This window comes from Cetorhinus maximus, chromosome 20, assembly GCF_964194155.1.
Source record: "Cetorhinus maximus chromosome 20, sCetMax3.hap1.1, whole genome shotgun sequence".
Lineage (NCBI taxonomy): Eukaryota > Metazoa > Chordata > Chondrichthyes > Lamniformes > Cetorhinidae > Cetorhinus > Cetorhinus maximus.
Genome location: NC_135898.1, coordinates 82045101 through 82189279, shown reverse-complemented (window position 1 = coordinate 82189279; position 144179 = coordinate 82045101). Strand labels below are relative to the sequence as shown.

The 144179-nt window shown below is 46.3% G+C and overlaps 1 protein-coding gene across 1 annotated transcript; it reads right to left on the bottom strand.

Moving 5' to 3' along the window:
• Window positions 1-47310: 47310 nt before the first annotated feature.
• On the bottom strand, window positions 47311-129333 carry LOC144694699 (solute carrier family 2, facilitated glucose transporter member 5-like). The gene is made up of 12 exons (XM_078565289.1): window positions 129188-129333; window positions 93430-93528; window positions 88013-88173; window positions 75305-75429; window positions 69785-69930; window positions 63516-63648; window positions 62222-62415; window positions 60861-60971; window positions 55834-55935; window positions 51405-51474; window positions 48700-48827; window positions 47311-47619 (listed from the first exon to the last, which is right to left on the bottom strand). Exons 1-12 carry the CDS (start codon window positions 129236-129238, stop codon window positions 47377-47379), a joined length of 1563 nt encoding a protein of 520 aa, XP_078421415.1. The 5' UTR covers window positions 129239-129333; the 3' UTR covers window positions 47311-47376.
• Between the last annotated feature and the right edge of the window lie 14846 nt (window positions 129334-144179).

Below are 144179 nucleotides of genomic sequence, written 5' to 3'. Positions count from 1 at the left end.
TTGGGATCAGCACATGGTGAGACACCGGCCTTGAGTGAGCTGCAGCCAGGTCAGGGTGAAAGGATGGTTGATGTGCCAGCCCACCAGAGGCCCAGGTCATAGATGAGTTCTGCTGCAGAAGACTCAATGAGAACCTTGACAGAGCGGCCTACAAGAGAGTGCTGAATGGATATGCACACTGAGACCTGGGCGCATTGGCTGGTCTGTCAGACAGCATTCTTTCACTGTCAAGGAGCATGGAGGAGTCAAGCTCCAATTGGCAGAGGGCCTGGTGCAGAGCTTGCCCCGTCGCTGGCCTCTGCTCCATCTCCCTGCCATCCTGCAGACCTGCCACTGCTGCCCCAAAATGTCCAGTGCCCTCTCTGAGAGCATGCTCTCTGACAAATGTAGGAACTCACTAAATCACCTGCGAGAATACTCCCAAGTACTTCCAGACATACCGAAACGGAACAGTTCCAAAAATTTAACTAACCTGGAATCAGGGTGCTTGGACCTTTAAGTAACACTCCTGCAGGGGCCCATCTTGCTGCTTTTTTCTTTCTGAGTGGGAAACACAGGCATTGCCAGGACCTGCATTGTCCGAATTTGTGCTGGGTTGGGCTGTGTGAGATCAGAATAGCTCCAATTCATGGTGTCCCTGCACACACACAGGGGACGCACTTCTGTGTACCCATAACCTCGGAGTTATGTGTGCTATGTAATAGCAACTGGTGACACAGCCTGGCCCAGAAAACTCAGGTAGACCCTCCACCAAGTATATGAATTTCATGGCCTCTGTTTTATGTACAGGGACAGCCGGATCCATCTGAATTTCCACATTTAATAGTTTCTCGCCATTTAAAAATATCTTGTTCTTCTATTCTTCCCATCAAAGTGAGTAACCTCACCTTTTGCCATATTCTATCCCATCTGCCAACTTCTCTCCCACTCACTTATTCTAAATCGCAGCCACATGGGTGACTTATGAGTGATGTAATCAACTCAAAACCCATTCATTTTGAGTTAAAATCAGGCCCTTTATTTCCTCCTCACGGCTTACATTCCCACCTAGCTTTGTAACATCCGCAAACTTGGAAACTTTATTCGCAGTCCCTTTATCTAAGCCATTGACATCGATTGAAAATAGCTGAGACCCCAGCACTCATCCTCGCAGCATCCCACTAGTAACAGCTCACCAGCATGAAAATGATCCTTTTGTTCCTGATCTCTATTTTCTGCCCTTGAACCGATCCTCTCCCCATGTTAATATATTACCCCTAACCCCATGTGCCCTTGTCTTGTGCAACAACCTTTTTTTATCAAATGCCCTTTGAAAATCAAAATATACTACATTCACTGTTTCCCCTTTATCTACCTTGCCAGTTACATTCTCAAAAAAAACTAATAGATTTGTCAAAGCAAAGTCTTCTTGCTAACATCATCCATCCTGGTACTGTTCACAGATACCAAACTCCCCACTGAATGATAATGCTGAGACTCTACTAACTGGATAAAGATGGAAATGTAATGTAATTTAAATTACTGTCATCTGTCGAGTGATTAATGCTCCAAACCCCACACTGATGGCATCTCATGTACTTTCCCTTCATTGTGCCTGACACCTATCAGGTCCAATCAGATTCCTGACAACTCTTCAGTAGCACTCACAGGGTGTTGGGGGGCTTGGGGGGGAGAGTTCTAACCAGAGCAAGGACCCTGGTTAGTAAACAAGCCATTGTGCCTCAAAGCTGCAGCATTTTAATTTGTTCCCAAATCTTTCTTCTACTCCTTTCTGGCCTTTTCTCTTTCTCCCTGTTGTTTAATCTCCCTCTCCCACTTTCTGTTTAATTTAACTTTCTATCTTTCTTTATATTTCCTTTCTGTCTGGATCCCACTTTGAGGGAGGCTCATCAACAGAAGGTTCTTTTTTTAAAATTAAAAATAGCTTCCCAGCTCAACTCAGTGACTGTGGACTGAGGAGTCAGCCACGGTTCCTGCTCCTGGCCACAACCTGTGCCTCCTGCTGAAGTGGGTGAGTGAGAGTGGGAAAGAGAGAGAGTGAGTGAATGAGTGCAAGAAAGAGAGAGAGTGAGTGAGTGCATGTGAGAAAGAGAGTGAGTGAATGAGTGTGAGGAAGAGAGTTAGTGAGTGCAAGAAAGAGAGAGTGAGTGAGTGTGAGAAAAAGAGAACACAAGAAAAAGAGAGTGCATGTGAGAAAGAGAGAGTGAGTGTGTGAGAGAGAGTGAGTGAGTCGTGTGAGGAAGAGAGAGAGTGAGTGAATGAGAGTGAGAAAGAGAGAGTGAGAAAGAGAGAGTGAGTGAATGAGTGCGAGAAAGAGAGAGGGTGAGTGCGAGAAAGCGAGAGAGTGAGTGAGTGAGTGTGATAAAGAGTGTGTGTGAGAATGAGTGAGTGAGTGTGATAAAGAGTGTGTGTGAGAATGAGTGAGTGAGTGCGAGTGCGAATGTGTGCGCGTGGGTGTGTGTGTGCACACGCAAGTATGTGTATGATTGTGCGGGTGTGTGGTTGTGTTTGTGTTTGTGTGAGTGTGTATGTGTTGTGAGGTGAATTGCCTTGAATCCTGTGGCAGATGTCCATAGGTCACATTCACATCATGGTGGACAGTCTGATCTGCGTTGACCACAGTCACATGCTGGGCTCTCCTTGAAATTCTATTTATGGAGGAGGTGTGATGTCCTTGAATTGAGAGTGCCGATCCAGTTGAGCGTAGACCGCTGTTTGAGAGAGGTTGGACCCTGGAGGATCTCCCGTCACATCACTCACATGGCCTATATTGACGATATTGGTATCAGCCCAGAGGTTGTGCAGTTTGTCCTTTTTATCAATCCCTGCATCACCCAAAACATTCGCAGAGCTCCAGAGAGGTTTGTGTCGCATATTTGGTAGGTAGTGAGTGTGAGTAGTGACTGTGACTGTGAGTGAGTAGGAGAGTAAATGTGCACGTGAAAGTCACTGTGATTAGGAATCATAGAATTATAACAGCACAGAACTAGGCCATTTGGCCCATTGTGTCTTTGCTGGCTCTGAGAGCAATTTATCTTTTCCCACTCCACGACCCCTTCCACCTTCACAGGTGTCATTAGCCATCTTTTCAGCAGATACCCCTTGTCACCTATTAGTCATCCCTCCAAGGAGTCAAGGCCAGCCATAAGGTCTGGAGCCTGAGTTCCGAGGGATGTAGGAGTTGTGACTGCTGCCTGGGTACCAGGTGCACACCTGCAAGATCAGCCAGTGATGGTCGTACACCACCTGGATGTTCAGCGAGTGGGAGCCCTTTCAGCTGAGGAAGGTGCAGGGCTTGGACAGCTGGACGCAGGAGCTTTTATGGCAGTCAGTGGCTCCCTGCATCCTGGGGAAGCCTGCAGTTGCTGCAAATCCTTGGGCTCTATCAAGTTGACCCTGCACATCCTGTGTGAAGGAGATGTAATCCCCTGCCCTTGGGAACATTATATGGGTGAAGACCTTTATGCAGTGGTGTGCAGCAGGCTGTGTGATGCCACTAAGGTCTCCACGGGTGGCCTGGAATGAGCCTGTTGCGAAGAAGTTCAGCGCCACAGTGATCTTCAATGTGACAGGCATCGGGCAGCCCCCAATGCAGTTGGCTGAGATCTCCCCTGCCAATATGTCATAGAGTGATGTTACGTGGCTGTTGAACGTCTGAATCTTCTCCTGTATTGAGTCTTGGTTAATTGCACACAAACATACAAGTAAGGAGCAGGAGTATAGGCCACTCGGCCCTTCGAGTCTGCTCCACCATTCAATAAGATAATGGCTGATCTGACTGTAACCTCCTGCCTACCCCCAATAACCTTTCACCCTCTTGTTGATCAAGAATCTATCTAGCTCTGCCTTGAAAACATTCAAAGACTCTGTTTCCACTGCCTTTTGAGGAAGAGAGTTCCAAAGACTCACAACCCTCTGAGAGAGAACATTTCTCCTCATCTCTGTCTTAAATGGGCGACCCCTTATTTTTAAACAGTGACCCCTAGTTCTAGATTCTCTCACAAGAGGAAACATCGTCTCCCCATCCACTCTGTCAAGGCCCCTAGGGAACTTATACGTTTCAATCAAGTCGCCTCTTGCTCTTCTAAACTCCAACAGATACAAATATAACCTGTGTAATTTTTCCTCATAAGACAACCTGTCCATTCCCGTTATTAGTTTAGTAAACTTTCTCTGAACTGCTTCTAAAGCATTTACATCCTTCCTTAAATAAAAAGACCAATACTGTACACAATACTCCAGATGTGGTCTCACCAGGGCCCTGTACAACTGAAGCATAACCTCCCTACTTTTGTATTCAATTCCCCTTGCAATAAATGATAACATTCTATTAGCTTTCCTAATTACCTGCTGTACCTGCATATTAGCCTCCGATACCCAGATCCCTCTGCATTTCAGAGCTCTGCAATCTCCCACCATTTAGATAATATGCTTTTTTTTATTCTTCCTGCCAAAATGGACAATTTCACATTTTCCCACATTATACACCATTTGCCAGGTCTTTGCCCACTCACTTAACCTATCTATTAACCTTTGTAGCTTCCTTATGTCCTCTTCACAACTTACTTTCCTACCTATCTTTGTATCTTCAGGAAATTTAGCAACCATACCATCTGTCCCTTCATCCAAGTCATTTATATAAATTGTAAAATGCTGAGGCCTCAGCACTGATCCCTGTGGCACACCACTCATTACAGCTCGCCAACTAGAAAAAGACCCATTTATGGTTACTGCTTCCTGGTAGCTAGCCAATCTTCTATCCATGCCAATACGTTACCCCCTACACCATGTGCTTTTATTTTCCACAATAACCTTTGATGTGGCACCTCATCAAATGCCTTCTGGAAATCTAAGTACAGTACATCCACCTTTATTCACAGCACATGTGACCCCTTCAAAGAACTCCAATAAATTGGTTAAATATGATTTCTCTTTCACAAAACCATGTTGACTCAGCCTGATTGTTATAGCAGGGCACTCAAGGCACACTTAATAATAGTTTCCAACATTTTCCCTCTGACAAATGTGAAGCTAACTGGCCTAGTTTCCTGCTTTCTGATTCCCCCCCACCTTGCTTTTTTCCAATCTAATGACACCTTCCCAGAATCCAGGGAATTTTGGAAAATTAAAACCAATGCATCAGCTATCTCACTAGCCACTTCTTTTAAGACATTAGGATAAAGTCCACCGCGACCCAGGGATTTGTCAGCCTGCAGCTCCAACAATTTGCTAAGTACCTGGTGATTGTAATTTTCCGGAGTTTCTCTCTCCTTTCCATTTCCTGATTTACAGCTATTTCTGGGATGTTACTTGTATCCTCTATCTGAAGACCGATGCAAAATACCTGTTCAATTCATCTGCCTTCTCCTTATTTTCCATTATTAATTCCCCAGACTCACTTCCCATAGGACAAACGCTCACTTTATTAACTCTTCTTATTTACGCATCTATAGAAACTTTTACTATCCATCTTTATATTTCTAGCTAGCTTTCTCTCTTACTCTTAATTTTTCCTTCCTTAGTAATCGTTTTGTCATTCTTTGCTGTTCTTTATATTCTGTCCAATCTTCTGACCTGCCACCCATCTTTACACAATTATATGCCTTTTCTTTAAGTTTGATACTATCTTTAACATTTTTAGTTTACCACAGATGATTGGTCCCTTGGAATTTTTCCCTTTCTTGTTGGAATGTATCTATTCTGTAATATCCCATTAAATGTCGGCCACTGCATCTCTATTGACCTATCTTTTAACCTCATTTGCCAGTTCACTTTAGCTAGCTCTGCTTTCATTCCCTCATAATTGCCGTTATTTGAGTTTAAAGTACTAGCCTTGGTCCCACTCTTCTCTCCCTCAAACTGAATGTACAATTCAATCATATTATGATTGCTGCTACCTAGAGGTGCCTTCACAATGAGGTTATCAATTAATCCCATCTTGTTGCACAATACCAGGTCTAGTATAGCCTGCTCCCTGGTTGGCTCCAGAACGTACCGTCCTGAAAACATTCTAAGAACTCCTCATCTACACTACCTTTGATTTTTCCAGTCTATATGTAGATTAAAATCCCCTATGATTATCACCGTACCTTTCTGACAAGCTCCCTTTATCTCTTCCTTTATACTCTGTCCTATCACATAGCTACAGTTAGGGGGCCTGTACACCGCTCCCACAATTGTCATTTCTCATCTCAACCCAAACCACTTCTACATCCTGATTTCCTGAACTTAGGTCATCCTTCTCTAATGAGCTAATACCACCATTAGTTAGCAGAGGCACCCCTCCGCCTTTTCCTAACTTCCTGCCTTTCCTAAATGTCACGTACCCTTCAATATTCAGGTCCCAACCTGTCATCCTGCAGCCATGTCTCTGTAATGGCTATCAGATCTTATTTCTATTTGCGCTATCAGTTCATCTGTTTTGTTTCAAAAACAATGTGCATTCAAATACAGAACCTTTAGTTTTGTCCTTTTATTATTTTTGTAACCTCTATCCTTGACTGCTTTTTTACTCTTAGATTTGTCTCCTCTATCCCTTCCTGTTACATTCTGTTTATCATTTCCCATATGTTATGATCCCAGCTGATGTTACTACTGGATAAGTCAGATCTCAGGGTTACACAAGCTATCTAGTACTCTAATGTACACAGTCCATGTAAACCAGTAGGCGACCTGTGGTCAGGCACACCACACTCTGAAACCAAGTGACAGATTCCACCCCAAACAAATGCTATGGATCTCTCCCCAACTCCCCCCAGACGCTTGTCACACCATTAGCCAAACAGTCATACTGAACTCAGTCTTTCACACAAAGGCTTCCAATCTCCATACTAAAAACGACCTGGAATCTTCTCCCAAACAACACTCTCTCTCAGATGCCTTCCACAAGGATCCACCTCCAGGGTTTCGGACTCTCCTTCCGATGTTACTCTCCCCTGGATTGCCACGTGCATTCAAACTTCCTTTCACACGATCTCTCTCAAATGCCATGCCAACAGAACACCACTGCTTCACATGCCCACAGTAAACAGTTACAGATTTTCAGCTGTCCTCTTGGATCTCCTGGCTTCTTGCAAGCCATTTTTGCTTTAAGTCTGCTTCCTCCAGCTTTCTTCTCTTTAAGCTTGGAGCTTGGAGCCTTCGACTCTGCTTCTCGGGCTTAACTTCACTTAACAGGACCGTCTCCAGATTCCTGTCCTTGTCCTTTGACTAGACTGTCCTCTTAGAACCTTTCCTGTTCCACTCCCCTGGATTGGGGGACTTTCTTCTTTAGTTTCTGGAACCTGCTCCTGCAGTTCCTTCTCCTGTGCCCAGCTTCTCCTGGCAGCTGGCTTCAACTTTAGTTTGGGACTTGTTATCTGTCCCACTGCTATTCAGCCTCCCTGGAATCCTGGCTTCAACTGAACTGAAACTGCTTTTCTAGTTTTCTCTGTCTCTGTGGGTCCCTCTCTCTGGATCCCTGTTGCTAGGCAACTGCACAGATTTTTCTACTTTGTTTCAACTTCCCTAAACTACTACACCCCTTGATAACAAAGCTCTCCACTTCAAGGGTCATAAAACTCACACAAACAAAGCTTTAGAGCTGCTTTCTCCATTCTAAAATGAAGCAAGATCCCAGGTTTCAACATTTTAATCCACAAATAGAAAAATATAAATTAAACTTAAACTTAAAGATATACCTTATTCCTAACACAACCAAGTACAAATTACTTAAACTCTATTTCCTAACACATATTAATACCTTTCTCTATTGCCTTGTCTCTAGACTTTGGTTTACCACATCTTCCCAAATCTGATCCCTTGCCCCTACTACTTAGTTTAAAACCCTCTCTACTTCCCCAGTTGTGCAGCTCACTAGAACACCAGTTCCAGCAAAGTTCAGGTGTAAACTGTCCCAATGGTACAGGCTCCACTTTCCCCTGTACTGATGCCAGTGCCCCACAAACCGGAACCCACTTCTCCCACACTAGTTTTTGAGCCATGAATTCATTTCTCTAATCTTATGTACCCTATGCCAATTTGCATGTGGCTCAGGTAATAACCCAGAGATTATTTCCTTTGAGTTTCTGCTTTTCAATTTAGTACCTAGCTCCTCATACTCTCTATGCAGAACCTCTTTTCTAGTTCTACCTATGTTGTTGGTACCTACATGGACTACCCTCCCACTGCATGTTCCTCTCCAGCCCTGAGCAGATGTCCCAAACCTTGGTACCAGGCTGACAACACAACTGTCTGGACTCTCACTCTTTGCTGCAGAGAACAGTGTCAATCCCCCTCATTATACTGTCCCCTACTACCACTACATTCTTTCATGCTCTCCCCCACTTGAATGGCTTCCTGTACCACGTTGCCATGGTCAATTTGCTGATCCATCCTGCAGCCCCCACTCTCCTCCAAACAACCTGAGATAACCTCAAACCTGTTGGACAATTGCAAAGGCTGCGGCTCCTGCACTCCTGCTCTCTGGGTCCCCTTACCTACTGCAGTCACACCGTCCTGACCCTGACCACTGACCAAATCAGAAGACCCTATCCTAAGTGGTGTGACTGCCTCCCAGAGGGGGAGAAAGTTACCTGGGTTCTTTGTACTGCCTCCCAGTACAAAGAATCCAGGTAACTTTCTCCTCCTCTGATGTGTCCCAGTGTCTGCAGCTCAGCCTCCAGCTCAATGACTCTGAGACAAAGCTCTTCAAGCCGCAAACAATTTCTGCAGACATATTTGCCCTGGATCACACTGGCATCCAGGAGCTCCCACATGCTGCAGCCTTGACACATCACCTGTCCTGTCATCCTTAATGTGTTTTAATTATTTATCTAATTATATTATTCGCTTAATTATTTTTCTTTTATCTATTTTGTTAATCTTACCAATTGGTATTCTCCTTCAATCTTAGGAATAGAATGCACCTTAACCACTTACTGTAACTTTAAAAAGCAATTTATTACAATTAGAATAAGAAGAATAGAATAACTTCCCAGTTGCTCACCAATTAGCTACTGCCTCTGTACCAAAGTAAGAGCCAGCTCATGGAGGCTGAAAAAAGGTAGAAAAAGAAAGGAGCACTTCCTGTCCCTCTCGCACCAAACTCCCACTTTACACTCTGTGCGCCCAATGCAGCACTCTGAGTGCAGACAAGGTCGCGCCGAGGACAGCCTTTTTTTATGCTCCCTGAGAAAGAACTAATGGAATCCACTGCAAAACCTGTTTGAGCCAGCTAGCTAATTGAGTAGCTGCTGCTGCTGCTCTTATAGAACGTGTGTACCCCTATTTTAAGCTGGAATACAACTTAACGTCCAACTTAAGTAGTTTTTTTTATTCGTTCACGGGATGTGGGCTTCGCTGGCTGGGCCAGCATTTATTGCCCATCGCTAATTGCCCTTCAGAAGGTGGTGGTGAGTTGCCTTCTTGAACCGCTGCAGTCCATGTGGTGTAGGTACACCCACAGTGCTGTTAGGGAGGGAGTTCCAGGACTTTGACCCAGCGACAGTGAAGGAACGGCAATATATTTCCAAGTCAGGATGGTGAGTGACTTGGAGGGAACTTCTAGGTGGTGTTGTTTCCATCTATCTGCTGCCCTTGTCCTTCTAGATGGTAGCAGTCGTGGGTTTGGAAGGTGCTGTCTAAGGAGCCTTGGTGAATTCCTGCAGTGCATCTTGTAAATGGTACACACTGCTGCTACTGTTCATCGGTGGTGGAGGGAGTGAATGTTTGTGGATGTGGTGCCAATCAAGAGCGCTGCTTTGTCCTGGACGGTGTCAAGCTTCTTGAATGTTGTTGGAGCTGCACTTATCCAGGTAAGAGGGGAGTATTCTATTACACTCCTGACTTCTGTCTTGTAGATGGTGGACAGGCTTTGGGGAGTCAGGAGGTGAGTTACTTGTCACAGGATTCTTAGCCTCTGACCTGCTCTTGTATCCATAGTATTTACATGGCTAGTTGAGTATTTATATGGCTAGCCCAGTTTAGTTCCTGGTCAATGGTAAACCTCCAGGAAGTTGATAGTGGGGGATTCAGTGATGGTAACATCATTGAACATCAATGAGTGACGGCTAGATTCTCTCTCTTGTTGGAGACGGCCATTGCGTGGCACTTGTGTGGCATGCGTGTTACTTGCCATTGTCAGCCCATTCCCGATATTGCCCAGGTCTTGCTGCATTTGAACACAGACAGCTTCAGTACCTGAGGAGTCACGAATGGTGCTGAACATTGTGCAATCATCAGCGAACATCCCCACTTCTGCCCTTATGATGGAACGTAGGTCATTGATGAAGTAGCTGAAGATGGTTGGGCCGAGGACACTACCCTGAGGAACTCCTGCAGTGATGTCCTGGAGATGAGCTGACTGACCTTCAACAACCTCAACCATCTTCCTTTGTGCTAGGTTTGACTCCAACCAGCGGGAAATTTTCCCCTTGATTCCCATTGACTCCAGTTTTGCGAGGGCTCCTTGATGCCACACTCTGTCAAATGCGGCTTTGATGTCAAGGGCAGTCACTCTCACCTTACCTCTGGAGTTCAGCTCTTTTGCCCATGTTTGAACCAAGGCTGGAATGAGGTCAGGAACTGAGTGACCCTGGCGGAACCCAAACTGGGCATCAGTGAGCAGGTTATTGCTAAGCAAGTGCTGCTTGATAGCTCTGTTGATAACTCCTTCCATTACTTTACTGATGATGTAGACTGATGGGGTGGTAACTGGGCGGGTTGGACTTGTCCTGCTTTTGTTTACAGGACATATCTGTGCAATTTTCCACATAGCCGGATAAATGCCAGTGTTGTAGCTGTACTGGAACAGCTTGGCTAGGGGCAAGTTCTGGACCATAAGTCTCCTGCACTATTGCTGGAATATTGTCAGAGCAATATATAGTGCCTTCAGCCATTTCTTGATGTCATGTGGAGTGAATTGGATTGGCTGAAGACTGGCATCTGTGATGATGGGGAACCTCCGGAGGAGGCCGAGATGAATCATCCATTTGGTACTTCTGACTGGGGATTGTAGCAAATGCTTCAGCCTTTGATTTTACACTGATGTGCAGGGAAATGCAGAGAAACATCATTGAGGATGGGGATATTTGTGGAGCCTCCTCTTCCAGCAAGTTGTTTAATTGTTCACCACCATTCATGACTGGATGTGTCAGGGCTGCAGAGCTTAAGTCTGATCCGTTGATTGTGGGATCGGTTATCTCTGTCTATAACTTGCTGCTTATGCTGTTTGGCACGCAAGTTGTCCTGTGTTATCGCTTCACCAGGTTGACACCTCATTTTTAGGTATGCCTGGTGCTGCTCCTGGCATGCCCTCCTACACTCTTCATTGACCCAGGGTTGATTCCCCTGGCTTGATGGTAATGGTAGAGTGGGGGATATGCCAGGCCATAAGGTTACAGATCATGTTTTGAGTACAATTCTGCTGCTGCTGATGACCCACAGTGCCTCATGGATTTCCAGTCTTGAGTTGCTAGATCTCTTTGAAATCTATCCCATTTAGCACGGTGGTAGTGCCACACAACACGATGGAGGGTATCCTCAATGTGAAGACAGGATTTCCTCCACACATGCACTGTGTGGTGGTCACTCTACTGATACTGCCATGGACAGATGCATCTGTGGCAGGCAGGTTGGTGAGGATGAGGTCAAGTATGTTTATCCCTCTTGTTGGTTCCCTCACCACCTGCCGCAGACCCAGTCTAACAGCTATGTCCTTTAGGACTCAGCCAGCTTAGTCAGTAGTGGTGCTACCGAGCCACTCTTGGTGATGGACATTGAAGTCCCCCACCCAGAGTACATTCTGCGCCCTTGCCACCCTCGGTGCTTCCTCCAAGTGGTGTTCAACATGGAGGAGCACTGATTCATCAGCTGGGGGAGGGCGGTATGTGGTAATCAGCAGAAGGTTTCCTTGCCCATGTTTGACCTGATTCAATGAGATGTCATGGGGTCCGGAGTCAATATTGGGGACTCCCAGGGCAACTCCCTCCTGACTGTATACCACTGTGCCATCACCTCTGCTGGGTCTGCCCTGCTGGTGGAACAGGACACACCCAGGGATGGTGATGGTGGCGTCATTATGCCATAGAGTCATAGAGGTCTATAGCACAGAAAAAGGCCCTTCGGCCCATCGAGTTTGCGCCAGTCAAACAAGTACCTTACTATTCTAATCCCATTTTCCAGCACTAGGCCCATAGCCTTGTATGCCTTGGCATCGCAAGTGCACATCCAAATACTTCTTAAATGTTATGAGGGTTTCTGCCTCTACCACCCTTTCAAGCAGTGAGTTCCAGATTCCCACCGCCCTCTGGGTGAAAAAATTCTTCCTCGCATCCCCTCTAAACCCCCTGCCCCTTACCTTAAATCTATGTCCTCTGGTTATTGATCCCTCGCCAAGGGGAAAAGTTCCTTCCTGTCTACCCTATCTATGCCCCTCATAATTTTATACACCTGTGACATTGTCTCTAAGGTATGATTCCGCAGGTAGTAATTTTTACTTAATTGCTAAATTCAAGAAAACAACTAGACTTTAGATAGAAATTAACCCTTTTAACCTTCTCACGCAGCAGCTCACAGTGCAGGCTAGCAGTGCACAGTGCAGGTAGCTGGATCTTTACCTGTAGACTCTAGGGGCTGCATAAGACTCTCTGCTGAGGGTCCCTGCGTTCCTTTTGATCCTCAGCATCTGGCTCTGCTCTGCCCCCTTCATGCAACACCACTGCATCCTGAGCCTCCCTCTGTGCCCTTCTTCCTCTCACTCCCGTCCTCCTCCTCCTTATCCTTCTCTCCTCCTCACGGGAGCTTGTGTCTCCAACAGGGACCACGTTGCCCATTTGACTCAGAGACTTTATAGCCTGGGAGATGGCCAGGAAAACAATCAAGCACTCAGTGGAGCCCTTTGCAACAGAGGAAAGGCCTCCAACTCAAGTAATCTGAAAATGGAGAGTCTGCTCATTCAAATGAGCACTCCCTGCAGCCACTAATATGTTAACTGCATAGCCAAGACTCTGGACTCAGCTGAAGCTTTTAAACCCACCCAAACAAGCTTGGCCATTGAAGAACAGATTTCCCACATGGCGTGATTCTACCATGAAGGCGTATGCTTGCGTTCAGAGCGTATCATCGCTCTCAATTAGGCCTTTAACGACCTTAATTACTTTTTCAATTGGCATTTAAATAACGTTAGCGGGTTTCCGACTTTTAGCCCCGCCCGCATAACGTATTACTGCAAACCAGCGTGATGACATCGGAAATGCCGCCTGATGTCGTCAAGCCCGGTATTATGTTCAGCACTGTGGGGAATGCTCCTGATCTGGGAGTGTATTATTTAGGCCTGATTGATAGGCACCCTGCTTTGAAATGGAAATCCTGTTCTGTCAGTTTCATGCAATGTAGCTGGAAGCTTTTGTTAAGACAGCTGTAGCAATTATGAATGCGTGGCTGGATTTCAAAAGATGTTAGTGGCTTCAGTCCATTCTGTGATTGTGTGATTCAAGAACAATTGAAACTTTTAAGAGGCTGTAATAAAAGAATATGCCTTTGATGTAGTTTCTTGTTTGTTTACAAGCCTAATAGGCACTTTGTTTTTGCACTGGAGTAATTTTTCTTTCTTTCCAGTATCAGTGATAGTGTGTCTGAAATCAGGGTTTTATTAGATTCATAGTGGTTTAATTCCTGTTGCTACTGCATGACTCTTGAGGACTGTACATAGTGCACACTGGATGAGTGTCTATGGAGGATACATGGCGGGGAATGGAGGTGGCATGAGTGACCTGAGGGGACATGGGGAGTGGGAGGGGGTGAAGGTGGTGAGGTGGGAGGTTTATGAGGCCTTTAAATGATGTTGGAATCTTGGCTGCTGTGCTGGAGAACTGAGGCGGGCCTTCTAACTGGCCGGTCTCCGCACCCACACTCCTCACGGACTTACATCGCAGCTCTCAAAATGCACAGCAAGTCTGATCCCTGTACGAAAAGACAAAAATCCGATGCAAAGTCACACATGGCTTGGGTGTGCATTTTGGAAGACACAATAGCGCGTAGGTCAGGTTTTCCTGAGCCCAGAGCAAAGTCCAGCCTGATGGCCTAGTAGAGACTCTACCAATATTTCACAAAGGCTCATTATCACTTCCTTGCTTTTGTACCCTTTGCCTCTATGTCTATATAGCCCAGGATTCCTTATGCCTTTTAAACTACTTTCTCAAACTGCTCTGCTGCGTTCAATGATTTGGGCATATATGCTCCAAGGTCCCTCTGCTCCTTGTATCCTTTATATTACCTCTCCTTGCTTTTCCTACCAAACTGTATCACTTCACACTTCTCTGCATTAAATTTCATCTGCCATCTGTCCGCCCATTCCACCAGTCTGTCTATGTCCTCTTGAAGTCCATCACAATCCTTGCAGTTCACAATACTTCCAAGTTTTGTGCAATCTGCAAATTTAGAAATTCTGCCCTGTACACCCAAGTATAGGTCATTAATATAGGAAAGCAGTGATCCTAACACTCTGGGGTGTTCCCCCTGGGGAACTTCATTGTATACACCCCCTCTAGTCTGAAAAGCAATCGTTCAACACTACTCTCTGTTTCCTGTCACTCGGCCAACTTCGAATCCATGCTGCCACTGTCCCTTTTATTCCATGGGCTTCAACTTTGCTGACAAGTCTATTGTGTGGCTCTTTATTAAATGCCTTTAGGGAAACCATGTGCGCCACATCAATCACATTACTCTCATCAACCTTCTCTGTTACCTCATCAAAGAACTCAATCAAGTTAGTTAAACACAATTTGCCTTTAACAAATCCGTGCTGCTTTTCCTTAATTTGTCCAAGTAAGTATTAATTTTGTTCTGGATTATCATCTCTAAAAGCTTACCCACCATTGAGGTTAAACTGACTGCTGGGTTTATCCTTACACCTTATTTTGAACAAGGATATAACATTTGCAATTCTCCAGTCCTCTGATAACACCCTTATACCTAAAGAGAATTGGAAGATTATGGTTGGTACCGCTACAGTTTCCCCTTATTTCCCTCAGCATCCTCTGATGCGGAGGGTTCTGGAGAGGGGATACGTCGGCTTACAAAGCAAAAGGATCTGGCAGCATTGCAGGGCAGCTATTTAGGTAATGATACCCAGAGTATGACAGGAAGGAACAGAGTGTACAAACATTAAAAATAACAGCAGCAAATAGATTCAAAGGGGGAAAAATGGTAAAAAGGCAAAATTAATGGCTCTTTACTTAAATGCATGTAGTATTCAGAACAAAATAAATGAATTAATGACACAAATAGAGGTTAATGAGTATGATCTTATAGCCAGTACAGAGACATGATTACAAAGACAACAAAGCTGGGAACTAAATATTCAGGGGTATGTGACTTTGAAAGGACAGGCGGAAAGGAAAGGGTGGTGGGGTAGCTTTGTTAGTACAAGATGGAATAAATACTATAGCAAGAAAGGATCTTGGATCGGAAGATGTATAATCCATATGGGTGGAGGTAAGAATTAGCAAGGGGAAGAAGACACTGGTGGGATTAGTCTGCAGGCCTCCTAACAGTAGCTATACTGTAGGACAGAGAATAAATCAGGAGACAATCAGGGCATGTAAAAAAGACTGTCCATTAATCACGGGTGACCTTAATTTTCATGTAGATTAGGAAAGGCAAATTGGCAGAGGTAGCCACGAGCAAGAATTCATGGAGTATATTGGGACAATTTCCTAGAACAATATGTTGTGGATCCAACCAGGGATCAGGCTATTTTGGATCTGGTAATGTGTAATGCGGCAGGTTTAATAAATGATCTCGGAGTAAAAGATCCCCTAGGAAACAGTGACCATAACATGGTAGAATTTAGCATTCGGTTTGAGAGTGAGAAACTTGGGTCGGAAACAACTGTGCTAAACTTAAATAAGGGTAATTACAAAGGAATGAGGGCAGAGTTGGCTGGAGTGGACTGGGAAAGGAGATTAGCAGAAAAGGTGGTTGATAAACAATGGCAGACATTTAAGAAAATAGTTCAAGACTCACAACAAAGATATATTCCAAGGAGGAAAAAGGATTCTAGGAAGGGTATAAACCAACCATGGTTAACCAAGGAAGTTAAGGACTTAACTAGGTTAAAAATCAAATTGAAAGAAAACACATACAACATGGCAAAGATTAGTGGTAAACCAGAGGATTGGGAAAGTTTTAAAAACCAATATAAGGTGACCAAAAAAAGGGAGAAAATAAGCTTTGAAGGTAAACTAGCAAGTAATATAAAAACGGACAGTAAGAGCTTCTTTAAATATATAAAAAGGAAGATAGAGGCCAAATTGAACATAGGGCCCTTAGAGAATGAGGCTGGGGAAATAATAATGGGGAACCAGGAAATAGCAGAGGAGTTGATTAAATACTTTGCATCAGTTTTCACGGGGTAGAAGACACTAGTAGCATTCCAAAAATACTAAATAATCAAGGAGCAAAAAGGAGGAGGAAATAAATACAATAATTATCACTAGAGAAGAAGTACTAGGGAAACAAATGGGGCTAAAGGCCGATAACCTTATGGGTTGCATCTGTGGATATTAAAGGAAGTAGCTACAGAGATAGTGGATGCACTGGTAGTAATCTTCCAAGAATCCGTAGATTCTGGAAAAGTCCCAGAGTATTGGAAAACTGCTAACTCTCTTATTCAAAAAGGGAGGGAGACAAAAAATAAGTAACTATAGGCCATTAGCTTAACATCTGTTATTGGGAAAACATTAGAGTCTATTATAAAGGATGTAATAGCAGAGCATTTAGAAATATATAATATAATCAAGCAGAGTCAGCATGGCTTCATAAAGGGTGACAAATTTATTAGAATTCTTTGAGGAGGTAACAAGCAGGATAGATAAAGGGGAACGAGTAGACGTAATATATTTGGATTTCCAAACGGTGTTCAATAAGGCATGCACATAAGGCTACTTAATAAGATAAGAGCCCATGGTGTTGGGGGTAGTATATTAGCATGGTTAGAGGACTGGCTAACTAATAGAAGATAGAGAGTTGGGCTGAGGGCGCCATTTTCAGGATGGCAAACCTGTAACTAGTGGAGTGCCACAGGGATCAGTGCTGGGGCCACAATTATTTTCAAAAATATATATTAATGACTTGGATGAGGGAAGTGAATGTACTATTGCCAAGTTGGATGACACAAAAATAGGTGGGAAGGCAAGTGGTGAGGATGACACGAAGAGTCTACAGAGGTATATAGACAGGTTAAGTGAATGAGAAAAAACCTTGGCAGATGGAATATAATGTGGGAAAGTGTGAGGTTATGCACTTTGGCAAGAATAATAGAGGAGCTGAATATTATTTAACTGGAGAAAGACTGCAGAAAGCTGCAGCACAGGGATTTAGAGATCCTTTTGCTTGAATCACAAAAAGCTAGCATACAATTTCAGCAGGTAATAGGGAAGGCAAATGGAATGTTGGCCTTTATTTCAAAGGGAATGGAGTATAAAAATATGGAATTCTTGCTAAAATTATACAAGGCACTAGTTAGACCACACCTAGAATACTGTGAACAGTTTTGGTCCCCTTATCTAAGGAAAGATATACTGGCATTGGAGGCAGTTCAAAGAATGTTCACTAGGTTGATCCTGGGTATAGAAGGATTTTCTTAATAGGAGAGGTTGAGTAGGTTGGGCTTGTACTCATTGGAGTTTAGAAGAATGAAAGGCGACCTTATTGAAATATATAAGATTCTTAGGGGGCTTGACAGGGTAGATGCTGAGAGGTTGTTTTCTTTTGTGGGAGAGTCTAGGACCAGAGGGCATAATCTCAGAGTAAGGGGTCACTTATTTAAGACAGAGATGAGGAGGAATTTCTTCTCTCATCGAGTAGTGAGTCTGTGGAATTCTTTACTGCAGAGGGCTGTAGAGGCTGGGTTGTTAAGTATATTCGAGGCTGAGACAGACAGATTTTTAATCAGTAAAAGAATCAAGGGTTATGGGGAAAAAGACAAGAAAATGGAGTTGAGGATTATCAGATCAGCCATGATCTCATTGAATGGTGGAGCAGACTCAATGGGCTGAATGGCCTACTTCTGCTCCTACGTCTTATGGTCTTATTCTATCTGGGCCTGGTGGCTTTTCAACTTTAAGTACAACCAGCCTTCCTAATATATTTTTCAAATCAATTTTTAACCCATCCAGCATCTCAACTACTTCCTCTTTCATTATGACTTTAGTAACATCTTCTTCCTTGGTAAAGACAGATACAAAGTACTCATTTAGTATCTCAGCCATGCCCTCTTCTTTCATGCACTGATCTCTTTTTTGGTCCTTAAATGGCCCCACTCCTCCTCTTACTACCCTTTTATTATTTATATGCTTATGGAAGACTTTTGGATTTGCTTTTATGTTAGCTGCCAGTTTCTTCTCATACTCTCCTTCTTTGTCTCTCTGATTTCCTTTTTTACTTCCCCTCTGAACTTCCTGTATTCAGCCAGGTTCTTCTTTATAATATCAACCTGGCATCTGTCATACACCTCCTTAACATTCCCTTGACATCCTCCTTTATCCATCTTATTTTCTATTTCTTTCTTCATCTAGGAAAAACTGTCTTTGTTTGCCTTAACATTTCCCCTCGTGGGAATGTACCTTAACTGTATCTGAACTATCTCCCCTTTACAGGAAACCCCTCTTCTGTCACTATTTGATTCCGATTTTTCTGGGACAGATCTTCTCCCCCAATTGAATTTTACTTCTTGTCCTTTTTCTTTTAGCCAAACTAAATCTTATGATATTATGATCGCTGTTTCTCAAGTGTTGCCCCACAGACAATTGATCCCACCTCATTGGCCAGAATCAGGTCCAGCAGTGCCCCCTCCCTTGTTGGGCTAGAAAATACTGATCGACAACATTCTCCTAAACACACTTCAGAAACTCTTGGCCCCTATCTGCCCTTTATACTACTACTATCTCAGTCTAAATTTGAGTAATTAAAGTCTCCCATTATAATTACTGTGTAATTCTTGCACCCCTCTAATTTCCCTGAAAAATTCCTCCTCTATACCTTTCCCACTCATTAAGTAGCCTTAACCATTTGTGTGTTGTAAAATGGCCAGGATGTCAGGGAATGTTAATCTTTGGGATGTCCTGAATGCTTTACAGCCAATGAAGAACATTTGAGGGTTTTCATTGTTGTAATGTAGGAAACTCAGCAGCCAATTTACACACAGAAAGCTCCCACAAACAGCAATGTGATGATGACCAGATAATTTGTTTTTGCCTAGTTGGTTGAGGGATAAATATTGACCAGGACACCAGGGATAATGTTTTATTACGTTAAGCACTATGAAGCAACTTGTGCCCTGTTGGGATAAAGACAGAACCTGGCATTGTTACCAGCAGCACATGTGGTTCTGGTGCTTTGTGAACCTGTGAACTGTTGCTTGGAGAGAGTGAACTCTGATACAGACAGCTCCCTCTCATCTGGTCCACCGCTCAACACTTCCAACAGGTAGACTTTCTCTACCGCCTTCCAGTTGCTTGAAATGGCTGTCATATTGTCTTCTCACTGGGTTCCTTGGTAACAGAGACTCACTCTGTGCTGTATCTGCAATCATTGTTACTCTGTTTTACTCAGTGACTACACAAATAAAAGAAAGAAAAGGTTTTATGTATCATATTTCACAACCTCAGAACATCCCAAAGCACTTTATAGCCAATTAAATACTTTTGAAGTGCAGTAGCTATTATATTGTAGGAAATGTGGTAACCAATTTGCACACAGTAAGATCCCACAGTCAGCAATGAGAAAATGACCAGATAATCTGTATTTGTGATTTTGGTTTAGGGATAAATATTGATTAAGACAGCGGAAGAACTCCTTGCTGTTAGGAACATAGGAACAGGACAAGCTTTTCAGCCATTCAATAAGATCATGGCTGATCTGTGACCTAACTCCATGTACCTACCTTTGTCTCATGTCCCTTAATATTTTTTAGCTAACAGAAATCTATCAATCTCAGTTTTAAAATTAACAATTAACCTAGCATCAATTGCGATTGCGGAAGAGAGCTTTTTATCATAAGATTGCCATGGGATCTTTTACTTCCACCTTAGAGGGCAGGAGAAGACTTTTAATGTCTCATCCACAAGATGGCATCACTGACAGTGCAGCACTCCCTTGGTGCTGCACTGGTGTGTCAGCCTAGGTTTTTGTGCTCAACTCTCTGGAATGAGACTTGAACCCACAACTTTCTGACTCAACGGTAAGAATGTTGAGGCTAATTGTGGAGCCTCAGCAGAGCTCGAGCAAGTCAGCATGGGCTGGGGATGGAACCTGTGACCAGCACCAGGCCAGCTGATGGGATTAGCAAGTGAGCCTCATGAACTGCTTCTAACTGAGAAAGAACTGAAAACAAATCAGAGTCAGGCAAGGGTTAACTAGATTGAAAAGCAGGGATGTGCCAGTTGCCTGAAAGGACATCGCTGGCCTGTGATCTGAACTTTTAATTGATATTATTGAAGCAGGAAGGAGTTTACCTTGAGGGCACAAAGCAACTGACGGGTTTCTCAGTGCCAAGCCCAACTGACCAGGTGTAACCGATAGCCCATGGTTATTGAGTGAGCCCAACATGTTCTGGAGCGCGGGCACAGAGGTGCCAACTCTCGTGCTATCTGTATGTGTCCTGTATCCTCCATTGTAACTGTCTGTATTGTCACGGGATCTGTGTGTCGGGTGAGAGTGGTCCTGGTGAGAACATTGTAAATCTCCACAAGGTCAGCTCAAAGACACTGTACAATCGTTAGTGCTCCAGACACAGACTGATGTAGAGAGTCACTCGGACATGGAAACATGTATGTGCACAAACATACACACATGTATGTATACTCATGCACATGTGTAATCACACGTGCACACACATACGAATGCATAAACACACACAACACTTTCACAGGCTGTAAACAGGAATCAATTCAGACCACACTAAAAGCCCATGATTCAGCCTGTTTGCTGTTGCTGTGTGCTGGAACTGGGCTGCCCTGTTGGTTCCAAGTTTAATAAAGCAGTTTCCAGTTATTTATGGGGGATGCGGACCATGGTGACCTTGTACTCGCTCTCAACTGTGATAAATAATGGCTGGTCAGTGCTGTATAGACAGGAAAGAGTGGGGGAGGGAGCTACGGCAAGCAGTAACTGGCAGTCACATTACTGCTGTCATTCCCACACTCAAAAGTCTCGTGCTAACTCTACTTAAAGGAGTTGTGGTCATTGCTGCAGAGAATGCAGAATAAAAACCCGCCATTTTAATTTTATTTTACCTCCTTGAACATGGAAACAGGAGGCCAGTCCGCCCCTCAGGCATGTTCTGTCATTCATACCTGATCAAACCCGAAAATGTGTTTTAACTCCATAACCTGCTTTGGTTCCAATTCCTTTAATATCTTTGTCTAGCAAAAATCTATCAATCTAAGATTTAATTGACCTTCAGCACCCACTATTTGGGAGTGAATTCAACACTCCTACCACCCTTTACAGAATCACAGAATCACAGAGTGCAGAAGAGGCCCTTCAGCCCATCGAGTCTGCACCAACACGTGAGAAACACCTGACCTACCTACCTAATCCCATTTACCAGCACTTGGCCCAGAGCTTTGAATGTTATGACGTGCCAAGTGCTCATCCAGGTACTTTTTAAAGGATGCAAGGCAACCCGCCTCCACCACCCTCCCAGGCAGGACATTCCAGACCGTCACCACCCTCTGGGTAAAAAGGTTTTTCCTCACATCCCCCCTAAACCTCCTGCCCCTCGCCTTGAACTTATGTCCCCTTGTGACTGACCCTTCAACTAAGGGGAACAGCTGCTCCCTATCCACCCTGTCCATGCCCCTCATAATCTTGCACACCTCGATCAGGTCGCCCCTCAGTCTTCTCTGCTCCAACGAAAACAACCCAAGTCTATCCAACCTCTCTTCATAATTTAAATGTTTCATCCCAGGCAACATCCTGGTGAATCTCCTCTGCACCCCCTCCAGTGCAATCACATCCTTCCTATAATGTGGCGACCAGAACTGCACACAGTACTCCAGCTGTGGCCTCACTAAGGTTCTATACAACTCCAACATGACCTCCCTACTTTTGTAATCTATGCCTCGATTGATAAAGGCAAGTGTCCCATATGCCTTTTGCACCACCCCACTAACATGCCCCTCCACCTTCAGAGATCCATGGACACACACACCAAGGTCCCTTTGTTCCTCAGAACTTCCTAGTGTCATGCCATTCATTGAATACTTCCTTGTCAAATTACTTCTTCCAAAGTGTATCACCTCACACTTTTCAGGGTTAAATTCCATCTGCCACTTATCTGCCCATTTGACCATCGCTTTACATGAAGCAATACTTCTCTCCTGAATGGCTGAGCTCTTATTTTAAGGTTATATCCTTGTCCTAGACTCCCCCATCAATAGGAAAAGGTTTCTCTCTATTTAAGCCATCAATTCCTTTCAAAATCCTAAAACCATCCCTTAACTTTGTATATTTCATATAGTCCATGACTACTGGCCTTCTGTACAGGAGCCAATGGCTTAGGTGTAGTCTAACAGCAGGCTATGCGTCTGTGTGTATGTATGTCTTCATGTATGTGTGCCTGCTTGTGTGTGTGCGTGTGTGTATGTGTGTGTGTGTTTGTTGTGTGTGTGTGCCTGTGTGTGTGTGTGTGTGTGTCCATGTGTCCGCCTGAGTGTGTGTGTCTGCCTGGATGTGTGTCCGCCTGTGTGTGTGTGCGCCTGTGTGTGTGTCTGTGCGTGCCTGAGTGTGTGTGTCTGCCTGTGTGTGTGTGTGTCTGCCTGTGTGTGTGTCCGCCTGTGTGTGTGTCTGTGCGTGCCTGTGTGTGTGTGTCCGTGTGTCCACCTGTGTGTGTGTGTCTGTGTGTGTGTGTCTGCCTGTGTGTGTGTCTGTGTCTTCATGGGGGCGGATTTTTCCCTTGTCGGGCAGGCTTGGCGGGGGCAGGCAGGGGCGATCGGGGCAGGACCTTGATTTCTCGCTGCCGGGCCAATGAAGGCCTGCCCAGCATGAAACGCGAGCGGCAGGACTCAGCATTGCCTGTGTGGGGGGTGGGGGAAGGAGGGTGAGCGCAAACCTTGCGCATGTGCTCAAGTGCACGCTTGAAAACCTCCCTGAGGCATAGAGCTGCCTCAGGGAGATAAGCATTATTCAAAATAAAAAATTAAGAATTTAAAAATGTTATAAAACATGACTCTGTCACATGAGCAGGGACATGTTATTAATTAAATTTTAAAATTTTGATCTTATTTTTATTTGCTGTTGGAAACCTCAACCCGCCTGTGGATGATGTTTCCCAAAAAATGCAAAGGCTGCTTGGCCACTTTGCCTGCCCGGCCAACTGTAATTCTCTCAATTAACTTTTTAATGGCCATAATGGGCTTTTTAATTGTTGGCACAACACAAGCTGTCAACTCCGGCACACGCCCACTGACCGAAATATCGTGCGAGTGCGTGATGATGTCAGGATGCTTGTCTGACATCATCGCACGTCATTTTATGCTCGGTTTGGTCAGGTGTGTGCCCGCCCGCCAAATGAAAAATTCTCCCCCGTGTGTGTGTGTGCGCGTATGTATGTGTGTGTGTGTCTGAATGTTTGTGTGTCTGTGTGTGTGTCTGCATGTGTGAGTGTGTCTGCATGTGTGTTTGTCTCTTGTGTATTTGTTTATGTGTGTGTCTAAATATATGTTTGTGCCTTCATGTGTGTGTGTGTGCATGTGTGTCTGTTGTGTATCTGCTTGTGTGTCTGTTTCGTGTATGTGTGTGTGTATGTATGCCTGTGCCTGTGTTTTAGTGTCTGTGCTGTGTGTGTGCCTGTGTGTTTTTGTGTGTGTGTGTGTGTGTGTGTGTGTGTGCTTGTGCTTGTGTGTGTTTGTGCGTGTCTGTATGGGGGTGGTGGAAAGGAAGAAGGCAGCTCAGTTGCATCCTGTCCTCTTTTCAGTGGGGGTATGGATGATGATCTGTTGTGGGACCATTTGTTGCATTTATCCCCCTCACTGAGACCAATTATAACTTTCCAATCCCACCCTGGCCCAGACCTCTTATAAATTTAATGCAATGTAAAAGCACCTTTTATATTTTCACGAAGTACCTTTGTGAAACCTACAGGAAATGGGAAAGGTACTAATGATAGGGTGGTGCATATATGAGGCACATAACTGAGGCAGAGCAGTGTTGAGGGAGCTTTACTCTGTATCTAACCTCGTGCTGTACCTGCCCCGGGAGTGTTTGATGGGGACAGTGTAGAGGGAGCTTTACTCTGTATCTAATCCCATGCTGTACCTGTCCTGGGAGTGTTTGATGGGGGCAGTGTAGAGGGAGCTTTACTTTGTATCTAATCCCATGCTGTACCTGCCCTGGGAGTGTTTGATGGGGACAGTGTAGAGGGAGCTTTACTCTGTATCTAACCCGGTGCTGTACCTGTCCTGGGATTGTTTGATGTGACAGTGTAGAGGGGGCTTTACTCTGTATCTAACCCGGTGCTGTACCTGTCCTGGGATTGTTTGATGGGGACAGTATATCTAACCCAGTGTATACCTGTCCTGGGAGTGTCTGATATACCTACAACCCTCTGCTTGGTAAGCAGAAAATTCAGTTAAATAAAAACGGAAAATGCTGGAAATACTCAGCAAGTCAGGCAGCATCTGTGGAGAGAGGAACAGAGTTATTTTTCAGGTCGATGACCTTTCATCATAAATTCAGGTAAATGTTATTCTCAGCCAATGTTGTAGGTCACAAAGCCATCAACAGAGTCAGCTGTGAGGGTCTTTGGAAGGTGATGGAGGAATTTGGCTGCCCTGAGAAATTTATCTCAATGATTCGACAGTTCCATGACAGCATGTTCAGGTGTGTCCTGGATGATGGTGACTCTTCTGACCCATTCCCAGTCACTAATGGAGTTAAATAGGGCTCCGGCTAACACCAACCCTCCGCCATGCTCTCCGATGTCTTCCGTAATGGTGATCCAGGTATAGAAATCAGATATCGCATGGACAAGAAGCTGCTCAATCTGAGATGACTCCAGGCAAAGACCTAGATCTCCAGCAACAACACTTCATGATTTCCTGTTTGCTGATGACTGTGCTCAAGCTGCTGGTTCAGAACTGGATATGCAATGTAGCATGGACTTGTCTCCAGCGCAGGTGATAACTTTGGCCTTACGATCAGCATGAAGAAATCTGAAGTAATGCACTAGCCTGCTCCAGGAAAGCCCCACCTTGAACCCAATATTTCAGTCCATGACCAGAACCTGTCAGCAGTGGATAAGCTCACTTCTCACAGCAGCACACTCTCTTGAGCTGTCTATATGGACAACGAGACACATGCAAGAATTTCCAAAGCGAGTGTAGCCTTCGGTGGGCTTCGAACATCAGTCTGGGAATGTAGAGGAGTAAATCTGCCTACAAAACTGAATCTATAGAGTATTGGTCCTGAGCGCTCTGCTCTACACATGCCAGAGTTGGACATTGCACCAACATCATCCCAAGAAGCTCAGCTACTTCCACTGAGCTGCCTTCAGAAGCTTCTGAAGATCAGATATCAGGCCAAAATACCAGACACGGAAGCGCTGACCCGAGCTGGCATGCTAAGCGTCCACACCATATTGAGACAGTCACAGCTGAGTTGGGCTGGTCATGTAGTCAGAATGCTCGACATTCACTTAGCAAAGCGAATCCTCTATGGAGAGTTTGAGTCTGGGGTGCACCCTCATGGTGGCCAATGTTGTAAGTCACAAAGCCATCAACAGAGTCAGCTGTGAGGGTCTTTGGAAGGTGATGGAGGACCTCCACAAGGACACTCTGAAAGCTTCGCTTAGGAGTTTTGATATTGACTTCGGCCCCCAGCCTCATCCAGGATTGCTGCACCCGGCGCAGCCAAATAAACATAGGTCTGGCCTTCTTCAGAAACAAGCGCGTATCAGAGACAGAGAGAAAACACAAGGAGAGGAAATCCTGAAGCAGCAGCTCATCCAAGACTCAACCATCTGCAGTATCCTGACCTATTTGCAGCATAATCCTTCGGACACAGATCTGCCTTAGCAGTCACCTACATTCCCACTGGAACCCGACCAAACACCCCAGATGATGAACGTGGTCAACTTCAGCTCGAAGAATGAAATACAAGCCACAATGTCAGTAGTTTCCATCACCATTCAGAGACTCAAACTAATAAATTTAACTGATTAAAGTTTTGACTGAATACACAAAATAAAACAAGCTCTTGTACTGATTAATTTGAAAACAGAGCAGGTTGCATAGAAACAATCTTTAGTGGTAGTTTAGAAAATGGCAGGGTTCTGAAAGGGAGAAGGAAAATTCTACGTTGAGATCAGCTTTCACTGTGTAAAACCTTCTGTGTTGAATATTTAAAATAAATCACTTTTATTTCTTTATTCCTTCATGGGATGAGGACGTCACTGGCAAGGCCAGCATTTGTTGCCCATCCCTACTTGCCCTTGAACTGAGTGGTTTGCTATGTCATTTCAAAGGTCAGTTAAGAGTCAACCACATTGCTGTGGGTCTGGAGTCACATGTAGGCCAGATCAGGTAAGGACGACAGGTTTCCTTCCCTAAAGGGCATTAGTGAAACAGATGGGTTTTTCCAACAATCGATGATAGTTTCATGGTCACCAGTACTGAGACGAGTTTTATATTCCAGATTTGAACCCATGTCTCCAGGGTATTAGCCTGGTTCTCTGGATTACTAATCCTGTGACATTACCACTACACCACCGTCTCCCCAAATGTAATTAATTTAATAATTTATTTAGCATCCCCACATTTTTTAATTTTGGTTTTCCTCTCTACACTTTTATTTCCAATTTGTTTTCAGGGCCTAGGGGCGCCGAGTGCATCCTTACGAAAGCGGTGGGAGAGAGAGACTTCAGAGAAGAGAATGCATTTAGAGTTGGTTGGATAGAGAGTAGGGCTGGCATCACATGAAGGGCAGGCCAGGTAAGGATGGCAGGTACTCTTCCTTCAGAGGTAGCAGTGACCCAGTTGGGTTTCTGTGACAATTAGGCAGCTTTCGCAATCAGTTTGCCCAGTCCCACCCGTAAATGATCAACCTGCTGTCTTCCTATAGCGCCTATCACAACATCCCAAAGATCTTTGCAGCCAGTGAAATACTTTTGAAGTGTGGTCACTGCGTAGGAAATGTGGCAACCAATTTGTACACAGCAAGCTCCCACAAATAGCAACGTGACAATGCCTGGGTAACCTGTTCGAAGAACCAGAGAATGCTTACAGCACAGATGGAGGCCATTCACCCGTCATGTCTGTGCTGGGTCTCTGCAGGGTCAACTCAGCTCGTTCCACACCCTGCCCTTTCCCCATCGCCCTCCAATGTTTTTTTGTGATGTTGTTTGAGGGGTGAATATTGGCCAGGATGCCAGAGATGACACTTAATCATGTTAAAGGCACCAAAAAAAGATGTTACTGATGAACTGAAGTCACTCCAAACAAAAAGCAAGCAAGACTTGCACTAATATAGCACCCTTCACAACCTCAGGACATCCCAAAGGGCTTTATATCCAGTGAAGCACTTTGAAAGTGTAGCCACTGTTGTGATATAGGAAACACCTCAGCCAATTTGTGCACAGCGAGATCCCACAAACAACATTGTTATAATGACCAGATCATCTATATTTTGGGCAGGATTTTATGTCCTGCAGGTGGGCGTGCGTGTGCCTGACACGCTTGAGCGTAAAATCACGCGTGATGATGTCGGGCGAGCGTCCCGACACCATTGCACACTTGCGCAATATTTCGGTTGGCGGGTGCGCAGGAGAGTCGGCAGGGCACCAGCCAACAATTAAGAGGCCTATTAAGGCCCCTGATCAAAGAATTGAAAGCTATTTTTTGCTGCCCGTCCAACCTTACGGTTGGTGGATGGACAAATTGACCAGGCGGCCTTTGGATTTTTTATGAAACCTCATCCACGGGAGGATGAGATTCCCAACAGGAATTTAAAAAAAAATTCTTAACATCATTTTTAACATGTCCCTCTTCATGTGACTGTGTCACATGCGGGGACATGTTTATATCATTTGTAAAATTTTTATTGCTCAGCGTCCTATTCTCCAGCTCCTTGAGGCAGTTCTGTTCCCTCAGGAAGCTGTCAGCGTGCGCTCCCCCAGACATGCGCAAATTCCGCGCTCACCCTCCTCCTGACCCCACCCCGGCAGCGCTGAGCGTTTCAGCGCGCCTTTCATGCTGACTGGCCGCTAATTGGCCAGCTAGTGTGAAATCACAGTCGGGGCTCGATTGCGGGCAGCGATCCCTTTCGTGGCCGCTCCCGAACCCACTCGACGAAGAAAGGAAAATCCTGCCCTTAGTGATGTTGGTTGAGGACACTGGGGAGAACTCCCCTGCTCTTCTTTTGAATAGCGCCATGGGATATGTTGAATTGACTTGAGGAGGCAAACAGAGTCTCAATTTAGCTCTTTTTTCTGAAAGACAGTACCTCTGACAGTGCAACACTCCCTCAGTACTGCACCCACTGAGCCACAACTGACACCTTGGTTTCATAGCTTACCTTGCCCCTCTGAAACCACTGACCCACTGCTGCACTCTGGTTCCATCAGCACTGGGCACCCTCTGGCCATCCATTAGGTGTTGAGTTTGGATAGTGTGAGTTGACAGACTGTGCGACTACTTGAAGTCATGCCTTTGCCCAACATCAACAGGGCACACACTTTCTATCAGGGGCCCTGGCCCTGCAGTGTCAGCTGTGCCTCAATGGGCAGCATTTTCATCTCTGAAGGTGGTGGGTTCAAGCCCCACTCCAGAGACTTAAACGTAAAATGTCGGCTGACACTCTTGGTGCTGTGTTTCTTGCATTTCAACAGTAACTACACTTCAAAAAAAAGACCTTGTTGGCTATGAAGCACTTTGGGATCTCATGAGTTGGTGAAAGTTGCTATAGAAATGGGAGTTTGTTGTTCTCAGTAACCTGTGATAACGTTAGGGTTGACTCTGGCTGTGATTCTGCGGGTAATGCACTCACCTGTCAACAGATACTGTGTTAGGAGGAATAGGCACTCAGGAGTGAAAAATAGTGTCTTGGAGATTAGGGGAGGAAGGTAGAGGATGAGGAGACACTATTAAGAAGTTTGCATGCTTTTTGAGCTATTCCAGTGAGCCACACTCTAATAGACTGCTAAACCTGTTTCAAATAGTGAAAATGCATTGATGTTTGTGTTTTTCAATATTTTTTTTAAATGCTTATTTATTTTAAAAAGAGATGAGTTGTTTTTCCTGAATCCCTCTGACCCCCAACCTAAAGGTTACGAGCATTTTCAATGATCTGGATTCCGATGGGGAGCACGTGAGAACAGTGGGTTTAAAGGGACTGTCTGTTTAACTATCATAAGCGTGCTCCAGATCCTGGACTGTTCAGGAGCAACACCACACAGGTGAGGGGGGGCGGTCAACCACTTCTTCATTTTTGAAAGGTAACAATAAGATTAAGATGATTGCTTCTGTCCTACGCTGATGTTTCATCATGAAATTGACCTCGGCTAAAGCAAGTCAGATGTATTTGAGCTGTCACTGTCACGTTTGTAGAGAGAATGAGTGATAGGGGTGGGAAATGAGAGTGCGGCGGGGGTGGTGGGGAAGAGATATAGAGGAAGATTGAGAGAGGGTGAGACAGCCAGATTAGTAAAGAACAGGACAGAAAGAGAGGGTGCAAAGATGACAGCTAGAAAATGAGGCGGAGAATGAAAGGGTGTGACAGAGTCAGATAGAGTTATAGAAAAATCGATACAGCAGGAATAAGAGAATAAAGCGTAACCTATATTGGAGAGGCAGGTACATAAATATGGCCATCCATAGACAGGGCCTTTATTTTTAATTATTAAACCCTGTTAACCATAGCTTCATTTTCTGAAGGAAATGAAACCGATAGATAGAAAGATAGGGAAGGAGGGAGAGAAAGAGATAGGTAGAGTGATAGAAAGATAAACAGATAAAGAGAGAGATAGGCACAAGAAAAACAGAAAGATAGAGAGATAGAAAAGTAGAAAGAGATAAATAGATAGAGAAGGAAATTGATAGATAGATAGATAGATAGATAGATAGATAGATAGATAGATAGATAGAGTGGTGGAGTGATGGACAGATAAATACCGTAAATCTTCTAATAGAATATCTCTCAATGAATAACACTCCCACTTTGGGCTCAGTGTCTGTGTTTCAGCTGCCTTTTAGTCTCTGTATAATCCTCACCCCATTACATTTGCTGTTCTTCTTGGTAGAAAGTGCATATTATGCTCAGAGATTTATGGCAGGTCGACTGGGAGAGCTGCAGTGGGATAGGCAGATAGATGGGTGTGGGGATAGACAAGCTGCGGAAGGGCTTGGCAGGAAAAGAGTGATGCAAGGCCGGTCAGACAGGCAGGTAGACAGTGAGGGAATGGGGAGACAGATGAGAGACATCTCAATAAACACAATTGAAGCAAAGGGATTGTATTATTTGTGTAACTGCAGATTTAACTAATTTTATCAATTATTCAACAGATTTTCCTGTGGACTGGGTTGATTACTAGGAATCTTTTTTTATTGCTGTGACGCTCTGTGTGGAGAGAACAACAGAGAGAGGAACAGCTGAGAGGAGGGGATTGTGCCTTTGGCTGTGCAGACACAATTAGTGCAGCTTGCCTTGCTGTTTTTCCAGCTCTCTCCCTCTGTTCTGGCTTAATTGGAACCCAGTGAGACCGCTGAAATCGCATTAAGCAGGGCCCCGACAGAGAGATCATCCATCTTTTTTTATTACAGTGTAATGGGGCTTCTCGCAAGTCGAAATCCGATTTGTCACTGGCCTTGTTCTCTGATAACTGGAATTTGTCATCTCATTCTCTCTCTGTTAATGTCATCATCCAGGGTCTGACAGCTGGTCCCATCAAGGGAGCAGCAAGGACAGAATATATCAGTCAACATAATATTTCTAAAACTACAGGGAGAAGACAGCAATAAGCACACATTAAAGACCTTCTGAAAAGAAAATCTGTTGCCATTAATTAAAATGTGTGTGTTCTAAAAAATAATTGTAAAATTCTTGTATGTTAAAAGGAAGTGTCATTCATTACGGAGATTGTTTTCATCCTGATTAGAAATGGCAAGGTGGGACAGCAGGGAAAGGGAAAGAGAGAGAGGGAAAGAGAGAAAAGGAAATAATTCACCAGAGCAAGGGTACATGAAAGGGAGGATGATGACGAGGGCTCCAGTTTTCGGTTATGGAAGAGAGGGACACTGACTTAATGTGACCGCTGTAAGGCATTTAATTCCCTCAGGAAGAGCAATTCCTGGTAAAATATATACAGCCATCAGCACGCTGGCCTACTTATCCGGCCTGCTTCAAACAGGCACACTCACAGACTCTGAGTGCCGCAGATCCATTGAATAGACTAAACCAGATAACAGCTGTAACACTCGATAGGGGCTTAATCTTTTACTCAGGGTTTTATTTGTTTTACTTATTAATAGCCGCGTGACGGCGCTATTTGGGCTTTTGCCGAGACTGTTGTTAAATGCCACCATGTGGTTGTTCTAAAATTGGGGAACCAAAGTAGAGGGTTGAAGCCCAGAGTGCACTGTAGAGCAGTACCAAGGTTATAAAGGGGATGGGACAACTCAGGAAGTAGCTGAGGTTTTGGGGTTTTAAAGGTCAGAGTTAGAAGGCAGAGGAAGACTGAAGGAGGCGAGCATTGCCTCAGTTTGGAGATTCAAGACAGTCAATGAGTTGAAGATGGAAGGATAATTTGGTTTTGATGCATTTATATAGCACCTTTCACAACCTCAGGCCGAATCCCAAAACGCTTTAAAGCCAATGAAGTACTTTTGAAAGGGAGGAGGGAAGGCAATGAACTTGAAATTTAGGAAGAACAACAGTGAAACATTCAGGAACGTGATGACAGTAATAGTATTGACCAAATTGAGAGAACTAAGGTAACCGGAGAGAGAGAGAGAAAGTGGGAGAGAGAAGTTAGAGGATGGAGGTGAGAGTCAGGGAGATTTTTCATGTGTACTGTTGACGAGTGGGAAACAGAAAAGCTTCCACAGACATAGGAGCTGAGTTTAGGTCTGGGGTGGCATTGGGCTTTATAAAGAACTCCTTAGGAGAGAAAGTTTCTGTATAAAAATTAGAGTGTCTAAGAGGCTGCTTTAGCGATGGAGGAGATGTGGGAATTCAGAGAAAGGAAAATAATTTGTGTCTAGAGAGTGTGTTTCACATCCTCAGGTGATGCCAGGCAGATGGTCGCTATTAAAGTGTGAGTATTGTCTTGGGAAATACAGTAACTAACTTGAGACAATGCGGCCAAAACTGTTGAAAATTGATAAGGACTAAGGTGGAGCTACCAAAGCTGGTGAATAAAACTGGGGCTCAAATGTCCCTAGGAATGTTGCACAAACAGAGAAATTATTTTAGAAATTCTCTTCCTTGTAGCCGTGGCTCAGTGGTTAGCACTGTCGCCTCAGAGTCAGACAGTCGTGGGTTCAAACTGCAGCACAGAGACTTGAGCCTCATATTCCAACTCGACACTCCCAATGCTAATACTATGGGAGTGTTGCAATGTTGAAGGTGCTGTTTTTCAGTTGAGATGTTAAACGGAGGCCCTATCTGCCCTTCAGTTGGTCGTTACAGACCCACAGCACTATCTAAGGAGAAGCAAAGGAGTTTTCTCAGATATCCTGACCAATGTTTATCCCACAACCAACATCACTTAAACAAATTATCTGGTCATTATCACTTTGCTGTTTGTGGGATCCTACTGTGTGCAAATTGGTTGTCATGTTTCCTATGTTTCAACAGTGACTATGCTTCAAAAGTATTTTATTGGCTGTGAAGAGGTTCAAGAAGGCGGCTCACCACCATCTTCTCAAGATTAATTAGGGATGGGCAATAAATGCTGGCCTGGCCAGCGAGGCCCACATCCCGTGAATGAATAAAAAAGTACTTAAAATCACAGAATGGCTACAGCACAGAAGGAGGCCATTTGGCCCATTGTGTCCATGCCAGCTGTCTGCAACTCACCACTTTGGGATGTCCTGAGGTTATGAAAAGTGCTATTGAAATGCAAGTCTTTCTTTTCTTTCTATTAGATCTTATCATCATTGTCTGATTTAAAGGACTACTTTGCCAATACCGCCTAACACAGCAGCCTCAAAAGAACCTTCCCCACACACTCGCCCCTTTTTGAACTGTGTTTCTCAGACGTATCTCTCAGAAAACATGGGGCAGGATTTTTACCCCGTCGGGCGGGATTGGTGGGCGGGCCTGGGAGGGGCCGTGAACCTGACTGCCGCCCGCGATCAGGCCCCGACTACGATTTCACGCCGGCCGGCCAATGAACTGACCAGTGTGAATGGCTGTAACGCTGAGCGCTGCCGGGGTGGGGGCAGGAGGAGGGCGAGGGTGGGCGTTTGCGCATGTACACTGTAAACCCCCTGAAGGCACAGAGATGCCTCAGGGAGCTGAAGAATTTTAAAACCATAAATAAAAAATTTAAAAATGTTAAAAACATGTCCCCTCATCTGACTCTGTCTCTGTCACATGAGCAGGGACATGTTAGAAATGAGATTTCAACGTCTTTATTTTATTTTTAATTCCTGTTGGAAACCTCATCCCACCCGTGGATGAGGTTTCATAAAAAATCCAAAGGTCAACTGAGTGGTTGGACGGGCAGCGAAAAATCCGATTGAATTAATTGATTGAGGGCTTTAATAAGGCCCCTTAATTGTCGGTGCTGCCACCTCTCGCGTGCACCCGCCGAGTGAAATATTGCGAGACTGCGGGTTTGCTCACTTTCGGGTAGGGCGCATACCCGCCCAACGAGAGAAAAATTCTGCCCATGAGTTTTAAACTTATGAAACTCTGATTCCGAGCAGTATCATCCATCTCAATTCAGAGGGGCCATTTTAACCCAACTCCGGCAAACTGAGGAGATCAGAATGGCTGTCAGTTTTACACCTCTGCTAATTTTTAGTTTCTATTTAAAGGTGGGAATTGGAATGGGTTTGGTGACCCTAACTCTCCCAGGCCCTGAGATAAAAACGCTGGAAATACTCAACAGGTCTGGCAGCATCTGTGGCGGTAGAGACAGAGTTAACGTTTCAGGTTGATGACTTATCAACAGAAATGGGAAAAGAAAAATAGGGGTAGGAGTAGGCCATTCGGCCCTTCACACTTGTTCAATCCAATCACTTCAGAACTGTTTTGATGAAAGGTAATCAAACGGAAACATTAACTCTGTTTCTCTCTCCGCAGCTGCTGCCGGACCTGCCGAGTATTTCCAGCATTTTCTGTTTTTATTATATTTATGGCCCCTAGTTTTCGACTCACTGACAAGCTGGAAAAATCTTCATTGAGCTAAAACACCTGGAATTGGCTTACTTCATTTGGAAAGACAGCCCACTCAGTTTAAATATCCAAGTCATTGTTCCCTGCCACTTTGATAAAAGTCCTGACCTATTCAGCAGTGGCTTGTTGTCCCATATAGATTGGTTAGGAGCCTCTGCTTGGTTAAACTGGTTATGGTAGAGCTTGTATGACCTCCATAAAATCAATACAACGCGGTGGATCGTGAGTCTTGTGTCTCTCTGGGCTGGGTCTGCTCCAGGTGCCAATAACACTAAGTACCCTGCTGAGTTAAGCTGCAGAGAGGCTTCAACTTGCTGGCCCTTGGGTCTTGGTATTTCAACAACAATTTGCATTTATATAGCACCTTTAAGGTAGTAAAACCTCCCAAGGTACTCACAGGAATTTAACTCAGACAAAACTTGTCACCGAGCTACATAAGGAGTTCTTACGACAGGTGACCAAAAGCTTGGTCAAAGAGATAGGTTTTAAGGAACATGTTGAATGGGGAGAGACAGATTACTAAATCAATTTGGATAATGTATACTCAGAAACTCAGAAAAACATCTGCAACTTACTCCAAACGACATGAGTAGCTGTCACCATGTATGGTAGGATATACTTGTTTGCATTCATTTCCATTTCTCACCTTTTCTGCATCTGTCACCTTATAGGCATCTTGACAAGTGACACTGTCTTGCTTTCCTTTGTGAAGACCTTGCATACTCCTATTACCCACTGGGTATCATTGACTTGATCATTCACTCTGTAGTGGGAAAAGCCCTCATACCATCCACTGTGGTGTCTAGTTCTTGGTTTACACTCCTCTCTCCACTTCTCCTAGAGTTAGATTCACACACAGTACAGGGTTTGTAGGTTATATCTGCTTAGCTCCTTGAGACTCATTCCTGCAGTTGCTCTCCAAGTGGTCATTTGGGGGAGGGGATGGTGTAGTGGTAGTGTTATTGTCACTGGACTAGTAATCCAGATACCTGGGGTAATGCTCTGGGGGCCAGGGTTCGAATCCCACCACAGCAGGTAGTGAAATTTGAATTCAATAAAAAAAAATCTGGAATTAAAAGATGACCATGAAACCATTGTCGATTGTCATAAAAACCCATCTGGTTCATTAATGTCCTTTAGGGAAGGAAATCTGCTGCCCTTACCTGGTCTGGCCTACATGTGACTCCAGACCCACAGCAATGTGGCTGGCTCTTAAATACCCTCTGAAATGACCTAGCGAGTCGCTCAGTCCACAAGGACAATTTGGGATGGGCAATAAATGCTGGCCTAGCCAGTGATGCCCACATCCCATGAACAAATACAAAAAAGAAAGAACTTGCACTTCTGTAGCACCTTGCATTACCTCATATTGTTCCAAAGCTCTTTACAGCTAATTGAGCTGCTGCAATGTAGGGCATGTGGCAACCAGTTTGAGGGCAGCAAGATTACACAAAAAGCAATGTGGTAATGAGCAGGTAATCTGATTTTAGCGGTGTTGGTTAAGGGATAAATACTCCCCAGGGCACTGTGGAGAACATCCCTGTTCTTCTTCTAAACTATGCCATGGGATCTTTTGCATCCACTTGAGAGGGCACATCAAACTTTGGTTTAACACCTTGTCCAAAAAGACTGCATCTCTGACAGTGCAGGACTCCCACCATACTGCAGCACAGGCACCAACCTGGATTTTGTTCTTGAACCCGCCAGCTGCTGATCTCAAGGTAAGAATGTTATGAGTGAACTGGTACATGTACATCCTTTTTAGCAGATCCTAACGCAGCAAGCTTTGAGGCATTTAGGAACAATCACCATCATAATTCATGATTCTTTGTAATAGGAGCTTTACCAAATGGACTACAGGGTGGTAAATCTTACATCTGGGATGAAAAATCTGGAAAATGTAAATTCAAGTAACTGCACATCAGTTAGCCACACATCAGTAGCAGCAGGGAAACTGAGAGACCAGAATAGGTGATAACATTAATGAATAATTAGAAAGGTATGGGGTTAATCAGTGGCAGCCAACACAGATTTGCAAAGGGCATATCGTGCTTGACTAAGTTAATCAAATCTTTCAAGGAGATTAGCCAGAGTAGAAAAAGAATTCAATAGGCGTGGTATGACTTCAAATTACCACAGAAGTTGCAACACAGAAATAGACATATTCAGTTATTCAGGGGGACAGATACATTGATCTTGGGGACAGATACATTGATCTTGGGGACAGATACACTGGTCTTGGGGGACAGATATAAAAGCAAAAGAGTTCTGTTGAAGGGTCATGAGGACTCGAAACGTTAACTGTGCTCTCCTCCGCCGATGCTGCTAGACCTGCTGAGTTTTTCCAGGCATTTCTATTTCTGTTTCTGTTTTTGTTTTGGGGGACAGATACACTGGTCTTGGGGACAGATACACTGGTCTTGGGGGACAGATACACTGACCTTGGGGACAGATACACTGGTCTTGGGGAACAGAAATAATGATCTTGGGGGACAGATACACTGATCTGGGGGACAGATACACTGATCTTGGGGGACAGATACACTGATCTGGGGGACAGATACACTGGTCTTGGGGGACAGATACACTGATCTGGGGGACAGATACACTGATCTTGGGGGACAGATACACTGATCTGGGGGACAGATATACTGATCTGGGGGACAGATACACTGGTCTTGGGGGACAGATACACTGATCTGGGGGACAGATACACTGATCTTAGGGGACAGATATACTGATCTGGGGGCCAGGTACACTGATCTGGGGGACAGATACACTGATCTTGGGGGACAGATACACTGATCTGGGGGACAGATACACTGATCTTGGGGGACAGATACATTGGTCTTGGGGGAACAGATACACTGATCTTGGGGGAAAGGATACATAGATCTAGGTTAGCAGCTATTATGGATCTAGGGGTCTCACCTAGAGCTGTGGGAACAGATTAAATGGGTGAGTGGAGTCCATGATAGGGGGAACGTGTACAATGGCTGTGGAACGTACAGAATGGGCTAACTATAATTTCCATGCTATTTTTTGGAAGAGATTAAAGAGGAATGGTGTCAGTGAAAGGGATTGGAACACTTCACATTTCAGGCATCGAGGTCTGAAACACTCCCAGGTCAGGTGTAGCTTGGTTAGGTATAAAGTAAGGATCTCTTTACACAGCCTCATTTATGTGCTTTCATTCTCTAACGCCCCACTGTGATAGTTTACCATTCCTGATTGTGTTACCTGTCTGAGTGACATTGCAGTTGAGTGCTGGATAGAGGACAGTTTTGTTCTGATCACTCAGAGGTGGATTGTAGCTTTTACTTTGTCGTGGTGCACCTGCAGAGAGTGGACTTACCAGCCTTTCAGTCCATTGGTCTGCGTTGGATCTGAACCCAACTCCCAGAGGTGAAAGGTAAGTGTCTAAACCAGTTGACATCCCATTCCCTGTTCCATCCTACCTTATGTTACCTTGTAATGTGCTTGCATTTTTAATTCATTCACAGGATGTGGGCTTCGCTGGCTGGGCCAGCATTTATTGACCATCCCTACTTGCCCTTGAGAAGGTGGTGGTCAGCTGACCTCTTGAACCATTGCGTTCCATGTGGTGTAGGAACCCACAGTGCTGTTAGGAAGGAAGTTCCAGGATTTTGACCCAGCGACACTGAAGGGACGGCGATATATTCCCAAGTCAGGATGGTGAGGGGCTTGGAGGGGAACTTCCGGGTGGTGGGGTTCCCATGTGTCTGCTGCCCTTGTCCTTCTAGATGGTAGAGTTTATAGGTTTAGGAGGTGCTGTCGAAGGAGCCTTGGCAAGTTGCTGCAGTGCATCTAGATGGTACACACTGCTGCCACTGTGCGTCAGTGTAACATTGATATGTTTTTGCTGCTCATGGAGAAAAGGTATGAAAGCAGGTGAGCTCACTGTCAAAACACTCCAATTAAATGTAACTAATGGACTCCAACACCTAAGCATGACCATGCCTTGCCAATGAGTGTGACTATGAGAATCTCCTCGCTCCAATAGGCAGATCAGAGACCAAGATAGTTCCACAGAGGGAAGAAGGAAATTTGGGCGGAAGGGTCAATCTGTAACTCTGAAATCCTTCTGCATTGCCAGACAACGATAGTCGAACTGATCATTCTGGACTGACAAAAAAGGGACAGGACCAGCCAGGAAAAATAAAAAGTAAGATCTGGGGCGCAGATCCTGACTAAGTCATTTAAATAAGCTCAAAGACCAGGGTATCTGTACTTTAGAAAAATGTAGACCTGGGCTCTTATGATGATGAAGGGACTAGTTTGTGTTTATATGGATCAGTTATTGATCTGACTAAGTTCAAGGGCAGCAGTGCTTACAATCTCAAGTTACACAAGGGCCTATCAAGTTTAGATATTGGGGGTGATTCATTTCCCAGTGAATAGTGAACCTATGGAACAGGCTGTTGACTCCTGTGGTACACGCCAATTTACCGAATTCCTTCCAGGGAGAGCTGGATCCGTTTCTGGCTGGGGTGGAGATCACCAGGGAGGTCCCTGGTAACATTAACCAGGGCCAGAGTGACCTCCTGGACTAGGTTTGACCACCTCGATGGTCCGGGAGGAAGACTTTCTCCTAGGTTGGCCTGGGATTTTTAATCTCTCACAGGAGAGCATATAATCTCAGTTGGGGAATGCATTTATTATGATGCAGAAAGTATCACAATTGTGTGGGAGCGACTAGATGTACCAGAGAGTCCTATTTGTCCATCACTTTCCATATTTAAAACAGGGATCCAGGAACAGACTTTGACAGCAGGAGTCGAGTTTTACCGTGGGGGCAAGGACTTTATCTCCACCCCCACCTCCCCCCCCCAACTATCATAAGAACATAAGAAATAGCAGAAGAAGACCATTCGGCCTCTTGAACCTCCTCTGCTATTCAATACGATAATGGCTGATCTTTGGTTTGAACTCTACTTTCCTGCCCACTCCCCATATCCCTTGATACAGAGACCATAATTATTCCCCTCTTGTCTTCTCTGCTGAAGATGAAACGTCTATTCTGGTCAAGCCTGTAAAGACCCCATCAGTTTCTATATTTGCCACATGGTCTCCGGCAAACTCTGTGTTTCATGTCGAGGGGGGCAGCACATACCGGCTGACCAAGGATCACGCACAGTCACCAGTGTCTTGCGCCAAAGGTGTCTATGTTCATATTTGCGGCACAGTGCCTTGTTCTGCGTGGAGAATATCACAGTTAGGAAAGAAGAACTTGCATTTATACAGGAGCCAATCACATCCTCAGAAATTTACAATCATTGAAGTGTCATCACCATTCTGTCAACAAGCACAGCAAGATGTGCATAGCAGGATCCCACAAACACCAGCTGAAATGAATGGCCAGTTAATCTGTTTTATTGATGAAGGTTGTGGGATACAAATTGACTAGGCCACCAGGGAGAATTGCCCATCTGTTCTTGTTATAGTGCCATTGGAGCTATTGGTATCCTCCTTGGCTCAGTGAGGTAAAAAACAGAAAACGCTAGAAAAACTCAGCAGGTCTAACAGCATCTGTGGAGAGAGAAACAGAGTTAACATTTTGAGTCCATGTGACTCTTCTTCAGAGCTAAAGAGAAGTAGAAATGCGATGAAATGTATACTGTTTAAGGTGGGGAGGAGCAGGTGAAGCTGGATAGAAGGTCAGCGATAGGTGGGGACAAAGGAGAGATTGACAAAGATGTCATGGACATAACAACAAAGGGAGTGTTAATGGTAGTGGTAAGGGCTAAAGAAGGTGCTGATAGTGGCATAAAGGTAAGAAAGCAGAATGTGTTAATAGCAGAACAAGCGTCAGCGCTCTGTGAAAGAACAACATGGAACAAGTGACAGATGGCCCTCATCTCATCCCATCTTCCGATTAGGCACTTTACAGCCTTCTGGACTTAACGTTGACTTCAACATCTTGAGACCATGAACTCTCTCCTCCATCTTCACTCCTTTTTTAATCCTCTTTTTAAAAATATTTTTTATTTTTTATCTACTCATTTTTATTTTTATTGATTCAGTCATTGTTTTATCCCCCTTTTTAATCCCTTTTTCCCCAACCTCTGCCCACTCCCCCCATGCCCCCCAGAAGGGCCATCTGTTACTTGTTCCATGTTATTCTTTCACAGAGCGCTGACCCTTATTCTGCTATTAACACATTCTGCTTTCTTCCCTTTATGCCACTATCAGCACCTTCTTTAGCCCTTACCACTACCATTAACACTCCCTTTGACGTTATGCCCATGACATCTTTGTCAATCTCTCCTTAGCCCCCACTTATCACTGGCCTTCTATCCAGCTTCACCTGCTCCATCCCCCTTAAACAGTATAAATTCCATCACATTTCTACTTCTATTTAGCTCTGAAGAAGGGACATACGGGCTCAAAATGTTTACTCTGCTTCTCTTTCCACAGATGCTGCTAGACCTGCTGAGTTTTTCTAGCGTTTTCTGTTTTTATTTCAGTTTTCCAGCATCTGCAGTATTTTGCTTTTATCTTGGGCTCAGTGGGGAACAGTCTCGCCTCTGAGTCAAGAGGTTGTGGGTTCACATGTCACTTCAGAAACTTGAGCCCATAATCCAGGCTGATGCATCAGGTGCAGTACTGAGGGAGTGCTCCACTGTCAGAGCTGCTATCTTTGGAACAGAGACCCTGTCTGCCTTCTCAAGTGTAAGTAAAAGATCCCACAATCACTGTTTGAAGATGAGCAGTGGAGTTCACCCCAAGAGATATTTACCCCTCAGTGGAAATCAAAAAAAACAGAAGATCTGATCATTACCTCATTGCTGTGTGGGATCTTGCTGTGTGCAAATTGGTTGCTGTGCTTCGTACATTACAACAATGACTACACTTCAACACGTGCTTCATTAGCTGTAAAGCACTTTGGGACATCCTGAGGTTGTGGAAGGCGCTATAGAAATGTAAGAATTTATTTTCTCTTAGAAGGCAGATGGAGCCTCTGCTTAATGTCTCAGCTGAAAGACGGCACTTTTGACAAAGCAGCACTCCCTCGGTACTGCACAGTAAGTAATTGATTCCAGTAATGCACTGATGGAATATCTGTGCAGATGTATTTCCAGCTCGACATTAACAACACAAAAGGGAGTGAGATTTGATTCTAAAGCATGCTGACACCTCAATGCACTGTCACCTGGAGAGAGGGCCGTGTAACACTGACAGGTGGATATAGATCAACAGGAGCTGGTAAGGCAAGGATGAGAAAAAGGAGAGCAGGAGGTGGGGAGAGGAGTTTGGTAGTTAAAAGCTGAGGATAGAGCAGGTGATTGAGTTACAGCACATCCGTCACAATGATGCGTGCAAAGCAATTCCCCTTTACAGTCATTCCCCAGCAACTCAAAACCTAGAACATACTGTTTAAAAACTTTGCTGCCAATATCCTAATCCACAGTAAGTCCTGTTCACCCATCACCCCTGTGCTCACTGACCTACAATGGCTCCTGACCCAGTCAAAGCCTCGATTTTAGAATTATCACCCCTATTTTCAAATCCCTCCACGGTTTCACCTCCTTTCTATCTCTGTAATCTCTTTCAGCCCAACAACCCTCTGGAATTTCTGCTTTCCTCCAGTTCTGGGATCTCCAAATCTTGGCATCCCCAATTTTCAATCGCTTCACCATTGGTGGCCGTGCATTTAGCTGCCTGGGCCCCAAGCTCTGCAATTCCCTTCCTACACCACCCTACCTCTCTCCTCTAATTTAAGACACTCCCCAAAACCCACCTCTTTGACCAAGCTTTTGGTCACCTGTCCTGACATCTCCCCAGGTGGCTCGGTGTCAAATTCAGTCCGATTATCACTCCCGTGAAGGACCTTGGGACTTTTTGTTACTATTTTAATGGTGCTGTAAAATAATGGAAGATATTGCGAAAAGGGCCAATCAGTTCACTCCAACATTTTTTGCCTTTCCACTTTTGTCGTGTATTCTGGAAGGGGGAATCAATGATGGGGAGTAAAATGCATTTGAATTCCAACCCATGTTGCGACCTGGCACGTGACTCGTTCCTTTCTAAAAAAAAAGTAATTTATTTTGACGTTTAAGTGGTCGCCAGTGATATGTAATCTGCCCAGTCAGCTTTATCCAGCAAAGCACAGAATAAGGAAAGCTCACTGGCAGCATTTATCCATCCCCTTGCTCATCTGTGCACTCTTTAGCAGCAAGGCACAGATCACAGATGGATGACTTGCCTCTTGGGGGGGGGTGGTGAGGGAGTGTAGAGGGGCTGGACCAGCCTTCACATCTTACCCATAAGCCAGTGTGTCGTACAATGTGATTATCTTGCTCCAAAATACCTGTTTAATGTTATTTCTGCTTCTTTCCCTCCCCTCGCTGTGTATTTACTAATGGGCCTGGCTGTCTCTGGGTATAAGTTCCATGTGCTGCTAATTCCCTCGGCGAGCCACTAATGCTTGTTCTCTGCAAATGAGGAACATAATTAACACTAAATTAAGGTGATACAAATGAAGACAACACAAGGTCTGACAACATGAGTGGTTTGGGAGAACCGAGAGTGCCTGTGATTCATTTTTTTAATTTACTGTATAAATATACTCTTAGCTTAGCAAAAATAAAATAAAGAGTCTTTAAATGGAGTTTCACTTTCAATCCCCATTAAACTCAACTGCCCATATAATAGGACACAGCACACAAACCTGAGCTCGGAGGAGAGAAAAGACTGCAGCCCGTACTAAAACACCAGTGCTTGAAACTAATCACAAATTGTATCAAGTCGACAGCTTCGCTCGCTCATCTTCCAAGAGCAGCAAGGTTGCACAGCAATGTCCGACCCTCACAGCTCACGGGTAGTGCGACGTTACTCAGTACATTTCCTTTCTTCCATTTTTCCTCTCTCCACACCATCCCCTTCCGACTTCTCTCCTTCTCACTGACACCTCAGTTGTTTCCCACGGTATCAACAAGAACACACAAGAATTAGGAGCAGCAGTAGGCCATTCAGCCCCTCAGACCTGCTCTGCTATTTGATAAGCTCGTGGTTGATCTGACTCTGGTCCCAGCTTCACTTTCCAGCCTGTCCCCTGTAACTCTTGTTGATCAAAAATCTAACTCAGCCTTGAATAAATTCAATGACCCAGCCTCCACTGCTCCCTGGGGAAGAGAATTCCACAGACAAATGACCCTCTGAGAGAAAAAATTGTCATCTCAGTCTTAAACAGGAGACCCATAACTTTTAAACTGTGTCCCCTGGTTCTAGACTCCCCCCCCACAAGGGGAAATATCAACCCCTCAGGATCTTATGTTTCACTAAGATCACCTCTCATTCTTCTAAACTCCAATGGGTATAGGCCCAACCTGTTGAACCTTTCCTCATAAAATAATCCCTTCATCCCAGGAATCAGTTGAGTATGGTACCCCTCTCCTCCAGCTACCCACTTTTGCAGCTGTGGACTTTTACAGCATGTAGCTAGTTTAGCCATTGCTCATTGCCAGATCTGATTGAATTGCATTAAGCACCATCAGGCCCCGTTCTCCTCTGCCATAATTGCTCACTATTGCAGAGTAAATCTGAAGGTAATGCCCAGCTTCCTTGGCAAGTTGTGCCTTCAGCTGGCTAGACCCAAAACTGTTAAAGTATCCAGGAATAGGAAGGCAAAGAAAGATCATTCAGCATTCGCTGACTCCTGGTCACTATCAGTGGCCTTTTTTTTATATTTGTTCATGGGATGTGGGCGTTGCTGGCTAGGCCGTTACATTTATTGCCCATCCCTAATTGCCCTTGAGAAGGTGATAGTGAGCTGCCTTCTTGAACCGCTGCAGCCCCTGTGGTAAGGCACACCCACAGTGCTGTTAGGAAGGGAGTTCCAGGATTTTCACCCATTGACAATGAAGGAACGGCCGATATATTTCCAAGTCAGGATGGTGAGTGGCTTGGAGGGGAACTTCCAGGTGGTGGTGTTCCCATCTATCTGCTGCCCTTGTCCTTCTAGATGGTAGTGGTTGTGGGTTTGGAAGGTGCTGCCTGGGGAGCCTTGGTGAATTCCTGCAGTGCATCTTGTAGATGGTACACACTGCTGCTACTGTGCGTCGGTGGTGGAGGGAGTGAATGTTTGTGGAAGGGATTGCCAATCAAGTGGGCTGCTTTGTCCTGGATGGTGTCAAGCTTCTTGAGTGTTGTTGGAGCTGCACTCATCCAGGCAAGTGGGCAGTATTCCATCACACTCCTGACTTGTGCCTTGTAGATGGTGGACAGGCTCTGGGGAGACAGGAGGTGAGTTACTCACTGCAGGATTCCTAGCCTCTGACCTGCTCTTGTCGTCACAGTATTTATATGGTGGCTGGGTGAGTACAGACTGGGGCTAATACTCCCCTGACACGGCCACACCACAACATGTACTGGAAAGCTCTGGACCCCTAGCCCATAAACAACAACAATCTGTATTTATACTGCACCTTTAATGTAGCAACATTTCTTAAGGCGCTTAGGAACGTAAAAAACATTTAACACTGGGCTACATAAGGAGACCAAAAGCTTAGTCAAAAAGGCAGATTTTAACATACAAACATATGAATTAGGAGCAGGAGTAGGCCACTCAGCCATTCGAGCCTGCTCCAGCATTCAATAAGATGATGGCTGATCTGATTTCAACTTCAACCCCACATTCCCACCTACCCCCGATAACCCACCCATTCCAGGCATTAGTCTAGTAAACCTTCCCTGAACTGCTTCCAATGCATTTACATCCTTCCTTAAATAAGGAGACCAATACTGTACACAGTACTCCAGATGTGGTCTCACCAGTGCCCTGTATAACTGAAGCAAAACCTCCCTACTTTTGTATTCAATTCCCCTCGCAATAAATGATAACATTCTATTAGCTTTCCTAATTACTTGCTGTGCCTGCATTCTAGCCTTTTGTGATTCATGCACTAGGACACTTATATCCCTTTGCATCTCAGAGCTTTGCAACCTCTCCCCATTTAGGCACAATGCTTCCTTTCCATTTTTCCTGCCAAACTGGACAATTTCACACTTTCCCATGTTATACTCCATTTGCCAGGTCTTTGCCCACTCATTTAGCGTCTCTATATCCCTTTGTAGCCTCTTTGTATCCTCTTCACATCTTACTTTCCTACCTATCTTTGTGTCATCAGCAAATTTAGCAACTGTACCTTCTGTCCCTTCATCCAAGTCATTTATATAAATGGTAAAAAGTTGTGGCCTCAGCATTGGTCCTTGTGGCACACCACTTGTTACATCTTGCCAACTAGAAAAAGACCTATTTTTGCCAACTCTCTGCTTCCTGTTGGCTAGCCAATCTTCTATCCATGCCAATATGTTACCCCCTACACCATGAGCTTGTATTTTCTGCAATAACCTTTGAGGTGGCACCTTATCAAATGCCTTCTGGAAATCTAAATACAGTACATCCACCAGTTCCCCTTTATCCATAGCATATGTTATTTCTCCTAAAGAAGGAAAGCGAGGTGGAGAGGTTAGGGTGGGAGTACAAACTGCAAAAAATGATAATTAATTGTGGACCTTTATTGTTTGTGATCACTAATAATGTTTACTTTTATTTGTTCTCAGTATGGGGTTTATGCTCCATTCTCTGTTGTCCTTATAACTTGTTTGCCCAGCTCAGGGGGTAGTCAAGAGTCAACTACGTTGGTGTGGGACTGGAGTTGCATGTAAGGTCAGACGGGGTAAGGATGGACCAGTTGGGTTTTTACGTGAATCTGACAGCTTTGTGGTCACTTTTACTGAGACCAACTTTTGATTTCCGGATTTATAAAACTGAATTCGAATTTTCAACTGTCACAGTGGAATCTGAACTCCCAACCTCTGAATTTGGTTCTCTCTTTAACAACAACTTGCATTTATAGAGTGCCTTTAATTTAGTAAAACATGTCAAAGTGCGTCACAGGAGTGGTTATCAAATAAAACTTGAGACCAAGCTACATAGAAAAATGATGCCAATGGGATGTAGAGAGATGGAGAGGTTTAGGGAGGGAATTCAGAGCTTGTGGCCCAGGCAACTGAAGACAGGCCCACCAATGGTGGAGCGATGGAAATCAGGGATGTGCAAGAGGTCAGAATTAGAGGAGCACAGATATTGTAGAGCTGGAGGAGATTACAGAGATAGAGAGGGCAAAGCCAAGGGGGGATTTGGAAACAAGGACGAGAATTTTAAAATTGAGGTGTTGCTGACAGGGAGCTGGTGTAGGTCAGTGAGTACAGGAGTGAAAGGGAATCGGGACTTTCCTTCCGATGGTAGAGGCAACAGTTTGGGATAAATACTAAATAATTGGTTGTTGTGATGTTGTTTGAGGGATTAGTAACAGCCAGGACACCTGAGATAACTCCCGTGCTCTTTTTCAAAACAGCGGTTGTGATTTTTTTTTTGTTTTCATCATCATCGTCGACAGTCCCTCAATTTGACGATGACACCTACTCATCCACCTGAGAAGGCAGCCAGGGCCTCGGTTTAACAGCTCATCTGAAAGTCAGCACCTCTGACAGTGCTGCACTCACTCCCGTAATGGGAGTGTTGGCTTGGATTATGGCCCTCAGGTCTCTGGAGTAGGTCCTCTTTTTCAATTTATTCTTTCACGGGATGTGGGTATCGCTGTGGCTTGAGTTCACAACAGTGTGCCTGAAAAGCAAGAGCCCCAAAGTCAAGGAGAATCAAGGGGCAGTGGTTTAGTGATGCCGTGTGTGGCTTGTGAAAAGCTGTAGATGGCAGGAGGAAGGGAAGGTGGAGGGAGGGGTGGAACACCATGGTTTGTGTGACCTTAAGGAAGAATGAGTTAAGGTCGGGGATGGTGCAATGGTGGGCAAATTCAACAGAGTGGAGTCCAGCATGAGGGGGATGATCTTGTTGAGCTGTAGGATGCTGGATTAATTGTTCATTATTAGTAACATAAAAATCAGACAAAAGAAAGTATCACCTGGTCCATCCAATCCTCCTGCACTTTATTCATCCATAAAATAACTTTCCTAGAAAAATCGAGAGCTTTCAAAATGTGTAGAACTATTTTCTAGAGTCCCATATCCCTTAAACTTCTTCAGTTGAAGCTCATCGGGTGATACATGATATTTGGCTTCACTTTTGGAGGAAAACATCTGACTGATCTCCATAAAAGTTTTGTTTCTGGTTTCTGGGATCACAATATAAGAGTAGATGGCGACAATCCAACATATTCCACAAAACACCAGGTAACAGTAAGCTCCAGCAGACATCTGCAAAAACAGAGAACATGCTTCACAAATTACATGCTCATTCGAGGCACTGGGACAAAATAGGGCGCTCGTAATGGCTCCTTCCCCATTCTAACCCCACAAATCTCCAACCTGGAATGTCAGAGGGCTGAGGTGCACTTACATGAGAATGTCTGAGGAGGCTCTCACCTCTAAGTCAGTAAACTGTGGGTTCAAATCCAGCTACAGGACTTTAACCCAGAAACCACACTGAGACTCCCAATGCTAGTACTGCGCAGGTACTGAACAGTCGGAGGGTCAGTACTGAGGGTGTGCTGCACAGTCAGAGGGTCAGTACTGAGGAGTGCTGTACTGTCGAAGGGTCAGTACTGAGGGAGTGCTGCACAGTCAGAGGGTCAGTACTGAGGAGTGGTGTACTGTTGAAGGGTCAGTACTGAGGGAGTGCTGCGCTGTCAGAGGGTCAGTGCTGAAGGAATGCTGCACTGTCAGAGGGTCAGTACTGAGCGAGTGCTGCACTGTCAGAGGGTGAGTATTGAGTGAGTTCTGCATAGTTGGAGGGTCAGTACTGAGGGAGTGATGCACTGTTGGAGGGTCAGTACTGAGGGAGTGCTGCACTGTCAGAGGGTCAGTACTTAGGGAGTGCTGCACTGTCAGACAGACAGTACTGAAGCAGTGCTGCACTGTCAGAGGGTCAGTACTGAGGGAGTGCTGCATCGTCAGAGGATCAGTACTTAGGGAGTGCTGCACTGTCGGAGGGTCAGTACTGAGGGAGTGCTGCACTGTCAGAGGGTCAGTACTGAGGGAGTGCTGCTGTGTCAGAGGGTCAGTGCTGAGGGTGAGAGTGCTGCACCTATGTGTTGCTGGGTATAAAACTATACATTGCATAATAACACCCTATGTTGCTGGGTATATCACAACATATATGACATAATAACAATATATGTTATTGGGTATAGCAACGTATATATTATATTATAATACATTGTGTTTATCATGTATTATACCCCTATGTATTATGTAATTTGTTTGGTATAACGTCGTTGAAAATGTACAATATGCCCCAGGTATGCATTTAGTATTAAGTGTTGCTACTGCACTAACCTGAAGGAATGGGAAGACGAAACCTACAGTGAAATTCGACAGCCAGTTCAGGGCCCCCCCAACGATGTAAGCAGCAGGACGATGTGACTGGGTAAAGAGCTCGGCAGTCATTAGAAACGGGACTCCCGCTGTACCACCGGAGAGAGAGAGAGAGAGAGAGAGAGAGTGAGAGGGGAATAGAGGGAGGGAGAGAGAAAATATAGAGAGGGAAAGGGAGTGCGAGAGAGAGAAGGAAAAAGTGACAGAGAGAGGAAACGGGCATAGGAATGGGAGGGAAAGCAGAGAATAGGAGAGAAAATGAGGGGAAGAGTGCAAAACAGACAGGCATAGGGAGAACAAGAAAGAAAAGGGATACAGAGAGAAAGAGAGAGAGAAAGAGAGTTAGAGAGAGAGAGGATGTTAAATAGAGAGAAAGATGGAGAGAGTTATAATAAAATAATGAAGAAAGTGATCAGACAGACCATGATGGGGAAAATGAAAATTGGTGACACACCGATAGAGAAAGGCAGAGAAAGAAAGATACACAGGCAGAAATCGAGGCACAGCAGCAGATAGATATGGTGAGAGAGAGAGTGAGATAAATACTCAAGAACATGGTATGGGGAAGATAAGGAGGAAGAGAAAGAAGTTAGTTAGTTTACAAGAGCAATTGATGCCAATGTGCTATTTTGATCTATTTGCACAAGTAGTTAAGAAACAAGCAGTAATGTCCACATTTTCAAAACCTGCACATACTTTATTTTTCAGAGTGACAATGTGATCAGTCCCAACTCCATTCATAATTCATTCTTCATAATCGCCTGCTCCCAGTACTAGCCTGGTGCAGGGCAGGAGTGGGTGAAAGACGGTTTGAGTTCCCTTTGTCACCCTGACCCAGGAGCCCCCTCCCTATACCCACCCCCCCCCCCCTCCCCACCCCCTCCATCCCCTACCCCCAACTGCTCCACAGACCTGTCCCACTGCAAGCAGAAAGAGAAGATTGAAATGTAAAAATTAAATGTCATCTGCTGTGTAGTACGTTCCAATGCTTGGCTTGCTCCCCCATTTGCTTAAATAGGGATGGCGATAGAGATCTAATCTAATACTCAGAGGATGCGTTTAGGAACAATTTAGTCCAGATTTGCATTATTTTTGCATAATGGCCATGACAGAGCTTAATGTGATAAAATGGATCTGAACTCTGAATTGAGCGCCATTGTTCATTAAGAATAAAAGAGGGGATATATTCATCATTGTTTATATACAATGATCCATGAAAAGTACTAATTAAAGATGTAATTACACTGAATACATTCTCTGTTGTAAATGGAATATATTCTTCATGAACAATACCAATAAATCAACTACCTAAAATGCCAAGACCCACATTTATCATTCCCACCGTGCTCCTGCTAATTCACACTCGTTACTGTTCCACAAACTCACCGCCAGAATCAATTTGAGATGCTAAAGTTTTTATGTGGCCCATTGAGGTGAAGGGCCCCAGTGTTGGGAAATCAAATACCACCCCACACCCCAACGTCCCTAGAGTCCCCTCCCCCAATGTCACCATGCATCAGCGTGGTGTGTGCTGGTCTGAATCAGCAGAGAGAGTTTGAGCCTTGCTCCAGAACTAGGCTGAGACTCCAGTGAGGGAGGGTCTCCAATGCATTGGAAAGGTCATCTATTGGATAAGACACTAAACTTGAGGACAGCGATTTCCATTGTTACACTATTGGCGGCCGTTCCTTCAGCTGTCTGGGCCCTAAGCTCTGGAATTCGCTCCCTAAACCTTTCCACCTCTGTCTCTCTCTCCTCCTTATGCTGCTTAACCCTACCTATTTGACCAAGGTTTTGTTTGATAATGCTTCTGTGAAGCACCTTGCAGAGATTGCATTCACCTCACCAGTCAGCCAACAACAACGTTTTTTTATTCATTCATGGGCCAGGCCAGCATTTATTGCCCATCCCGAATTGCTCTTGTTCAGAGGGCATTTAAGAGTCAAGCACACTGCTGTGGGCCTGGAGTCACATGTAGGCCAGACCAGGTGAGGACGGCAGATTTCCTTCCCTAAAGGGCATTAGCGAACCAGATGGGTTTTTACGACAATCGGCAATGGTTTCATGGTGATCACCAGACTTTTATTGAATTCAATTTTGCCATCTGCTGTGGCGGGATTCGAACCTGGGTCCCCAGAGCATTACGCTGGGCGTCTGGAATACTAGTCTAGTGACAATATCACTACCCACCGCCTCCCCCAAACTTACATTTATATAGCACCTTTACCATAGTAAGCCATCCAAGGGTGCTCCACAGCAACATTATGAAACAAGATTTAACACTGAGCCCATAAGGAGGTATAAGGACAGATGACTAAAACCTTCATCAAAGAGGCAGCTGAAGGCACAGCCGAAAATAGTGGAGTGATTAAGGTCATGAGGCCAGAATTAGAGGAGCATGAATATCACAGAGGGTTGTGGGGCTGGGGGAGGTTACAGAGATAGGGAGGGGAGAGGCCATGGAGAGTTTTCAAAATAAGGATAAGCATTTTAAAAGTTAAGGGAACCAGAGTTTTGGAAGAGCTGAAGTTTACAGGCGTTGGAGATCATGAGACCTGCCAGGAGAGCATTGGAACAGTTAAGTCAGAGGCAACAAAACCTGGATGATGGTTTCAGCAGCAGATGGGCAGGTCACAAGTGTACATGGAGAGAAGGTCTTTCTTTACCTGGTCCGACACAGAATCCAGCTATAATCCCCACAACACAAGCAACACTGGCATAGTGCATCCATGGAACCTGTCAGCAAAGCAGCATGAGCAAGACAGTAAATAAAGTCTCATTGTAAAACATTCATCAACAAATGCAAGTTGTGCATGCAAAAGAAAAGAAAGACCTTTATTTCTGTCACGAAATGTGATGGATATTATGCTGTTTAAGAGGGTTAGGGTTACTTCTCTTTAGTTCTGAAGAGTCATACGGACTCGAAACGTTAACTCTGTTTCTCTCTCCACAGATGCTGCCAGACCTGCTGAGTTTTTCCAGCATTTTCTGTTTTAATTTCAGATTTCCAGCATCTGCAGCATTTTGCTTTTATCTTAGAATTCAGCAAAATTTGATTCTCAACTTGTGTCTTTAGCTCATTGCCCAAACTGCACTTTTCAGCAGTAACATCAATTCGCATCTATTTAGCAACTTTTACAGGATCAAATGTCCCAAGGTGCTTAACAAGAGCACAAATCAGACAAAAAATTAACACTGAGCCACATAAGGAGATATTAGGTCAGGTGATCAAAAGGGGTAATTTTTAAAATTTATTTGTTTATAGGATGTGTGCATCACTGGCTGGGCCAGCATTTATTGCCCATCCCTAATTGCCCTCGAGAAGGTGGTAGTGAGCTACTTTCTTGAACTACTGCAGTCCATGGGGTGTAGGTACAGCCACAGTGCTGTTAGGGAGGGAGTTCCAGGATTTTGACCCAGCGACATTGAAGGAACAGTGATATATTTCCAAGTTAGGATGGTGAGTGACTTAGAGGGGAACTTCCAGGTGGTACTGCTCCCATGTGTCTGTTGCCCTTGTCCTTCTAGGTGGCTGAGGTCACGGGTTTGGAAGGTGCTGTTGAAGGAGCCTTGGTGAGTTATTGCAGTACATCTTGTAGATGGTACTCATTGCTGCCACTGTGCATCGGTGGTAGAAGAAGTGAATGTTTAAGGTGATGGATAGGAGTGAATGTTGGTGGATGTGGTGCCAATCAAGTGGGCTGCTTTGTCCTGGATGGTGTCAAGCTTCTTGAGTGTTGTGGGAGCTGCACTCATCCAGGCAAGTGGGTGATCACACTCCTGACTTGTGCCTTGTGGATGGTTGACAGGTTTTGGGGAGTCAGGAGGTGAGTTACTCGCCACAGGATTCCTAGCCCCTGACCTGCTTTTATAGCCACAGTATTTATATGGCTGATGCAGTTCAGTTTCTGGTCAATGGTAACCCCCGGAATGTTGATAGTAGGGGATTCAGTGGTGGTAATGTCATTGAACATCAAGGGGCGATGGTTGGATTCTCTCTTGTTGGAGATGGTCATTGCATGACACTTGTGTGGTGTGAATGTAACTTGCCACTTGTCAACCCAAGCCTGGATATTATCCAGGTCTTGCTGCATTTGGACATGGACTGCTTCAGTATCTGAGGAGGCGCAAATGGTGCTGAACATTGTGCAATCATCAGCGAACATCCCCATTTCTGACCTTATGATGGAAGGAAGGTCATTGATGAAGCAGGTGAGGATGGTTTGACCTAGGACACTACCCTGAGGAACTCCTCCTGTAATGTCCTGGAGCTGAGATGATTGACCTCCAACAATCACAACCTTCCCTTGTGCTGGGTATGACCTCAACCAGCAGAGATTCTTCTTCCTGATTTCCATTGGTTCCTTGATGCCACAATTGGTCAAATGCTGCCTTGATGTCAAGGGCGGTCACTGTCAACTCACTTTTGTCCATGTTTTAAGGAGTGTCTTAAAGGAGGACAGAGAGAGGTGGAGAGGCCTAGGGAGGGAATTCCAGAACTTATGCCTTAGGCAGCTGAAGAGTTGCCAATGCTGGAGCGCTTAAAATCAGAGATGCTCAAGATGCCGGAATTTGAGGAGTGCAGAGACCTCACAGGGTTGCAGGGCTGAAGGAGGTTACAGAGATGGCGATGGGGGGATTTGAGCATGAGGATAAGAATGTTAAAATTAAGGCATTGCTGCATTGTGAGACAATGTAGGTCAGCGAGCACAGGGCACGATGGGTGAATGGGTCTTGGTGTGAGTTTGGACATGGGTGGCAGAAGGTGGATGAGGTGCAGTTTATGGGAAGTGGAGGTCGACCAGGAGAGCACTGGCTCGGTCACCCATTTTTCACCCATTCTCTCTCACCTGTGATTCTAGGCAGCGGACATCAGTGGGATATTGTATCAGGAAGGCCATCACACCTGGACCTGCTCCTGTACTTGGCAGATGTTCATGTACAGTAGGATTTCACCAGCTAATTATTGGTAGCTGGATCATTGGCGAATGTGCCCCCATTCCCCCCCACACCACCCCTAGGTCCTAAGGAAAGGGCAATATATCTGAATATAGGGTCACTACAGGTGGATGAGCTCAGATTAGGGACCAGACCCATGAATCTGCTTGCACCACCCTTTAAGGCTGCACAATTCAGATCACAGCAACTCACCATGTAAACAAAAATCTCATCTCTGGTTCTTTTGGCAATTACTGGAAATCTGTGCCCTCTGCTTACCAAACTTCGGAAGCTAAGAAACCAGATCAGGAGTCAGCCACTCGGATCCTCAAATCCGTTCCTCCATTTAATAAGATCATGGCTGATACTTAAGCTCAACTACACTTTCCCAACTGGTCCCCAAATCTCTCGATTCCCTGAGTATCCAAAAATCTCTCGATCTCAGTCGTGAATATACTCATCAAATTAGCACCTGCAAGCCGCGGAGTGGAGAGATTTCTCCTTATCTGAATCCAAAATGGATGACTCCATATCCCGAGACTATGTTCCCTAGTTCTAGAACAGCGCTTCCAAACTATTTTCCAATGGCCCCATTTTAACAATTGAAAATTAACGTGACCCCAGATGCCAACAAAAACAAAACAGCAATAAAGTAGCATAGTAAGATTCCATATATAATTAAAGTTGTGTATTATAGATCAACATATAACACATCATATAAATATGAAACTTGGCGTTTCTAAAGTACTTTGTAAAAATGTTATTATTTTATGTACTCGTTAGGTTTCAGCCAAGCTCTTCATATTCCCTGATGTCAGAAGACTCAGTGAAGTTCCTCTCCCCCACCCGCCACATAGGCGTCTTCCCAACCCCTCCCTCCACTTACTCAGCAGCCCCTCTTCCCAAACCCTCCCTCCACTTACTCAGCAGCCCCTCTTCCCAAACCCCCGCCTACTCTCCACACACACACATGTACAAACATAGATCTTCCCAACACCCCCCAACTTAGTCACTTGAGCTCACTGCAAAATGTGTTTTCTGAAGTTACACAGCACTTTGGGCTCCCCGTGCTGTTTGGTGGGATTGATCCAGTGGGTCCAGGGCTGTCCCACCAATGCCTCCAGACTGGGCAGTCTCCTCTCCAAAGTCTCCATTGCTGATCAGAGGAGGGGGAGCTCACGATTCCCATTGTGACCTCTGTCACCCCATCGGTGGTTGCAACCACGGTTTGGGAATCACTGTTCTAGACTCCCCAGTCAATGGAAACAGCCTCTCAGCATCTACCCTCTATAGGGGAGGCGATGGCGTAGTGGTATTGTCGCTGGGCTGGTAATCCAGAGAGCCAGGATAATGCTCTGGGGACCTGTGTTCGAATCCTGCTATGGCAGATGGTGGAATTTGAATTCAATGGAATTGAAACCATGATGACCATGAAACCACTGTCGATTGTTGTAAAAACCCATCTAGTTCACTACTATCCTTTAGGGAAGGAAACTTTCCGTCCTTACCTGCTCTGACCTATATGTGACTCCAGACCCCACAGCAATGTGGTTGACTCTTAAATGCCCTCTGAAGAAGGGCAATTAGGGATGGGCAATAAATGCTGACCTAGCCAGTGATGCCCATGTCCAATGAATAAAAAAAATTTCCTCTCAGAATCTTAGCTGTTTCAATGAGATCATTACTCATTCTTCTACATTCCAGAAGGTATAGGCCCATTCTACTCAATCTTTCCTCATAGGACAACCTTCTCATCTTCTACCGGCGGAAACAGTTTCTCCTTATTTCCCTATCAACATAGAGTTTGAATGCGTCAGATCTCCCATTCATCTTCTCTAAGGAGATGGATCCCAGCTTCTCCACATAACTAAGGTCTTTCACCTCTGGTACCATTCTAGTAAATCTCCTCTGCACTCTCTCCTAGACCCTTCCTGAAATATGGTGCCCAGAGTTGAGCATGATGTTCTAGCTGGGGCCAAAGTACATCATTGGTTGTTAAAACGCTTTGGGATGTCCTGAAGTGGTAAATGGCGCTTTAGAAATGCAAGTCCTTTCTTGCCTGTTCACGTGTTTACTGTGGGCTGTGTGAGCACCAAGTGAGCCTTGATTAATGATGTGATGAATCATATTGTGTAAACAGAGTGAATCGGGAATTACCTCAAATAGTAATGACATCGTAATCCCAGCACAGGAAAATCCCATAAAGCTGAATCCACCAATTAGTAGCGGACGCCTCCCCACCCTCTCGATAGTTAAACTCTGAAGTGCGAAGAGGAACAAAAAGAACCAATCAAACGATGTCAATGCAGGAATGTGACCCACTCTGTACACTGAGTTAGGGCCCAGTAATTCAGGCTGCGCAGCACCTGCTTTATCAGATGCTATGTGACCTCCAATAGCCCTCAAAAAGGACTGCAGGAAGATCGCTATCCACCAGATTGGGTGAGGACAAACAAGAGGCGTCTGAGCCCCAAAATCCTCACCATCCAGCCAATGTCCCACAGCTAGGCCAACTGATTTTACCCCTTCCCCCTGATTCCACCTCCTGAACCTTCCCCCCTCATCTTGAGACCCACAATGCCCAAATCACCCACCCCATCCCAATCCACCCCGGGATACCCGGGACTGAGATGCAGACTGGAATCTAATCGAGAGGTTGGGGTTGGTTTATATATAGAATAACAGATACCCAGAAGTGAGTTACAGACTGGAATCTAATCAAGGGGTTTGAGTGGTTTATATATAGACTAACAGATACCTGGGGGTGAGTTACAGGCTGGAATCTAATCGAGGGGTTTGGAGGGTTTATATATAGAATAACAGATACCCAGGAGTGAGTTACAGACTGGAATCTAATCGAGGGGTTTGAGTGGTTTATATATAGAATAACAGATACCCAGAAGTGAGTTACAGACTGGAATCTAATCGAGGGGTTTGGGGGGTTTATATATAGAATAACAGATACCCGGGAATGAGTTACAGACTGGAATCTAATTGAGGGGTTTGGGGTGGTTTATATATAGAATAACAGATACCCGGGAGTGAGTTACAGACTGGAATCCAATCGAGGGGTTTGGGGTGGTTTATATATAGAATAACAGATACCTGGGAGTGAGTTACAGACTAGAATCTAATTGAGGGGTTCGAGTGGTTTATATCTAGAATAACAGATACCCGGGAGTGAGTTACTGCTGGAACCTAATCGAGGGGTTTGGGGTGGTTTATATATAGAATAACAGATACCCGGGAGTGAGTTACAGACTGGAATCTAATTGAGGGGTTTGGGGTGGTTTATATCTAGAATAACAGATACCCAGGAGTGAGTTACAGACTAGAATCTAATTGAGGGGTTCGAGTGGTTTATATCTAGAATAACAGATACCCGGGAGTGAGTTACTAATGGATGTGAGCCTATATGTTGCTACAGTAGAGTTTAGCACTTTGATGTCACGTTATTGTCCTGGTGTTAATGATGAACAAGGTTCAATGAAATCAGAATGAATTAATGTAGCTCCTTACTCTTCCCTTTCCTTACGATGGAGGCAATGGCATAGTGGTATAGTTACTAGCTAGTAGTCCTGAGACCCAGGATAATGCTTTGGGAACCCGGGTAGGAATCACACCATAGCAGGTGATGAAATTTGAATTCAGTAAAAATCTGGAACTAAAAGTCTGATGATGACCATGAAACCATTGCTGACGTGACTCCAGACCCACAGCAATGTGGTTGACTCTTAAATACTCTCTGAACAGGGCCAATTAGGGATGGGCAATAAATGCTGGCCTAGCCAGCGATGCCCACATCTCATGAATGAACGAAAGCCTGGCCAGGACTAGTGATGTGATATAGATTCCTACAGCACAGGAAGAGGTTATTCAGCCCATCAAATCTGTGCCAGCTCTTCGACAGAGCTATCCAATTCGTCTGACTCCCTCTGCTCTTTCCCTGTAGCCCCGCAAATATTTCCTTTTCAAGTATTTATCCAATTCCCCATTTGAAAGTTTTGATTGAATCTCCTTCCGCTGCCCTTTCGAGCAGCGAATTCCAGATCACAACAATTCTCTGTGTAAAAAAATAACTCTCCTTATTTCCGCCTGCTTCTTTATCCAATTATTTTAAGTCTGTGCCCTCTGGTTGCTGACCTTCCCAGCTGTGGAAAGTTTCTCCTCATGATTTTTAACGCGTCAATTAAATCTCTCCTTAACTTTCTCTGCTGTAAGGAGAACAATCTCAGTCCCTATGTAACCGAATCCTGCACTACTGGCTCCTGCTAGTAAACACCCCAAACATAGCACAAACCTTCTAAGAAACCTCCGGGAGTCCGCGCAAAATGAGTTCCACCAACAGGAGGTGAAGGTAAACGGGGGTAGGACAGTTTAACAAATGGTTGTAATTTTATAACCAATCCTTCCAGTTCCACTGGGTAACATTGGCTCCCTCACCCAGGACCAATATCGATGACAGCACTGTGAGTTTCCGTGAGTAACTGTGTGCGGCTGGGGTTAAAGTTCTTGCCGTGGTTCTAGGAGGTTCTTATAACTGCCAGCATATCAGAGCTGGAGTCTTAGCCCAGTCTGTGAGAGAGGATTCATTCTCAAATTTACACCACCTTCTGTTTATTAAAGGCAAAACACACCCAGCAATTTCATTCCAGGGACCAAAAACCACCAGCATTAGTCTCTTTAATTGTCAAAAATCTTATTCAGTGTTATATAGCGTGGGTCAGGCGCCACTTAAAATGGGAGAGAGCAGCTCACGGAATAAATTCTGCTGTTAGTTGAAGTAATGATCAGGGAAACGCAGAATCCTCTTCTCGCAAATCAGTTGCTGCACATCCATTGTGTGCTATTGTGTAGCAAGAACAAATAATCAAGCCAAGAACTTAGAGAGAAAGATAGCAACATGGGGAGGAAAGGGAGAGGGAGAGAGAGAGAAAGGAACAGACAGAGAGAGAGAGAGAGAAGGGAACAGAGGAAGGGACAGAGAGTGACAGAGAGAGAGAAAGAGAGAGAGGGACAGAGACGAGGATAGAGACAGAATGGACAGATAGGGAGAGACACAGAGAAAGGGATACCAAGGGAGAGGGACAGGGACAGAGAGAGAGAGAAAGAGGGCCAGAGAGTGACAGAGAGAGAGAGAGAAGGGACAGAGGAGAAAAGAGACAGAAATGGACAGAAAGAGAAAGAAAGAGGAAGAGAAATGGTCAAAGAGAGAAAGGAGAGTGAGAGCAAGGCCAAGACATGGGAGAAAGAGAAGAAGAGAGAGGACATTAAAAAAGAGAGCAAGAAAGCAAGAGAAATGCAGTGAGTGAAAAGAGAGACAAGTGAGGTAGAAAAAGGAGAAAAATGGAGAAATAGAGAGAGGAAGACATAGAAAAGAGAAAAATAGGTGAAATAGAGGGAGAAAGGAGAGAATAAGAGGGAGTTGGGCAAAGGTCCAGAATGCTAATCCAATCTCATGACTCACAGCTCTGACTTATTGCTTTCAGATAGTGACCAGTGCTGCCTTAACCCAATTTGAAATGGATGCTGAAAGACTAATAGAAACTTTGGGAATTGTTCTGTGGGTTGAGAGTCTTAACACATGTGGAAACCAATTGGCATCTTTAAGAATCTCCAAACCAGGTAACTGAGAATTTCACCCTTCTCTGACACCTCCTCCAGCCCCACAACATCCACCAACACCACCACTTTAACATTCTTATCATCGCGATCAAATCCTTCCATGGCCTCTCCATATCTCTGAAATCTCCTCCTGTCTCTCCGAGATTTCTGTGCTCCTCTAATTTGGATCTCTTGTCCATCCCCCACTTCCATCGTTTCAACATTGGCAACCTTGCTTTCAGCTTCCTGGGCCCCTAAGCCCTGGGATTCCCTCCCTAAATCTCTCCCCTGCTCTTCCCTCCCTGAAGACCCTCCTTAGAATCTACCTCTCTCATCAAGCTTATGGTCAGCTGTCCTCACATCTCATAAGAGCAAGAACACAGGAAACAGGAGCAGGAAACAGAAAGTGGTGGAAATACTCAGCAGGTGTGGCAGCATCTGTGAAGTCAGGGAGACAGAGTTAACATTTCATGTCAGTGGCCTATTGTCAGACCCTTTCTCATAAGAGGTCACTGGCCTGAAACACGGGCCTGGATTTTACCTCAGAGACGTGTTCCTTTTAAGGTTGTGAAATCTGGAAATTCAGGTTAACCTAAATCTTTTCTGTAGATCTCCCCCCCACAAACGGAGAGAGTGAAAGGATAGAGACTGGTCAGATGGGACACCTGAGAGCATCAGGCTGCAGCCAGGCTGGACTGACAGCAAGTTGATTCTGTAGGGCATGGGAGAGATTATGGAGGTAATCACAATGGGGAAGTGGCAGGAGGTGGGGGCGGAGTTGATCCTTGGTCCTAGGTGGGGGGTGGTTGTTCTGATTATGGAGGTCCGATTACAGGAGTGGGGAGAATGTGATTTAGGTTGCGGGGGTGTTTGATACTGGCTGGTGGAAGCAGATGGTGGCTGAGGGAGTGTCCGATGTGGGTGGGGCAATGTGGTGGTGGGAATTTACAGGGTGGCGTGAGTCTGGGGGAAACCCATCTTGGCCCACAAGAAGTGCTGTAAAAGCACTCACCTCATGGGCTCAGCCCTCCTCACCTCCCTACGCCTGATGGTTTTCCCAAAGTCAGTGAAAAATAGAATCACTGTTAAAATGAATCTGCGTCGCCTCATTAAAACAGTTAAATGACAAAATTGCCTTCAATGAGCTGGTTGGTCACCTACACCTTGGCCCACCTCTGTTGAAACCAAAAGTGGGCGGGTTTGAGGTGGGTTGAGTTCCTGTTTCACATGTTTTTTTGCTTTTCGACTTCCCACCAAATCCAACCACAAAATTCCCCCATTTGACTCTGGCCGGAACTTTCCAGCCTCTCACACCGGCGGGGTCTTCCGGTCCCGCCGGTGTGAACGGAGATTTCAGTAGGCTCACCGGCCCCACCACAGGGGCCGGCGGGGGGGTGTGGGGGGGCTGGAAAATTCCGGCCTCTGTTTCTCTTCACAGATGCTGTCTGACCTGCTGAGTAGTTCCAGCATTTTCTATTTTTATTTTGGATTTCCAGCATCTGCAGGAATTTGCTTTTACATGAGGGTCTCCGTTTCTAGCTTGGTCTACTCAGGGGAGTAGAAAATAAGCTGTAACTTACCCCAATCAGTCCAGCCACAACCTCAATGGCACCAGTTCCCACTGTGTTGTACTGGATATATGGCTTAGGAATCCCAGAATTTTCAAATATCCTGTTTGTGTAGAACCAGATCTGAAAGGCAAATAAACCTGCTTGTAACTCAAACTGATCATAAAGTACAATGTTGAAGAAACACTTCACGGAGGCTTCTCAGTCTGATGTATTCTTACCAGATAACTTGTGATCAAACTCATCATAAGTTAGAATTAGTTATACCTCAGTCCTGTCTCTGAGTCAGGTGGTGTGGATTCAAGACCCACTCCAAAGACTAGAGCTCAAAATCCAGGTATTTCCAGTGCGTTACTGAGGGAGCGCTGCACTGTTAGAGGGTCAGTACTGAGGGAGTGCTGCACTGTTAGAGGGTCAGTACTGAGGGAGTGCTGCACTGTCAGAGGGTCAGTACTGAGGGAGTGCTGCACTGTCGGAGAGTCGGTATTGAGGGAGTGCTGCACTGTCGGAGGGTCAGTACTGAGGGAGTGCTGCACTGTCGGAGAGTTGGTATTGAGGGAGTGCTGCACTGTCGGAGGGTCAGTACTGAGGGAGTGTTGCACTGTCAGAGGGTCAGTACTGAGGGAGTGCTGCACTGTCAGAGGGTCAGTACTGAGGGAGTGCTGCACTGTCGGAGAGTCGGTATTGAGGGAGTGCTGCACTGTCGGAGGGTCAGTACTGAGGGAGTGCTGCACTGTCGGAGAGTTGGTATTGAGGGAGTGCTGCACTGTCGGAGGGTCAGTACTGAGGGAGTGCTGCACTGTCAGAGGGTCGGTATTGAGGGAGTGCTGCACTGTCAGAGGGTCAGTACTGAGGGAGTGCTGCACTGTCAGAGGGTCAGTACTGAGAGAGTGCTATGCTGTTGGAGGGTCAGTACTGATGGAGTGCTGCACTGTCAGAGGGTCAGGACTGTGGGAGCACTGCACTGTCAGAGGTGTCGTCTTTTGAATGAGATGTTAAACTGAGGCTTCATCTGCCCTCTCAGGTGGATGTAAATAATCCCTTGTCCACTAGGCTGAAGAAGAATAGGAGAGTTGTCCCTGGTGTCCTGGTGAATATTTATACCTCAATCAATGTCACTAAAACAGATTATCTGGTCTTTAACACACTGCTGTTTGTGGGATCTCGCTGTGCACAAATGGGCTGCATTGTTTCCTGCATTACAACAGTGACTGTACTTCAGAAAGCACTTCACTGGATATAAAGTGCTTTGGGGGCACTGAGGTCATGAGAGGCGCTATACAAATGCAAGTATTTCTTTCGTTTAGCCTTTCCTCGATCATCAAACCCAATTCCACCGCCCCCCCCTCCGCGTGTTTTCCACTCTCACTCACCGCGTCAATGCCAGAAAGCTGCATCCCAATGTTGATCACAATGATAGACATGAGCTGCCATCGGACTGAGCGATCAGCTACCAGCTGGAAAACTGAGATGGTTTCCAAAGAGACCAAAGACCTCTGCTCTTCCTGCATCTCCTCAATCTCCGCCTGTATGTTGCTGCTGTACTTGTTCCGGTACCACGTCAGCGCTGAGAGGGAGAATGGCAAGGAATGGAGTGAGAGATCCTGCGCTCGTTCAACACATCCGCTGACTCCTTCCCCTGGACCCAGAATGGGTCTTTTTTCAACTCTCTGTGGCCGATTAGACTTTCCCACTGCCTGAAGAGTTTGTCTCCGCGGTTTATTGAAGACACTGGCGCAATGACATCCCCAATACCACCCTTGTCCACTTCACCTTTGATCCCTATGTGGCCCTGCTTCAACTCAATGAGGGGCAGATGGGAAAGTGAAGTTAAGGCTGCAACCAGATCAGCCATGATCTTATTGAATGGCTCGATGGGCTGAATGGCCTGGTCCTGCTCCTAATTCTGTTGACCCTCAGCAGATGGCTGTGTAATTCTTGGGCTGTGTCAGTGAGAGTGGAGGCTCTTGTTTCTCCCTTACTCACCAGCGAGAGGCCGCAGGGAAATTCTGTTGAATGACTGGTTGTTCCAGCAGGGAGACAGGAGGGGAGGGGAAGACAGAGAGAGATTAAAAAAAGGGTGTTCAACAGTTCACTCCACGGGTGTGTGAAACCGACTACCCGGTTGATCACTGCCTGGCGAGGCAAGATTAAAATCCAGGCTCCAGTTTTGGCTGCTTCTGGGTACAATCCAGCACTGACCTGGGTCCACTGTCTGGCTGCCAAATCTCACCAACACTAGAGGGATGGAGGGCTTATTAAACTGTGGATGAAACATCCATAGACAGAGCACCCTTACTACAAAAAACTCCACCTCGGAGTGAAGCCCCATACAGTCGCATAGCCAGCAATCATGGAACTCCCTTGGGTCAAATATTCTAAATTTCTTTCTACTTTTAACCCCCAGTGACAGTGCCAAGTGTTCCTGTCACAGTGAGAGCGGTGAGAAGTCCGGTTCTGGAATGCGTGTATGCAGCCATTTTTAACCAACGTTTAACCTGCTTTTATTCATCAACACCCCACGCCACCTCTTGCTGTTGCCTCCCGCTCCACTCCTGTCCTTTTCAAACCCTCCCTCCGCCCTCCCTTCCTCTCCCCTCCACCCCATCTTCCCTCCCACTCGCCTTCCCCTCCATCCCTCCTCTCCTCCCTCCCGCAGGTACACACCTCGCACTGTGGCAGCGATGTCCTCTTTCTGAATCAGCAGGTAGCGAGGACTTTCCGGGAACCAGGGCAGAAACAGCAGCTCAACCAGTGCCGGAACTATGACCAGGGACAGCAAGAAAGGCCACTCCTTCTCCTGCACTCAAAGGAAAAGGCATGGGGTGGGTGGTGCGGAGAAAGAGAGAGGGAGGGAGAGGGAGAAAGGGACAGACAGAGATAGAGAAGGAGAGACAGAGAGAAAGAGAGAGAGGGAGGGAGGGAGACAGAGGGAGGGAGAGAAAGGCAGAGGAGAGGGAGAGATGGAGAGGGAGACAGAGAGAGAGAGAGAGATAGAGAAGGAGGAGGAGAAATCGAGAGAGAGGGACAGACAGAGAAAGAGAAGGGAGTGAGAGAGGGAGAGATAGGGAGAGAAAAAGAAGAAAACAGACAAAATAAAAAGGGACAGATGTCAATGTGGATTTGTAAATAGCAATGGAGACACACCTGCCTAGAAACTAGATCAACGGCTTAATAATCATCGATCTGTTAGGCCCTAATACAGGCTGGGGCGGATACATTAGGGGCGAGTATATTGTACTGAGTACACCAACGGCAGTATGCCAGTGCTGAGTACACTAAAGCGGGTACACTGGAGCGGGTACGCCAGAGTGGGTACACCAGGGATGAGTACACCGGAGCAGGTACAATGGAGCAGGTACACCTGGTGCAGGTACACCAAGGACATGTACACCGCAGCAGGCACACCGGGGGTGTGTAAATGGGTTGTGTAAACTGGTGCTGGTATATGGGAGGAGGGGCTGAACACAGAGGGAGCAATACTAGGGTTGAGTACACTGGGGCAGGTACAACGGAGTGGCTATATTGGGAGGGGGTGGGCAGGTAGACAGGGTGTACACAGGGAAAGATTAGAGTATGAAAGAAAGCTAGCTGAAATTATAAAGATGGATAGTAATAGTTTCTATCAATACTTAAATAAGAGACGAGTTAACAAAGTGAGCATTGGTCGTATAGAAAGTGAGTCTGGGGAATTAATAATAAAAAGTAAGGAGATGGCAGGTGAACTGAACAGGAATTTTGCATCGATTTTCACTATAGAAGATACAAGCAACTTACAGCCTCAGAAGGAGCTGTAAATCAGGAAATGGAAGGGAGGGAGGAACTCCGGAAAATTACAATCACCAGAGAAGCGGTATTGAGTAAATTGATGGAGCTGCGGGCTGACAAATCTCCAGGCCGAGATGGGTCTTGGAAGAAGTAGTCAGTGAGATAGTTGATGCATTGATTTTAATTTTCCAAAACTCTCCAGATTCAGGGAAGGTCCCTGTAGATTGGAAGGTAGCAAATGTAACTCCATTATTCAAAAAAGGAGGGAGACAGAAAGTGGAAAACTACAGGCCAGTTAGCTTAACATATGTCATAGGAAAAATGTTAGAAGCTATTATTAAATGTGTTATAGTAGGGCACTTAGAAAAGTTTAAGACAGTCAGGCAGAGTCAACATGGTTCTGTGAAAGGGAAATCATGTTTAACCAATTTATTGAAGTTCTTTGAAGGAGTCACATGTGCTGTGAATAAAGGGGAACCGGTAGATGTGCTGTACTTAGACTTCCAGAAGGCATTTGATAAAGTGCCACATCAAAGTTTATTGCAGAAAGTAAAAGCTCATGGTGTAGGGGTAACATGTTAGCATGGATAGAAAATTGGTTAGTTAACAGGAAACAGTGAGTAGGCATAAATGGGTCTTTTTCTGGTTGGCGGGGGGTAATGAGTGATGTGCCACAGGGATCAGTGCTGGGGCCTCAACTTATTACAATTTATATAAATGACTTGGATGAAGGGACAGAAGGGAAGGTTACTAAATTTGCTGACAAGACAAAGTTAGGTAGGAAAGCAAGTTGTGAAGAGGACATAAGGAGACTACAAGGGGACATAGATAGGTTAAGTGAGTGGGCAAAGATCTGGCAAATGATGTATAATGTGGGAAAATGTGAAATTGTCCATTTTGGTAGGAAGAATAAAAAAGAAGCTTATTATCTAAACGGTGAGAGATTGCAGAGTTCTGAGATTCAGAGGAATCTGGGTGTCGGAGTACATGGCTCACAAAAGGCTAGTATGTAGGTACAGCAAGTAATTAGGAAAGCTAATAGAATGTTATTGTTTATTGCGAGGGGAATTGAATACAAAAGTAGGGAGGTTATGCTTCAGTTGTACAGGGTACTGGTGAGACCACATCTGGAGTATTGTACACAGTATTGGTCTCCTTATTTAAGGAAAGATGTAAATGAATTAGAAGCAACTCAGAGAAGGTTAACTAGGCTAATACCAGGAATTGTCGGGTTGTCTTATGAGGAAAGATTGGGCAGGTTTGGCTTGTATCCACTGGAGTTTAGAAGAGTAAGAGGCGACTTGATTGAAACATATACGATCCTGAGGCATCTTGACAGGGTGAATGTGGAGAGGATGTTTCCTCTTGTGGGAGAATCTAGAACTAGGGGTCACTGTTTAAGAATAAGGCGTCGCTCATTTAAGACAGAGATAAGGACAAATTTTTTCTCTCAGAGGGTGATGAGTCTTTGGAACTCTCTTCCTCGAAAGGCAGTGGAAGCAGGGTCTTTGAATATTTTTAAAGCGGAGTGAGATAGATTCTTGATTAACAAGGGGGTGAAAGGGGGTAGCTGGGAAATTACAATCAGTTCACCCATGATCTTATTGAATGGCGGAGCAGGCTTGAAGGGCTGGGTGGCCGATTCCTGCTCCTAGTTTGTATGTTTGTATATTTGTGTAACTGGGGTATGTGTCCTTGTGTAGGTACACAAGGGGCAGTGGACCTGCCACATATATGGGGTGTGTGTATACTGGTTGCAGCTTCATTTTGGACCCAAGGCCACAGGCAATGTACGCCATGTTTCTGTGGTCTCTTATGCACACTGCTTCAGTGGGAAGCATTCTTGCCTCTGAGTCAGTGGAAATTATTTCCTCCCATCGGTGGGGGGGTTGTGCAGGGGCGGGTGGGGGTGGGGGCAGGCGCGGACCTGATCGGCGCCCCCGATCGGGTCTGCTCCACCATTTCACGTGGACGGGCCAATTAAGACCCACCCAGCGTGACATGCGCCCGGAAGCGCTGTGCGCTCCCTGTGTGGACATTGGGGGGTTTCCCTGATTTGGGGCCTGCGCTCTTTTGCGTATGCGCGCGACAGAGTGCAGAAATCTCCCTGAGGTCCACCCACAAAGGTGCCTCAGGGAGATTAGTTTAAGTTTTAAAATTTTAAATAAAGAAAAGAAAAAATGTTAAGACCTGTCCCCTCATGTGACAGTGTCACATGAGCTGGGACATGTCAATGAAATTTTATAAAAATTTTTATTCAATTTATAAACATTTCATGAAGCCTCATCCTGCCCGTGGATGAGGTTCCATGAAAAATGCGAAGACCGCCTGGGCTCTTCGCCTGCCCCCCCCCCGCCAACCTTAATGTTGTGCAGCCGACTTGGCTGCGCGCCTGCCGAACTGTAAATCTAAAGGATGCGCGGTGATGTTGGGACGCACGCCCAATGTCACCCCACGTCATTTTGCGCCTTGGCGAGCGGGCCCCACCCCCCCATCGTCGAGTCAAAAATTCTGGCCAGTAAGTTGTGGGTTCAAATCCAGTTTCAGAGAGTTAGGCACAAAACCTAAGTAGACACTTCCAGTACTGAGGGAGTGCTGCACTGTCGGAGGGTCCATACTGAGGGAGTGCTGCACTGTCAGAGGGTCAATACTTAGGGAGTGCTGCACTGTCGGAGGGTCAGCACTGAGGGAGTGCTGCACTGTCGTAGGGTCAGTACTGAGGGAGTGCTGCACTGTCAGAGGGTCAGTACTGAGGCAGTGCTGCACTGTTGGAGGGTCAGTACTAAGGGAGTGCTGCACTGTCAGAGGGTCAGTACTGAGGGAGTACTGCACTGTTGGAGGGTCAGTGAGAGCAGTGAATGCAATAGACCAAACAAAGATCTACTGCATTCGCTGCTCCCAATGCGGTCTCCTCTACATTGGAGAGACCAAACGCAGACTGGGTGACTGTTTTGCAGAACACCTTCGGTCTGTCCACAAGCATAACCCAGACCTCCCTGTCGCTTGCCATTTCAACACTCCACCCTGCTCTCATGCCCACATGTCCGTCCTTGGCCTGCTGCAATGTTCCAGTGAAGCTCAACGCAAACTGGAGGAACAGCACCTGATCTTCCGACTAGGCACTTTACAGCCTTCCGGACTGAATATTGAGTTCAACAATTTTAGATCATGAGCTCTCTCCTCCATCCTCACCCTTTTTTGATTCTTTTACAAATATTTATTTTTAAATTTTTATATATATATTTTTTTCCCACCTATTTTTATTATTATTATTTAAAAAATTTATTTCCATTCATTGTTTTATCCCAACCTTTTAGCCTATTTTGATCTTTTTTCCTACACTGTCCCCTCCCCCCACCCCCATTTGTGCATCTGTCACTTGCTCATCCTGCTTTCTACTCTGAATGTCACCATTAGCACCTCCTTTAGCCAGTATCACCACCATCAACACCCCTTTGACCTTTTGTTTATGACATCTTTTGCAATCTCTCCTTTGCCTCCACCTATCATTGGCCCTCTATCCAGCTTCACCTGTTCCACCCTCCTTAAACAGTATATATTTCACCATATTTTTACTTCTCTTTAATTCTGAAGAAGAGTCATCTGGACTCGAAACGTTAACTCTGTCTTTCTCTCCACAGATGTTGTCAGACCTGCTGAGTTTGTCTAGTTTTTGTTTTTGTTTCAGATTTCCAGCATCCGCAGTATTTTGCTTTCATCTGAGGGAGCACTGCTTTGTTGGAGGGTCAGTACTGAGGGAGCGCTGCACTGTCGGAGGGTCAGCACTGAGGGAGTGCTGCACTGTCAGAAGGTCAGTGCTGAGGGAGCGCCACATTATTAGGCCTGCCTGTGCTCTCACATGGATGTAAACATGCATGAGCATTATTCTGTGGAAGGGGGAGTTCTCCCTAGTGTCATAGGTCAATAATTTTCCCTTAATCAACATCATTAGAGCAAATTATCTGGCCATTATCACATTGCTGTTTGTGAGAGCTTGTTGTGCACAAATTGGCTGCCGTGTTTCCCAAATTACAAGAATGACTACACTTCAAAAGTACTTAATTGGCTGTGAAGCTGTGGGATGGTCTGAGGATGCAAAAGGCGCTATAGAAATGCAAGTACTTACTTGTTACTCTTCAATGTAACAGTCCCATAATCTCAGACATGTTCCCATGTACATACACAACAACTTGGATGTAAAACATCCTAAGCTCTTCACAGAAGTGTTATCCAACATAAAGTGGCACTGAGCCACATAAGGGGGTATGAGGTCAGATGGCCACACGCTGTGTCTAGGAGGTAGGTTTTAAGAAATGTCTTGAAGGAGGAAAGTGAGGTAGAGAGGTGGAGAGGTGTCGGGAGGGAATTCCAGAGCTTTGGTCTAGGAAACTGAAGTCATGGCCACCAATGGTTGAGTGATGGGAATTGAGATGCTCAAGAGGTCAGAATTAGAGGGGCACAGTTATCTCGGAGGGTTGTGGGGCTGGAGGAGATTACAGAGATAGGGAGAGGGGAGGAGGGAGGCCATGGAGGGATTTGAAAACAAAGATGTGAATTGTACATGGAGGCATTGTTTAACCAGGAACTAATGAAGGTCAGTAAGCACAGGCCTGATAGGGGAATGGGACTCAGTGCGAGTTAGGACATGGGCAGCAGGATTTCCGATGACCTCAGGTTTACAGAGTGTATAGAATGTGGGAGACCAACCAGCAGTGAGCTGGAACAGTCGAGTCTGGGGGTAACAAAGGTGTGAATGAGGCTTTCAGCAGTAGATGAGCTGAGACAGGGACAGAACATGACAATGTGATGGAAGTGGACATGGGAGTGTGAGAGAGATCGGGGCTTAAGGATGGCACAAATATTTGTTCAGAAACTCACCTCGGGGTGAAATACAACACCAAGGTTATGAATGGACTTGTTCAGCATCAGACAGCTGCCAGGAAGAGAGACGGAGTCTGATTTGTGTAAATGTGAAATCCAGCTCTTGGTCAGAGTGGAACCATAGGGAGCAGTGTTCAATGGAGATGTCCTCAAACTTGATACAGAAAAGCTGTCAGAGGCAAACCGATTCAAAGCAATCAGCATGGATGTGGATTGGCCGGAATGTGGTGTTTACTGTGAGCTTCTGAATAAAGTGACAAGTTGAACTCAGGGTCATTGGCGCTTACCTTCCCCATCAACTCCCTAAGTCCCAGGACTTGAGCTGCAAACACTCCCAGACAGATGAAGATGGTGGGGATTAAGCTCAGGAATCCTCGCAGGTTCTTTGGGGCAATTTCCCCCAGATACATTGGGACAACACTGAGTGAAATACCTGGAGGCAGAAAGAATTGGATTAGGGATCTGACAGAAGCTGTCATTGGAAGTAACGTCACAGCCTTTGAGATCTGTTCATTTGTTATTTTCTCTCCTCATCTCTATCCTGCTTCCTTTCTAATTGTTCCTCTATCTCTCTATCTTTCTTTTATGTTTTTGGCTATTAGGTTTGCTTTGTCCTGCGAACGCTAGCTGCACTCTCGATATTAACACATTAGTCGGTGCTTGAAACAATATAGGCAGAGAGAGCGATTAACTGAACAAACACTGGTGGTTTATTGGAACTAAGAACAGAGCACTAACACCATGTGAGCTTCTTCAAACACCTCCAGCTCCAGACTTACAGTTACCCAACAAGCCCGTGCTGTATAGCGATTGGTCAATACAGTCCAATAGTCAACTAACTGCATTCTTTTAAAGGTACATAGCACTCCACTTTACTACTTTCCTCCCCCTTTATTCGAAAGTACAATTGACAAGCTTCACAACATCCCAGTTATTTACATGAATAACTATTTACAAATCAAGTTTCTCAAGAGGCTTCCTTGGACGTGTTGAGCGTCATAATTCAATGGCCTCGGCTGGTGTTTCTGAGACCCCCTTCTCAGGGGTCAACTGTCCACAGGCTCATCGGTGGAGTGGACAAGTTTGTGTCTTCGACCCTCTCGGGTCCCACAAATCCCACCAGTACTTCCAAATCGTGTGACATTTCTTCCAAGTGCGGTACAAACTCAAACACAAACGATGACGGCATTCCTTCTTGTGGGACTGTCTCTCTTCTCCGCAGATGATCCACGTGTCATCTAATTATTCGGCCGTTTACCAATACATTATAGGAGAGAGGTCCTGTCACGGCACTCACTTCGCCTAATAGCCAATTGAGCCCATCTCCAAAGCTCTTTGCAAGAACTGTGTCTCCCACCATGAAATTTCTTTCATAATTATGGCCATCATGTCTGGCCTTCTGGGCCTCTCAGTTTCTCTCCACCTCCACCCTAAATTCGGCCTCATAAAAGATAGACGGGTGCGGAGACGTCTCTTCATTAATAATTCAGCGGGGGCTACACGGGTGGTTGTGTGTGGCATTATTCGGTATGCGAACAGGAACCGTGACAATCTGGTGCTGATGGAATCCCCGTCCAGCTTTTTCATCCCAGACTTAAAATTTTGGACTGCCTGCTCAGCCAAACCATTAGAGGAGGGGTGGTAAGGCAAGGTTTTGAAATGAGTTATTCCACTGAGGGCTGTAAACCTGTGGAACTCCCCGCTGGTAAATGTAGTCCCATTGTGTGATACGAGCACCTCTAGTAACCGGTGCATTGCAAAACTCTGTTGCAAACGGTCTATGGTGGCAGCAGATGTGGGTGACCGGACTTCGTAGACATCCATCCGCTTGGAGTGGGCGTCTATTAGTAAAAGGAACATCGTGCCCAAGAAGGGCCCCATGTAGTCGACATGGAGGTGCACTCATGGTGGCCCCAGCCATTCCCAGGAATGCAATGGGGCTAAGTGGGGTGGGTAGCTTTTGCTGCTGGCATTGAGGACAGCTTTTGACTAGGGTTTTGATATCCGCATCCATCCCTGGCCACTACAAGTAGCTGCGCATGAGTATTTTCATCCTACTAATGCCAGGGTGAGCACAATGTAATTCGGCCAGTAATGGCCTTCGCCCTCTCGGGGGCCACAATAACCCCTGATCCCCAGAGCAATATGCCGCCCTGGCCGGCGAGCTCATATCTGCGATTGAAATAGGGCTTCATCTCACCCGACTTTGTCTCTCCTGATCATCCGTTCAAGACCTGCTCCCGGGCGGGAGATAAAAGTGGATCTCAGCTTGTCCACTCATGGACTTGTTTGGCCTGGAGAGGCGAGGAATCCAAAAAATTTAGCACTAAGACAGGTTCCTGGGGAACTGGAACCTTCACTTAGTTATCGGGCATGGGGAGGCGGCTCAGCACGTCATGTGTGATCTGGCTTCCCGATCAGTGAATAAAAGTGTATTTGTAAGCAGTCGATATCAGTGCCCACCTCTGGATGTGAGCGGATGCGATGGGAGGTATCGACTTATCCTCTCCAAATAATCCCAGAAGCTTGTCGTTGGATATAATGTGAAAATGGCGACCGTGGAGATATTGGTGGAATTTATGAACACCAAACACAACAGACAAACCCTCCTGCTCAATTTGAGAATATCGTCGCTCTGCAGCGCTGAGCATGTGAGCTGTATAACCAGTGGGTCGTTCGGAGCCATCCGCCATCTCATGTGCAAGTACAGCCCTTACTCCATAAGGGGATGCATCGCAAGTTAAAATCAATTCTTTGTTTGGGTCAAAGTGGACCAGTAGGGTCGATGATCTTAACAATTGCTCTACCTTCAGAAACGCATCCTGGTGTGGAGCTTACTAAATCCATTTGTGGTTTTTCTCACACAATGTGTATAGTGGAGCCAGTACGGTTGATAGATTTGGGACAAATCGCCCATAGTAGTTTATCATGCCTAAGAAGGCCTTTAGTAGTGTTTCTAGGTGCAGGTGCCTCGCGAATAGCCTTGAGCTTCTCTTCCACGGGATGCAGGCCCTAGCGCGTCGACCTTATGGCCCAAGTAAACTCCCTCTATGGCTTGGAAAAGACATTTTTCTCGCTCCAAGCATACCCCCACTTGTGAGAAGGGTTTCAGCACCTCCTCCAAGTTAGCTAAGTGTTCTTCGTCAGTTCACCCAGTGACTAAGACATCATCCAGATAAACAATGACATGGGGCAGTCCCTGAAGCAAATTTTTCATGGTACTCTGGAAAATAGCATACGCCGATGAGACCCCAAAGGGTATTCGAGTATGTTGATACAATCCTCGATGTCATAGAATCATAGAGGTCTACAGCACAGAAAAAGGCCCTTCGGTCCATCGAATCTGTGCTGGTTAAACAAGTGTCTAACTACTCTAATCCCATTTTCCAGCACTAGGCCCATAGCCTTGTATGCCTTGGCATCACAAGCGCACATCCAAATACTTCTTGATGGTCATGAATTCCCTAGAGCCTTCTTCCAACTCTACCTGCTGGTAGGTGTGGCGCGTGTCGAGTTTTGAATGTGTGATGCCCCCTGCCAATTTTGAATATAATTCATCAATCTTCCGTATCAGGTGCCTATCAAGTTTGGCCGCTCTGTTTACAGTTAATTTATAGTCACTTCCTAAGCAAACACTTTGGTCTGGCTTCAGTACAGGTACTATGGGTGCCACCCACTTGGAAAATTGCACCGGTTGTAAGATATCCAACTTTTCCAGCCTGTTTATCTCGGTCTCGACCTTGTCCCGTGCAGCATAAGGGACTGGTCTTGCTGTGATAAATCTGGGGGTTGTGTTAGGGTTTACGAGGATTTTGGCTTGTAGCCCACGAGTCCTTCCAGCTCGTCATTGAAAATGGAAGTGTACTTTTGTAACAATTCCTGTAAGTTTCTTGTTCTGATTTGAAAAATCTCAGCCCACTGCAATTTAATCTTTTTGAGTCAGTTGCGACCAATTAAACTGGGGCCCACCCCGGCTACCACTATAAGGGGTAAATTTGCAGATTGATCCAGGACTTGACATGTTACTTTCAATCTTATTTCTTCGCCCATATATGTTTTTAATTTAGTGTCCAATTCTTCCAAACTTAAAGGATGGACTCCTTTATTCAAGTGTCTGAATGTATGTTCTCCTATGATAGACATTGATGCCCCAGTATCGATCTCCATCTTGGTTGGTTGTTCATTGACTCTAATGACTACCTGGATTGGCTCAGTTCTACCCACTTTCAGGTGGTATAATGAATAGATGTCAGATTCTGCTCCCTCTGGTTCTTCAATGAGACAGATAAACGATTTCTACCTTTGTTTTTGAAATGGTGTCTCAGCTGATCTTGACACTGCCGCATTATGTGACCATTGTGATGGCAGGAAAAGCATTCGATATTTCTGAACTGTTGATCGCCTACAGGCTGCCTGGATGCATTTCCCTCATTAATGTCGTGGGTTTTCACTGTAGTACTGTTGTTCTTCAATGGTCTGTACATAGTGGACGTTCCCCACCTTCCTGTGGAGTCCGATGTTTTCATGCCTTTTGTTACCAGCCCTTCCCGCCCTACAAGATGGATGGCACCTATTTTGTGTATCTTTTATTGCCTCGGAGTCTCTAACAGCCTCTCCATGGCTGTTGCCAATTCTAATGTTTTACTGAAGTCTAGATTAGTTTCAGGTAGCAATCGCTTTTGAATAGCATCGTCCCCGATTCCGCATATCAATCGGTCCCTCAACATGTCATTAATTGAAGTTCTGAACTCACAATATTTCCTTAATTCCTTTAAAGCAGCTACATAGCCAGCGATTGTCTCTCCTGGAAGCCTGTTCCTGGATGTGAATTTAAAACGCTGCATAGTGACTGAGGGCTTTGGCTTCAGGTGGTTGTTTACAATGTTTACTAACTCGTTGAATGTCTTCGTATCGGGGGTGTTAGGTGACGTGAGGCTGTCGATCAGACCATATGTTTTGCTCACGCATGTGGACAAAAGAATCGCCCTCTTCTTGTCCTCCCCCGTGATGTCGTTAGCGGTAAAGAAGAATACTAGGCGTTCAACAGACTGAGACCAGTCATCGGAAACGGGGTCAAATAGTTCAAGATGCCCAAACTGCAGCGTACTCGATGACTAAGGAGACTGCGCTTTCAAACAGCTTCAAGGTCGTGGTGAAGTAATGTAGCTGGCCCACCGCGGCTTTCTTGATTGCCGTCAATTGATCCGGTTTATTCTCGTTACCAGTTTTATGTCTGTAGTTATCAGGTTTGCTTTGTCTGGCGAACGCTAGCTGTGCCCTTGATATTAACACATCAGCTGGTGCTTGAAACAATATAGGCAGAGAGACCGTTTAACTGAACTAACACTGGTGGTTTATTAAAACTAAGAACAGAGCACTAACACCATGTGAGCTTCTTCAGTCACCACCAGCTCCAGACTTACCAAGACCCAAGAAGCCTATGCTGTGTAGTGATTGGTCAATATGGTCATATGGTCAATTAACTACATTCTCTTAAAAGGTACATAGCACTTCACTTTACCACACTTTCTCTCTATTTAACCCCTCTCTGTCTTTGTCCTTCTTTCTCCGTATGTCTGTCTCTAAAAATCTATCTGTGCCTCTCTCCAACCTTCTCTCTCGTGATCTGTTTATCTGCCTCACACTCTGTGACCCGTCTCTCTAATTCTGTTCCCCTGTGCCTTACTCTCTCTCTCTCCCCTACTCTTATCCCTTCTTCTCTTCCTGCCCCACTCTAAAACTCTCTCTTTGAACTGTTACTCCCAAACCAGTGATGAGAGAGTGAGCTGCAGAATCTCATCGTGTACCTGAGTGGATCCCAGTCATGAAGCGACCCAGGATGACCATTTCTGGAGAGCGCAGCACTTTGCTGAATCCCATCAGGAGTCCGGCTAGTAACATCAGGAGCGTGCTGTACACCAGGGTCCCCTTCCTGTTAATCAATGGGAGAGATGGTCAGTGGGAGACATGGTCTCACTCATCAGCAAAAGATCAAACCCTCACACAATTCCCAGAACAGCTAGTACATCTGCTTCCCTTTAGCAGATCTTCCGTTCTCTGGATCGTTGGAGACCAGATGTAACCCGCAAGATGCCCTACAGGACCCCTCAGAATTCCCAATGCACTGACTCCATGTGAATTAACCGGGAAGTCTGAACTTCCGATAGGCAATCCCACGGACCCATGGGGCCTTCTGAAAAAGTCTCCAACGCTCAGTTAGAGTCGGAGACTATGGACGGTTCTGACTTACTTTGAAAGCTATCCAGGAAATGTTAGAAAAATCCTAGCCTAACTCCTGGGTAACCATACAATTAGCCCCCAATCGCTCATACTGACCCCCCCCCCCCCACTGCCAACTCCCTAATTAACCCCTGACTCCCCTCCTGAATCCGCGGCTCACCCCCGCCCGGCCTGACTTGCCCCCCCAATTCCGCACCCCGACTTGACTTGCTCCCCACCACCCGACTCCCCACCCCGATTGGGCCTGACTAACCCCCACCACCCAACCCCCCTCCTGCCCCACCTCCCCACCCCACTCACCTCAGCCACCCTACCTACTTGCCAACTTAGCTCACCCACCTACCCACTTTCACACCTACAATTCACCCACTCGCTCACACTTTCACTCATACACACTGGGACGATTAAACACTTAACAAAGTATGGCAGCAAGTGTCGTAAAAATGGGGCCGTGGCTTGTCTTCCTCCCGATGACCCAGCACTATGAGGAAGCATATCTGAAGAAGCTGGGATCGGAAGACCTGGCCAGACATGCAGAGCTCCATCGTGGTGTAGAAAAGTAAAGGCAGCGTAGTAACACTGAGAGGAGATGATGGTGTAGTGGTATTATCACTGGACTAGTAATCCAGAGTAATGCTCTGGGGACCTGGGTTTGAAACCCATCATGGCAAATGGTGGAATTTGAATTCAATAAAAACCTGGCCTCAAATTGACCTGACCATTGTTAATTGTTGTAAAAACCTATCTGGTTCACTAATGCCCTTTAGGGAAGGAAATCTGTTGCCCTTACCTGGTCTGGCCTACACATGACTCCAGCCCCACAGCAATGTGGTTGACTCTTAAGTGCCCTCTGAACAAGGGCAATTAGGGAGGGGTGGGAAATAAATGCTGGCCTAGCCAGTGATGCCCACAATCCCATGGATGAATATAAAAAAAATGTACATCTGGAAGATTGAGGTTAATTTAATTTTATTTTAACCTCAGGGAGATAAAGCTCCAGGAGCCTTTGATTCCCCCAGCTGATTCACTCCAACTGGTTGCCTCATATTGGGACTTAGGAACATAGAAATCACAGAATGGTTACAACATGGAAAGAATCAATTCAGCACATCGTGTCTGTACTGGCTCTCTAGGTGGAGGCAATGGTGTAGTGGTATTGTCGCTGGACTAGTAATCCAAAGGTCTAGGGTAATAAACTGGGGACCTGGGTTCAAATCCCACCATGCCAAATGGTGGAATTTGAATTCAATAAAAATCTGAAACTATTGTCGATTGTTGTTAAAAACCCATCTTGTTCACAAAAATCCTAAGGAAATGTGTCGTCCATACCTAGTCTGGTCTGGCCCACATGTGGCTCTTAAATGCCCTTTGAAATGGCCTAGCAAGCTACTCAGTTGTAATAAACTGCTACAAAGTCACAAAAAAGGAAAGTAACTGGAAGGACCACCTGGCATCGACCTAGGCACCAGAAATGCAAACAGCAACCTTATGAACATCTGGGGGCTAGTGCCAAAACTGAAGAGCTGTCATACAGACTAATGAAGCCTGACATAGTCATCCACACGGAATCATACCTTACAATGTCCCAGACTCCACCATCACCATCCCCGGGTATGTCCTGCCCCACCGGCAGGACAGACTCAGTCAAAGGTGGTGACACAGTGGTATACAGTTGGGAGGGAGTTGCCCTGGGAGTTTCATGGCATGAGGTCAAACCTGGGCAAGGAGATCTCCTGCTGATTACCACTTACTGCCCTCCCTCAGCTGATGAATCAGTGCTTCTCCATGTTGAACACCACTTGGAGGAAGCACTGAGGGTGGCAAGGGTGCAGAATGTACTCTGGGTGGGGGACTTCAATGTCCATCACCAAGTGTGGTTCGGTAGCACCACTACTGACTGAGCTGACCAAGTCCAAAAGGACATAGCTGCTGGACTGGGTCTGCGGCAGGTGGTGGGGGAAAAACATACTTGACCTCATCCTCACCAACCTGCCTGCCGCAGATGCATCTGTCCATGACAGTATCGGTAGGAGTGACCACCGTACAGTCATGGTGGAAACGAATTCCCGCCTTCACATTGAGGATACCCTCCATCGTGTTGTGTGGCACTACCACTGTGCTAAATGGGATAATTTTGGACAGATCCAGCAACTCAAGACTGGGCATCCATGAGGCACAGTGGGCCATCAATAGCAGCAGAATTGTACTTGACAACAATCTGTAACCTCATGACCAGGCATATCCCCCACTCTACCATTACCATCAAGCCAGGGGATCAACCCCGGTTCAATGAAGAGTGCAGGAGGGTATGCCAGGAGCAGCATCAGGCATACCTAAAAATAAGGTGTCAACCTGGTGAAGCTTTAACACAGGACTACTTGCCTGCCAAACAGCATAAGCAGCAAGTGATACACAGCGCTAAGCGATCCCACAACCAACGGATCAGATCTAAGCTCTGCAGTCCTGCCACATCCAGTCGTGAATGGTGGTGGACAGTTAAACAACTCACTGGAGGAGGAGGCTCCACAAATATCCCCAACCTCAATGATGGGGGAGCCCAGCACATCAGTGCAAAAGATAAGGCTGAAGCATTTGCTACAATCTTCTGCCAGAAGTGTCGAGTGGATGATCCATCTCGGCCCCCTCCAGAGGTCCCCAGCATCACAGATGCCAGTCTTCAGCCAATTCGATTCACTCCACGTGATATCAAGAAACGGCTGAAGGTACTGGATACTGCAATGGCTATGGGCCTTGACAATATTCTGGCAATAGTACTGAAGATTTGTGCTCCAGAACTTGCCACGCCCATACTCAGGCTGTTCTAGTACAGCTACAACATTGCATCTACCTGGCTATGTGGAAAATTGCCCAGGTGTGTGCAGTACACAAAAAGCAGGACAAATCCAACCAGGCCAATTGCCGCTCCATCAGTCTACTCTCCATCATCAGTAAAGTAATGGAAGGGGTCATCAACAGTGCTAGCAAGCGGCACTTGCTTAGCAATAACCTGCTCAATGATGCCCAGCTCCTGACCTTATTACAGCCTTGGTTCAAACATGGACAAAAGAGCTGAATTCTGGAGGTGAGGTGAGAGTGACATCAAGGCCACATTTGACCGAGTGTGGCATCAAGGAGTCCGAGCAAAACTGGAGTCAATAGGAATCAGGGGTAAAACTCTCCACTGGTTGGAGTCACACCTAGTACAAAGGAAGATGGTTGTGGTTGTTGGAGGTCAGTCATCTCAGTTCTGGGATATCACTGCAGGAGTTCCCAGGGTAGTATCCTCAGCCCAACCATCTTCAGCTGCTTCATCAATGACCTTCCTTCCATCATAAGGTCAGAAGTGGGATGTTCGCTGATGATTGCACAATGTTCAGCACCATTCGCGACTCCTCAGATACTGAAGCAGTTCATGTCCAAATGCAGCAAGACCTGGACAATATCCAGGCTTGGGCTGACAAACGACAAGTATCATTTGCACCACACAAGTGTCAGGCAATGACCATCTCCAACAAGAGAGAATCCAACCATCGCCCCTTGGTGTTTAATGGCATTACCATCACTGAATCCCCCACTATCAACAATCTGTGGGTTACCGTTGACCACAAACTGAACTGGACTAGCCATATAAATACTGTGGCTACAAGAGCAGGTCAGAGGCTAGGAATCCTGCAATGAGTAACTCACCTCCTTACTCCCCAAAGCCTGTCCACCATTTACAAGGCACAAGTCAGGAGTGTGATGAAATACTCTCCACTTGCTTGGATGAATGCAGCTCCAATAACACTCAAGAAGCTGGACACCGTCCAGGACAAAGCAGCCCACTTGATTGGCGCCACATCCACAAACATTCACCCCCTCCACCACCGACACACAGTAGCAGCAGTGTGTACCATCTACAAGATGCACTGCAGGAATTCACCAAGGTTCCTCAGACAGCACCTTCCAAATCCACAACCACAACCATCTAAAAGGACAAGGGAAGCATATATATGGGAATACCACCAACTGGAAGTTCCCCTCCAAGTCACTCATCATTATGATTTGGAAATATATTGTCTTTCCTTCACTATCGCTGGGTCCAAGTCCTAGAACTCCCTAACAGCACTGTGGGTGTACCCACACCACATGGACTGCAGAGGTTCAAGGAAGCAGCTCACCACCACCTTCTCAAGGGCAACTAGCGATGGGCAATAAATGCTGGCCCAGCTAGTGAAGCCCACATCCAGTGAATGAATTAAAAAAACTTGCCTAGACCCACTCTCTGTCTTTTCTCTCTAAACTTGCAAATTTTTTCTCTTCAGATAATTATCAAATTTTCTTTTGAAAGGAACAGGAGGAGACTATTCAGCCCCTCGAGTCTGTTCTGTTGTTCAGTCAAATCACGGATGATTTGTTGTGTATTGCATTAAGACTAACACATGCTCAGCTGCAGGCAGCCATTGAACTAACTTTATTTACACCTCCCCAACAGAGAGGGCAGCAAAGAGGGCACTATAAAAAAATGCTCATATCTTGCAATATATTACATTCCCTCCCCACTTAAAAAAATCTTATACATTAAAATATAAAATGGTACATGTGCATAATTTCCCAGAATACAATGTGACTAAGCTAACATCGACAATACCTGAAAATTAACAGGTTGCATACTTGTTTTTACTGTAATCAAAACCAAAACATGTATGACCGAGATTACCAGGGTAATTTACACGTAAAAAACTTGTTTTTCCTTAACACGAGTATGTCTTTACCAAAAATATCATTTGACAAGAAATAATGAAAAGAACAGATTTTTTTCTTCTTCCTTCCTACATACTCACAATTAACCTATCTGGCTTCTTTCCCGTTCTGTCTGGGTATCTCCTCCTATTTCCATTAGCTTGACTCTGCTCTCTCAACATCTCTGATTGTGTCAAACCCGAGCTTTGACTTTGACTACCAACTCCACTTTATGGTTGGGGCTGTGATATTGATTGATTTGCCTTAATCAAAGACCCTGGTTCACACTGCTCTACCGGTGGATTCTGTAATACCAGCAAGCTTTCAGTTTCTTTCTGACGTTCAGTTTCTTGCTGACTTTCACTTTGTGCTGTAGGAGGGATTTGAACTATAGCAGGCTTCTCATGCTCTTCCTTTGTCAGATTTCCTCTTTCAAGCAAATGATCTATGTGACACGGATGGGTTCTCTCTCCAATTTTCATTTGATATGTGAATGTACCTAGACTCTTTACAACAACTCTGGTCACATACTTCTCCTTATCACCTCGATTGTTTTTCACCATGACCTTCTGACCAAGCCTCCTCTTCACTTGATCTTGCTTTTCTCTTTGCTATTGATGTTAGGCTTAAGCAAACCAAACCTTGTCCTAGGAGTGTGTTTAAACACTAACTCATAAGGTGAGCAATGTATTGTACACCTTGGGGTTATTCCTCAAGAGAATAGAAAATTGTCCAGCCTGTGTCAAAGAGAAACATGGAAATTACTGCCTGGCTTGTCACCCAGCAAATGCTTCCACAAAGACCTCTTCGCAATCTGGACCCTTCTTTCTGCAGCACCATTCGATGTTGGGTGATATGTCAGCATTAGAGTGTGTTTGACTCCATCCTTACTCAAAAATATTTCAAACTCTTCTCATGTAAACTGTGGACCAGTATCTGACGCCAACATTCTGGCAACAGATAAATTGCAAACCAACTTCTCAAAACCTCAATAGTTTTGGCACTTGCGGCACTGGGCATAGACTCAACATTTATCCACTTGCTATTGCTGTTGACCAAAACAAGGTACTCTTTCCTTTCCACTTCAAAGAAATCAACACATGCTTACTCCCACGGTTTTCTTCTCTTTGACTATAGAATGAATGGAATATTGGTTGGGTCATTTCTCATTCTGAGACACATCACAATTTTTCACCAGTTCCTTTTTTTTCATTCGTTCATAGAATGTGGGCATCACTGGCTAGGCCAGCATTTATTGCCCTTGTTCAGAGGGCATTTAAGAGTCAACCACCTTGATGTGGGCCTGGAGTCACATGCGGGCCAGATCAGGTAAAGGCAGCAGATTTCCTTCCCTAAAGGACATTAATGAACCAGATGAGTTTTTACAACAATCAGCAATGGTTTCATGGCCATCATTAGACTTTTAAATTTACTTTTAAAAAAAAAATTCCAGATTTTTATTGAATTTAAATTCCACCACCTGAAGTGGCAGGATTTGAACCTGTGCTATCAGGGCATTACCTGAGTTTTTGGTTTACTAGGCCCACAAGTATACCACTACACCATCACTTCCCCTGTTATCCTAATCTAACTTTGGATACCAAAAATATCCTCTTGCTATTGCTTTCATAGCCACTATCTATTTGTTCACTTGTTGAAGTTCCTCACTCTTCCTCTAAACCTTTGTGGAATAATGACTCTTAAACCCCATAGGAGACAGCCTTGATCTACACTCAGTTCATTTCTGTTTTTTTTAATCCATCCATGGGATGTGGGCTTCGCTGGCTAGGCCAGCATTTATTGCCTATCCCTAGTTGCCCTTGAGAAGGTGGTGGTGAGCTGCCTTCTTGAACCACTGCAGTCCATGTGATGTAGGTACACCCACAGTGCTGTTAGGAAGGGAGTTCCAGGATTTAGGCCCAGCAACAGTGAAGGAATGGTGATATATTTCCAAGTCAGGAATGCGAATGCCTTGGAGGGGAACTTCCAGGTGGTGGTGTTCCCAGCTGTCAGCTACCCTTGTCCTTCTAGATGGTAGCGGTCGTGGGTTTGGAAGGTGCTGTCGAAGGAGGCTTGGTGAATTCCTGCAGCGCATCTTGTAGATGGTACACACTGCTGCCACTGTGCATCGGCAGTGGAGGGAGTGGATGTTTGTGGATGTGACCCCAATCAAGTGGGCTGCTTTGTCCTGGATGGTGTCAACACTTCTCGAGTGTTGTTGGAGCCGCACTCATCCAGGCAAGTGGAGAATATTCCATCACACTCCTGACTTGTGCATTGTAGATGGTGGACAGGCTTTGGAGAGTCAGGAGGTGAGTTACTTTTTGTAAACACTTGTGAAACAAACATTTCTGCAATTTAAAAAAATTCTTTCATGGGATCTGGGTATCACTGGCTAGGCCAGCATTTTTATTGCCCATCCCTAATTGCCCTTGAGAAGGTGATGGTCACCGTCTTTTTGAACCGCTGCAGTCCATGTGGTGCAGGTACACCCACAATGCTTTTAGGAAGGGAGTTCCAGGATTTTGATCCAGTGACAGTGAAGGAACGGCGATATACTTCCAAGTCAGGATGGTGAGTGACTTGGAGGGGAACTTCCAGGTGGTGGTGCTCCCTTGCATCCTCTGCCCTTGTCCTTCTAGGTGGCGGAAGTCATGAGTTTGGAAGGTGCTGTCTAAGGAGCCTTGGTGAATTGCTGCTTTCCATCTTGTAGGTGGTACACACTGCTGCCACCACGGTATATCAGTGGTGGAGGGAGTGGATGTTGAAGGTGATGGATGGGGTGCCAATCAAGCGGGCTGCTTTGTCCTGGATGGTAACAATCTTCTTAAGTGTTATTGTAGCTGCACTCATCCAGGCAAGTGCAGAGTATTCCAACACGTGTCCGACATGTGCCTTGTAGATGGTGGACAGGCTTTGGGGAGTCAGGAGCTGAGTTATTCTCTACAGAATTCCCAGCCTTTGACCTGTCTTATAGCCTCAGTATTTGGGTGGTTGGATTTCCTCTTGTTGGAGACAGTCATTGCCTGGCACCTGTGTGCATGAATGTTACTTGCCACTTGTCAGCCCAAACCTGGATATTGTCCAGGTCTTGCTGCATTTGGACATGGACTGCTTCAGTATCTGAGGTATCGCGAATGGTGCTGAACATTGTGCAATCATCAGCGAACATCCCCACTTCTGACTTTATGATGGAAGGAAGGTCATTGATGAAGCAGCTGAAGATGGTCGGGCCTAGGACGCCACCCTGAGGAACTCCTACAACGACATCCTGGGACTGAATTGATTGACCTTCAACAACCACAACCATCTTCCTTTGTGCTAGGTATGGCTCCAACCAGCGGAGAGTTTTCCCCCCAATTCCCATTGACTCTAGTTTTGCTAGGGCTCCTTGATGCCACACTTGGTCAAATGCTGCCTTGATGTCAAGGGCAGTCACTCTCGCCTCACCTCTTGAGTTCAGCTCTTTTGTTCATGTTTGGACTAAGGCTATAATGAGGTCAGGAGTCGAGTGGTCCTGGTGGAACCCAAACTGAGCATCAGTGAGCAGGTTACTTTTTTTAATATTCGTTCACAGCATGTGGGTGTCAATGACAAGGCCAGCATTTGTTTCCCATCCCTAATTGCCCTTGAACTGAGTGCCTTGCTCGGCCATTTCAGAGGGCAATTAAGAGTCAACCACATTGCTGTCGGTCTGGAGTCACATGTAGGCCAGACCAGGTAAGAAGGGCAGATTTTCTTCCCTGAAGGACATTGTGAACCAGGTGGGTTTTTACAACAATCAACAAAAGCTGCCATGGTCACCATTACTGAGACTAACTTCACATTCCAGGTTTTATTAATTGAATTTAAATTCCACCAGTTGCCCTGGGAGGATTTGAACCCATATCCCCAGAGCTTTAGCCTGGGCGCCTGGATTACTAGTCCAGTGACATTACCACTATGCCACCACCTCCCCATCTCATTGCTGAGTAAGTGCCTCTTGATAGCACTGTCATCAACCCCTTCCATCACTTTGCCAATGACCAAGAGTAGACTGATGGGGTGGTAAATAGCTGGGTTGGATTTGTCCTGTTTTTGTGTACAGGACATACCTGGGCAATTTTACACATTGTTGGGTGGATGCCAGCATTGTAGCTGTACTGGAACAGCTTGGCTAAGGGTGCACCTAGTTCTGGAGCAAAAGTCTTCAGTACTATTGCTGGAATATTGTCAGGCCCATAGCCTTTGCAGTATCCAGTGCCTTCAGCCATTTCTTGATATCACGCGGCGTGAATTTCTTATCATCATATTCTTTAGGCTAGTCATTCATGACAAGAATGAGCTCTTTATTGGGCACTGCGTCCTTGTGAATTTCTTCACTAATTTCTCTGGCAGACACTGGCATGTTTGTGTATGTAAAGTAATTCACCGGTAACTCAGTGGCTAGAAATGAATCAGTCTTCATGGGAAATCTCAAAAGAAAGTCGGCATTTGTATGATCTGCTGACTCACATTAACGGTTAATTCTATCATTTGGTCCTCTTTACACAAAAAGCATTTTGTGCTCCCTTAGCGCTTCCTCAATGACAGGCATAGTCTTACTGATCCCTGCTGTAAATAACACGACCCAGTTTAACTGTACTTTCTTAAGCCAATTTCTTCCCATCGGGGAAACTTTGTTCCCTTCTCGTGCTACCAATGGTAAGTATTAGGATGTATCATCATATTCCACAGTAACACTAACTTCACCAAACACTGGAATACTGTTATTGGAATAACTGGTCAGTTTTACACCAGTCTTGTGTAAGGGAATGTGACTTAGGGTCTTCTTGTACCCTCCTGCCGAGATAACAGACATTGCTGTGGCTGGATCAGTATTGAAAGTAAGTTATGAAACTCCAATTTTCATTTCTACCGCGGGCACTGGAATTATATCTTCATCCCTATTACTCGCATCATCCATGTGCTGTTTCTCTTGCTCTCTGACTGTGCACAACTCCTGATCAATAACACCAAGTTCTGATTCCATATCTGTCATATGCACATTCGAGGATATCCAGACTCCTGAACTAGCTTTAGATCTACCACAACATTGCATGGCTGTGACCCGGGGAGCTTAACCACGACCTGGAGAATTACTGTTTCCTCTGCTGAATGTCGTCTGGATATGACCGTCTTTTCCACTTTGATTGGAAATGGGAGCATTTAAATGGTTGGTTCCCACCATGGCCATGGAAATATCTAAATTTCTGACTCTGAGAGCATGAACTTGGCTGTCGTGGCCTGGCATCCAGTGGACCTTCCCTGCTGGCTCAGAAAAAGAACTCCCTTGTAATTTGCAACTCTCTTTCTTCCACTTGCACGGCTGTGACCTCATTGCCGGCTTCCTCCCACGTCACCTTATTACCTTTGCTTAAAAACCTGGCCTGGATTTTATTGTTCTTTAGACCCTCCTATGGATGTTTCTCTGAGGTCAATTTCTAAGTTTGCACCCCACACACACACACACACGCGCGCGCGCACACACACACACACACACACACACACACACACACACACACACACAGTGATGAGCGAGTTTCTTTAATTCGAGAATGTAATCTGCAAAAGTCTCACTTGACAACTGTTTCCTGCGATGGAATGAAATTCTCAGTGCAATCTCATTCTTAGTCATGCCATAATATATACTACGAAGGGAAGGTAAAGAATGGACTTTCAATGTACGACATTTAACACTATCTACCGTGGTTCAATGACCCTTAATCCCCTTTCGCAACAAAAATCCATCAATCTCAGTTTTGAAATTTTCAATTGACCCCTTCCCCCATATTCAATGGCTTCTCGGGGGTGGTGGGGGGACACACAGTTCCAGATTTCCATGCCCCTTTGTGTGAAGAAATGCTTCCTGATATCACCCCTGAATAGTCTGGCTCTAATTTTAAGTTTCGTCCCCCTTATTCTTGAACCCCCCCCCCACCCACCCTCACCAGAAGAAATAATTTATCTCTATCAACACTATCAAATACTTTAACCATCTTAAATACCTCAAACAGATTATCCCTCACCCTTATTCTTCTAAACTCTAACAGTTCTTGAACTGCCAAGTCTTTCTTTAATGTGAAGTACTCTGCAGTGTTTGTTTGGCGCAGGTGGCTGGGTTTCCAGTCCAGAATAAGGAAATGCACCCACCAAACTGGTCCTGAGGCTGACAGTCCAACAGATTCCACGTCTATCTCCCGGCCTGTGCTCAGTGAACCCGGTCTAACCCAAACACTGGGAAATCAGCACCCAGGGGTGGACACGGGTAATCAAGGGCCTGAATCACTATCCAATGTTACTTACTGCGATGTTTTGTGGGACAGAGAGAATGAGAAAGGGAAAAAAATGGAAGAGAGAGGGAGAATGAATAAGAATAAAAGAGAGAATGAGATGAAATGAGAGACAGAATGAGGGAGGGGGAAGAATGAAAATCAGAAAGAGAGGGAGAATGTGAAAGAATAAGAGGGAGAAAAATGGGAGAATGACAGAAAGAATGAGATAGAGAAAGAGAGAGAAAGAACAATGAGAATGAGGGAGAAAGAGTGAGAAAATGATAAAGGGAGAGAGGACAAATGACGGTGAGAGAAAGAATGAATGAATGAGTGAGACAGTTAAAGAGGGAGAGTGCAGGGTGCCCCCTGCAGTCCACCTTCCCAATGACCCTTGCTGTTCCGGTTTGCACATGCAGAACATGCACTTGGTGCTGGAGGACTGCCAGTATCCAGGGGGCTGTACCCAGCAAGAGGCAGCACCTTCAGGGGAGGGTGGAAGGAATGGGAGAGGTGTGATGGGGATTTTTGTAAAAGTACAAACCAGAGACTGAAGAGCTAGTGTTATAGAGAGGGCTGTAACACTCACTCCCCCAAACGAGGAGACACTCTAAACCAACAGTGACAGTCTCCATTTTCAAGTCTCCATCAACAACTTGGATTTATATGGAGCGGTTAACACGGGAAAACCTCCTAAGATGCTTCACAAGAATGAAAATTAACAGCAAGGCAATATTAGGTCAGCTGATCAAAAGCTTGGTCAAAGAGGCCGGTTTTAAGGAGTGTCTTAAAGGAGGAAATTGAGGGAGAGAAGCAGAGAGAAGCAGTGTAGGAAGGGAATTCCAGAGTTTAGGGCCTAGACAAATGAAAGTGTGGTCACCAATGGTGGAGTGGTTAAAATCAGGGTTACTCAAGAGGCCAGAATTGGTTGAGCGCAGATATCTCGGAGGGTTGTGAGACTGGAGGAGTTTACAGAGATAGGACATGGTGGGATTTGAAAAAGGATAAGTAAGTTAAAATCAAGACATTGTAGCCAATGTAGGTCAGCAAGCATAGGGGGCATAAGGGAATGGGAATTAGTGTGAGTTAAAACACAGGCACCAGAGTTTTGGATGAGCTCAAGTTTTGGAATATAGAATGTGAGACATGAGCCAGGGGTGCATTGGATTAGTCGAGTCTAGAGATAACACAAGCATGAATGAGGACTTCAGCAGCAGATGAGCCAAGACGGGGGCGGAGACAAGCGATGCCTTTGATACTTACTGACCGAACTTTGCCACAAGCATCCCGACGAGGACCGAGCCAAACATCCCACCAACGGCAAACACGGAGACAGTCGCGGAGTACATCAGCACCAAGTGATGGGTGGATAAGGACTGGTTGAATCGTTCCAGTATGGTGTCGTTGTAGAAATCTTTAATATACTGGGAATAAGTAATTCAGTGGTGACTTTCAAAAGAGAATTGGAGAAATACAAAGGGAAAAGAGCAGGGGAGTGGTGGGACTAATTGGACAGATCTTTCAAGGAGCTGGCATGGGCACAATGAGCTGAATGGCCTCTTTCTAAGTTGTATGATTCTATGATTTGCCCCAATCAGACAGACTCACCCAGGAATTTCTCTAGTCGACCAAAGGTCCACTCGCTTGGACTATGCTTACTGCCTCTACCTCAAGTTACGAATGTTTTTACTCCCAAAAAGCTCTAGACCAAAGACCTGGAACTCCCTTCCTAACAGCACTGTGGGTGTACCTACACCATATGGACTGCAGCGGTTCAATAAGGCAACTCCCCACCACCTTCTCAAGGGCAATTAGGGATGGGCAATAAATGCTGGCCCAGCCAACAACGCTCACATCCCATGAAATAAATAAAAAAACACCTTCATTAAACAACTTTAACAGAGTGCCTTGTTCAACCAGGCAGTCCCAAGATTCCAGTCACTCAGAGACTGACACATCTTCCTCCAGCATGTGAGCTTATCCAACACATCCCACAGTCTGATCCTCAAGGCAAAACTCACCCAGCTTGTCTCTGAAATCATTAACCAGACAACACCTCGCACATACACCCATCTTGCACACCCATCTCGCACCCACACCCACCTCGCACCCACGCACACCTCGCACCCACACACACCTCGCACACACACCCACCTCGCACACCCAACTCGCACCCACACCCACCTCGCACCCATACCCACCTCACACCCACACACACCTCACACTCACACCCACCTCACACCCACACCCACACCCACCTCACACCCACACCCACCTCGCACCCACACCCACCTCACACCCACACCCACCTCAGACCCACACCCACACCCACCTCACACCCACACCCACCTCGCACCCACACACACCTCACACCCACACCCACCTCACACCCACACCCACCTCACACCCACACCCACCTCACACCCACACCCACACCCACCTCACCCCCACACCCACCTCGCACCCACACACACCTCGCACCCACACACACCTCGCACCCACACACACCTCGCACCCACACCCACCTCGCATCCACAACCACCTCGCATCCACAACCACCTCGCACCCACACCCACCTCGCACCCACACACACCTCCCACCCACACCCACCTCGCACCCACACCCACCTCGCACCCATACCCACCTCGCACCACACCCACCTCGCACCCACACCCACCTCACACCCACACCCACCTCGCACCACACACACCTCGCACCACATACACCTCGCACCCACACACACCTCGCACCCACACACACCTCACACCCACACACACATCGCACCCACACACACCTCGCACCCACACACACCTCGCACCCACACACACCTCACACCCACACACACCTCGCACCCACACCCATCTCGCACCCACACACACCTCGCACCACACACACCTCGCACTCACACCCACCTCGCACCCACACCCACCTCGCACCCACACCCACCTCGCACCCACACCCACCTCGCACCCACATCCACCTCGCACCCACACCCACCTCACACCCACACCCACCTCGTACCACACACACCTCGCACCACACACACCTTGCACCCACACCCACCTCGCACCCACACACACCTCGCACCCACACACACCTCGTACCCACATACCTCGCACCCACCTCGCACCCACACCCACCTATACCTCACACCCACACACACCTCGCACCCACATACCACGCACACACCTCGCACCCACACACACCTCGCACCCACACCCACCTTGCACCCACCTCGCACCCACACACACCTCGCACCCACACACACATCGCACCCACACACACCTCGCACCCACACACACCTCGCACCCACAGCCACCTCACACCCACACACACCTCGCAGCCCAAACACACCTCGCACCCACACCCACCTCGCACCACACCCACCTCGCACCCACACCCACCTTGCACCCACATCCACCTCGCACCCACACCCACCTCACACCCACAGCCACCTCGCACCACACACACCTCGCACCCACACCCACCTCACACCCACACACACCTCGCACCCACACACACCTCGTACCCACATACCTCGCACCCACCTCGCACCCACACCCACCTCGCACACACACCCACCTCACACCCACACATACCTCACACCCACACACAACTCGCACCCACATACCTCGCACACACCTCGCACCCACACACACCTCGCACCCACACCCACCTTGCACCCACCTCGCACCCACACACACCTCGCACCCACACACACATCGCACCCACACACACCTCGCACCCACACACACCTCGCACCCACACACACCTCGCACCCACAGCCACCTCACACCCACACACACCTCGCACCCAAACACACCTCGCACCCAAACACACCTCGCACCCAAACACACCTCGCACCCACACCCACCTCGCACCACACCCACCTCGCACCCACACCCACCTCGCACCCACACCCACCTCGCACCCACACCCACCTCGCACCCACATCCACCTTGCACCCACACCCACCTCACACCCAAACATACCTCACACCCACACACACCTCGCACCCACATACCTCGCACACACCTCGCACCCACACCCACACCCACCTCGCACACACACACACCTCGCACCCACACACACATCGCACCCACACACACATCGCACCCACACACACATCGCACCCGCACACACCTCGCACACACACCCACCTCGCACACCCAACTCGCACCCATACCCACCTCACACCCATACCCATCTCACACCCACACACACCTCACACCCACACCCACCTCACACCCACACCCACACCCACCTCACACCCACACCCACCTCGCACCCACACCCACCTCGCACCCACACCCACCTCACACCCACACACACACCCACCTCACACCCACACCCACCTCGCACCCACACACACCTCGTACCCACATACCTCGCACCCACCTCGCACCCACATCCACCTCGCACCCACACCCACCTCACACCCACACATACCTCACACCCACACCCACCTCGCACCACACACACCTCGCACCCACACACACCTCACACCCACACACACCTCGCACCCACACACACCTCGTACCCACATACCTCGCACCCACCTCGCACCCACATCCACCTCGCACCCACACCCACCTCACACCCACACATACCTCACACCCACACACACCTCGCACCCACATACCTCGCACACACCTCGCACCCACACCCACACTCACCTCGCACCCACACACACCTCGCACCCACACACACCTCGCACCCACACACACCTCGCACCCACACACACCTTGCACCCACACACACCTCGCACCCACAGCCACCTCACACCCACAGCCACCTCACACTCACACACACCTCGCACCCAAACACACCTCGCACCCACACCCACCTCACACCACACCCACCTCGCACCCACACCCACCTCGCACCCACACCCACCTCGCACCCACACCCACCTCGCACGCACACACACCTCGCACCCAAACACACCTCGCACCCACACACACCTCGCACCCACCTCGCACCCATGCACACCTCGTACCCACACCCACCTCGCACCCACACCCACCTCGCACCACACCCACCTCGCACCCAAACACACCTCGCACCCACACCCACCTCGCACCACACCCACCTCGCACCCACACCCACCTCGCACCCACACCCACCTCGCACCCACACCCACCTCGCACCCACACCCACCTTGCACCCACACCCACCTCGCACCCACACATACCTCGCACCCACACCCACCTTGCACCCACACCCACCTCGCACCCACACCCACCTTGCACCCACACCCACCTCGCACCCATGCACACCTCGCACCCACACCCACCTCGCACCCACAACCACCTTGCACCCACACCCACCACGCACCCACACATACCTCGCACCCACACCCACCTTGCACCCACACCCACCTCGCACCCACACATACCTCGCACCCACACACACCTCGCACCCACACCCACCTCGCACACACACCCACTTCGCACCCACACACACCTCGCACCCACACCCACCTCGCACACACACCCACCTCGCACCCACACCCACCTCGCACCCACACACACCTTGCACCCACACACACCTCGCACCCACACACACCTCGCACCCACACCCACCTCGCACCCACACACACCTCGCACCCACACCCACACACCTACCTCGCACCCACACACACCTAGCACCCACACACACTTCACACCCACACCCACACACACACACCTACCTCACTCCCACACACACCTCGCACCCACACACACCTCACACCCACACCCACACACACACCTACCTCGCACCCACACACACCTCGCTCCCACACACACCTCGCACCCACACACACCTCACACCCACACCCACACACCTACCTCGCTCCCACACACACCTCGCACCCACACACACCTCACACCCACACCCACACACACACACCTACCTCGCACCCACACACACCTCGCACCCACACACACCTCGCACCCACACACACCTCACACCCACACACACACACCTACCTCGCTCCCACACACACCTCACACCCACACCCACACATACACACCTACCTCGCACCCACACACACCTCGCAGCCACACACACCTCACACCCACACCCACACACACACACACCTACCTCGCTCCCACACACACCTCGCACCCACACACACCTCACACCCACACCCACACACACACACCTACCTCGCTCCCACACACACCTCGCACCCACACACACCTCGCTCCCACACACACCTCGCACCCACACACACCTCACACCCACACCCACACACACACACCTACCTCGCACACACACACACCTCACACCCACACCCACACACACACACCTACCTCGCACACACACACACCTCGCACACACACCCACACACACACACCTACCTCGCACCCACACACACCTCGCACCCACACACGCCTCACACCTACACCCACACACACACACCTACCTCGCACACACACACACCTCACACCCACACCCACACACACACACCTACCTCGCACACACACACACCTCGCACACACACCCACACACACACACCTACCTCGCACACACACCCACCTCGCACCCACACATACCTTGCACCCACACTCCCCTTCACACCCACACTCGCCTTGCTCCCATTCCCACAGTCACTCCCATTCCTACTTTCATGCTTCCCCTTTTCTCTCTGCTGCGACAGGGCACTGGATTCCTGCTCAGTGATGTTCTCTTACCTCTGCCGGTGAGTTCACCACTGCCAGGTTATAGCCATAAGCCATGGAGGAACCAAAGGAAGTGAGGATGGCGACTGCCAGGAGAGGCCATGTGAGGTTCTGTGTGAGGACAGAAATCAATAGTCATAAAGTTCAAACCAAGCGACTCTGATGCTGATGTTCTTGAGAAATTCAGAGAATTCTGAAGACACACAGCAGAGAGTCAGCAATAAAAATGAGATGTTTCGATTCTGACTGCAGTTCCCACAATTCAGTTCCATGTTAATGGCAAAGAATCATTAACCCATCCTGCCGGAGTCGCTGTCTATTTCCACAATATTCTGCAACATCTGCACCATACATGTTAACTTTAGCGTCAGCTCACCAAGAGGCTGGAGCACAAAATCCAGGCTGACACTGACACTACAGTACTGAGGGAGTGCCGCACTGTCAGAGGGTCAGTACTGAGGGTCAGTGCTGCACTGTCAGAGGGTCAGTACTGAGGGAGAGCTGCACTGTCAGAGGGTCAGTACTGAGGGAGAGCTGCACTGTCAGAGGGTCAGTACTGAGGGAGTGCTGCACTGTCGGAGGGTCAGTACTGAGGGAGTGCCGCACTGTCGGAGGGTCAGTACTGAGGGAGTGCTGCACTGTCGGAGGGTCAGTACTGAGGGAATGCTGCACTGTCGGAAGGTCAGTACTGAGGGAGTGCCGCACTGTCGGAGGGTCAGTACTGAGGGAGAGCCACACTGTCGGAGGGTCAGTACTGAGGGAGTGCCGCACTGTCGGAGGGTCAGTACTGAGGGAGTGCCGCACTGTCGGAGGGTCAGTACTGAGGGAGTGCCGCACTGTCGGAGGGTCAGTACTGAGGGAGTGCCGCACTGTCGGAGGGTCAGTACTGAGGGAGTGCCGCACTGTCGGAGGGTCAGTACTGAGGGAGTGCCGCACTGTCGGAGGGTCAGTACTGAGGGAGTGCAGCACTGTCGGAGGGTCAGTACTGAGGGAGTGCCGCACTGTCGGAGGGTCAGTACTGAGGGAGTGCCGCACTGTCGGAGGGTCAGTACTGAGGGAGTGCCGCACCGTCGGAGGGTCAGTACTGAGGGAGTGCTGCACTGCCGGAGGGTCAGTAATGAGGGAGTGCTGCACCGTCGGAGGGTCAGTACTGAGGGAGTGCCGCACCGTTGGAGGGTCAGTACTGAGGGAGTGCCGCACCGTCGGAGGGTCAGTACTGAGGGAGTGCCGCACCGTCGGAGGGTCAGTACTGAGGGAGTGCCGCACCATCGGAGGGTCAGTACTGAGGGAGTGCTGCACCATCGGAGGGTCAGTACTGAGGGAGCGCCGCACCGTCGGAGGGTCAGTACTGAGGGAGTGCTGCACTGTCGGAGGGTCAGTACTGAGGGAGTGCCGCACCGTCGGAGGGTCAGTACTGAGGGAGTGCTGCACTGTCGGAGGGTCAGTACTGAGGGAGTGCCGCACCATCGGAGGGTCAGTACTGAGGGAGTGCTGCACTGTCGGAGGGTCAGTGCTGAGGGAGTGCTGCACTGTCAGAGGGTCAGTAGTGAGGGAGCGCTGCACTGTCAGAGGGTCAGTATTGAGGGAGCGCTGTACTGTCAGAGGGTCAGTACTGAGGGAGTGTTGCACTGTCAGAGGGTCAGCACTGAGGGAGTGCTGCACTGTCAGAGGGTCAGTACTGAGGGAGTGCTGCACTGTCAGAGGGTCAGCACTGAGGGAGTGCTGCACTGTCAGAGGGTCAGTACGGAGGGAGTGCTGCACTGTCAGAGGGTCAGTACTGAGGGAGTGCTGCACTGTCGAAGGGTGTCGTCTTCGTCTTTCAGATGAGACATTAAAATGATCCCCGTGTGCTATTTCAGGATCGCGAGACCTTAATTTTGAAGCAGAGCAGGGTGGGAGGTCGTCCTGACATCCTGGGGCCAATATTTCTCCCAGATGCAACATCACTAAAAGTGGTGAGTTGGTTGTTATCTGTCTTGTTTCCCAGTCACTGCGCTACTGCTGTAAGGGGCTTTGGGATATCCTAAAGCTGTGAGGTCTCTGAAGGTCAATGGGGTGAGGTGTTGGCTTATCCAGTGCCTGTGGAATCTGTGGCCTGACAGAAGTGTTGGCAATTTTGGGATTGTGAAGTGGGGGATGAAAAGGAGAGAAATTAAGTGTGAGAGTACTGGTCGGAGCTGAGAGGAACCCATACAGCGCTGGCAGCCAGAATATATTTACCTTGTCTTGTGTAGTTTATGAGATTGTCCCATTCTCTGGATTGTGTTATATAGTCCGTAACTCCCTCTGACTTCTCCATTATTCTGTACAGAATGTATCCCTTAACAGCTATTAGCAAACTCACATAGGCTACATCATTTTTACTGTCTCCAATAACACGTGGTTTGGGTGAAGTAGATTTTCAAGCAGAAGGAACAGGAGCATAAAAAATAAAAAAATAAAGGGTGTAAGGGAAAAAAGAGCGGCAGAGAAAGAGACTAATAAATATAGATAGTGAGAGAGGGAGAGAGAAAAGAAGAGCGAGAGAGAGAGAAACACACGGTGAGAGGTAGAGAGACAGAGAAATGGAGGGGATGAGACAGAGAAAGAAATAAACAGAGGAAGTGGGAGATATGCTGAGAGAGAGAAATGGGGAGAGAATGTGTGAGGGAGAGAAAGGCTGAAAAAAAGTTAAGTGATAAAGAGGAAGAATTAAAGTGTTGAAAAGGACAGATTGTTGGAACAGAACAGAACCAAACTGAGGCAACAAGAGGAAAAAGAAAGTTCATTTTTGAGCTGGAAGAGAGACAGGAATTCTGTCTGCTTGGATTTACAATTCCAGTGTTAGAGACACTTCTATTCACTCAGAAAACCCTTCACACTCTGTGCAAGGACATTTACAGGACCATTTCCACTGGTTTAAAACTCCCCCCACTGCAAATCAGGAGAGTTCAAAATACTGTGGAGTGGGGGGGGGGGCGGTGAGGAATGTGAAAATAAGTCTCGTGACTGAGGGCTGGATTTCAAATCGGGTCGTGCCAGTGCGTATAGTTATTTGTGAGGCTCTGCGTCCGTGTGTTCATGTCCGTGTATGTGTACAGGTGTCCATGCAATGGCATGTATTTGTGCACATGTCTTTGTGCATGTGCCCTGTACATGTGTGTGTGTGTCCGTGTGTTCCTGTGTCTGTGTTCAGAACAAGGGGGCATGACCTTAATATTAGAGCCAGGCTGTTCAGGGCTGATGCCAGGAAGTGCTTCCTCACACAAAGGGGAGTGGAAATCTGGAACTCTCCCCGCACCCCAGAAAACTGTTGATGCTGGAGTTCAGTTGAAAACTGAGATTGATAGATTTTTGTTGGGTAAGGATATTGAGGGTTCGGGGGCTATGGTGAGTAAATGGAGTTTATGGAATCTAAACGAACGAGAGTACAGGCTTGAGGGGCTGAATGGTGTCCTTCTGTTCCTGTATTCAGGAGGCGCGGAATCTCTTGTTAATTAAATAATTAAACATGAGCCCTAAGTTGAGGGATGAAAATCAGATTCTCTTTTTCGTCTGATGCATTCTCACGAGTTTGTCCGTTACTGTTGGGTATACATCCAGTCAAGGAAATTTAATTATCTGATTTCCAATTTCCACAAATATTTCCTTCAAATGTTTTACAGATTTAGCAGCAGGATTTACAAGAGAAGCTTTCTTTTATTACAGATGAGTGTGCATGCTGCAAACTAACAGCAGCTTCATCGTAGAGGGAATTACTTATCGATTCTAGAATAGAGAAAGACAGCGAGTAGGCCTTGGATGAGGGGGAGGGAGACAGACACGAGGGAGAGCGAGAGACAGAGAGAGGGATAAAGAGCAACAGCGAGGCAGAGAACCTAACAGAGGGGGGACTGAGAAAGAGAGGATAAAAACAAAAGACTTGCATTAAGACAGTACCCTTTCAACCTCGGTACATTGTCAAAGAGAGTCACTGTTGGAGTGTAGCAATCACACAACCACAGAAAGAATCCAAAAAACAACAATCTGATAATGATTAGATAATCTATTTTTGTGATGTTGATAGAGGGATAAATATTGGCCAGGACACCGGGGAGAGCTCCCCTGCTCTTATTCAAAATAGAGTATGTGGAGCAGTCAGGACAACCGCAGAGGGAGGAAGTTTGAAGCTGACCCACGTTAAAATTCACCCTCATTCTCAATGTATCAGGTTTCAGTGTCCAATGCTGTCCTGGGACTGCATCTGATTTCAGTGTCCACACTGTCCTGGGACTGTATTTGATTTCAGTGTCCAGTGCTATCCTGGGACTGTATCTGATTTCAGTGTCCACACTGTCCTGGGACTGTATCTGATTTCAGTGTCCAGTGCTATCCTGCGACTGTATCTGATTTCAGTGTCCACACTGTCCTGGGACTGTATCTGATTTCAGTGTCCAGTGCTGTCCTGGGACTGTATCTGATTTCAGTGTCCACACTGTCCTGGCACTGTATTTGATTTCAGTGTCCAGTGCTGTCCTGGGACTGTATCTGATTTCAGCGTCCACACTGTCTTGGGACTGTATTTGATTTCAGTGTTTAGCACTGTCCTGGGACTGTATCTGATTTCAGTGTCCACATTGTCCTGGGACTGTATTTGATTTCAGTGTTTAGCACTGTCCTGGGACTGTATCTGATTTCAGTGTCCAGTGCTGTCCTGGGACTGTATCTGATTTCAGTATCCACACTGTCCTGGCACTGTATTTGATTTCAGTGTCCAGTGCTGTCCTGGGACTGTATCTGATGTCAGTGTCCACACTGTCCTGGCACTGTATTTGATTTCAGTGTCCAGTGCTGTCCTGGGACTGTATCTGATTTCAATGTCCACATTGTCCTGGGACTGTATTTGATTTCAGTGTCCAGTGCTGTCCTGGGACTGTATCTGGTTTCAGTGTCCAAGCTGCCCTGGGACTGTATCTGATTTCAGTGTTCAGCACTGTCCTGGGACTGTATCTGATTTCAGTGTCCACTGCTATTCTGGGACTGTATCTGATTTCAGTGTCAACACTGTCCTGGGACTTGCATCAAAGAGCCCTAGCAAAACTGGAGTCAATGGGAATCAGGAGGGAAACTCTCCACTGGTTGGAGCCATACCCAGCAGAAAGGAAGATGGTTGTGGTTGTTGGAGGTCAGTCCTCTCAGCTCCAGGACATCACTGCAGGAGTTCCTCAGGATAGTGTCCTTGGCCCAACCATCTTCAGCTGCTTCATCAATGACCTTCCTTCCATCATGAGGTCAGGAGTGGGGATGTTCGCTGATGATTGCACAATGTTCAGCACCATTTGCCACTTCTCGGATACTGAAGCAGTCCATGTCCAAATGCAGCAAGACCTGGACAATATCCAGACTTGGGCTGACAAGTGGCAAGTAACATTCGCGCCAGACAAGTGTCAGGCAATGACCATCTCCAACAAGAGAGAATGCAACCATTGCCCTTTGATGTTTAATGGCATTGCAACCACCAAATCCCCCACTATCAACATCCTGGGGGTTACCATTGACCAGAAACTGAAATGGACTAGCCATATAAATACTGTGGCTACAAGAGCAGGTCAGAGGCTAGGAATCCTGTGATGAGTAACTCACACCCTGACCCCCCCTATGCCTGTCCACCTCATACAAGGCACAAGTCAGGAGTGTGATGGAATACTCCCCACTTGCTGTCCTGATTTCCGTGTCCATATGGTCCTGGGACTGTATCTGATTTCTGTGTCCACACTGTCCTGAGACTGTATCTGATTTGTCAGGAAGTTATAAAAATTCTCATATTATTGAAATTTATTGTAAAATAGAGTAATAGTGGGATGTGTCTGTGTGTGTCTATGTATCTATATGTGTCTGTGTGTGTTGGACTTAATTGGATTAGACGCAGATAGTCTTGGTGCTTTGATGTAAGAAGAAAAGTTAGGTTTAAAATGTTGATTAGGTAAACATGGGTAAGTTTAGAAACATAGGTGTCAAGGCAACGTTTGCATTATTAGATATACCAAACTAGATTGTTTTCAAAGGAGGGGTGAAATGTGTCACTCAGCCAGGTGATGGTTAGAAACAGTGTGTTTATTTTTCCCAAAGATTACTGGTACAACTTAGTGCTATGAGAGGTTTTCATTATCAGGAAGATAAAGTCCAAAGACACAGTGAAACAATGGGTATTTGTATTTAAAGAGGAAGATATATATAAGGGGTGAAGACTGTGTGTAAGGGAATGCATTTTAAGATCTTACAAGTGTGAAAAAGCCTTCAGCATCTATGCCTCAAGCCACTGCCTTCAAAGGACTGAAGTTAAGAAAACTCACTTTGAATTCGGCTGGTTCAGGATATCATGTTTCTTTGCCTGAGTCTTTTAAAGTCTGTGTCGCACTGTTGCCTTAGTGAAAGTGTAACTGGGTGTTAGATTAACTAGGGGATTTAGAAGTTATTATAGCAGTAATTTGTAGATCTATGTATGTATTTAAAAATCATTTTTCTTATTAATAAATGTTTGATTTAGTTTTATAAAAAACCTACAAGACTTGGTGGCCTTATTACGATTAAAATCAAGGCAGGCATCACGAAATTTATACAAACCGAAAATGAGCTGTGAGACTTGTTTCAAGTTTCCCTCTGGGATTTGAACAGCTCAGCATTTACCATTTGCTGTGTCCGATTTCAGTGCCCAGTATTGTACTGGGAATGTACCTGATTTCAGTATCCATTACTATCCTGAGATTGTATCTGATTTCAGTGTCTGCACTGTCCTGAGGCTGTATTTAATTTCAGTTTCCAGTACTGTCCTGAGATGTTAACTGCTTTCAGTGTCCAGTACTGTCCTGGGAGTGTATCTGATTTCAGTGTCCAGTGCTGTCCTGTAACTGTATCTGATTTCAGAGTCCACACTGTCCTGGGAGTGTATCTGATTTCAGAGTCCAGTATTGCCTGGGACTGTATCTGATTTCAGTATCAAGTGCTATCCTGAGACTGTATCTGATTTCAGAGTCCACATTGTCCTGGGAGTGTATCTGATTTCAGTGTCCAGTGCTGTCCTGTAACTGTATCTGATTTCAGAGTCCACACTGTCCTGGGAGTGTATCTGATTTCAGTGTCCAGTATTGTCCTGGGACTGTATCTGATTTCAGTGTCCAGTACTGTCCTGGGAGTGTATCTGATTTCAGTGTCCAGTGCTGTCTTGAGCCTGTATTTGATTTCAGTGTCCAGTACTGTCCTGGGACTGTATCTGATTTCTGTGTCCACACTGTCCTGGTACTGCGTCTGGTTTCAGTATCCAATACTGTCCTGGGACTGTATCTGATTTCAGAGTCCACACTGTCCTGGGACTGCATCTGATTTCAGTGTCCAGTACTATCCTGGGAGTGTATCTGATTTCAGTGTCCAGTGCTGTCCTGGGCCTGTATTTGATTTCAGTATCCAGTACTGTCCTGGGAGTGTATCTGATTTCAGTGTCCAGTGCTGTCCTGGGCCTGTATTTGATTTCAGTGTCCAGTACTGTCCTGGGACTGCATCTGATTTCAGTGTTCACACTGTCTTGTGCCTGTATCTGATTTCAGTGTCCAGTACTGTCCTGGGACTGCATCCGATTTCAGTGACCAGTACTGGCCTGAGACTATCTGATTTCAGTATCTAGTACCGACCTGGGATGGTGTCTGATCTCAGTCTCCAGTACTGTCCCGGAACTGCATCTGATTTCCGTGTTCACACTGTCCTGAGATTGTATTTGATTTCGGTGTCCAGTACAGTCCTGAGATTGTACCTGATTTCAGTGTCCAGTACTGTCCTGGAACTGTATCTGATTTCAGTGTCTACACTGATCCAGGACTGTATTTGATTTCAGTGTCCAGTACTGTCCTGAGACTGTTTCTGATTTCAGTGCCCACACTGTTCTGAGACTGCATCTGATTTCGGCATCCAGTACTGCCCTGGGAATGCATCTGATTTCAGTATCCAGTATTGTCCTGGGAATGTACCTGATTTCAGTATGCAGGAGTTCCTGAGACGGTATCTGATTTCAGTGTCCAGTACTGTCCTGAGACTGTATCTGATTTCAGTGTCCAGTGCAGTCCCATGAGTGTATCTGATTTCAGTCTCCACACTGTCCTGAGACTGCATCTGATTTCAGTGTCTACACTGACCTGGGACTATACCCAATTTCAGTGTCCAGTACTGAACTGGGACTTCATCTGATTTCTGTGTCCAGTACTGTCCCAGGACTGTATCTGATTTCCATGTTCACACTGTTCTGAGATTGTATTTGATTTCAGTGTCCAGTACTGTCCTGAGATTGTATCTGATTTCAGTGTCTAGTACTGTCCTGGGAATGTATCTGATTTCACTATCCAGTACTGTCCTGGGACTGTATCTGATTTCAGTGCCCACACAGTCCCGGGAATGTATCTGACTTCAGTGTCCAGTACTGTCCTGAGACTGCCACCGATTTCAGTATCCACATTGTCCTGAGACTGTATCTGATTTCAGTGCATAGTACTGTCCTGGGACTGTATCTGATTTCATTATCCAGTGCTGTCCTGAGACTGTATCTGATTTCAGTGTCCAGTACTGTCCTGGGTGTGTATCTGGTTTCAGTGTCCAGTACTGTCCTGGGACTGTGTCTGATTTCAGTGTCTACATTGTCCCGAGACTGTATCTGATTTCAGTGTTCACATTGTCCTGGGCCTGTATCTGATTTCAGTGTCCAGTATTGTCCTGGGAATGTACCTGATTTCAGTGACCAGTACTGTACTGGGACTGTATCTGATTTCAGTGCCCACACAGTCCTAGGAATGTATCTGACTTTAGTGTCCAGTACTGTCCTGAGACTGGCACCGATTTCAGTATCCGCATTGTCCTGAGACTGTATCTGATTTCAGTATCCATACTGTCCTGAGACTATATCTGATTTCAGTGTCCATTACGATCCCATGACTGTATCTGATTTTGGTGTCCAGTAGTCCTGGGACTGTATCTGATTTCTGTATCCAGTGCTGTCCTGGGTGTGTATCTGGTTTCAGTGTCCAGTACTGTCCTGGGACTGTGTCTGATTTCGGTATCCACACAGTCCTGAGACCATATCTGATTTCAGTATCTAGTACTGTCCTGGGACTGTATCTGATTTCCGTGTCTACACTGTCCCGGGACTGTATCTGATTTCAGTGTCCAGTCCTGTCGTGGGACTGTATCTCATTTCAGTGTTCACACTTTGCTGGGACTGTATCTGATTTCAGTGTCCACACTGTCCTTGGACTTGCATCAAGGAGCCCTAGCAAAACTGAAGTCAATGGGAATCAGGGGGAAAACTCTCCACTGGTTGGAGCCATACTCAGCACAAAGGAAGCTGGTTGTGGTTGTTGGAGGTCAGTCATCACAGCTCCAGGACATCACTGCAGGAGTTCCTCAGGGTAGTGTCCTCGGCCAGTTTAGAAAGACTGTGTTTATTTTTCCCAAAGGTTACTGGTACAGCTTAGTGCTATGAGAGGTTTTTATTATCAGGAAGATAAAGTCCAAAGACATAGGACTGTATCTAATTTCAGTGTCCGCACTGTCCTGAGACTGTATCTGATATCAGTGTCCATCACTGTCCCAGGCTGTATCAGATTTCAGTGTCCAGAACTGTCCTGGGACTGTATTTGATTTCAGTGTCCAGAACTGTCCTGGGACTGGATCTGATTTCAGTGTACAGTCCTGTCCCGGGACTCCATCTGATTTCAGTATCCGCAATGGGACTGTATCTGATTTCAGTGCCCAGTCCTGTCCTGGAACTGTACCTGATTTCAGTGACCAGTACTGTCCTGAGACTGCATCTGATTTCAGTGTCCACACTGTCCCTGACTGTGTCTGATTTCAGTGTCCAGAACTGTCCTGGGACTGTGTCTGATTTCAGTGTGCAGTCTTGTCCTGGGACTGTATTTGATTTCAGTGTCCACACTGTCCCAGACTGTGTCTGATTTCAGTGTCCAGAACTGTCCTGGGACTGTGTCTGATTTCAGTGTGCAGTCTTGTCCTGGGACTGTATCTGATTTCAGTGTCCATCACTGTCCCAGACTGTATCTGATTTCATGTCCAGATCTGTCCTGGGACTGTATTTGATTTCGGTGCCCAGTCCTGTCCCTGGACTGTATCTGATTTCAGTGTCCAGTTCTGTCTTGGGAGTGTATCTGATTTCAGTGTCCAGTACTGTCCTGAGACTGTATCTGATTTCAGTGTTCACACGGTCCTGGGATTGTATCTGATTTGTGTCCAGTGTTGTACTGAGGCTATATCTGATTTCAGTGTTCACACTTTCCTGGGACTGTATCTGATTTCAGTGTCCATCACTGTCCCGGGACTATATATGATTTCATGGTCCACACTGTCCCACACAGTATCTGATTTCAGTGTCCAGTGCTGCCCTGGGACTCTTTCTGATTTTAGTGCTCACACTGTCCTTGGATTGTCACTGATTTCAGTGTACAGTCCTGTCCCGGGACTCCATCTGGTTTCAGTGTCCACACTGGGACTGTATCTGATTTCAGTGCTCACACTGTCCTGTGACTCCATCCGATTTCAGTTTCCACACTGGGACTGTATCTGATTCAGTGCGCAGTATTGTCCTGAGACTGAATGTGATGAAAGTGTCCAATATTGTCTCAAGACTGTACCTGATTTCAGTGCCCATTACTGTCCTGGGACAGTATCTGATTTCAGTGTGCAGTACTGTCCTGGGATTGTATATGATTTTAATGGACATCACTGTCCCGGGACTGTATCTGATTTCAAGGTCCACACTGTTCCAGGCCGTATCTGATTTCAGTGTCCAGAACTGTCCTGGGACTGTATCTGATTTCAGTGTGCAATCTTTTCCTGGGACTGTATCTGATTTCAGTGTTCAGTCCTGTCCTGGGACTGTATCTGATTTCAGTGTCCAGAACTGTCCTGGGATTGTAACTGATTTCAGTGTGCAGTCTTGTCCTGGGACTGTATATGATTTCAGTGTCCAGAACTGCCCTGGGACTGTATCTGATTTCAGTGTGCAGTCTTGTCCTGGGACTGTATCTGATTTCATTGTCTAGTCCTGTTTTGGGACTATATCTGATTTCAGTATCCAGTACAGTCCTGAGACTGCATCTGATTTCAGTGTCCACACTGTCCCAGGCTGCATCTGATTTCAGTGTCCAGAACTGTCCTGGGACTGTATCTGATTCAGTGTTCGCACTGGGACTGTATCTGATTTCAGTGCCCAGTATTGTCCTGAGTCTGTATGTGTTGAAAGTGTCCAGTATTGTCTCAAGACTGTATCTGATTTTAGTGTCCAGTTCTGTCCTGGGATTTATCTGATATCAGTGTTCACACTGCTCTGGGACTGTATCTGATTTCAGTATCCAGAACTGTCCTGGGATTTCATCTGATTTCAGTATCCACACTGGGACTGTATCTGATTTCAGTGTCCACACTGGTTCTGTATCTGATTTCAGTGTGCAGTACTGTCCTGGGATTGTATCTGATTTTAATGGACATCACTGTCCCGGGACTGTATCTGATTTCAAGGTCCACACTGTTCCAGGCCGTATCTGATTTCAGTGTCCAGAACTGTCCTGGGACTGTATCTGATTTCAGTGTGCAATCTTGTCCCGGGACTGTATCTGATTTCAGTGTCCAGTTCTGTCCTGGGACTGTATCTGATTTCAGTGTCCAGAACTGTCCTGGAACTGTATCTGATTTCAGTGTGCATCTTGTCCTGGGACTGTATCTGATTTCAGTGTCCAGAACTGTCCTGGGACTGTATCTGATTTCAGTGTTCGCACTGGGACTGTATCTGATTTCGGTGCTCAGTATTGTCCTGAGTCTGTATGTGTTGAAAGTGTCCAGTATTGTCTCAAGACTGTATCTGATTTCAGTGTCCAGTTCTGTCCTGGGATGTATCTGATATCAATGTTCACACTGCCCTGGGACTGTATCTGATTTCAATGTCCAGAACTGTCCTGGGATTTCATCTGATTTCAGTATCCACACTGGGACTGTATCTGATTTCAGTGTCCACACTGGTACTGTATCTGATTTCAATGTCCAGAACTGCCCTGGGACTGTATCTGATTTCAGTGTCCAGTCCTGTCCCGGGCCTGTGTCTGATTTCAGTGTCCAGTTCTGTCCTGGGTCTGTATTTGTTTTTTTTTGTTTTGATCTCTGCTTTCAGTGTCCAGTTCTGTCCTGCGACTGTATCTAATTTCAGTGTCCAGTACTGTCCTGGGACTATATCTGATTTCAGTGTGCAATCTTGTCCCGGGACTGTATCTGATTTCAGTGTCCAGTTATGTCCTGGGACTGTATCTGATTTCAGTGTCCAGAACTGTCCTGGGACTGTATCTGATTTCAGTGTGCAGTCTTGTCCTGGGACTGTATCTGATTTCAGTGTCCAGAACTGCCCTGGGACTGTATCTGATTTCAGTGTGCAGTCTTGTCCTGGGACTGTATCTGATTTCATTGTCCAGTCCTGTTTTGGGATTATATCTGATTTCAGTATCCAGTACAGTCCTGAGACTGCATCTGATTTCAGTGTCCACACTGTCTCAGGCTGCATCTGATTTCAGTGTCCAGAACTGTCCTGGAACTGTATCTGATTTCAGTGCCCGCACTGTCCTGGAACTGTATATGATTTCAGTGTGCAGTCTTGTCCTGGGACTGTATCTGATTTCAGTGTCCAGAACTGCCCTGGGACTGTATCTGATTTCAGTGCCCGCACTGTCCTGAGACTGTATCTGATTTCAGTATCTATCACTGTCCTGGGATTGCATCTGATTCCACAGTCCACTCTGTCCCAAGCTACATCTGATTTCAGTGTCCAGAACTGTCCTGGGACTGTATCTGATTTCAGTGTCCACACTGTCCTGGGATTGTATCTGATTACACAGTCCACACTGTCCCAGACTGCTTCTGATTTCAGTGTCCAGAACTGTATCTGATTTCAGTGTCCAGTACTGTACTGGGACTGTATCTTATGTCAGTGTCTGCACTGTCCTGAGACGGGATCCGATTTCAGTATCCATAAGATCATAAGACCATAAGACATAGGAGCAGAAATTAGGCCATTCAGCCCATCAAGTCTGCTCCACCATTCAATCACGGCTGATAAGTTTCTCAACCCCATTCTCCCGCCTTCTCCCCATAACCTTTGATCCCCTTACCAATCAAGAACTTATCTATCTCGGTCTTAAATACACTCAATGACCTGGCCTCCACAGCCTTCTGTGGCAATGAATTCCAGAGATTCACCACTCTCTGGCTAAAGAAGTTTCTCCTCATCTCTGTTCTAAAAGGTCTTCCCTTTACTCTGAGGCTGTGCCCTCGGGTCCTAGTCTCTCCTACTAATGGAAACATCTTCCCCACGTCCACTCTATCCAGGCCTTTCAGTATTCTGTAAGTTTCAATCAGATCCCCCCTCATCCTTCTAACTCCATCGAGTATAGACCCAGAGTCCTCAAACGTTCCTCATATGTTATGCCTTTCATTCCTGGAATCGTTCTTGTGAACATCCTCTGGACCCTCTCCAGGGCCAGCACATCCTTCCTGAGATAGAGGGCCCAAAATTGCTCACAATATTCTAAATGTGATCTGACTAGAGCCTTATAAAGCCTCAGCAGCACATCCCTGCTTTTATATTCTAGTCCTCTCGAAATAAATGCCAACATTGCATTTGCCTTCCTAACTACCGACTCAACCTGCAAGTTAACCTTAAGAGAATCCTGGACTAGGACTCCCAAGTCCCTTTGCACTCCAGATTTCTGAATTCTCTCCCCATTTAGAAAATAGTCTATGCCTCTATTCTTCCTACCAAAGTGCATGACCTCACACTTCCCCACATTGTATTCCATCTGCCACTTCTTTGCCCATTCTCCTAACCTGTCCAAATCCTTCTGCAGCCTCCCCGCCTCCTCAATACTACCTGTCTCTCCACCTATCTTTGTATCATCTGCAAACTTAGCCAGAATGCCCTCAGTTCCTTCATCTAGATCATTAATGTATAAAGTGAAAAGTTGTGGTCCCAACACTGACCCCTGCGGAACTCCACTAGTCACCGGCCGCCATCCTGAGTAGGACCCCCTTATCCCCACTCTCTGCCTACTGCCAGACAGCCAATCTTCTATCCATGCTAGTACCTTGCCTTTAACACCATGGGCTCTTATCTTACTGAGCAGCCTCCTGTGCGGCACCTTGTAAAAGGCGTTCTGGAAGTCCAAGTAGATAACATCCATTGGCTCTCCTTTGTCTAACCTACTCGTTAACTCCTCAAAGAATTCTAACAGATTTGTCAGGCATGACCTCCCCTTGATGAAACCATGCTGACTTTGCCCTATTTTACCATGCACTTCCAAGTATTCTGAAATCTCATCCTTAATAATGGACTCTAAAATCTTACCAACGACCGAGGTCAGGCTAATCGGCCTGTAATTTCCCGTCTTTTGCCTCACTCCCTTCTTAAACAGGGGGGGGTTACAATAGCGATTTTCCAGTCCTCTGGGACCCTCCCTGACTCCAGTGATTCCTGAAAGATCACCACTAACGCCTCCACTATCTCTTTAGCTATCTCCTTCAGAACTCTGGGGTGTAATCCATCTGGTCCAGGTGATTTATCCACCTTCGGACCTTTCAGTTTTCCTAGCACCTTCTCCTTGGTAATGGCCACCATACTCACCTCTGCTCCCCGACTCTCTTGAACTTTGTGGATGTTACTCGTGTCTTCCACCGTGAAGACTGGCGCAAAGTACCTATTCAGTTCCTCCGCCATTTCTTTGTTCCCCAATATTACTTCTCCAGCGTCATTTTCCAGCGGCCCAATGTCCACTTTTACCTCTCTCTTACCCTTTATATATCTAAAAAAACTCTTGCAATCTTCTTTTATATTACTGGCTAGTTTACCCTCATATTTAATCTTCTCCCTCCTTATTTCTTTTTTAGTTGTCCTCTGTTGGTCTTTGTAGGCTTTCCAATCCCCTGGTTTTCCACTGCTCTTCGCCGCATTGTATGCTTTCTCTTTAGCTTTTATACTGTCCCTGACTTCCCTTGTCAGCCATGGTTGCCTCATCCTCCTTTTAGTATGCTTCTTCTTCCTAGGGATGAATTTTTGCTCTGGCTCCCAAATTACTCCCAGAAACTCCTGCCATTGCTGTTCCACTGTCTTTCCTGCTAGGCTCATCTCCCAGTCAATTCTGGCCAGCTCCTCCCTCATGCCTCTGTAGTTGCCTTTATTCAACTGTAATACCGTTACATCTGATTCCAGCTATTTCCTCTCAAATTGCAGGGTAAATTCTATCATATTATGGTCACTTCCTTCCTAAGGGTTCCTTCACCTTAAGCTCCCTTATCAAATCTGCCTCATTACACATCACTAAATCTAGAATTGCCTGTTCCCTACTGGGCTCCACCACAAGCTGCTCCAAAAAGCCATCTTGTAGACATTCCACAAATTCCTTTTCTTGGGATCCACTGCGAACCTGATTTTCCCAGTCTACCTGCATATTGAAATCCCCCATGATCACTGTAACCTTGCCTTTCTTACACGCCTTTCTATCTCCTGGTGTATCTTGTGCCCCACATCCTGACTACTGTTCGGAGACTTGTACATAACTCCCATTATGTTTTTTTACCTTTGCGGTTCCTCAACTCTACCCACACAGATTCTATACCATCTGACCCTACGTCATTTCTTGCAATCGATTTAATTTCATTTCTTACTAACAAAGCAATCCCACCCCCTTTGCCAACCTGCCTATCTTTTCGATAGGTTGTATATCCTTGGATATTTAGCTCCCAGTTCTGATCCCCTTGCAGCCATGTCTCCGTGATGCCCACCACATCATACCTGCCAATTTCAATCTGCGCCACAAGCTCATTTACCTTATTTCGTATACTGCGTGCATTCAGATACAACACCTACAGTCCTGTATTTCCCGTCCCCTTTCTCATTGTTGTCCCTTTATCTGATGTGCTTGAAGTTAGATTCCTAGCCCTTTCCAAATACGCTGTCCTATTTTGTGTTCTGGGGACTTTAATAGCCTCTCCTGGGCTCTCCTTTCTTTTTAGTTTTTTCATAATTTTCTATGAAGTTGAATCCACCCCCCACATGCTAACCTGCTGCTTTGTTTCCCATTAGTCATACTTCTTGGAGTTTTACCCTTCCCTTCCCCCAACTTTCTAGTTTAAAGTCCTGTTGACCACCCTATTTACCCTTTTCGCTAGAACATTGGTCCCAGTTCGATTCAGGTGGAGACCGTCCCAACGGTACAGATCCCTCCTGTTCCAATACTGATGCCTGTGCCCCACGAAATGGAACCCCTCTTTCCTGCACCACTCCTTTAGCCACGTGTTTACTTCCCTTATTCTCGCATCCCTATGCCAATTTGCACGTGGCTCAGGTAGTAATCCGGAGATTATAACCCTTGAGGACCTGTTCTTTAATTTAGTTCCTAGTTCCTGATAATCCACACTGTCCTGGAACTGTATCTGAATTCACACTCCACACTGTCCCAGGCTGTGTCTGATTTCAGTGTCCAGTCCTGTCCTGGGACTGTATCTGATTTCAGTGTCCACACTGTTCTACAACTGTATCTGATTTCAGTGTTCACACTTTCCTGGGACAGTATCTGATCTCAGTGTCCAGTATTGTCCTGGGACTATATCTGTTTTCAGTGTCTTCACTGTCCTGAGACTGTATCTGATTTCAGTGTCCATACCTTCCCAGGGCTGTATCCGATATAACAGTCCACACTGTCCCAGGCTGTAACTGATTTCAGTGTCCTCACTGTCCTGAGACAGTATCTGATTTCAGTGTCCAGTACTGTCCTGGGACTGTATCTGATTTCAGTGTCCTCACTGTCCTGAGACTGTATCTGATTTCAGTGTCCATCAGTGGCCTGGGACTGTATCTGACTTCACAGCCCACACTGTTCCAGACTGTATCTGATTTCAGCGTCCAGTCCTGTCCCGCGACTGTATCTGATTTCAGTGTTTAGTTCTGTCCTGGGACTGTATCTGATTTCAGTGTCCTTACTGACTCCAGACTGTATCTGATTTAAGTATCAACACTGTTCAGTGCCCAGTATTGTCCTGAGACTGTACGTGATGAAAGTGTCCAGTATTGTCTCAAGACTGTATCTGATTTCAGTGTCCAGTACTGTCCTGGGACTGCATCTGATTTTAGTGTCCATCTCTGCCCCGGGACTGTATCTGATTTCAAGGTCCACACTGTTCCAGGCTGTATCTGATTTCAGTGTCCAGAACTGTCGTGGGACTGTATCTGATTTCAGTGTGCAGTCTTGTCCTAGGACTGTATCTGATTTCAGTGTCCGGTCCTGTCCCGGGATTGTATCTAATTTCAGTGTCCAGTATTGTCCTAAGACTGCATCTGATTTCAGGGTCCACATTTTCCTGGGACTGTATCTGATTTCAGTGTCCTTACTGACTCCACACTGTATCTGATTTAAGTATCAACACTGTCCGGGGACTGAATCTGATTTCGGTGAAACACTGCCCTGGGACTGTATCTGATTTCGGTGTCCACACTGTCCTGGGACTGTATCTGATTTCGGTGTCCACACGGTCCTGGGATTGTATCTGATTTCAGTGTCCACACTGTCCTGGGACTGTATCTGGTTTCAGTGTCCACACTGTCCTGGGACTGTATCTGATTTCAGTGTCCACATTGTCCTGGGACTGTATCTGATTTCAGTGTCCATACTGTCCTGGGACTGTATCTGATTTCAGTGTCCACACTGTCCTGGGACTGTATCTGATTTCAGTGTCCACAATGTCCTGGGACTGTATCTGATTTCAGTGTCCACAATGTCCTGGGACTGTATCTGATTTCAGTGTCCACAATGTCCTGGGACTGTATCTGATTTCAGTGTCCACAATGTCCTGGGACTGTATCTGATTTCAGTGTCCACACTGTCCTGGGACTGTATCTGATTTCAGTGACCACAATGTCCTGGGACTGTATCTGATTTCAGTGTCCATATTATCCTGGGACTGTATCTGATTTCAGTGTCCACACTGTGCTGGGACTGTATCTGATTTCAGTGTCCACATTATCCTGGGACTGTATCTGATTTCAGTGTCCACATTGTCCTGGGACTGTATCTGATTTCAGTGTCCACACTGTCCTGGGACTGTATTTGATTTCAGTGTCCACAATGTCCCGGGACTGTATCTGATTTCAGTGTCCACATTGTCCTGGGACTGTATCTGATTTCAGTGTCCACACTGTCTTGGGACTGTATCTGATTTCAGTGTCCACATTATCCTGGGACTGTATCTGATTTCAGTGTCCACACTGTCCCGGGACTGTATCTGATTTCAGTGTCCACACTGTCCTGGGACTGTATCTGATTTCAGTGTCCACATTATCCTGGGACTGTATCTGATTTCAGTGTCCACACTGTCCTGGGACTGTATCTGATTTCAGTGTCCACAATGTGCTGGGACTGTATCTGGTTTCCGTGTCCACACTGTCCTGGGACTGTATCGATGACAAATGTAAGCACCCTAAATGTATACAAAATAGGGCTGCAGCATTGGAAAAAAATAAAGTCAGGGAGGACATTGCTACTTGGGAACAAATAAAATTATAGTGCAGGAGTAACGGTCTAGAGAAGTCTAAAAAAGGTCATTGAAAAATAAAGGGAGAAGGAACCCTACTAAAAATTAAAGTGTGTATACCGCCATGTGCACAGTGTTTATGATAAAGCAAGTGAGCTGGAGGGAATCACGCATTAGGAGGAGCTTTAAGAAATGTCGTCACAAAAATATGGGATTTGAACATTACAACATATTTGGAAAGGCGGGGGAAAGGAGAAGTGGAGTTGCTATGCTTATTGGGAATAACAAAATGGCGGTACAAAAATGGGATGCAGCTATCAACAAGACAAAATAGAATCCATCATAAATAATAAAGGATCAATCATACTAATAGGTGTCGTCTACTGACATCCTCAGAGTGGTGGCAGAGACATGCAGTTCAATCTGAAGACTGAGTGTTAAATCTGAACAAGAGAAATGATGAAGGTATGAGGGGCAAATTGGCTGAGATGGATTAAGAAAATATATTAAAAAGTATGACTGTACATCGTCAATGGATAGTCTTTAAACAATTGCAATTATACATTCCTTCAAGGCACAAAAACCCAAAAAGAAAAGTCAGTCAAGTGTGGCTAACAAAGGAAGTTAAGGATTGTACAAGATTAAAAGAAAAGGCCATTAAAGTTGCCAGAAATAGTAGTAAACCTGGGAATTGGAAGCATTTTAGAAAACAGCAAAGGAGGACCAAGAAACTGATAAAGAAAGGGAGATTAGAATATGAATGTAAACTAGCAAAAAGACATAAAAACGGACTGTAAAAGCTTCTATAGTTATGTAAAAAAGAAACAAAAACAGAAAATGCTGGAAAAACTCAGCAGGTCTAGCAGCATCTGTGGAGAGAGAAGCAGAGTTAATGTTTCGAGTCCATCTGACCCTTCTTCAAGAGCGGACTCATACAGACTCGAAACGTTAAGTCTGTTTCTCTACTCTCCACAGATGCTGTCGGACCTGCTGAGTTTATCCAGCATTTTCTGTTGTTGTTTCAGGTTTCCAGCATGCGCGGTATTTTGCTTTTGTCAAATGTAAAAAGGAAACATTGGCGAAGACAAATGTGGGTCCATTACAGGCAGAGTCAGGAGAATTTATAATGGGGAATAGAGAAATGGCAGAGAAGCTAAATGGTGACTTTGGCAGGGATTTTCCAGCCCCGCCCACTGCCAGGGTCTTCCGGTCCCACCGAAAGTCAAGGAGCTATTGGCTGGCCCATCGCATCCCCCACGGTGGACCTCGCCATGGTGGGGCCGGAAAAATCCCGGTCTTTGTGCCTGTCTTCGCCGAGGAAGATACAAGAATTTGCCCGGAATTAGAGATCCAAGGGACTAGGGAAGATGAAGAATTGAAGGAAATTAGTATTAGTATGAAGGTTGTATTGGAGAAATTAATGGGGCTGAAGGTTGATAAGTCCCTGGGACCTGCTTTTCAAATCCCAGAGCGTTGAAAGAAGTAGCTGTGGAGATAGTGGGTGCATTGGTGATCATTTTCCAAAAGTCTGGAACAGCAAACATCAGCCCGCTATTGAAGGAGGGAGGGAGGGAGAAAATGGGGAACTACAGATCTGTTAGCCTGACATCAGTAATAGGGAAAATGTTGGAGTCTGTTATAAAGGATGTGATAAATGGGCACTTGGATAATAATGATCTGATATCTGGTATAAGCAACATGGACTTATGAGTGGGAAACCATGTTTGACGAATCTGTTGGAGCTTTTTGAGGATGTTACTAACAGAATTGATAAAGGGGAGTCGGTGAACATAGTATATTTGGATTTTCAGAAGGCGTTCAATAAAGTCCCCACAGGGGGTTTATTAGCAAAGTTAAAGCCCATGGAGTAGGAAATAATATACTGGCATGGATCAAGGATTGGTTAACAGAAAACAGAGAGTAGGGATAAACGGGTCATTCTCATGTTGGCAGGCTGTGACTAGTGGGGTACCGCAAGGATCAGTACTTGGGCCCCAGCTGTTCACAATATATATCAATGATTTGGGTGCGGGGACCAAATGTAATATTTCCAGGTTCACGGATGACACAAAGTTAGGTGGGAATGTGTGTTGTGAGGAAGCTGAAAAGCATTTTCAAGGGGATTTGGACAGACTTAGCGAGTGGGCAAGAACATGGCAGATGGAATATAATGTGAAAAAATGTGAGGTTATCCAGTTTGGTAGGAGGAACAGATGTGCAGGGTATTTCTTAAATGATGAGAGATGAGAAAGTGTAGATGTACAAAGGGACCTGGGTGTCCTCGTCAATAAGTCACTGAAAGCTAACATGCAGGTGCAGCAGGCAATTAGGGAGGCTAATGGCATGTTAGCCTTTAACGCAAGAGGCTTTGAATACAGGAGCAGTGAAGTCTTGCCTCAATTGTATAGAGCCTTGGTTAGATCGCACCTGGAGTACTGTGTGCAGTTTTGGTCCCCTTACTGAGTGCAACAAAGGTTCATCAGACTTGTTCTCGTGTTGGTGGGACTGTCCTATGAAGAAAGATTGGGGAAACTGGGCCAGTGTTCTCTACAGTTTCGAAATATGAGATGTGATCTCATTGAACCTACAAAACACTTAAAGGGGTAGGCAGGGTAGATGCAGGTAAGGTGTTTTCCCCTGTTGGGGAGTCTAGAACCAAGGGGCACAATTTCAAAATAAGGGGGAAGCCATTTAGGACCGAGATGAGAAGGTTTTTTTCATTCAGAGGGTTGTGAATCGTTGGCATTCTCTACCCCAGAGGGATGTGGAAGCTCAGTCAGAGTTTAAAGCAGAGACTGACAGATTTCTAAATGCCAATGGCATAAAGGGAAATGGGCATAGTTTGGGAAAAAGGCATTGAAGCAGATGATCAGCCATGATCATAGTGAATGGCGGAGCAGGCTCGATGGGCTGAATGGCCTACTCCTGTTCCTATGCTCCTATGCAGACAAATTAAAGATTGAGTAAAAGACAGAATATTAATCATGGAGGATCATGGCCATCAAGTCCTGAAGCGAAACAATTATTTAATATTTCTGCCATCTCTCAATCGTTATCTGTATCCTGTCTATCCCTTAATGGTCCAATTACCATCATAGCTTTCCTTTTTTATTGATGTGCCTGTAAAATATTTTACTGTATTGTTTTACATTCCTTGATAATTTACTTTCATATTTCCTCCTTGTCTTCCTAATTGTTTTTTTTTTACTTCTCTCCTAATCTCTTTGCATTCTCTCTTATCCTGCACTCCTTTGCTGTCTGTGTACTTAATGCCTCTTTCCTAACCCTCAGTTGTTCCCTTATGTCTTTATTCATTCATGGAGTCCCGGTAGTGTTTTTTTTGTTCTTTCCTATAGCAGAATATATTTTCCCTGCACTCTAAACGCCGTTTTAAATGTTTCCCATTGTTGTTCTACATTGCTGTTTGTCAGTTTTGTTGTCCATTTTAATTTTCCAAGTTTCATTTCCCAGCTTTTCACCCATCAATTGACCTGTTTTTCTGCCATATTTGTGTCCTTCTCTGTTATAATTTTAAAGCATATACTATGGTCACTATTGCCTAGATGCTTTGCTAGTTTTACTTATCTGCTCTGGTCCATTCCCCGATACAAGATCGTGTATCTTCCTTTGCTGGGCTTCTAACACATTTGGTTAGGAAGTATCCAGTACACGTTATAGGACGTCCATTCCCTTATCCCCTTCACCTGGTCCTTCTGTCCCACTAATATCAGGGTAGCTGAAATCCCGAAAGGGTGATAGGATGGGTAAATATGGCATTGAATGATGAGGTGAGCAAGGAATTAAATGCATTTAAATGAAAAGAGGGGATGTCTTGAATAAATTAAACAAACACAAAGAAGATAAAGGCCAGGATTTTCCCCTCGGCGATTTGGGGCGGGGTCCGCTCGCCGAGGGGAAAATGTCGTGGGATGATGTCGGGAGTGAAATTGCTTAAATCCATTTGCTTATTTCAAAAAATATTTAGCTGATGTCCACTGAAATCACCCTTCAACTAGTGTAGAAGTTTGTAAGTTATTGAAGGCAAGGTCATGTGTCCTGCCATGCCATTTGATAGGTGTTTGAGCAGGTTTCTTCTCTGTTAATTCAGTTAGTCCAGGCAGTGTATTCTGCTGTCTCTCTTTGTCACATGAGGGGGACGTGTTAATAAGTTTTATATTCTTCTATTTTTAATGTTTTTGACAATGTCACTGATCTCTCTGAGACAGCACTTTGTCTCAGGGAGCAGTGCGCTCTTTCACGCGCATGCGCAAAAGAGTGCACTTTGACAGTTGGGGATTCCCTCCCCCCTCCCCCCCAGGAAGCACATAAGCGCATAGCGCTTCTAGTCGGGCAGGCCGCTGGGCAGGCCTTAATTGGCCCGCCCACTCAAAATGGCGGTGGGCCCCATTTCTGCGGCGGAGTTCAGCCCGCCCATCGAGGTAAGAATTCTGCCCAAAGTCCCTGGTCCAGATGGATTGCATTCACATGTTAAAAAAGGTTCCAGGGAAGAGATAACAGAGGCATGACTACACACATGGCAGAGGGCTGGTGGATGGCTAATATAATTTAATGTAAAGAGGGACAGAACATGTCCAGGGAATTATAGGCTAAGTCAGCTTAATGTCAGTGGTTGGAAAAATAATTGAATCCTTGCTCAAAAAAGAGAGAATAGAAGAACATATAGAAATGAGAAATCTAATAATGAATTGTCAGCATGGATTTCAAACGGGAAACTCTTGCTTGACCGACCTTATTGAATTTTTTGAGGAGGTAACAGGGTGATTCTCTTCCTTCAGGTACCATGCCCTAAGAGGGCATTGGCAACCATGGAGTTCCATTGGATTGGTCCATGGTTATGCTTGGCAAAATACTGCAGGGGTTTGGCATTGCCTTCTGCAGTATGGCTGACCAGGAAACTCTCCCGCTCTTACCGTCTACCATCAGGCGTATTGGAAGGATTTACAGGCTGATAATCAACCTGTTTGGCCACATTATGAACACACATTCCGTAGCCATCAGGTCCTGAAGTGGGACTTGATGACAGAGCGTCTGGGGTAGAGATGCTACCACTGCACCACAAGACCTCCCTAACAATGGTGATGTAGTAGATGTAATTTATCTGGATTTTCAAAAGGCCAATAATAGACTAATGAATAAGGTTAGAGAATGTGGAGTTAAAATGGATTGTTAACTTCAAGTCAGAAAGCAGAGAGTTTTTTTTATTTGCTCATGGGATGTGGGCTTCGCTGGCTAGGCCAGCATTTGTTGCCCATCCCCAACTACCCTTGTTCAGAGGGCATTTAAGAGTCAACCACATTGCTGTGGGTCTGGAGTCACATTGACACCAGACCATGCAGGGGAACAGATTTCCTTCCCTAATGGACATTAGTGAACCAGATGAGTTTTTATGACAATCGGCAATAGTTTCACAGTCATCATTAGACTTTTAATTCCAGATTTTTTATTAGTTTCAAATTCCATCATCTGCTGCGGTGGGATTTGAACCGAGGTCCCCAGAGCATTACCCTGGGTTTCTGGATTCCTAGTCTAATGGCAATACCAGTACACCACCGCCTCTCCACAAGTAGAGGGTAGTTATGCAGAATGACAGAAGGTGGGAAGTGTTCCACCAGGGTCAGTGCTGTGATCACTGCTGTTCACAATTTACATTAATGATTTGAACTTTGGAATCAAAACCACAATTTCTAAATTTGCTGACGACACCGAATTGGGCCAAAGAGGGATAGTCAATGCTGAGGAGGGCTGTAACAACTCACAGGAGGGCAAATAATTAACAAATGAAGTTCAACGCCAATAAATGTGGGGTAGTACATTTTGGGAGGAAGAATAGGGACGTCACTTATTACTTGGGAGGTGCAAGTCTAAGTGGGATAGAGGAACAAAGGGATCTTGGAAAATAAATACATCAATCATTACAAGTTACTCCACTGGTTCGCAAGGCCGTAAACAAAGCAAATCAAGTTTTAGCTTTTATTTCTAGAGGGATAGAATTGCAAAGTTGGGAAGTTATACTAAACCGGTATTGAACCTTGGTGAGACCACACTTAGAGCACTGAGTGTCATATTATAAAAAGGATATAGAGGCACTGGAGAGAGTGCAGAGCAGATTTACAATGATGATATCAGAAATGTGTGGGTATACATATCAGGAAAGACTTGACAAGCTGGGTCTCCTCTCCTGAGAAAAGGCTGAGGGGTGACCAGATTGAGGTCTTTAACATTCTGGAAGGTTTTGATCGAGTGGATACAGGGAGAATGTTTCCTCTTGTGGGGAAGAGCATAACTAGAGGCCATCAATAGAAGATAGTCACCGAGAAATCCAATCGGGAATTCAGGAGCAGCGTCTTTACCCAGAGAGTGGTGAGAATGTGGAACTTGCTACCACTGGGAGTGGTTGAAGTGAATAGTATAAATGCATTTGGGGCAACTAGACAAGTTTATGAGGGAGAAGGGAATGGAGGGTTACACTGAGATTTAGATGAGAAAAGACAGAAGTGGAGCATAAACAACAACATGGCTGGTTGGGCTGAATGGCCTGTTTCTGGGCTGCTTATCTAATGTAATCCCTATTTCAGTGCTCAGAATTGTCCTTTTGTGCCACTTGTTGAAACTGTCATGTTGCTACCTCCTCAGCTCCTATTTACCAATTCCAATGGGTTTCCCAATGGGAAAGTTCTGGCCGGCTTTATCATAAGGATTTGAAATTGTGTGGGAATACCAGGTAGGTTTTGTGTCACCTGGGCTATAGTCCTTCACCTCCTACTGTTTCCTGCCAATTGAGGTGAAATGAATTTATTTTGATTGTCACAGGACTGGTGGAGGTTCCTCCGTTCAAAGGAATCTGTGCTAATATATCTCTGCTGGTCCCACTCTAATAATACAATAGTCCAGATCATCCCGACACTGGATGGTCCTTTGGAAACACTCTAATCACAACATGTCACCCTTTATGTGGTTCAACAGTAACAACTTGCCTCTAACATTCAAAGGCAGTTCACAGTAGCGATTATCAAACAAAATTTGACGCTGAGCCAAATAAGGTGATAGAGCATCTTGAAAGATGACAGAGAGGAGGAAAGGTACAGGGAGGGAATTCCAGAGCTTAGGGCTCAGACAGCTAAAGGTACGGCCGCCAGTGGAGGATTGATTAAAGTTGGCGGTGCACAAGAGGCCAGAATTGGAAAAGTGTCGATAACTTGGAGGAGGGCCGAAGGAAATTATAGAGAGAAGGAGGGGCAAGGCAATGGAGGAATCAGAGTACAAAGATGAGAATGTAAAACCTCTCTCTCCCATTAAGATCAATCTTTTTGACCAAGCTTTTGGTCACCTGCCCTAATATCTCCTTAATGTTGTTCAGTGTGAAATCCTGTTTGATGCACCTTGGGACATTTTACTACATTAAAGGCTCTGTATAAATGTAAGATGTTCTTTGGGGATGTATAAGATTCATTAAACAAGGCATGATTATAATTGAGTGGCAAACAGCCTCAAAGGGCTGAATGGCCTCCTCCGGTTCCTGTGACCAGTTGAATAGCTGATTGACAATTGTATCATGTTCCAGTCTCCAGATGTCAATGTCCATAAAGGTGAGTTATACAGGACAACCAAAGCAAGGGAGCAGCAAGGCAGCGAAAGGGAGACAGTACTGCGCAGGAAGGTAAGGGGTAAAAAAGGAGAGAAAGAAAGACAGATGCCTCACTCCATCATCCGCTCACTACAGATGTTTGATTAACTGATCAGCCATCGCCAGATTCATGGCTCAATCCTATTTGTTGAATCTTGTGAATTCAGGAGTCACTCTCCAGCCCTGAGGTAGTGATGAGACTCTGTGAAATATTAATCCGAGTTTCAGCTATTCCCCCCCCTCCTTTCCACAAGGGATTCTAGGGTGTATCCCATCTGGTCCAGGCTCCCTGTAGTCATTTTGTGCTCTCAGTTTCTTGTGTGACAGATGCTTTATTGACCTACACATATGTTATCAGATTCCACACCCTGTCTGACTCGATGTGATGAATTTACTTACCACATCTGCCATTTCCCCATCCCTCCCATTCCAACACAACTTTAATCCTTAAAGAATCCGTCTTTCATAATCTGCAAATTGTGTCCACAGCAAGAACTTACTTGCTGCATTTTAATTACCTTTTCCACGAAGAAAACTATTTAATCCTTCGAAACAAGAAAAAAATAAAGTCAGAAACACAGATTGATGGATAAAGAACTCACCGTGCCATGAATCCGGAGCAATTTCAACCCAATTCAAGAGCGCACAGGCTCAAAGTGTTTGATGGGGACAGTGTAGAGGGAGCTTTACCCTGTATCTAACCCCGTGCTGTACCTGCCCTGGGAGTGTTTGATGGGACAGTGTAGAGGGAGCTTTACTCTGTATCTAACCCCGTGCTGTACCTGCCCTGGGAGTGTTTGATGTGGACAGTGTCGAGGGAGTTTTACTCTGTATCTAATCCCATGCTGTACCTGTCCTGGGAGTGTTTGATGGGACAGTGTAGAGGGAGCTTTACTCTGTATCCAACCCTGTGCTGTACCTGTCCTGGGAGAGTTTGATGTGGACAGTGTCGAGGGAGTTTTACTCTGTATCTAATCCCATGCTGTACCTGTCCTGGGAGTGTTTGATGGGACAGTGTAGAGGGAGCTTTACTCTGTATCTAACCCTGTGCTGTACCTGCCCTGGGAGAGTTTGATGTGGACAGTGTCGAGGGAGTTTTACTCTGTATCTAATCCCATGCTGTACCTGTCCTGGGAGTGTTTGATGGGACAGTGTAGAGGGAGCTTTACTCTGTATCTAACCCTGTGCTGTACCTGCCCTGGGAGTGCTTGATGAGGACAGTGTAGAGGGATCTTTACTCTGTATCTAACCCCGTGCTGTACCTGTCCTGGGAGTGTTTGATGTGCACAGTAGCGAGGGAGCTTTACTCTGTATCTAACCCCGTGCTGTACCTGTCCTGGGAGTGTTTGATGGGGACAGTGTAGAGGGAGCTTTACTCTGTATCTAACCCCATGCTGTACCTGTCCTGGGAGTGTTTGATGGGACAGGGTAGAACAGTGGTATTCACTAAAAAAATAGTTGGGGCCAATAGGGATGTTGGAAAATTTTAGTCAGGCTGCAAGTAGAATTGAATAAATATTTACAGATTCACTGTGATTTATTTCTCCAAAATGCAATCTTGGTACGTAAAACACAATACATGATTATAAACTATAAACACATTAATAATGGTACACAGTACACCAGGTTTACAATTGCTAAAGTGATTAATAACTCACAACACTTAACAACTTACTATCTCTTTCTACTTATCTCCCGCTCGCCAATCCTCCCTCTCCCCTACCCTCCTGCTCCCCCTCCTCTCCTGCTTGCTGACCTTTCCACTCACTGCATTCCTTCCTGACTCTCCTGTTCAGTGGCCCTCCCTCTCGCTCGCCGCTTCCCTCTCCTGAAGCCTCAGAGTGAACAAGGGCTTGGGAGAGGGGCAGTGAGAAGGACAAAGCGAGGGAGGGAGCTAGAGGAGCTGTGAATGGGAGGGTCGGGGAGGGAAGTGGTGAGTGAGAGGTTTGGGGGGGGCGGGAGAGGCGGCGAGCAGGAGGTAAGTAGAAAGAACTAGCAAGTTATTAAGACAGTCACCAAGAAATCTAATAGGAAAATTCAGTAGAAACTTTTTCACTCAGAGAATGGTGAGAATGTGGAACTCACTATCACAGGGAGTGGTCGAAGCAAATAGTATGGATGCATTTAAGGGGAAACTAGTTAAGTATATGAGGGAGGAGGGAATAGATGGTTATGATCATAGACCTAGATGAGAAAGGATGGAATGAGGCTCAAGTGGAGCATAAACACCAGCATGGACTGGTTAGGCCGAATGGCCTGTTTCTATGCTATGCTATTCTATGATTCCATGACACTTCCACCAGAGGTGTTGGCACCTCAATATACAACCAACTGATCTGATAAAGCTCTGCAGTCCTGCCACATCCAGTCGTGAATGTGGTGGCCAATTGAACAACTCACTGGAGGAGCAGGCTCCACAAATATCCCTATCTTCAGTGATGGGAGAGACCAGCACATCAGTGCAAAAGATAAGTTTGAAGCATTTGCAGCTGTCTTCAGCCAGAAGTGCCGAGTGGATGATCCATCTCGGCCTCCTTCGGAGGTCCCCCAGCATCACAGATGCCAGTCTTCAGCCAATTCGATTCACTCCATGTGATATCAAGAAACGGCTGAAGGCTGGATACTGCAAAGTCTATGGGCCCTGACAATATTCCGGCAATAGTACTGAAGACTTGTGCTCCAGGACTTGCTGCGCCCCTAGCCAAGCTGTTCCAGTACAGCTACAACACTGGCATCTACCCGCCAATGTGGAAGATTGCCCAGGTATGTCCTGTACACAAAAGGCAGGACAAATCTAATCCAGACAGTTACCACCCCATCAGACTATTCTCGATCATCAGCAAAGTGATGGAAGGGGTCATTGACAGCGCCATCAAGCAGCACTTACTCACCAATAACCTGCTCATTGATGCTCAGTTTGGGTTGTGCCAGGCCCCCTCAACTCCAGACATCTTTACCCCCTTGATCCAAACAAAAGAGGTGAATTCCAGAGGTGAGGTGAGAATGACTGCCCTTGACATCAAAGCAGCATTTGACCAAGTGTGGCATCAAGGATCCCTAGCAAAATTGAGGTCAATGGAAATCATGGGAACTAGTGTTGAAAGAGGTGGCTGTAGAGATAGTGGATGTATTGGTAGTCATCTTCCAAAATCGTATAGATTCTGGAATAGTTCCTGTAGCTTGGAAGGTAAACAATGTAACCCCACTGTTTAAGAAAGGAGGGAGAGAGAAAATGAGGAACTTAGAGACCTGTTAGCCTGACATCAATAGGGCAAATGTTAGAATCTATTTAAAGGATGTGATAACTGGACACTTAGAAAATAATGGTAGGATTGGACAGGGTTAGCATGGATTTATGAAGGAGAAATCATGTTTGACAAACCTGTTGGAGTTTTTTGAGGATGTAACTGGCAGAACAGATAAGGGGGAACCAGTGGATGTGGTGTATTTGGATTTTCAGAAGGCTTTCGATAAGGTCCCACACAGGAGGTTAGTATACAAAATTAAAGAGTGCATGGGACTGGGGGAAATATACTGGCATGGATTGAGGGTTGGTTAAAGGATGGAAAAGAGAGTAGGGATAAATGGATCATTCTCAGGTTGGCAGGCGGTGACTAGTGGGGTGACTAGTGGGGTGACCAGTGAGGCTTGGGCCCCAGATATTCACAATCTGTATCAATGATTTGGATATGGGGACCAAATTTAATATTGCCAAGCTTGCTGATGACACAAAACTAGGTGGGAGTGAAAGTTGTGAGGAGGATGCAAAAAGGCTTCAAGAGCATTTAGAAAAGCTAATAGAGTGGGCAAGAACATGGCAGATGGAATATAATGTAGAAAAATGTGAAGTTATCCACTTTGATAGGAAAAACAGAAATACAGAGTATTTCTTAAATAGTGAGAGATTGTGAAGTGTTGATGTCCAAAGGGACCTGGGTGTCTTTGTTCATAAGTCACTGAAAGCTAACATACTATGGCTGCAAGAGCAAGTCAGAGGCTAGGAATCCTGCAGTGAGTAACTCACCGCCTGACTCCCCAAAGCCTGTCCACCATCAACAAGGCACAAGTCAGGAGTGTGATGGAATACTCTCCACTCACCTGGACGAGTGAAGCTCCAGCAACACTCAAGAAGTTCAACACCATCCAGGGCAAAGCAGCCTGCTTGATTGGCACCCCATCCACAAACGTTCACTCCCTCCACCACTGACGCACAGTGGCAACAGTGTGTACCATCTACAATATGCATTGCATTAACTCACCAAGGCTCCTTAGTCTCAAATCCATGATCACTACCATCTAGAAAGACAAGGGCAGCAGATGCATGGGAACACCACCACTTGGAAGTTCCCGTCCAAGCCACTCACCATCCTGACTTGGAGATATATCATCGTTTTTTTCACTGTCACTGGGTTAAAATCCTGGAACTCCCTCCCTAACAGCACAGTAGGTGTACCTACACCACATGGACTGCAGCAGTTCAAGAAGGCGGCTTACCATCACCTTCTCAAGAGCATAATTGTGGACAGACTGAAGGTGTTCCGCAAAGCTGTCACCCTGTCTGTGTTTGATCTCTCCAATGTAGAAGAGTCTGCATTGGGAGCAGCGAATGCAGTAGACCAAATTGAGGGAAGTGCAAGGAAGGAGTGTTTGGGCCCTTGGACGGTGAGGAGGGGGGAAGTAAAGGGGCAGGTGTTGCACTTTCTGCGATTGCAATGGGAAGGTGCCGTGGGAGGGGGTTGAGGTGTTGGGGGTGATGGAGGAGTGAACCAGGGTGTCCCGGAGGGAACGGTCCCTACAGAATGCCGACAAGGTGGTTGAAAGGAAGGTGTGTTTGGTGGTAGCATCATGCTGGAGTTGGCCGCCAAGGGTCACTGGACTAATAATCCAGAAGCCCAGGTTAATGCTCTAGGAACATGGGCTCAAATCCCACCATGGCAGCTGGTGGAATTTACTTTCAATTAATAAATCTGGAATATAAAGCTAGTCTCAGTAATGGCGACCATGACACCACAAAGAAGGGAGGAGTGCACTGTCAGTCTCTAATTCAACTATTCCATGTTGATTTCTCCAGCCAGCTATACAGCCAAATATGTGCTTTACCTAGGAATCTCAGAATGACTGCTCAATGCCTAAGTTTCTTCAATTAACAACAAAATGATTAGTTTAGTATAAACCAGATTTGTCAATCTGAAGGCAAAGCTTATTAACATACTGTATGAAACATGAAAGTATAATAATTACTCTGAATACCTTAACTCTCACACGCACCAAAAAGATAATAAAATAGAGGAATTCTGCCAAAAGGTTAAATGTCAATGGTTCGAGGGAAAAGGATAGATGATGGGGTCCTTGAAATGGTGTCTGGGTTATATGTTTGGTCTCTTGGCGCTGGTCTGCGAAACAATCGATGACTCTTGCACTACTTTTCAGTCGGACTTCTTGCAGTCAGTCGATTTCAGAACGTAGAGCGGCTTCGGAGCAACTTCCATTCACTCTTTGCTTTGGACTGGGTCTGGAGCTTCAGGAACTGTTGTCTTCTTTAACCAAGCAGTTGATCCTTCTTATTCATTCACTAATGCCCTTTGGGGAAGGAATCTACTGTCCTTATCTGGTCTGGCCTACATATGACTCCAGGCCCACAGCAATGTGGTTGACTCTTAACTGCCCTCAGTTCAGGAATGGGCAACAAATGCTGGCTTTGTCAGCGATGACCACATCTCATGACCATCAAAAAAAATATACGGACGTGTTTAGTGAGTGAGCAACAATGTGGCAGATGGAGTATAATATGGGTATAATGCGTGAATTTGAAACAGAATATTTTTTAAAATGCTTTTATTCTCAGGGGATTGGAGTCCAAGAATAAAGAAGTCTTGCTACAATTGTACTGGCTTTGCTGAGGCCACACCTGGGGCGAAATTTTACGGCCCCATTTGCGGCAGGAGCGGGACTAGAAAATGCAGCGAGCTGTTCAAAAGTCCATTGACTTTGGCGTGACTGGAAAACCCCACTGGTGGGAGGGGCCATAAAATTCCATCCCTGGAAAACTGTGCACAGTTTTAGTCTCCATATTTAAGGAAGGATATAATTGCATTGGAGGCAGTATAGCGAAGGTTCATTAGATTGGTCCCTGGGATGAGGAGGTTGTCCTATGATGAGGCTGGGTAAATTGGGTCTATACCCTCTGGAATTTGTAAGAATCAGAGGCGATCTTGTTGAAGCATGCGTGATCCTGAAAGGAATTGACAGGGTAGTTACTGAGAGGTGGTTTCCCCTGGCTGGGGAATCTAGAACACAGGACGCAGTCTCAAGGGCAATTAGGGAGGGGCAATAAATGCTGGCCTTGCCAGTGATGCCCATATCCCATGAATGATTAACAAAAAGAGAAAAAGGAGAGGCGGAAGAGTCAAGAGGGAAAACAGAAGAGAAGAAAGGGTAATGAAGGACAGGAGGATAAACTGAAAGATTCAATAAGCTAAGGAGCCCATTAAAACTATAGGGTTGGGTGAAGTATGATGGACACAAGGGCATCAGAGTCACTACCCTGACTAAAATACCTTCACTTTACCCAAAGATATTTAATGTCTGTTTTAGCTGGGACCATCGTCAGCCTAGAGCAACTCTCTGATGAGGACTTGGTGTACTTTTGTCTTGGATCTCAGGCGAGCAAGGCCTGAACAGCTTCCAGTCAGTTCTGCTGTGTAAGTAAACACCCTCTGTAGGTGACCTGAGGGCAAATGACAGCAGCAAAGAGAAGAATATGTCAAAGAGTAAAAGCAAAATAAAAGCAAAATACTGCGGATGCTGGAAATCTGAAACAAAAACAAAAATTGCTGGAAAAACTCAGCAGGTCTGACAATATGTGTGGAGAGGAAGACAGAGTTAATGTTTTGAGATCGCATGACTCTGATGAAGTTCTGATGAAGAGTCATGCGGACTCGAAGCGTTAACTCTGTCTTCCTCTCCATAGATGCTGTCAGAAATGCTGCGTTTTTCCAGCAATTTTTGTGTTCGTGTTTGTGTATATGTCAAAAAGTGTCGGTACCAGAACACAACCCTGTTTGACCGCACTGCAGATCTCATCGGGTTCCAATGTTGCCCCGTCATAGCTGACCTTACCCATCACGTTGTTATGGAAAGAGATCACATTGAGCAGCTTCAGGGGACAGCCCATTATCTCCAGCAGCTTAAATACACTGCCTCTGCTCACATGGTCCAATGCCTTGGTGGGATCAATAAAGACAATATATAATGGTCTCCTTTGTTCACAGCACTTCTCTAACGGCTGCCGGAGTGAGAATATCGTGCCAATTGTAGATCTTCCAGTTCTGGGATCAGGGGTAGGTGCATTCAGCCAGAATCTGCAGTCTGACAAGGGCAACACAGGCAAATACTTTCCCCACGATGCTCAGCAGGGAGATACCTCGATAGTTGTTGCAGTTGCTGTAGTCACCCTTGTTCTTGTGCAGGGTCACAATCTTTGCATCACATATATCCTGGGGCACTGCCCCCTCCCTCTAGCAGAGACGGAGGAGTACATGCAGATACTGCAGGAGTGCTGGTTTCCCATGTTTGATGAGTTCATATCCCAAAAGACCGTCTATAAAGGTGAATTGACCACTGGGTCACGACCTCCTGTGCGTCCATGGACATCTGCAAGTGAGATATGAAGATGGCGGACATTGACACTGCCAATTGGGAGACGGTCGCTGACAGCCGTGACCCCTGGAGGTTGACTGTTTGGAAGGGCATTGGAAGAGATGAGCAGACACAAAAAGCTCAGCTGGCTGAGAAGAGGGCCTGGAGAAAACAGAGGCCAGTGAATCGTGCATCTTCTCAGCCCACTGTCTTCCACTGCAGCAAATGCGGCAGAGGCTGCCATGCCAGAGTAGGGCTCCTGAGTCAAACCAGGCAATGCTTAACATGGAGTTGACCACCATGGAGCAAACCGTTGACTTACAAGACAGAAGGCTACCACATGAATTAGCTGAAACCCCTGCGGCGTACATTGAATGAGCTAACTCCTAGCTATTTCATATTCATAGATAAAGCTTTTGAACACTGTGGCATGAGATGTTCTTTCCATACATGATAAACTCCTCTTTGTTCACTAATAAACATTCCAAATTCTATGGTAATGGATAAAAGCAAAATACTGTGGATGCTGGAAATCTGAAACAAAAACAGAAAATGCTGGAAAAACTCAACAGGTCTAGCAACAGCAGAGAGAGAAACAGAGTTAAAACTTCGAATGAATATGAGCCTTCTGTGGTAAGCGATCTGGTTTAAAGTCGACTGGTTGACTTTGAGTCAAAAATGCTGCTTTTAACTTCACAAAAATATAATTGGACAAACGTTCCACTCAGTCAATACAAGTAAAGCCAGAACACTGCATTCCTTCAGCATTCATTCATTCTACTGCGTCTTACTTTGTCTCACAAATTCAATGCTGATAAAAACCCTTTTTAATGAGATGGAGAAGGTTCTGAGAATGCATCAGGTAAGTATTATGAATGGCCCGAAACATATCTGCTAATTTTGTGCTTCAAAGGGGAGAGTCAAATTAAAACTCCATCTCTTCTAACAATAAAACCCCGTTCATAGCACCAATTTTACTAGTAATATAAACATTGCTCGGTCTCTGCTAGCTAGGTGCCAGAATTCTTGAATGCCATATTCAACAAAATGCAAATGCACTCTACCTCGCTTACATCTCAAAACTAGTACACATTAAAGCAACCAGATTAGCTGGTTTTAATCCAATTAAGACACACCCACAAACTAAACCTCTATTTTAAAAAAATAATTTCCAATAACATTATATACATTAATAGCTTCATGACACAGGGTCGGTGAATATTTTTAAGGCAGTGCTAGATAGATTCTTGATTAATAAGAGGGTGAAAGGTTATCGGGGGTAGGTGGGAGGTTACAATCAGATCAACCATGCTCTTATTGAATGAAACATAGAAAACAGGAGCAGGAGTAGGTCATTCGGCCTTTCGAGCTTGCTCTGTCATTCAATATGACCATGGCTGATCAATAATCCACCAACGATTATTTAGGCAAATGCAGCAAGAGTATATATAGACAGCAGCGATTTGAACAGTCAGGCTTTTCCAGTGGTGTTTACTGAGGGAGAAATTCTGCCATTCTTTGAATAGTATCATGGGATCAGTCACCTTCATCTGAACAAGCAGCTATGATCTCATCTTATTTGAAAGATGGGTACTTCCAGCAGTGCAACACTCACTCCCTCAGTACTGCACTGGAGTGTCAGCCTAGATGAGGTGCTCAAGCCTTTAAGCCAAAGGCAGCCAATTTCAGATTCTGAATGTGGAGTATATCTACTGGTTATGAGGTGCTACACAGAACAGCCAAAAGTTGCACAGTCCTCGACTCAGAACTATCTTAAGTATGTAAAGGGTTATTAAATTTTAAATGCACTCAGTTATGAAGAACCTTCACGTAAAGGAAACGCACTCATCTTGTTAAATATATTTGTTTCTATTTAAAGTAGAATTTGAACAAACAAAAGTGAGGGCATCTTACCCCGATGATTTTTCCATTGCCGGAGTCAGAGAGATAAGCTTCTTCTACCATGATCCCAGCCAGAGACACTCAGCAAATTCAACAGATCCACACCCAACAAAAAAAAAACCATGTAATCCACAACCCTCCACCTCAACCTAACTTCAAACGGGACAGCAAGATGATTGATGGTGCTTTGGGCCAATGAGAAGAACGGGCTGTCAGACACACGATGTCAACAACGTGCTCCCAGGAGGAAGGCGGGAGCTAAGAGTTGGCAAGTTCTGGTGTGACGGAGACAGTCTGCAGAGTTGGGCAGGAACATTGGAACTATCACATGCATCACATGAGGGGCATCAGCAGGACCGGGGACATAAGGAATCTTTTACTTTAGCAAGAATGGTGAACTGGCCAGATTGCCCTGTAGTTACCTGCAGCATTTCCCCTGCTGTGTAAAAGGTCACACACGCCAAACTCAGTGAGGATGAAAGAAATACTGACCCTGCGTAACTACTATTATAAAAGAAATGGGGAATCAGTCTGGGCGGATCCGGTCAAACAGCCGCTCTAATGCTGCCGTGGTCTTGGGATTATATCTACGAAGTTGTTGATTTACTGTTCGTTCCCTCAATTTAAAGGGACAGTGTAACACTTCATCACCCATTATTAAAACAACTTTGTTCCTGCTTTCCATGGCTTTACTCCTATGCTTCTCAAGGGTTATTAGGGATGGACAACCAATGCTGGCCCGGCCAGGGACGCTCATATCATATGAAAGAATAAAAAAGAACGATTTTGCACTGTAAGATTTAATGTAAACATTTTTAAAGGGATTTCCAACCTCAAATGCATCTTTAACTCACCTGTAACAATTCCCAGTAGCACACTAGCTGTCACTCTGATGGGAATTCCCCTGTTAAATGACAGCCCCAACCTGTAACAGTGACCTGTCATGCCAAGAGGTGGGCTTTCCGTATGGGTTAATTAACACAGGAAATTGAAGCAGCTGTCGATCTTACACCGCCTAGAACCTGCTTCGCCAGTCAAAAAGAGGATGGCTGATCTTCGACCTTAATTCCATCTTCCCACACTATCCCCACATCCCTCGGTTCCCTTAGTATCCCAAAAATCTATCAACCTCTATCTTGAATATTGATGGAAAATTCATTGTTCTCTGGGGTAGATAACTCTAAAGTTTCATAGCCCTTTGGGTAAAAAATTTCTCCTTACCTCAATCCAAATGGTTGACCCCTTATTCTCAGACTGTGACCCCCTAGACTTAGACTGCCCAGCGAGTGGGAACAGCCTCCCAACATTTACCATGGCAAGCCCATTAAGGATTTAATACGTTTCAACAAAATCGCCCTCTCATTCTTCTAAACTACTGGATTGGCATAAAAGCCCATCTAGTTCACTAATGTCCTTTAGGGAAGGAAATCTGCTGTCTTTGCCCGGTCTGGCCTACACGTGACTCCAGGCCCACAGCAATGTGGTTAACCCTTTAACTGCCCTCTGAAATGGCCTCGCAAACCACTCAAATAAAGGCAATTAGGGATGGGCAATAACTGCTGACCTTGCCAGAGATGCCCACATCCCATGAATACATTTTTAAAAATGACCAGTTTATTCCTCTCTGCCATCTTGAACGAAGGTGTTTGATTGGCTACTCACGAGTCATAGAGGTGTACAGCACAGAAAAAGGCCCTTAAGCCCATCAAGTCTGCGCCAGTCAAACAAGTGCCTAACTATTCTAACCCCATTTTCTAGCACTAGGCTCATAGCCTTGTATGCCATGGCATCGCAAGTGCACATCCAAATACTTCTTAAATGTTATGAAGGTTTCTGCCTCTACCACCCTTTCAGGCAGTGAGTTCAAGATTCCCACCACCCTCTGGGTGAAAAAACTCTTCCTCACCTTCCCTCTAAACCTCCTGCCCCTCACCTTAAATCTGTGCCCCCTGGTTATCCCCGGCACAATTTGAGGAAGGTTGAAAAATTGTTATCAGATTCTTTATTGTTTCCTCTCTGACTTCCTTCAACAGGTACATACCATCAGCAACGTAGGCACCTCAGCTTTTGCTAATTTTCTCAGAATCAATTCTTTCTCCGGTTCTCTTGAGTAATTGTTCAAACACTTTGCATTTATGTAGAGAGCCTTTAATGTTGCAAAACATTCTGATATCCTCTAGTCACCTATATTCTCTTCCACAATCATTTGTAAAACCCAGTGTAAAATATATTTCCTTGATGTCTCTGCCATTCCTTCATTCTCTGTAGTTGGAATCCCCTTTCATTCAAGTGTGTCCTACCCTCACTGACTATTCATTCCATCGGCGCAAAAATCTTAACTATTTCCTTGTATCTGATCTGACTTCTCCACTGCACTTTTTATATTCCTTGTGACTTTCCCTTGTGTTATTAGATTCAGTTGGAGGAGATGGTGATGTAGTGGCTATGTCACTGCACTAATAATGCAGTGCTCGGGGAACATGGGTTCAAGCAGCTGATGGAATGTAAATTCAGCTAGGTTTAATTAATAAATCTTGAATATAAAATTAGTCTCAGTAATTGTGACCATGACAACTATCAATCAATTTGTAAAAACCCATCTGGTTTGCTGATGTCCTTTAGGGAAGGAAATCTGCCGCCCTTACCCTGTTTGGCTTACATGTGACTTCAGACTCCAGGCCACTCAGTTCAAAGGCAATTAGGGACGGGCAACAAATGCTGACCTTGCCAGTGATGCCCACGTCTCATGAAGGAATAAAAAAGGAAAGCTTAATTCTATGCTTCCCCCTTTTAAGTATAAGTTTAGATTTAATCTAATTATTTATAGAACTCTGTTCTTTAAGGTCTGTTCTATTTTTATAGGAATTATATTTATTTTGCAATCCAACCATCGCCGTTTCAAACATTTCTCACTGCTGTTCTGTTGACCTGTTTATTAATTTTTCTGCTATTTGATTTGGGACAGATCACTCCTTACCTCACTGAATTCTGCCTTTTGGCATTTCTGAATCCTTATCATTCACTCTTCCTTCTGCTTTCACTATTCTTATGTGGAACATATGTTCTGATCACTATTTCCCAATTGTTTTCCTATTTTCACTTCAGTTGCTTTCCCAAAACTAAATTAACTAATGTTTTTTCCCTTGTTGCACTAGATGTTACTGACTGAGGAAGCAATATGTTCCCACTTTGATCACGTGGGTTAACTTTACTCCAGTCTATCTTAAAAACATTTAAAATACTTTCACTCTGGCTGTGTAAATGGAAAATGAATTTCAGTATAGGTAACTAAGCAAGTGCTTTGAGTATATATTGTTAAGATTGCTCTGTCTTTCACTCCTCCTCCTATGTAAATATTTCCCAAGGGATTTTCAGTCTTAAAGTTGTCTAGATCTATTGTTCAGTAAAATTGATTCACCTGCTGACGGTGTCCAACATTTAACACTGACGGACCAATCAGTCCAGAACAGGCCACTAGCTGACACAACGCCTTATACACAAGCAGTCCAAATATTCAATCACCCAGGAAAGGCTGTAGGGTTTGCATGGATTGGGATCTGAGTCACTCCAATAATTAGCACCAAACCTGGAGCTACTCCAGCAGTTACTGTTGCAATCAACATAAACCCAGGGACAACCCAGAGGACACCCCATTGAACATTGCAGTCTGTTAATTGTATGCAGGTAATGGGCATTAACAGGGGATTCACTTGTGCTCCTATAAATAGACACAGACTGAAGCTGTGGTTGTTGGGTTAGGAGGTGCATATTTGTAATTTGTAACTCTGTAAATAAATACTTATAAATGTGTGTAAGGATTGGCTGCAGTTCTATCCTTCATCAACTGGCTTTCTGGAGGAAAACACGATCTACATTCCTCAAGTCCATCAGTTACACTGCATGTAATTTACTCTCTGTCTGTTACACTGGTTGCTAAACAAGGTGTAAACCTTGAGATAAAAACAAAAGGCTAAAAGCTACTGCGGATGCTGGAAATCCAAAACAAAAACAGAATTACCTGGAAAAACTCAGCAGGTCTGGCAGCATCGGTGGAGAAGAAAACAGTTGACGTTTCGAGTCCTCATGACTCATTAGCAGGTGTCTCAATTTTACTGAACTATAGACTTAGACAACTTTAAGACTGAAAATCCCTTGGGAAATATTTACACAGGAGGAGTGAAAGACAGATCAATCTTAACAATTTATACTCACAGCACTTGCTTAGTTACCTATACTGAAATTCATTTTCCATTTACACAGCCAGAGTGAAAGTATTTTAAATGTTTTTAAGATAGACTGGAGTAAAGTTAACCCACGTGATCAAAGTGGGAACATATTGCTTCCTCAGTCAGTAACATCTAGTGCAACAAGGGAAAAAACATTAGTTAATTTAGTTTTGGGAAAGCAACTGAAGTGAAAATAGGAAAACAATTGGGAAATAGTGATCAGAGCATATGTTCCGCATAAGAATAGTGAAAGCAGAAGGAAGAGCGAATGATAAGGATTCAGAAATGGCAATGACTCATGAGGACTCGAAACGTCAACTGTTTTCTTCTCCACCGATGCTGCCAAAGGTGTAAACCTCTCCCTGTTGCATTGGGTATAAGTCTTTCTCTCTCTGTTATACTAGGTGTAACTTACTCTTTCCCTGTTACCCTAGCTGTAAGTGTCATTTTGTCTGTCGTAGCTGTCTCTCTCTCTTTGTTAATCTGGGGGCAGAATTTTCCTGTTGGCGTGCGGGGGTGGTCGCTGCACGCACGTGTGTGAAATTATGCGCAGTGACGTCAGGCAAGTGTCCCGACATCACCTTGCACCATCACGATATTTCATTGGGCGGGCATGCAATGCTTTCTGATGCATGCCTGCCTTTAATTAACCAGCCACTTAAGGCCCTGGAGGCGCCAATCGACCGCGATCTTCAGGTCGGCGCACGGGCGCAACGGGCAGGCGGGTAGGACACATTTGTATAAACCTCATCCACGGGCGGGATAAGAGGGCTCAGTGGGGTCACGAGTGTGCTCTGTCAAATATTGATGTTTCAAAATTACTGATACTTGCCTGTGTGATCAGCGATACTTCAAAATGCATACCAGCTGCTTGGTCTGGACTCACAACCTTCAGGTCAGCACTCTGCAGTGAGGAATCTTTACTGGGCCTGCAGGTTTCAGGAAGGCTTCCTTTAGCCTGGGACTGGGAGCTAAACTCTCCACTGGAGGCACCTCCTCTGAGGAGGAAGGGAAGGCTGGAAGAGGGAGGAGGCCAGGAGTCCACATTCAGTCTCCAGGGCAGTCACCTTTGGGAGGTCAGGCACAGGCACAAGGGGTGCAGGGCCAAGAGGTAGTCCAAGGCGGAAGGAGCCGCAGAAGACGTCACTATCCTGCTGCCAGGGTATACAGCCAGTGAAGCAGCTACCTCAATATGCCTGAGGTGCAGTGCCGAAGAAGGCTCCATCTCTCAAGGGAGACAGTTAACTATATCTGTCAGATGATTGGGCCTGAGATTTCCACTAACTGTGTGGGTGGACACCCCATGCCAGTGGCTCTACATGTCACAGCTGCCCTCAACTTCTTTGCCTCCGGCTTCTTCCAGGGCTCGGAGGGTGATCTTCGTGGTGTCTTCCAATCAGCTGTCCACACTTGTGTCAAGCAGGTTACAGACGCTCTGTTCAGGCATGAATTGACCTTCATCCTCTACCGGTGGGACCAGGCAAGCCAGACAGAGCGAGCCAGAGGCTTCGTGGCCATTGCTGGCTTCCTCCGCATCCAGGGTGCTATAGACTGTACACATGTGGCCATCAAGGCGCCAGCAGGTGAGCTCGGTGCCTTCGTCGACAGGAAGGGCTTCCACTCCGTGAACGTGCAGATAGTGTGTGATCACAGGATGCTGATTCTATAAGTTTGTGCAAGGTACCCAGGCAGCTCCCATGACACCTACATCCTTAGACACTCCCAGGTGCCGGGGCTCTTCAGTGCTCCAGCCTGGCTTGATAGATGCTGCTGGGTGACAAGTGCAAAATCTGCCTGGTTAAGAACATTAACTAAGGTCCTTGTTAATAAAGCTGAATGTCCCACGAAGCACTCATTACATTATTGGAAACCATCCACCTGCAGAACAAAAGAGGCACCCTCAGCCATGGTGACATGTCTGAATTTATTATTGCAACCAAAGAACCTTAATGAAACAAAGCGAAAAAGGTGTTAAAAATCACAACAACTCATAAAAACCTCATCTTGGGCCAACAGAAAAGCACCAGTGATAAATCCCTGGTGTGCCTAAGGTGCCTTATGTTTATGTTTGCGGGTGCTACGTCTTGGTGTTGACCCCTCGCTGGGAGTGGCATCTGAGCCAGCCTGCTGACTCTGCTCTCCTGTTGGCCTCGATGACCTTGGCGGTCGTCCTCTGGCCTGTGGAGCCTGTGCTGGCCCCGCCTGGGAGGAGACGGCCAGTTTCACAGCTGGCATCTCCCCAGTCGTCGTAGCCTGACTGGGTGCAAAGGTCACTGGCAAAGGGGCGGAGGAGCTGCCACCCTCATCCGGAGCACCCTGAGAGGAACCCGCAGAGATGAACAGGCAGCTGCTGCGCCGACGTGAGGTCACTTTGGACTTCCCTCCTCACCGTGGATGGATGGGCACCGAGCTGGGAAAGTTGGTGCCCAGACCATCTCCCATACTGACACTGACCAGCTGAGGTCAATGCCGATGTGAGGGCTTGCTGGTCAGAGCGTATCCCCATGAAGCCCTGATGGGTCTCCGCATGCTGCGGGGGCAAAACCCATCTCTTCACCACCCTCTCAGGGTGACCTCGGCATGGACAATATCTGCTGGCCCACCCAGCGAAGGACACATGCTGTCAATGATTCAATGCAGTCACTGCACTCAGGCTTGGGCCGGGGGTGGGGGGAAGGGGTGGCGGGGGGGGGGGGGGGGGAGGTGGTGGGGTGTGGGGGGGGTGGGGGGTGGGGGACCCTACCTGCTGGGTTGAGTGACCAGTGCCAACATGGTGCTCGCCCTTCCTGAGTGCAACAGGTTGTTGAAGCGCTTGCGACACGACACAGGTGAGCTGCATCACATCGCGGGACCTCACCACCTCCACCACCTCCTCCCAGGCAGGTTTGGTCATGTAGTGGGGGGGGGGGCCTCCTCCTCCCGTCCTGGGGTACGAGGACCTCCCACCGTGCTGCCACCTCCTCAGGGAGGGCAGCAAGGCAATCGTCGGAAAAACGAGGGGCACAGTGCCCCCCCCTGCCCTCCCCTCCTGCCTGGTCTGCTCACCAGCAGCGCTCTGGGGAGCCCTTCCACTGGCCGAGATTCACAGCCTTGGAAAGGCTGCAGCAACTTTTTAAAACAGGCGGCCGGGTGGGCATTGACCCGGTGTTCACTGCAGTCCCGCCACCACCCGCCCACTCCCGCTGTCCTCGGGAACCGCGATTCACGCTGGGCGGGCCTTAATTGGCCAGCCCGCGTAAAATGGCGGTGCGGACCCGATTGTGGGCGACGATTGGGTCCGCGCCCACCCACACCTGCTCCCCCCTCCCCCGCCAGCCAGAAAATTCAGCCCTGGGTGTTACACACGACTTTCTGTGTCCAACTCTGTTGCCTGTTGGTCAAGTGTGCCCACTGACTACAGGTTGGGGAGAGTCCTGGATATTGGCCGAATCTGAAAACCCCTCCAGCTGCCTTCACCTGCGACATAAATAAGATGTGTGATCGCCTCAGACTCATTTGGTGAAACAAGTTGTTTCGGCAGAGGACAGACTGCAGCGGATATTCAACAGCCTTTCAGCCACAAGAAACCCATTCCAGAGTCTTGTTGTAAAGAGAAGGAATCACTGCGGCGAGTTCCTGCTCTGAGGAAGCTCCTTTTTAATAATTAGCTTTGTATGAGCCCAGTGTTGTTGTGGTCACTCAGATGCATCCCCAGCCAACTGCACAAACCATCTGTTTGATGCTCGCTGGCTTTTTTAGCAAAGTATGTGAGTCAACTTGTGCTGAAACCAACATGTTTGCTGGGACTCAGCAGATCCATCTGTGTTGTGGATGGGCTGTGATTCTGGGATGGCCTGGCCTTCTGATCTATCTGTTCACAGCCCTCGGGCCAGCAGGACCCATTAAATGAGATTTCAAACCTTATTCATCTGTCCTGTCCAGCCAGCTCTATCTGGGGCCTTTGCAGTGTCCATTAAACTGCCCCTGGGTGAGAGGGGACCATTGTAAATGAGCTTTCAAACAAAGCTTAAATAGGACGCTGGCTGATCCATAATATCATTAATAAAATGAATTGGACAAATTAACTTTTTGGTTGCCCTTGCTGGGATTACAGTGAGTGAGCTGACCGGGTGATTCTCAGGGTTTGGCTCTGAGCATTATCACAGAATCACAGAATTGTTTCAGCACAGAAGGGGGCCATTCAGCCCATCGTGTCTGTGCTGGCTCTCTGAAGGAGCAATTCACCTAGTGCCACTCCCCCACCTTCTCCCCGTAGCCCTGCACTTTCTTCTTTCTCAGATAATTGACAGCCTATCCCACATCCCACTGTTCTGAGGTTGGATTATAGGTCAGTTCTGGGAGGGTACACAGTGTAATCCATCATTCAGGAATGTGCACGGTACATGTGAGCAGTCAATGGTAAGTTCAGTGACTCTGCATTCCCGGCAGAGGGCTGATTGGAGGGAGAGACCCACTCTGCTCCCTCTGAGCTCAGCTGCTAACCAGGAGCAATGATCGGAACTACAGGCAGCTTCATAGTTCACAGAATGGGGAATGAAGGAGGCCATATATACCCCGGCCCACCATCTCCTTCCATGGGACTGGGTATCAATGGTGGAACAGTTAAGAACATAAGCAACAGGAACAGGGGTAGGCCTTTCATCCCTTCAAGCCTGATCTGCTGTTGAGTGGCTGGCACTGCTTATCTAGGGTGTGTTCATAATCATCCAGAAATAAGATCAAGTACTAATGTTAATGGATCATTGAGCATTGCAGAGTACGGCATTGGCTGTGAAACATATTGGGACATCATGCAGTGGTAAGGCACTATATAATTACAAGTTTGTTCTTTCTAGCACCAAGACCAGCTTAACATGTGCATGTTCCATAGAAACCCCTTTAAGATGTCAGCTCTGCATGTGGGGGAACATTAGCCTGGGAGGGAGTTTATAAAACAAAGTCTGGGAATAGAAATGTACAGTTGGCCCAATGGAATCAGGAGGTCAATAGTTAGGGTGGCCTACCTTGTAGGGGCTTTCTCATTCTGTAGCTGAAGGGTTGGGAGGAGTAAACGAGAGCTGGCATTGAGGGAGAATGTCTGTGGTGCTGTGAAATCAGGGTGGATTTGCTTTTATTTATTCATTCATGGGATGTGGGTGTCACTGGCTAGGCCAGCATTTATTGCCCATCCCTAATTGCCCTTGAGAAGGTGGTGGTGAGCTGCCTTCTGCAGTCCATGTGGTGTAGGTACACCCACAGTGCTGTTGCAGGGGGAGTTCAGGATTTTGACCCAGCAACAGTGATAAAGTTCCAAGTCAAGATGGTGTGTGGCTTGGAGGTGAACTTGAAGGTGGTAGAGGTCATGGGTTTGGAAGGTGCTGTCGAAGGAGCCTTGGTGAATTCCTGCAGTGCATCTTGTAGATGGTACACGCTGCTGCTACTGTGCGTCAATGGTGGAGGGAGTGGATGTTAAACTGGTGGATGGGGTGCTAATCAAACGAGCTGCTTTGTTCTGGATGGTGTCAAGCTTCTTGAGTGTTGTGGGAGCTGTACTCATCCAGGCAAGTGGGGAGTATTCCATCACACTCCTGACTTGTGCCTTGTCGATGGTGGACAGGCTTTGGGGAGTCAGGAAGTGAGTTACTCTCCACAGGATTCCTAGCCCCTGACCTGCTCTTGTAGCCACAGTATTTATATGGCTAGTCCAGTTCAGTTTCTGGTCAATGGTAACCCCCAGGATGTTGATAGTGGGGGATTCAGCGATGGTAATGCCATTGAACATCAAGGGTCTTATTCGTTGCTGATCTCCATGCTTTTAAAAAAAATACTCCAGCAATGGAGTTGAGGAGAGAGAAACAGAATTTGTTTTAATGCAGCAAATAGTTATGCTCTGTTATTATATGATATGTGCTGCCTGAAAGGGCAGAGGAAACAGATTCAATCATAACTTTGGATAAATAATCGAAGGGTAAAATGGGGAAAGAGCAGGGGAATTGGATTAATTGGGTAGATCAGGTGTCCTGTCAAATATTTACTCTTCAACCAACATCATCTGGACAGATTATTTCATCCTTATATTTATCTATGGCCAGGATTTTCCCGTTGGTGTGTGGGGGGTCAAGCCCCGCACGCTGACCTATAAAATGACGCGCGGTGATGTCGGGTGGGTGTCCCGATGTCACCGCGCGCACTCGCGATATTTAGGTGGGTGGCCGGGCGCGCGATGTTCTCGGATGCGCACCCGCCATTAATTAATCACCCAGTTAAGGCCCTTGAGGCAGCAATTGACTGCAATTTTAGGGGCCCATGCGATCTTCAGGACATCACACGGGCGCAATGGGCAGGCGGGTTGGACACATTTGTATAAACCTCATCCACGGGCGGGATAAGAGGGGTGAGTGGGGTCACGAATGTGATTTTTCAGGTATTTAAGTGTGAAAGTTACTTATACTTGCCTGTGTGAGCAGGAATACTTCAAAACTCATACCAGCTGCTTGGACAAGAGTAACAGCCTTCAGGTCAGGACTCTACAGTCAAGATCATTTTTGGGGCCTGCAGGTTTCAGGAAGCCTTCCCTTAGCCTGGGAATGGGAGCTGTGCTCTCCATTGGAGGCACCTCCTCTGAGAAGGGAGGTAGGGCTAGAAGGGGGAGGAGGCCAGGAGTCCACATTTAGCCTCCAGAGGAGCCACTTTTGGGAGGAGAGGCGCAGGCACAAGGGGAGCAGGGCCAACAGGAAGACCAAGGTGGAAGGGGCCACAGAAGACGCCACTATCCTGCTGCCAGGGTATACAGTCTGCGAAGCAGCTACCTCAATGTGTCTGAGGTGCAGTGCCGAAGGAGGCTCCGTCTCTCAAGGGAGACAATGACCTCCATTTGTCAGATACAAAAACAAAAATAGCTGGAAAACCTCAGCAGGTCTGACAGCAAATGCGGAGAGGAACACAGTTAACGTTTCGAGTCCGTATGGCTCTTCATCAGAACTAAAGAAATATAGAAATGTGGTGAAATATAAGCTGGTAGAGGGGTGTGGGATCAGCCGAAGATCTAATTCCCGCTGAGGTGCTAGTGTCTGCGCTGGTGCCTGCCTGGCAGAGATGGTGTGACGCTGGTGAGTGGATTTCTTCTGACACCTCAGGGGTGAGAGGTGGGCCCTCTGCCTCCTCCTCTCGGCCCTGCTCTGGTATTGCTGAAAGGAAGAAAAATGACATTTGATTAGTTACAGTGCAAATAATGTCGATTTGCATGCCGCTCTCCCGGATCATTATGCGCTCAAAAACCTGGAAAAACTCAGCAGGTCTGGCAGCATCTGCGGAGAGGAACACAGTTAACATTTCTTGTCCATATGACCCTTCAACAGAACTAAGTAAAAATAGAAGAGAGGTGAAATATAAGCTGGTTTAAGGGGGGTGGGACAAGTAGAGCTGGATAGAGGGCCAGTGATAGGTGGAGATAGCCAAAAGATGTCACAGACAAAAGGACAAAGAGGTGTTGAAGGTGGTGATATTATCTAAGGAATGTGCTAATTAAGGGTAGAAAGCAGGACAAGCAAGGTACAGATAGCCCTAGTGGGGGTGGGGTGGGGGGAAGGGATCGAAATAGACTTAAAGGTAGAGATAAAACAATGGATGGAAATACATTTAAAAATAATGGAAATAGGTGGGAAAAGAAAAACATATATAAATTATTGGAAAAGGGGGGATCAGAAAGGGGGTGGGGAAGAAGGAGAGAGTTCATGATCTAAAGTTGTTGAACTCAATGTTCAGTCCGGAAGGCTGTAAAGTGCCTAGTTGGAAGATGAGGTGCTGTTCCTTCAGTTTGCATTGAGCTTCACTGGAACATTGCAGCAGGCCAAGGACAGACATGTGGGCATAAGAGCAGGGTGGAGTGTTGAAATGGCAAGAGACAGGGAGTTCTGGGTCATGCTTGCGGACAGACTGAAGGTGTTCCGCAAAGCGGTCACCCAGTCTGCGTTTAATCTCTCCAATGTAGAGGAAACCACATTGGGAGCAGCGAATGCAGTAGACTAAATTGAGGGAAGTGCAAGTGAAATGCTGCTTCACTTGAAAGGAGTGTTTGGGCCCTTGGACGGTGAGGAGGGGGGAAGTAAAGGGGCAGGTGTTGCACCTTCTGTGGTTGCATGGGAAGGTGCCGTGGGAGGGGGTTGAGGTGTAGGGGGTGATGGAGGAGTGGACCAGGGTGTCCTGGAGGGAACGATCCCTGCGAAATGCCAGGTGGTGGTGAAGGGAAGATGTGTTTGATGGTGGCATCATGCTGGAGTTGGCGGAAATGGTGGAGGATGATCCTTTGATTGCGGAGGCTGGTGGGGTGATAAGTGAGGACAAGGGGGACCCTATCATGTTTCTGGGAGGGAGAGGAAGGTGTGAGGGCGGATGCGCGGGAGATGGGCCGGACATGGTTGTGTGCTCTGTCAAACACCCTGGGTGGAAAACCTCGGTTAAGGAAGAAGGAAGACATGTCAGGGGAACTGTTTTTGAAAATGGCATCATCAGAACAGATGCGACGGAGGCGAAGGAAATGAGAGAATGGGATGGAGTCCTTACAGGAAACGGGATGTGAGGAGCTGTAGTCGGTAGCTGTGGGAGTCGGTAGGCAATCTCCAGCTATCACTGGCCCTCTATCCAGCTCTACCTGTCTCACCCCACCTTAAACCAGCTTATATTTCACCTCTTTTCTATTTTCCCTTAGTTCTGATGAAGAGTCATTCAGACTCGAAACGTCAACTGTGTTCCTCTCCACAGATGCTGTCAGACCTGCTGAGTTTTTCCAGGCATTTTTGTTTTTGTTCTAGATTTCCAGCATCCGCAGTATTTTGCTTTTATCATTATGCGCTCATCCTTCCATAATCAATGGTCAGCCCATGTTGCAAACTTCAATCATTGAGCATTCAGCAGTGCCATGGCTTTTGGGACACACATGGTGACCTGAGTGCTTGCCAAACATACATCCCTGTGGCGCCCCAGCCTCACCGCCACCAGTGGACCTGGGGGCATGGCGCCTTCCAGATCCATGGCCTGCTGCTCGTAAGGTGTTAGGATTGCCAACTGGGTCTGGCCTCCGCCAGTCCACATCTGTTTTGCGGAATTATGCACAGTCTTCTCCTGAAAAGGAGAGAAGAGCATTGATTAGTCCAGCCTGCACTTGAATTCCCATCACCTTCCCTGCCAACCCAGCCAGAGTGGGACATTGCAGGACTCCAGTTCTTCGTCACCCTGCAGCTGCCGCACACTCACCTGAAGTTGACCCCGCTCCCGCCCCCCCATCACCCTTGCCCAAATGCTGCCTCCTTCACATGTGGCTACACAAGGTGTCACTTTGCTAAGCGAGGAGGCACAAGCATGTGGAGCGTGAAGACCAGCAGATGGATTGGTGTCCCGCCACCTGGCAGCTCCCCTCCCAGCATGTTAGCACCCTGACTTCAACATGCTTCTCAGTTCCAGCATTATGCCTAGTGCAGATCCTTGACTTTCATCCCCATTCTATACTCTGGGTGTCAGTGTCACACATGCTGTGAGTGCAGAACACATCCTAGCTCAACCCTCTCAGGATGAACTGGACATGGGCCATATCTGCTGGCACACCCAGCGAGGGATACATGCCGTGAAGGATTCAATGCCGTTACTGTACTCAGAGTTGCCGGGGGGGGTGGTGAGGTGCTGGGGGGGAAGGGTGACGGCTGCATTAAGTGACCTGAACCAACATAGTACTCACCCTTCCTGAGCACAGGAGGTCATTGAATCTTTTGCGGCACTGGACCCATGTGCACCGCGCCACATCATGGGAGCTAACATTCTCAGCCACCTCTTCCCACACACGTTTGGTCAGGTGGGGAGGCCTCTGCCTCCCATCCCTTGGGAGAAGGACCTCCCGCCATGCTGCCACCTCCTCCAGGAGGGCAGCTAGGCACTCATTGGAAAAACGAGAGGCGCACTGCCCTGCTGGTCTACCTGGCCTGCCCCGATGGCCTACCCTCCGGCCTGGCCTACCCTCCGGCCTGGCCTGCCCCGATGGCCTACTCTCCGGCCTGGCCTGCCCCGAAGGCCTACCCTCTGGCTTGGCCTGCCCCGATGGCCAGCCCTCTGGAACTGCGTGATGCACATTACCCCTCTGATGTGCTCTTCTCTCGGCCATTGTGAGCAGCCTTGCAAAGGCTGTCAGGCCTTCATTTAAACAGGCTGCCGGGTCACCATTAGACCCAGTGCCTGTGCATGACTGCTGTCGCCTGCTCACTCCCACTATCCTTGGGAGTCATGAAATACGCTGACGGGCCTTAATTGGCCCGCTCGCGTAAAATGGGGGTGCGAACCCAATCGTGGACAGCGATCACGTCCGCACCCTCCCGTGCATGGCCCGCCTGACGTGGAGAAAATTCTCCCCTATAGAATCATAAGCAGAGAATCACTTGCAACGGCTTCCCCTTCTGCTTCCATACCATTACCACTGGTGTCTCCCCAAGGATCTATTCTCCTCAATTAAATATTGGGAAGAATGAAGTTATTGTCTTGGTCCACCACAAATTTTATTCCCCAGCCATCAAATCGATCCCAGCTCTTGCAACTGTCTGAGACTAAACCAGACTGCTTTAAACTTGGTGCCATATTTCAGCCCGAAATGTGTTTAGCTGATTTTGATAAATTAACCCCTTAATTCCAGGAATCAGCCTAGTGAATCTCTTTTGAACTGCCTCCAATGCCAGTATATATTACTTAAATATGGGGACCAAAGCTGTACACAGTACTCCAGGTGCGGCCTCACCAACACCCTGTACAGTTGTAACAGG

What these genes read in the sequence shown, in the direction of transcription:
- LOC144694699 (XM_078565289.1), bottom strand. Translation starts at nt 129,238, where the DNA reads ATGGTAGAAGAAGCTTATCTCTCTGACTCCGGCAATGGAAAAATCATC. An exon ending in AGCTTTCTGGCATTGACGCG is followed by an intron (nt 60,972 to 62,221) that starts GTGAGTGAGAGT and finishes TTTGCCTTTCAG; the next exon opens with ATCTGGTTCTACACAAACAG. An exon ending in TTGTGGCTGGACTGATTGGG is followed by an intron (nt 55,936 to 60,860) that starts GTAAGTTACAGC and finishes TTCGCACTTCAG; the next exon opens with AGTTTAACTATCGAGAGGGT.